The sequence below is a fragment of the Lotus japonicus genome, chromosome 1 (genome assembly GCF_012489685.1).
Source record: "Lotus japonicus ecotype B-129 chromosome 1, LjGifu_v1.2".
NCBI classification, from domain to species: domain Eukaryota; kingdom Viridiplantae; phylum Streptophyta; class Magnoliopsida; order Fabales; family Fabaceae; genus Lotus; species Lotus japonicus.
Genome location: NC_080041.1, coordinates 123,628,192 through 123,771,060, shown reverse-complemented (window position 1 = coordinate 123,771,060; position 142,869 = coordinate 123,628,192). Strand labels below are relative to the sequence as shown.

Here is a 142,869-nt window from a genome sequence, read left to right as displayed (position 1 = left end):
TCATAAGTACGTTTTTCTTTTTTTTGAAACATCAAGGATCTTATTGCTAAGCCTTGGGTAGCATAGGTGAAACACATTTTGCGGGAAGAAAATGCTTGTGCGTATTTCCTAACGATTTGGGAGATCAGCAACACAATGGGTTTGGTATTCTTCAAGATCCTCCTCAAGAGATGCAAGTAAGTTTGATGGCGAATACTTTATGAGACACCTGAGGTCGATTAGGGCGGCAAGTGCTCCCCGGTGCAATGAGGCACAGACAAGGAGCGGCTCCTGACATGCTTCTAGGCAGATGGACACATGAATTAACTGATCTCGCACCTAAACAAGAGATTTTTCGAGATTGTATAGGTATGAGACTATACAGATGAAGAGAGCATAAAAGATTTGATTGATATTACTCATGACAATAGATATATTATTTTTTCAGGAACTCAACTCATAAAAACTCTAAAAGGAAGATTTTCTTGGAGCGTATTGGGATGGATCACATAGCTCTGTTTTTTATTTTCCTTTTTTTTTGGGACGTAGCGGGGCTACTCGCTCTTGCACCAAAATGAGTGTAAAAAAACATTCAATTATATCTTTCCATATTTAGTTACCAATTAATTCATAATTAATAAAATTATACATAGTTGAATGTGATTAACAGCTCAACACTTCGTCCCTTAAACAAGTGGTTGAAGGTTCGATTCTCAATTTTTGTGAATGAAAAAAAAAAATCTTCACCATTTGATTCCAATCTTACGACTATCAATTGTGAGAATATCTGAACAAAAATCGAACCTTTTTACAATAGTGAATTAGTGATTATTAAAACGCATTCAAGACTTTAAAAAAAAAAAGTCATTCAAAATACACTAGACATCAAATAAATAAAAAACACTGTTTCAAAAAAAACACACACACATGAACTGTGTCCGTTATAGCATGCTTGGCACTTGTCAGTTGTCGAAGTCTCTTTCATTTCATGACTACAAATTAAACTCCCTGACTCACTGTCACACAACAATGGATCCCAGTTCAGCAACCAAAACCTAAACCCCCAATTCTTAAACGCTGCGTTTCTACCTTCTTCTTCTTCTCCTTCCCAAACAACAACACTCTCTTCACACCACTGATCACTCTCTGCAAGAATCAGCACACAGCATTCAACCCCCAGCATTTCCAGCTTTTGGGTATGTATCAAATTCTTTATATCGCTTTTCCCATTTATCTTCACTTTCTGAATTTCATTTCAGCTGGTTAGTATTTTATTTCAATTATCAAAATAATTTCTTTTTTTTTCTTAACCTATATGAGCTGATTAGCATACCCTTATTATAGAGCTTGAATTTTTAGTTTTGCTGCTGCAATTTACACTGTCTATTTTTGTTAAAAAAATTCATTTGTGTTTTTAGGACAAATTATGCAATGTTTGTATATTTAAATTTTTAATTAATTTGATAATGTAACTCTTACTAAAAAGTTATCTTGATTCTTGAAGGTGTGGTATTGTTTGAGCAAATCAAAGTTACTGGGTTGAAATTATAGACTTAGGTTGACATGGTTGCTTTTCTTTCAGGAAATGGGTGATGACTGTGATACTGATTCACATGCCCCATTAGATATTGATTCTAGTGGGTGTCACGAAAACTTCATCCCTCATTCACTGGAAGAATGTAAGGCTGAAATCCTTTCTTTTGATGAAAATGATGATGTTGATGTGCCCCAGCCTGGGATGATATTTAGTTCGGTGGATGAAGTCAGATCGTATTACAAAAACTTTGCCGACCGATTAGGCTTCCGCATCAAGATTAGAACCTCGAGAAAGGGGCGTGATGGCAGAGTTAAATACATAAGACTTCAATGCACTGGAGCTGCGGGAGATAGAGGGGGTAATAAAGGAGTAAGAAATACTTGTAGCTACATGAAACCAAATTGTGATGCCAAGATAACCGCGATGTTGTCTAAAGATGGAACCTTCCGAGTAAACACAGTTACACTCAGTCACAATCATGAATTGAGTTCACATGGAATCTTAAAGAGTATTGACATGCGTGGTAAGAAGATACTGGGTCAGATGAAGGTAGACATGTGTGTTAAGATGACATCAAGCCAAAATGACAGCGGAAACTACCCTAAGAAAATAAGGCATTTGATTGGGGAGAATGGAGATAGTGAATCCCTTCAAAAGTATTTGGTAAGGATGCAGAAACAAGATAGCAACTTCTTCTATACAGTTGACGTTGATGATTTCTTCACCGTGAGGAATGTTTTTTGGGCTGATGGGAGAAGTAGGGCTGCATATGAATCATTTGGTGATGTGCTGACAGTTGATACTACATATCTCTTTAATCAATACAAAATGCCACTTGCAACTTTGGTTGGAGTAAACCATCATGGGCAATCTGTACTTTTTGGTTGTGCGCTGTTGTCAAGTGAAGACTCAGAGTCATTCGTTTGGCTGTTTCAATCATTGCTACATTGCATGTCTGGTGTTCCCCCACAAGGAATCATAACAGATCATAGTGAGGCCATGAAGAAGGCGATTGAAACTGTGCTCCCATCCACTCGACATCGTTGGTGTTTATCATATATAATGAAAAAACTTCCCCAAAAACTACTGGGATATGCTCAGTACGAGTCCATAAGACATCATTTGCAGAATGTTGTGTATGATGCAGTCGTAATAGATGAGTTTGAGAGGAACTGGAAGAAAATTGTGGAGGATTTTGGCCTTGAGGACAATGAATGGTTGAATGAATTGTTTCTTGAGCGCCATCACTGGGTTCCTTCCTTTGTAAGAGGTAATTTTTGGGCTGGAATGTCTGTTAATCTACATAATGAAAGCATGCATGCGTTTTTTGATGGATATGTAAACCAGCACACAACTTTGTTGCAATTTATTGATCAATATGATAATGCTTTGCAATACAAGGCAGAGCAGGAGTATGTAGCTGATGTACATTCATCTTGTAGCACTCAGTCTTGTATTACCCATTCTCTCATTGAGCGGCAGTTTCAATCTGCATACACTAATGCAAAATTTCAAGAGGTTCAAGATGAGTTTGGTGGAAAGGGTGATTGTAACGTTTCTGTTGACCGAGTCGATGGTTCTGTTTGTCACTATAAGGTAATTGAAGATCGGATAATAGGTGATATGCCTAGGGAATATGTGGTTGAAGTAACTTATGACAGAGTAAATTGTGATGTAAAGTGTGATTGCCGCCTGTTTGAGTTCAGAGGGATACTTTGTAGGCACTCACTTGCCATACTGTCACAAGAACGAGTGAAGGAGGTACCGGATAGATATGTTTTGGATAGGTGGAGGAAAAACATGCGGAGGAAGTATGTTTATGTCAAAACCAGTTATTGTGTTCAACACCTTAAACCTCAAATGGAAAGGCTTGAATTGTTATGCAATCAATTCAAAAGTATTGCTGTATCCGCGGCTGAATTTGAGGAAACAAGTTCTTTTGTAAATGTTACACTCTGTAACTTGAAGGAGAAACTTGAAGCTTGGGTGCCTCATTTTGGAAACTCATCTCAGGTGGACATGGAGGAAGGTCAGTACATAAGCTCACCCTATGGTGCTGGAGATGTACTAATATGATGTATTGTGATTAGTATGTTTTCTTATTCTCTTCCCCCAAGTTTAATGTACTCCCCTCTTCTTACTTATCTGTGATTAAGAGATGTAATTAATTTCAACTTTTTTTTAATGTTCTGTTGCCATCTTAGCTTTTAGATTTTTTCAATATTGAACTAGTTTATTACTTGAGATATTAGACTAGTGTAAATGTATTTCTAAATTTATGTTATGAACCTATGGGTTCTTTCATGTGAATTCAACTGTAGAAAAAAAATGATCATGTCAAGTTTCATCATCTAGTTATTGATTTTTTTGTGAACAATAATTAAAGTAATAAAAAGATTAAAATCAATGATTGATGGTGAAACTTGACATAAATTGAGAGGATCCATTGCTTTCTTTCGTTGGTTAAGTGTACTAGTAATCAATAATCAATTATATATTACAAAGATATATTATTTGCGTTGATTGTACAAAAATGTCAAAATGATATTCATATATTTAACTCATTTCTTCTCATTTTCGATTATATAGAAAGAAATAGTGCTTTTCTTTCTATCTATTTTCTCCCCTTACTTTTTTCTTCTTTTATTTTTGCCCTTGTTTCTCTCTAATTTCCATTACTTGTGCATTGAAAGAATATCTATGACTATATCATACTACATTACTTTCCATAAAATTCTTTTTTTTAATGGAGTGGATCTTCCTATGTAACCAAAAAATAAAGGAAATGGAGTGGAGTGGAGTGTCATTACTCTCTTTTGTTTAACTTCTTTAAATTTAAATTGAGTGGAATGAAACTCAACACATCTTATGCCCCTCTTATTTTTTTACTAAAATCCTGATTGGTACATGTATAGTTAAAAATCCACTAATAAAAAAAATATAATAAGAAAGTAAATTTAACATATCCATAATATAAAAATTAAAAAGCTATAAGTGCCCAATCAAATGGGAGTTTATTTTGGCACCCCATCCACCCTAATTCTCATCTCACCTTCATTTCCAAAACCCTGAAATACCCTTCCCTTTAAAATCACATTTCCCCTCCCCCTTCTCTTTCCCCACTCACTCTCACTCTGACTCAACCTTTCATGTTCACTATGTTTCTTCTTCTACCCTCATCACACATCTTCTTCTTCAATGTTCACCACCTAATCATTCATAGGGTAAGTTTCTTCAACCTTGCTTTCCCTTGTTCATTTCGTGTAAGCCATCTTTCCTTTCCTTTTCATTTTGTCTTGACGAAAGCTTCCGCCATTAGACCATCTCCAACAAGGAGATCTTAATTCGAAATTTAACTCAATTTTGTGGGCTCGTACTACCACATAGAATTTAAGGCAGCCGCTCATAAAGTCCCAGTGCTCATTTCAATCCGGTGATTGAGATATTTCGCTTTTGGTTGTTGGACTTACAATTCTCAATATATTTATATTATTTATTTCCACATAAGATTAAATTTAACATAATTATTAGTTCAGTCTTTTTTTTTTTTTTGAACCTACAATTTACTAGAGTCTACAACTTCAATTGCCTTGCTATGAAATTGCATGGACCCCGAAGCAGAAGACGACGCCATCAACCACCTCCCAACCGCCACCTCACCGGAGCCTCACCGGCGGTCCATCTGCTCCAACTGCCACCGGCCAAACCCAGTATGTCTCTGTCACGCCCTCCCCGCGCAACCCATCCAAACCACCACCCGAGTCCTCATCCTCCACCACCCCCACGAAGCGCAGCACAAGCTCTCCACCACTCCACTCCTCACCAAATCCCTCCTCCACGCCACCGCCATCACCGGCCGCCGCCTCCGCCGCGGCCTCTCCCCTCTCCTCGACCAATCCCCCCCAGCCATCTTCCTCTTCCCGGGAACCTCATCCTCGCCGGCCGTCAACATCTCCGACCTCCGCGCTTCAGAGCTGCTAACCCGGAGCTGCAACAATGAAGGCCTGGTGTTGATCGCCTTCGACGCGACGTGGAAGCACGCGAGGGAGATGGTGAAGGCCAGCGAGGAATTCTTATCCAAGTTCGCGATTAGGGTTTGTTTGGGGGTGGATGAGAAATCCAGCGGCGGAAGCATTTACGATTCGGAATTGATTTTGAGGAAGGAACCGTTTTCTGGGTGTGTGAGTACCATGGAGGCTGTGGCTAGAGTGTTGCGTGTTCTTGAGCCCAATGGGGTCGAGATTGAAGGTAGATTGATTGGGATTTTGAGGGAAATGGTGAAGTTGCAGGCTGGGTTTTTGAAGCCTGTGAAGACCAGACCCAAGTTGATGAAGAAGAAGCTTATGGAAGAGGAAAAGAGTGAGAGTTCTGATAAAGGTTAATGGTCTCTTTGGTGGAATTTCACTTCACTGAGTGCATTTCGGATACACGGCGCAAAAACCACATTGAAGCCAAAATCACGGTCGACAGCTTCAAAAACTAATGGAGTTTGTTTGTGTCCATTGTGATTTTCGCTTCACCGTAGTTTTCATATGTACTGAGGCTGTGTTTGGTTTTCAATTTGAAAGTCTGTTTGGGTCATTGAAATTCGAGATCACATATTCCAGTGCCCCAAATGTGAAAGAGGTTTTGAACTTCTGTTGGTTGAAAGCGCTTTCAAATTGTAAACCAAACAGGCATTGAATGATCTAGATACGGTTTAATGTGGTGAGCAATTTCTCTCTTTTTATTTTGTATCAGAACTGTTATGGTTTATAAAAGGCAAGGAGATTTGGCTCTATGTGATAAAATTTCCCAGCACTGCATTACAATCTTGTTACTTTCAAAAAAAAAATACAATCACCCTGCAGTATCATTATGAATGTCTAACACTTTTCTGGTTACTTATAAATTGCAATGTATATGACCTTACAGTGGTCAAGTGTCATATCTGGTGTAAACATATTTATGAGTAGGAAGTCAATTTTTGAAGCCATTTATGCTGTTATGTAGTGTTGCTATCGTTCTCCCTTTCTTCCTTTTTCCTTTTCATGTAGTGTTGTGTAATGCATCATCCTGCAGAACCTTGTTCGAGTGATTAAAGCTTTGCTTTATGCTATCTTAAGCAAATAAGCTCCCATAAATTTGTTTAGTAATGTTGTCAACAAAATCAAAATCATTAATTTCTTCTGCATGGTGGTAAGGGGTGTAGTTGCAACTCAGCAACCAATTGGTGGAATAATCTCAACCTTTCCATCAAAGGGTGACAAATATAGGCAACATATTTTTCTTTTTTTTCCTTCACAACTGTCAAACTGTTTGGGATATGATAACGGTCTCTCTTAACAAATGACTTTTTAGAAGTTTGATCTTATAACCTCACCCTTACGGGAATCTAATTTACCTACTATTAGATCAACATCTTATTGGTAAATACCAACATATTGATGAGTAGATTGTTGAAGAAATATACATTGCAGTGCTAAAAAAATATTCTTTATTAATAATGCACTATATCCTATCTGAATAAGCATTATTCTCAACCATAATTTTCAATAACTTTTTAAGAAAATCTACACTTTGGAACAAATCACAAAAAATAACTTTTTTTTTTACACTTTGGAAGTTTGAAGAATGGAAATAGAAAAGAAAAAATTAAACAATGAGATCCTCGTACAAAAAGCAGGATCAAGTTGGAAGGAAGAAACTTCCATATCCTTCAATGAGCTTTATCTCTAGAAGCTTGACAAGATAAAATATCTGCAACGAGATTGAGCTCATGAGAAAGATGAGAGAAGGTGACTATCCAATCTTTGGCCAACATGACGCGAATGCTGATAATCTTTTCCCCCCGCCAATAGCTATGAACGTCTATATTGTTGGTAAGAACGTCCATTGCTTCCCTACAACCAGACACACAAACAACATCATGATACAACAGTTCCTAACCATGCTTAAGACCAAACTCTACAACCCGCAACTTTGCAAGAAACAAATCCCCTCACCAAAGCTGCCTGAAAAACTAGAAATCCATCTTCCATCCGGATCACGAAAGGCTCCTTCTACTTCCATCCTGTTTGCACCTAAAAGCCAACTCTCATCCCCTGTTAGGCACCTAACTGGGTTCGCAACAACAACCATAGCAGAAGGTGGACATTGCAAGCTCTAGTTTTGCTAGTCTCAAAGGGAAAGCACGGACAAATAACAAAATTAATGTTAGTCTCGATCCTAAAAAGTAGAATGGTTTCTCCATGTCCACAACCACCAATGAATTGCTATAACAAGAGTATTATATCTTTGTTGCAGCAACACAAAGAACCAATATAAAAACGCTATACTCCTTAGAATCCCAGGTAACAAAGCTTGAAAAAAAAAGACCAAATGATCCAAATCCTTAGTAACTTCATCACTGAGATGACAATGATGCCTCCTACAATTAGTTGGAAGAGCATTCTTCCCAATCAACCATAAGAAAAAACGAACTTTTAGAGAGAGAGAGAGAGAGAAAGACAATGTCATATTTTATCTCACTTTCGACCTTTTCAATCACTGCTAATTTATTTGTGATCAATTATAAGTATTTATATTTTAGGATAAAAATGTAATTTTATACAAAAGTAATTTTCACATTTTTCATTCCCTATTCAACCACACAAAGAGATAAACCACATTATTCTTTCTCTTATGCTTCTGTCATACTAAATAACTCATGAAACCTATTCTATTTACTCAAGATGGTAGCTCAGTTGGCAACGCAGGCTGAGTGTGTGGGAAGAGCACTCGAGTTCAATCCCCACACAATACACTTTGGAGGAGGGATGAAGAACCTTAACTGTGACCAAATCCTGAATCTAGCGACATCTAAAGAGTGGCCGGGTACTAAATATTTATACCAAACCTTATTTTATTTTTGCATTTTTTTTTCTCTACTCATCTCCTTTCTTCGCTCTTTCTATCCTCAACCAAACAGAGTAGAGATGAGCCGCAACATGGACAGAGGAGAGGAGAAGCAAATGAGGTTTTAGATTGTGTAAGGAAACAAACAGCAAAGTACATTGACCAAACTTACTTGAATGAGTGAGACTGAGCAAGCATCACCAAAGGGAGTTGGGTTTGGGGCCCCCCCTATGGGGCTCCGCGCCCCACTTAAAGTGGGGAAATTACGGAAAAACCCCCCTTTAAAAGAATACGGAATATTAAATTTCGTATTCAATACGGAATATAAAGTTCCGTATTATATTACTATGTAATCGACAGGGGTTTTTTCAAAACCCATTTCAGCGCTCCAAACCCATTTCCCAACCCTTGCTCTGCAATCTTCGAGACCGACGCTCTCCTTGCTTCAATCATCATCTGGACAGGGTACCATCGTCTCCATCATCAACCCCATTCTCCCCATTCATTGCATTGAACCTAGAGGTAAGTAAGTTTGGATTTCAACTTGAATTCACCATTTAACTTGAAATTATGGAATCTTTCAACCCTAGGATAGTCGATTTATGCTTAAGTAGATGTTAGGTTGGCTGAAATTGTATAAATTGGTCTTTGGGGCGAGTTCCAATCATGCAATGTCGTTAATGGAGTTCTGGTTCGATACGGAACATAATATTCCGTATTCAATATGAAACTTAATGTTCCGTATTGGATATGAAACTTAATGTTCCGTATTGGATATGAAACTTAATGTTCCGTATTTGGTGTCTGTTTAGAGTTATAAACTTAATTTATAAAATGTTTTTATAAAACTTAATATAATTAGCTTAGTTTATTTATAAAACCTAATCTAATTAGCTTAGTTAATTTATAAAATGTTTTTAAACTTATAATTAACATCGTGAATTATTTAGTGATTTTATTTAGAGATTTAATTGAGAAATTTAGTAATTGAGCGAGTATAATTTATTCAGTGAATTTATTTAGAAAATGTTTGCTCTGAATATATAGTGAGAATGAAGAACAGAAAGAGGTCTCGAGCTAGTGAGGATGCGGGGCCTACAGAGGATAGACACCGGCGATTACATGCTTCTAGCCGGCGCGGCGATCATGCTGCGACCTCTCAGGCGGTTGAGGCTTCAGCTCCAGCTCCAGTTGATTCTATGCAGTCGCCCATGGTAGAGGCTTCAGCTCCAGCTCCAGTTGAGCCTACTGATCCAGTTCCTACTCCGCCGTCTCCCATGGTTGAGGTACCTCGCCATGAGTCACCAGGCGAGGAGTCATCAGGCGAGTCGTCATCCGGCGATGAGTCATCCGGCGATGAGTCATCCGGCGATGAGTCATCCGACGAGGAGTCATCCGGCGAGGAGGGGTCATATGACGAGGATAGTATTCCTCCTCCTGATGTTGATGCTGATGTCGTGCCAGAGGCACAGGGTGGCGAGGAGGACCTGATCCAGAGGTTGCCGCCGTTTCCGGGGGGGCCTGTTGATCTGTCGCTTCTCACGCATTATGCTGATCACAAGGCTCCCTGGACGTGGCATGCACTCCTACGCACAGACGAGCGGTATGTGGACCGTCGACACTTGAGGGTGGCCACAGCTGGGGGGAAGGTTTGGAACCTTGCTTGTGATGGTGATTCAGACAGTCACAGGAGGGTTCGAGAGTTGATTGAGCAGACGGGTCTTCATCAGCTACCCTGGTGCAGCTACTCGGAGACAGATGCAGGCCTCATTTTGGCCCTTGTGGAGCGATGGCATGAGGAGACTAGTAGCTTCCACATGCCGTTTGGGGAGATGACCATCACCCTGGACGACGTGTCGGCTCTTCTCCATCTCCCCATGGGGTCGAGGTTCTATACGCCTGGGAGGGGGAGAGGGACGAGTGTGCAGCGCTATGTGCTGAGTTGATGGGAGGATCTGTTGCTCGTTATCATGCTGAGTTTGATAAGAACAGGAGCCAGACTATTCGCTTTGGGGTCTTGCAGACCCTGTATGATGCTGCGTTGGAGGGTATGTCTTAATTATTACTTGATTAAATAGTATCTATTATTATTGTATTGTTATAAACTGTTAACTCAATTCATTTCATTGTAGAGCACCGATATGAGGACGCTGCACGGATTTGGCTGGTGAACCAGCTAGGCGCGACGCTCTTTGCTAGCAAGAGCGGTGGATACCACACGACCGTCTACTGGATAGGTATGTTGCAGGATCTCGGTCGAGTGTCCGAGTACGCGTGGGGCGCGATTGCGCTCGCTACGTTGTACGACCAGCTTGATCGAGCGTCCAAGAGGGGGACGGCCCAGATGGGAGGTTTCAGCTCACTCTTGCTAGGATGGGCCTACGAGTACCTTTCTGATCGCGTCATTATCCGGAGGGCGGATCCGGAGTACTCGCAGGCCCAGCCTAGGGCGCGGCGGTGGGTTACATCCCGGGTCGGGCATGCAGGCCTCGATGAGAGGCGAGTCATGCTCGATGAGCTGACGGTGGATGACATTATATGGACCCCATTTGAGGACCATCAGGCTCATCGACCACGGGATCAGAGGGCCATGTATTCTGGCTACATCCGGACGCCATTTGGCCGTGTTGTTCGACGACATCTACCAGAGAGGGTTCTGCGCCAGTTTGGCTACATCCAGGATGTCCCTCGACACCCCTCCGAGATCCAGACGACTGGGTCCCTTGCTGAGACCGCAGATGTTGCCTATGCTGATTTTGTGCCGCACCTGCGCCCTCAGGGGATCCCTGCTACTCATTCGGGAGAGGCTGTGGAGGAGTACATGAGGTGGTATGGCGGTGTAAAATGGGCACATGAAAATGTGATCAATTCTGTGAATACTGCGCTCAAACGATGCTAATATTTCTGTATGTCGATTACATGTCAAACTATGCGACGCATCCCAAGAAGTGGCTAGGTCACCCTTGCAATCCCGCAACATCTTCTTCAAACTGGCATGTGCACCCTCAGCCCTGCAAACAACAAACAGATATCTTATTAACTCTCCAATGTAAACAATCTATCAAATGAAAAACATATAACAAGGCATAAATTAAGCTCATATAATTTTTGTACCTGTTACTTGTTGTTGTTCCAAAGTGCATCACATGATTTGTCCATGCCTTGGCAAATTTTTCCTTGTGGACCAACCATGTAGTAGAACAATAGGAGGTAAAGTTGCTGTATTTGTCCTTGCACATATTAAACAATTGCATCCATTGAACTTCAAATTCTTCAACTGTTGCAGCATCCACCACCTCTCCCCACTTCCCCATAACCAATTCAGCAAAATCATCTGTACCAACATAGAGTTTGCACTTTGTCAAAACACACTTGTTGATGTGCCACAGGCATAATAAATGGCTGGTGTTGGGAAGGCTTTGCTTAGCAGCACTCAATAAGGCAAGATCCCTGTCAGTAACAATCACCTTAGGCAACATGGCTTGATCAGCTAATAGAGACTTCATACACTCCAGTGCCCAAACGTAGTCATCTGTGCCCTCATTAACAATGTAGCAAAAGGCTATGGAGTATGTCTTATCTGTGGAAGTCAGTCCAACAATCTCAAGCAATGGAATTTTATATTTGTTTGTCTTGTATGTGCAATCCATAATCACTACATATGGAAATGTGTTGAACAGTTTGATAGCATTTGGATGAGCCCAAAATACATCCCTAATGACTTCCGATCCAGGCTCATGTCTTTCAAAGTGGACGTACTTGTCACCGTCCAACTTCTTCAACAAGTGTTGCATTTCTGTCAATGACCCGCGGAGGGATTTTCTTAACCTCTTGCAAGCACCATAAATCTGAGATATGGTAGTCAAGTTTAAAGGATTGTTTTCCTTCAAAGTCAACAGCATCTTTCTCGGTGGAACCCAACTCTTTGACATTTTTTCCACTTGCTCCTTCTCTTCGGAATTTAGACGACCAACAAAATTGTGGCCAAGTAGTGACCTAGCTGGTTCATGGTTGTGTGTACCTTCCATCACCTTTAGCCGCCAATCTCTATCTATGCCATTTTTCATAGGTCGTCCTTTTAGTCTAAAAGGACATTCTGTCTTTTGTGTTCTCGTTCCTTCAACAAGGTCAGGGTCTCTGTAGGGAACATACTTACCATGCTTCTCGCACCCCAACATGACATAAGCTTTTCTGCTTCCATTCCCACCACTATCTGACTTTGTGATCAACACAACATATCCATTTTCAATCGCAATTCCATGAACCCAATTGATAAGATCATCACGGGTAGGGAAAATCTGTTCAATGATGCATACCCAACACACAAACAAGGCATAAACAAGGGTGATCAAGACATAATAAGAATTGATATATTACACTTTCAAAACAATGCAAAAATCTGTTCAAAGAATACCTGATCAGTTGTAAATAAATGCGAGACATCTATACTTATACACGGGGGTACAAATGCTGGTGGTGGCACCTCTTCAGGTTGAGCATTGTTCAATCCAACTTCAATCAATTGGGATTCATGAAATAAAAATGATTCTGTCATCCCTGGAAGAGAATACGGAACTTTATTATCCATATTGAATACGGAACTTTATAATTCGTATTGAAAACAGAAATTTATAATTCGTATTGAATACGGTATATTAATTTTCGTATAGACTCCGAAACTTTATATTCCGTATTTTAACACATCTCAGAATTCAGAAAATCATCATTCTAACTACTTAATCTACTTAATCTAACTACTTAATCTAACAACTTCAACTACTTAAACTAACAACATACAACAAACAACTAACAACACTTACCTCAAATGCTATCTTTTTGCATTCAATGGTGGAGAGCTTGCCAATGAAGGAGTTGGTGGTGGTGGTAGGAAGAATGGAAGTGAGGATGAAAGTGAGGTAGGAGAGGGTGAGAGAGAGGGTGGTCTGGAGGCATTGAGGGGGTTAAGGGGGCTGGTAAGGGGTTGGTGACGGAGGAGTAATGGTGGAAAAGGTGATGACTGTCAGAGTTATAATACGGAATTTTAACTTCCGTATTCTATTTTATTGAATACGGAAGTTTAAGTTCCGTAGGGCATTTATGGGTTAAAAAAAAAGAGGTGGGGCGCGGAGCCCCATAGGGGCCCAAACCCAACTCCCATCACCAAACCAGTGTTCCAATCCAACCTCACCGCACGTTGTACTGTGTCTGTGTCACTCTTCCACTGCTCCGAATGTCAGCTAACCTTCCTCTCCTCTTTCTCCTGAGGCAGAGGCACCACCATTCTTTCAATCTCCTCACTCTCTTCTCCTTCTCTCGCTCCCTCCATTCTCCTCCTTCACCCTCCCATTGCTACCATTATTTGACCCAGTTTCTCCCATCTGGGTCACCCAATTTCAACCCCCTCACCGTAATCACCCCCAGGGAACGCCGCCTCGTGGTGGTGGGACTAACCCACATCGTGAAAAGCGATAACGCTTTCATCTTGAAGGCATTCTCCCTCCGTTTCTATCCACTCTTCCTCGCCAAGATCATGGAGCTGTTGCAGACCCGGGAAGCCGCATTTGCATTCTTCAAATTGGCATTCGAGGGTGAGGGTGGTGGTGGTGGTCATGATTCAGAGGAGCTTGTTCGGTCGTGCTGCGAGGCGGCGCATGTTCTGGCAGCTCATGACCTCCAGCTGCAGGCCCAGGATGTGGTTTCGTGGATTTTCGCGAGAATCGGTGCTGGTCGAAGCAAGGAGGTTGTGAAGTTCATGTGGCAGAATCACAATGAGTATGAGTCTGATTTTTCTGTCTTGAATACGTTAATGCGGGGTTTTTTGAATGTGGGCATGATTTTTGAGGCATTGGATGTTTTGCATAGGATGAGGGATGTAGGAGTAAGGCCAAGCTTATCTGCAATTACTATTCTTTTTAGGTTGTTGCTTAGGGTTGGTGATTATGGCAGTGTGTGGAAGTTGTTTAAAGATATGCTCCGTAAAGGGCCTCGACCTTCAAGCGTCACGTTTAATGTGATGATTTGTGGGTTTTGTAGACAGCAGGGGCTTGTTGTAGGGGAGAGTTTGTTGCATTTGATGCCCAAGTTTGGGTGTGATCCGGATGCTTTCACATATAACATTCTTATTAATGCTTACTGCATTAAGGGGAAGACTTCGGTTGCGATGGATTGGCTGAATATGATGATGAAAAACGGTTGTGAGCCGAGCATGGCCACGTTTAGTACCATCACGCATGCTCTTTGCAGGGAAGGAAACGTGATAGAGGCAAGGAAGGTTTTTGATAGAATTCAGGATATGGGTATTGCTCCAAATACTACAATATACAACACGCTGATGGATGGATATGTGAAGGCGAGGGAGATTGGTCAAGCTAACATGCTTTATGAAGAAATGAGGGGGAAAGGTGTTTCTCCTGATTGTGTGACTTTCAACATTCTTGTTGGGGGGCATTATAAGTATGGGAGAAATGGGGAATGGAACAGGTTGTTAAAAGATTTTATAGTAACAGGATTTTTCCCTGATTCTTCACTATATGATGTATCAATATCGTGGCTATGTTGGGCTGGTAGACTAGATGAGGCCATGAAATTATTACAAGATGTACTTGAAAAGGGACTAACTCTTAGTGTGGTTGCCTTTAACTCATTAATAGGAGCCTATAGCAGGGCAGGTTTAGAAGACAAAGCTTTTGAAGCCTATCATATTTTGGTTAAATGTGGTTTTACTCCTTCATCGTCCACGTGCAATTCTTTGCTTATGGGTTTGTGTAGGAAGGGGAGGCTGCAAGAAGCCAGGATACTTTTGTATAGGATGTTAGAGAAAGGGTTTGCCATCAACAAAGTGGCCTACACTCTGCTTTTTGATGGATATTTCAAGATGAACAATCTGGATGGGGCTCTAAATCTCTGGAAGGAAATGGAAGAAAGAGGAATATATCCAGATGTTGTTGCCTTTACAGCCTTCATAGATGGACTTTCAAAAGCAGGTTATGTTGAGGAGGCGTATGAAAAGTTTGTAAAAATGTCAGCTATCGGTTTTGTTCCTAATAATTTTGCATATAATTCTTTGATTGGTGGGTATTGCAACTGTGGGAAGATGCCTGAAGCATTGAAGTTGGAGAAAGAGATGAGGCTAAAAGGCCTTTTTCCCGACACCTTTACCTTCAATATCATCATTGATGGGTTTTGTAGACAAGGAGAAATGAAATCTGCAATTGACGAATTTCATCGCATGCACCAGATTGGTTTGATGCCAGATATATTCACATTTAACATATTAGTTGGTGGATACTGTAAGGCATTTGACATGGTTGGTGCAGTTGAGGTTGTTAATAAAATGTTCACATGTGGGCTTGATCCAGATATCACAACCTATAATACACACTTGCATGGTTACTACCTTGCTCATAAAACGAATCGCGCAGTTATGATTTTGAATGAGCTTGTCTCTGCTGGTTTTGTTCCTAACACAGTGACATACAACATTATGATAAATGGTATTTGTAGTGATATTTTGGATCGTGCTTTGATTCTGACTGCAAAGTTACTTAAGATGGGTTTTATTCCAAATGTGGCTACAACCAATATATTGTTGTCTCACTTTTGCAAGCAAGGGATGCCAGAGAGGGCCTTACAATGGGGTCAAAAGCTTAGGGAGATTTGTTTTGGTTTTGATGAAATCTCCTATAAAATACTGGACAGAGCTGACCATATGGTGCAGGATGATGTTGAACTTGTGAGAGGAACATATGAAAAGGGCCTTTTTTTGGATTTCCTAATGTACATTACATTTGATTATTTTTCAAGAAATAGAATTCATAACATAGAGACTGAGAATAGTCTAAGGTTGATTGAAAGTCAATTTGTTGCTTTATGAACTCGATTGCTACTTGAGCTATTGCACCAAAAAGTGGTTACAAAATGTTACATGGCACAAACTGTAAGAAACCAGGGAAGGATTGGCTACCTTTTTACCAGTCTGGAGTGCTGTTATGTGTATTTCTCAATGAAGGGAAATAACAGCTATCCTTTTAAAGGACTGCAGGGGAAGGATAGTTTTGCTTCTGAGATTTTGAGACCTCAATAACGCAATCAGTCCGAAATGTGGCTGAAGCTGCTGAAGTGCAGGTAATGAAGAATGTTCTGTAAGTAATTAAATCTGTATACTGTTGAAAAGTCTATGATATCAAATCCTGCTCCTTCCACCTGTTTTTAGTATGTGCTTCTTAGGCTTTATGACCCACTGGGAAGACTTAGGATTGATTAAGATAGTTTTTTTAGAAGAGGGAGGTGGGAATTTATTTAGCATGCTTGAAATGAAGTTATTGTGGTTGCATTGATTTGGCATTGAACGATAAGGTACAAATCCCCTAAAAACTTAAGTTATAAGAAGAAAGCCTAACTATATTTCTAACAAATATTATGGGGGATCTCAAGTGTCTGACTGAAAAATTGCAAATACTTACAAAAAAATTGTTGATTTCTCATGTTAATAGTGTTTGGCATGGCAGGAAACTATTGCTATGAAACTTAATGTTCAACAGCTGTAATCTTTCATTGTATGAGAAACTGAGCAAATTTGGTTTGCTTCTTTATGATTTATGATTCTTGGTGAGGAAAAAAATTAGCGGGGAAATTACAGAACAGAATTTGGGAAAACAAACAAATGATTATGAGGTAGTTTTTATGGTGTCCCCCCCCCCCCATGTAATCTGTTAATATACACACACCATTGTTTGGTACATTTATTTTACCAATATATTAAAAAAAGGCAATTGTGAGAGAAAGATTTATTGTTTATAGTGCTTTTACATTTCTGCTATTCTTGCAATACTGGCAATGCTATTCTCAGCCTTCAGTCTTGAAACTACACAAATGTGTGCGGTTTTTAGTACTACCCTATAGGGTCATGAGAAAGAATATGGCCTCACCACTTTCAGTTGCCTTATCCCTTAAATTGGCACTACTACTACTACTACTACTGCTGCTACAGTGCTACTACCCTATACATTAGTATGAGCTTAGGTTAGTTCAATTTCCAAAATATATTGGGATCTATCATTCATGGATCTCAGAATCAGGAATTAGCTGTTGACAAAAGATCTTGTCGTGTTTAATTTGTAGCTTATGTTTCTTGACAAAATTAGGAATATCAAATTGAACATTTCATACGTCGAAGTGAAATTTTCAATCGATTAAAACTATCATAATGATGGCCCAAGATATAAATTAGAACTAAGTTTGGCTCTTGGCTTTCTACATTTCAGATATATGAAGACAAGGTGGCGGAGAAAAATGAGGCGGATGCCAAGGCAATAATTTTGATGCTCATAAGAGGAGAGAACATCAAAAGATTGATTGTTATGAGACAGAAAAGGTAGAAGCAAGAGAAAATGAGCTGGACTCCGAGGAAATGCTGAACGATTGGGACTTGAGCGGATGGCTACAGGCTATCCTAATGTTGTATAATCTTAAATAAGCAGAACAAGATGGAGACTTCAGTTTGAGAATCTTGAATACAAAAGCAAAGATGAAGAAGTGGTTCAGTGTTTATCAGTGAAAAAATGAGCTACCCCTACCATTAGGCGGAAATATGTTTTTGTTAAAGCTTTTGATGTGGTTGAGAAACCTGATAAGGAGATAAATATGTTTCAGCCAGAAATGGAAATTTCACTCAATTATGAAGAAATAGGCTGCATTTCACATTTATAAAGTCATATTATTGGCAGGTAGAGTCATGAAGGAAAATGAAAATAATCTAAAAAATAAATAAATTAAAGATGTCAAAGTTGAAGGAAAAACTAAAACTCTTATTGTGCCTGTCCCTGAGGAGATACTCCAAGTCTATTAGTCAATTGGCTATGACAGTCCATTTGGAGGAGTCAGGGTAGGTGCCTGAAAAAATAAGTCAACGATTTAGAACCTGTTTGGGTACTGGGTTGAAAGATCTTGAGCCCGTTTGGATGCGGATTAAGAGCACTTAGTGGAGCTTATCTAGTGCATTTTTTTAGTAGAGAAGCTCCAATAAGTGCTCTTTGGTCCGTATCCTAAAGGGCTCCTTGTCTACTGGAATAAGCACTTTTGAGAAGATCAGTGATGTTTGGGTAACTCTATTTCATTAGCTTTTGACTTCTGAGAAGCTCTTAAAAAAGCTTATTTTGCAGCTCATTTTAACAGCTTCCCTTCTCAATTTGAGAAGCTGAACATAAAAACTAGTTGGACAAAATAACCTATCAAAGCTGCAAAGTTACAACTCCTGTCCCATTCTTACTCCATGTGTTGTAAGTTGTAACAAAGATGGCTCTCTGTAAACCCTAGCAAAGATCCTTGCGTCGCATTGCCATTCACATAGTTGTTGGCTGCAAGAGGTTGCATTTCATCGCTTAATTACCTGAGATCCTACCAGGTTTGCGAATTCCATCCTTCTTTCTCCATTTTGGCTGTTTCTCCATATCATCCATGGCACGCTGGTGAATTTGTGGTTCATTTTCAGGTCTCTTTACTGCTCTTGTTTTGATCTTTTTTCTCATATTATTGCTTTTCTTTGGAATCTCGATGTTGGAGTAGCTTGAATTGAAGGTAAAGATTTCTTGTAGTATTTAAGGTTTTGGATATTAATTTTTTCTAGTATTTTGTCTTTTTACTCCTATGAAGCAAGACCATGAATTAATTGAGTTTTTTCTTCTCTTTATTTGTCTAATTTTTCTTATTCTTAATTTTGAGATTCTCAATGCTGGGACTATTGATTGGGTAGGTACGTTCATTGTTTTTCTGGCCTCTAATCTCAAGATTTTTAGTTTTGTCCCTTTTAATAGTTCTGTTATGTTTCAAACCCGGTAAGAAAACAAAGCATAAGTTGCCTTTGTTAGGAGTGCAATGCGCCCCATAAATTTCTAAGGGCAAGTGTACCCTATCATAAGTGATACAAGACAAGGAGTCTCACATATAATTCCCTTAGGGATCACTAATGAGTACTCTTTAAGATTCTTATGCTATGCAAATAAACAGAATACTGTTGAGAATAAGATAGAGAATACTAGGGGGCAAGAATTAAGAAAACAATGAGAAAACTAACAATATCCAAGAAGTTACTTACTATTAACTCTGAAGCTCGGGCCTCATTGATGTGGATTCTTTAAGCAACATATATCCTAGAATCAAAGGACAACCACTCCTACTTATGTTTTGTACCCTATGGCCGTGACTCAATTATAGTCTAAAACTCTTCTTTTTCTGCCTATTTGGTCTGTTAGTGTATTATACTGTAAGCTTTGTTAGTTTTGTATTTTCTGTTTATGTTAGTTAGTGTCGGGCTGTATCTAAACTCTAGGGCCTAGGCGGTTGGTTACATTCTGTTTTTTCACAGCTCTCTATAGAAGAGCTGCTCTTTGTATTCTTGAATAATGAATTCAATTCACACATTTTATGTTACTCTAGTTTTCTCTTTCTCTCTCAATACTGTTTTCTAATATGGTCCATAAAACAAAATTAGCAGAAATTTGCATTTAAGCCTTGAGGAGTTCATTAACTAAAGAAAATCCATTGTCAAAGTACAAGATCCACCCTCAGCCTCAGTTGAGCGATTAGTTCATCATGTTTGGTTCAATCAAGACAATAAATTGAAATGCAAGTTCCATAAATATAATGATACAGGCAGAAAATAGAAGAATCTAAGAAATATTCCCTTCACTAAATTTTGGACTCGCTTCTCTTTAGAAGTATATCCTTAGATGTCTTTGTTCTCTCTATAGGGTTCCTTTAACATATGTCTTCGAATTTAGTTTAGACCTCACTCTGCTCCAAAATCTAGCTTGTAAGGTGAGGATTGCCAAAACCTTTATAAGTTCTATGTTGGCCTTATCTCTAGTCGATGTGGGATCTCATCCCTCCCTCGCGCCCAGGAGTAGACATCTGGAGCGTGGAGATTATAGGTCTTTTTTTTATTGCTCTGGAAATCCGTGGGGCCAGGTTGATTGCACTGGAATATCCACGGGGCCAGGTAGATTGCACTGGGAAAGCCATGGGCCCTGGTTTTTTTTTCACAAGGGTGGGTGGCCAAATATCGGATCTAGGATCGACTCTGATACAAAGTTAAATAAGAAAGAGTGTGAGACATTGGACTGAATTCGTGTGTCTCAACTACACATCGAGTGTATTAATAATAGGGTACGATAAATACATTATATCATTGTTTCCCTATTTACAGTGATTGCGCTATCTAATTACAATTATTATAAGATGTCCTACCCATTTAGATAAATATATCCTACCCATTTACATTATGTCTAACAAGTACAAAGCTTTGAGGTTCTTGTCATGAACCAACCAACTATCCCAAAAGCTGAAGCTATTGGGTGAAGGGGAAGGGCAAACCTGGTGCTATAAATCTCCCGCTATGTGCAAGGTCCACGGAGGGGCCGGACCCACTTTGTGGATCTAGTATAGGCAGCTTTTACATGACATTTTTGCAAGAGGCTGATTCCACTGCTCGAACCTATGACCACAAAGTCACATGCCAGCAACCTTACCGTTTTGCTGAGGCTTGCCTTCTAAATAATTAGTTTTTGAAAACACATGAATAATTCTATATTATATTTTTAACACATTATGATATAAGTAGTTTGTGTTGGTAGTCCATATATCATGACAATCGTGTACTTTTTATTCTGTGTTGGTTCAAAAGATTAATAGCAGATAAGATGGAAATTGTGCATTTGCTTATAGTAGCTTTGTCTTGGAAACTCAATTTCCATTTACATATAATTGGGGCATTGCTGTTTGAAGCCATCCAAATTTCATCATGTAACCCAGCTTGAAATTTGCTTCTGGTTTAATGATGGTTACTACCTGTCTGTTGCTGTAATTTCCCTGCCTTTCTTCTTGTTCTTTACTTAAGTTGGAAGATGAGATCATTCTACTCTCCTTTCTTATTTTGGGATTGTTTAACATGTTCTTGACTGGCCTAAACCATCACGAACCTGTTGCAGAACATTATGTTCTACACCAGATGTAAAGATACTCTTCAAACAGATTTTTGTTCAGAGAATTATCTCATTGTATAAATATTTTAAATCTGCTTACATCTATCTACTGGAATCCAGTGGTTAAAGGTCTAGAATCCATCTAGTTTAGCGGGAAGGAGTATCCGGATCAGCCAGTTCTTCATGCTAGTCTTGACTGGGTGATCTTCAATAATGTTCTTACATCAGACAGTTCTATGACAGCATTTTTAACAGAGTGGTATGTGAAATTATCTTAAATATTCCTTTTTTTTGGGGGGGGGGGTGCTTCTATCACTTCTAACAGATCATTTATTGCATACAAAGAGGTTCGCCCTTAAGGGTGTGCTCAAACTCATTGGTGTTTGTTACATTAAGGTGTTGCCATTGCATCCAGTATTTTGCTGTTCTTATTATCTATGACTATAGTATTCTCAATGCCAAAAATACAGAATTAACACATTCCATTGCTTTAGGTAGAATGATTATTGGAAGAGGTTTAGAATTAACACATTCCAATGCTTCCTTGAAATTTAATAGAATGAGAAGGTATTTCTCTTTTAATGTATATCTTGTTTAGTGCAAGGGTTAGGTTATAGCCCATTGCCCTTTAATGTGTTGTGTAAAATACACCTAATAGGTTAATTGGTTAAAGCCAATCCTACTTTTTGATCATAACTGAGCAGGAGCTATATTTATTAGTGAGGAATGTTAGATATTTCCATGATGCCATCGAAGGTGCTCATTTAACGTTGCCTCCATATGTGTTGGCAGTGCAATGTAATTTTTTGTATGGAATACCTGTACACACCATTCATATATTTCAAACAGTATTTTTTATATTTTTATGAATGAAAAATTTGTACTATTAAGCCAAATCAATGACAACTCTTACTTTTCATCTAAAAGCTAACACTGCTAAGTTAACGGTGAAGTTAAGAAAGTCTCTCCTGTAATTTCTTTGTTGTTTTTATGTTCCTTTCCCTTAAAAGAAGGAAAATTCAGTAGAGCACCAAGATGTGAATTCTTCTCTTTAAGCCAAAGTCTCTTGTTCCAGTTAATTTGGTAGTTCAATTTGCAGTAACTCTTTTAAATCTGATTTGATAGGAATATTATGTTTGTTGGAGTTTTAAACTTTCTACTTTTTTTTGGTGAGCTTAAATGGGAATATCAAATGAAAAGTAAAAAGTTTGTAGCCAGCCTATGTTGTTGTTGACAGTGCCAGATTATCCACTTATTCTGTTTTTTTTTTTTTTAAGAAAAAGTTTGGGTGGGTTCAGCTCTGGCCACCACCACAGGTCAGGGCATATCTCCGGGACTATACGTTGCTTACAGAGATACTTACCAATCGCTCACCAACACAACCCTCACATCGGCAGCAAAAATTGAGCACACAACCTCTTGAGGGGGAAGGAGTCCGTCTTTACCATCAGAGCCAGACATGTGTTGGCATTATTCATGTATTCTTTATATTATTTCTCTTTAACCAAATTTGCAGCTGTTTCATCAAAGTGATGACTGGTGAACAATATTGAGATCGATAATGCTTGTTCAGTGTTTGGAAATTTTCAGAATTTAAAATAAATCATTGTATAATCAAGCAGTCTTTAGTCTATAAACTTCTATAACTACTTTATAACTTTATATGATGTTCTCCTTTTATCTTAAAAAAGAGCTACATTCTCTGCATCCCTGACCCCCTTTTGATTCTTGTGATCTAGAGATATCTTTTCCCAACTTCATGGTAGACCCTTCATCTGTTTCTCCTTTTCTAAAATCCCTTTTTTCTTAAACATGCCAATATGCTTAGTTATAAAACTAACTTTTTTGATTAACTTTTAATTTATTTAATAGAGAAACAAATTGTAAATTACATCCTTGTTTTAAATCAAGGAATAGAAATGTTAAACAATTGCTCTTATCTGAGTTTGTTTCTGCGGGGTGAATTCACAAGAGATTGCTTAATTTTTAGTAGCAGTGGTTTTCTATAGCGAATGTTGATATGCAAAGTTCAAACAGTTAATGATGGATGAACCTTTGATTGGTTTAGGTAATACATAGATTCTTCTTAAGTAAAGTCTCGGTTTGAGTCTAGTGTATGGAAAATACTCCGTTGGGTAAACTATCCCCACCAAAATATGATAAGTTGGTATATTATTAACTCTCATTCACAAAAAGCCCTTTGAATTGGTATATTATTAACTCTCATTCACAACAACTCATACAATCACATGCAATGCAGAGAGAATGTGACAAAGTTCAATTTTTGTATTTGACTAATTTTCATACATAAACTAATATCTAACAACACTAGCGTTTTTACCCCGTGCGTTGCACGGCGAATATTGATCTCATTATTTAAGCACGATTAATGAATTAGGCTTAATAGCTCTTTTGGTCCCTCACTTATCACAATTTTTCACTTTTGGTTCCTTTAGGAAAAAATTAGCAAAATTAGTCCCTCATATTTACACACTTTTGCAGTTTTCGTCTAAATAGGGATCATTTTTGCAAACAAATAAGCAATGTGGAGGATCAAAAATGCTAATTTTTTATTGGGGTCCAAAAGTGCAAAACTGTGATAAGTGAGGGACCAAAAAAGCTATTAAGCCTTGAATTAAGATATGAAAAATTGAAAAATGAGCATTCAACCAAACAAAATATCAATGAGTATTACACAACTTGCAAAATTTGACAAAAACTTTATATACATTTAATCCTAAATATTTTTAAAATTATAAAAAATATATTTAAATTAGATTAAAAATTGTTCCCAAGAGTTAACAATAGTGGTAAAAGCTAGGAGCCATAAGGGAAGGATGGGAATGAAGAGTTAGCAAAAATTATTAGTTTTTACATGAACTATTTCTTGTGTAGAATATTTTTCCCCGTCGAACTTTTTTACCATGTAATCTAATCATAAGTATATAGTACTCATTTAAGAAAAATGTTTTAAAATTTGACTGAAAATTTGGCCTCAACTACTATTATTTAGTACTCATTTTAAATTTCAAACTCAAATCTCAATTTTTTTTTACAATTTTTAAAAAAGGAAATCCATTAACTTAAATTGAATATTGACTCATTAATCAATGAGATCATTCTATAAATTATATTTATTTCTTAAAAAATTAAAAGAAACCTAATTAATTATTATGAATGAATTTACAAATGATTTAGGGTGGAAAGAAAAGCGTATTCTGTGTCTGAGCAAAATAATTTAAAATCCGAGTGAAAAATTGGATCAAATTACTTTTATTTAGTACCCATTTTAAATTTCAAACTCAAATCGCAAAATTATTTTTTACAATTTTAAAAATAATAAATTAATTAAATAAAATTAAATATTCGCTCCTTAATCTATGAGATCATTCCATTATTTACCTTTTTTCTAAAAAAGGTAAAAGAAACCCCAATAATTATTATGAAAGGAAAAATCAAAATCTACTCATTAAAACGGAACTGACTCTTTTTTTCATCATTCCACTCCGAAATTTCATGTTGCCCAATTAGAATGTTTTTTTTTTTCTAAATTTATTATTCATTTCCTTTTTACTTAAAAAACGGATTTGCCTTATTTATACTCATAACTAACTAAATCTGATTTTGCTTAAGAAAGTTGATTATGTACTGCACTCATTAAATTCAATATTTATTTTCTTTTTTCATTAAAACTAAAGGATTAAGCGTTTACATTTTTTTAATATCACACCATAAATTTTGTCGCAAGTACTATTATTCACAACCAATTTTCAATTTCAAATTTCAAACTCAAATTTCAATATTAAATTGAATATCCACACCATAATCTATGGAATTATTCTAAATTTTATATTTATTACATAAAAAAGTTAAAGAAACTCCATTAATTATTATTAAAGGAGAAATCAAATTTATTCACTAAAACAGAATTGACATTTTTTAATTTATTTTACCTTGAAATTAAATGTATCCCAATCAAAATGATTTTTTTAAAATTGATTATTCATTTCCTTTTCATTAAATAAACAGATTTCTCTTATTTATATTGATCACAAACTAAATCTGATTTTGCATAAGAAAGTTAATATCTACCCATTATATTTATTATTGATTTGCTTATTTTGTTAAAAAAAATGTATCAAGTGTTTTAAAATCTGACTGAAAATTAGGCTCCAATTACTATTATTTAGTACTCAATTAAAATTTCAAACTCAAATCTCAATTTTTGTTTACATTTTATAAAAAAAGAACTCCATTAACTTAAATATAATATTATGTCCTAAAAAATTCTATATGACCTAAAAAATATAATATTCACACCATAATCTAAACGCAAAACAGTAAATAACTCAAAGTGCACAAATAAATAAATAAATTACAACATAAAACGACAATCTTTGCTAAGTTGGAAGAAGATGCATCAGCTTTTAATCTAGAAGTATTTGTCATGAACGGATCTGAACTATCCTGAAATAAGAGTAAAAATTGAAATTCACAATACATAACTATCTATAGTGATAGCATGTGCATATATAATAGTATTTAATTTTATTTTAACTTACATCACTTAATACTAATTATGTAAGCCGCAACTGTTCAACACTGTCATCATCAACCAAAATCTGTGAACACCAAAAAAAAAGAGTATAACCAAATTGTAACATGCTAAACATTAAATCAAGCAGCAAGGTCAGTAGATGAAGATTCATGCCTAAAATATAAAGATGTATATGTTTCTTGAGTTATATGTTTCAATATGCTTTGCTCAAAATAAATGTGAATCAAAAAATTCATAAGGCTTACCTCTCCTTCCTCGTATCTCTTCTTTGGTTTTTAATTGTAGAACAAAACTCAACCAAGCCACTCTGGAAAAACAAACAAAAAAATTCAGCAAAATCTAACAGAAAGTAGGAAGAGGGCAAAAACATCACTTGTTGTATTCACTCTTGAAGAATCTTTCATATAAGCTCACCATCCCCAATTCCAATTCGCAATAAAAGTCCCATGGTGATGAGGCCTATGAAATTACAGAAGGAAAAGTAAAAAAGCATCACTCTAATCAAAATCATTTCAATAAATCACACACGTTGCAGATCATTTCATAATGTTCATAGAAATGTAACTATACCCTTATGATATGGCAAGAAACTGGTTGAATCAGAAGCAATACCTAAACTTTTTTTGCTTTTTCAACATTTGCTTCTCAATTTCCCAGTCATCACAACAATAGTTATTTCAAAGCTCTTAGATGATGGTTAAATAATGGAATGATAGAGGAGAAGAATTACATAAGAGAGTTTATATAGATGAAAACAATTAGGGTTTATGTTGTTTGCACGTGAAAAAAGGAAGGAGAATATTGTTCCAAAAAGAATATTCAAAATTTGAATTTATAGGTTGTCAAAATTTTAAAATTTGAATCTTGATTTCAAAAACGTACTTTTTGAAAGGTTAGCAAAATCAGTTTTAATCACATAAAAAAAAGCAAAATACGTATAACAAAAGTGAGAAAGTTTTTGTTTTTAAGCCTTATGTATGAATAAGAATATTAAACATCTATTAATGTGATTTTGAATGATTATTCCATAGGTAGTCAATGATGGGTGATGACTTTTGTTACAGCATTAATGGAGAGTTTAAAAAAAATTAAACAACAATTAATAGTATTTTGAATGACTATTCCATAAGTAGTTAATGATGGGTGATGACTTTTGATTCAGCATAAATGGACAGTTAAAAAAAATTAATCAACAATTAATGAGATTTTTTATGATTATTCAATAGATTGTCAATGATGGGCCACAAAACCAAAATTAAGGAGAAATTGTCTCACCATAAATTTGTCAGAATGATTTAGAGCTTGACACTTGTCAGCTAATGAGGGAGGGTGGATAAGAGTGAACCTGGGAGTGCCAACTCATCTAAGTGGGTCTCACAGAGTTCTTCTTTTCTATAGTATATAGATAGATTCTAAAAGTTTATTTAATTGATTTAAATGGTTGTCCTTCCTCATAAAGCAAAATCAGTACATTTCACCGGCTCTCTACAAAACACTCCGCTTACCCAATCTATAAGAAATTAAAGCATGAAAGTTTAACTCAGCAGGTTTACAATAACCTACCACATTTATTTATTGTACTCTGCTTTCCCCCCCTTTTTTTCTCTTCTTTTTTCATAAATGTTTGTTGTCATTGTTGAATGAGAAAATTCATGAAATTTTATTATGACATGTTTTTTAAAGGCTGAGGAGAGACAATGGGAGTTCCATTGGGTGAGTGCTGGACCATCCTGCTACTTTTAGCAGTTCAATGTCTTTTATATGCAAATTAGATAGTCAATTCTGAGTCACAACAAAGTAAACATTCTTTCTTCATCTTCTATACACTTTGATGTAACTTGACAATGCAAAGTAATTTTCAGGCACTTTCCTCCTATAAATTGGCGAATTGCACCCTATTTTGATTTCTCCATATGTTTTCATATTGATTAAAAGTTAAAACTATTGTAATCATAGACATATGCATATTTGATCAATTTAGTCATTTGAAAATAAATTAAATCTTTAAAATAGGCGAAGGGACCCAATAATTGTGTATTTTAAATTTTAAGAGTTTAATTGATAAATGGGGGTTTTAGTCTTTTAATATTTTCTGTCTACTTTCATTTAATCTGTCAAAGGCATTTCTACTCCTTTATTTGGGTAAGGAGACACAACACCAATTTAACATTCAAACCAGCTGAATAGCTGGTCTGAGTTAGTTTTTTTATTTTCTAATTTAATAAAAAATCTTTTTGAGTCAAATGGAGGTTTAGCATCATCTTACAAAAGCTTGCCTACGAAAACGGTTAGGATGACCTTTTTCAAATATGTTATAAACTTATTTTACTCACAATTTCATGGGTAATTTACTTACTATTTGTTATATATTTATATTTAGATATTTCAATCCCATGATTAGATGAGTTTTAAAGAACAACACAACACATATTAGCTTACTTCGTAAGAACATATCACTTCTCCTCTAAAACTTATGTGTTTATTTCTCACGATTGATGTGAAAGTTGTGTTGATGAATAATTTGTTCATACCCCATACAATCATACAGAGGCCTATTGTCTCATAGGCATACCTTGACCGTGATGGTGACTAAACCTACCAAATTTTTATTCAAGATTTTTTTTTAAACAATGAAAAAAAGTTGAGTCTTAAAGATTTGTTATACATTTTTGAAAAATTGATTTGGTTTTTAAGAATAACACGTTATCCTGTAAATTTAATGTACGCAATTTATTGGACCTTAATATGGTGTTTAAAACAGCCATATTGTCTCTTAAGTTATCTATTAATGACTATGGGGAGTCAAATTAAAAATTAAAACATAAAGCAACCATCACATAATCTATATATAACTTCTCTCTTTTTTGTATACCTTAAAAAGATATATAATATTAATTTTAAAACTATAGTGTCATTTGAAATAGCTCCATACATATTTGGTCACCTTTACTATAGACCAATTGAAACAATTTAAATCTTTGATCGTAAAATATCGATTGCTTGTTGAACCATATGAATTGCCTAAAAGCGAGTTTAACTCTTATATCTTCATAGTTAAGGGTTTAAATCCTTCTTTATGTATCTAATAAAATCTCAATTGGTGAACAATTCAAACAACCTTCCTCAAGCTCTTTGAAGCACCTACATAGGACTAAGTCTCTACCGGTCTCTCTAGTATCCTACTGGTGCTCTGCCCAAATAGTATGGATGATTGGATGTGCTTTTTCTATGTTCTACCATCTTCAGTAACAAAAAAAAAAGTTTTCATCATAATAATCAAGGTAGGGATTGATTGCGGAGGGTGAAAAATTACAATAAACCTAAAATTACAATTAGCCTTTATGATTATCCACCATAATTTTTACCGTATATCCACTTAGTTAACATGAGATAAGATATCATTACAATTAGCTAAGTTGGAGAAAACCAGGTATTACATGAGATCCGGTGAGAATGGATAGAGATTAGAGATAGAAAATGGTAAACATATCCAAAAGAGAATCACCAATCCAAGTAAGCAAATTAGAACCCAAAATGGGAGTTTACACCTTGGTGCCCCTTAAAATAACGACTTCTCTCTTGATGTAATAAAATAACAAGTAACCATAAAAAACCACCTTTTCATTACTCTCTAATTCTCTATCCTCTTTCTTTTCAATTAATTTCTTCCATTTTCATTTTCATCTTCCTCACAATCCATTCATTCATATCAACCTTTCTTCCTTGTTTCTCTGCAACAATTCTTCTCTGAAATTCTCAAATCTCAAAAAAGTTAGAGAGAGAACACAACACCAACACCACTCACAGCAATAATTTTCACTTTTTTCTTCTCTCTCTCTTTCTCTCTCTCTATTGCCAGCTCTGCAACCTTGTCCTTCTGCCCCATCCATACCCTGTTGCCATTTCCACCTTTTCTCTGTCAAATACACAAACCATAATCATCATCATCACAAGCTGAGATCTCTCAGGTACGTTCTCCTCCATCTCTCTGATCATCACTACCCCTTTTTCTTCTTTTCATGCTCAATCATACAAAACACCATGCTTTTTCACATACCCTTGATCTCTTGCTCTCATCGCCTTTCCTGATTCAGTTTCGTGATTATTCTTGATCTGGGTTTGCCTCAAATTCTGGTAATTTTAATGGGTTTTTCTTGTTTTTTGCTTTTTTTTTTAATTCTGTGATCATGTGATTTTTTTATAGCCTTGCCCTCTTGTTAATTTTGATGTTGTTTCTCAGTTTTGTGCTCTTTGATTATCTGATTCTTCATTTAGTTAGCTTCTTCCTGTTTCCTTTTTTGTGATCTCACCTTTTTATGTTAACCAAGCTCTGATTATACATTTGTCATGATTTGCATTTTTTTTTATGCCAACCAAGCTTTAATCTGAGAAAGAAATGGCTAGATGATCATTAGAGAAGAGGGGCTGGTAGATCTTAGTTCCCAGCTTTGGTTGATCATTCACCTAAATTATATTTTGAGATTCTTCATGTGTTTCTGCTCACAGCCTGTGCTTACTATTTGATTGTTAGCTCAGATAAACTGTATGGTCTTTGGTATTGGAGAAAGCACTGGATGAGCATTATTTGCTGAACTCAAATAGTTATCTATTACAATCTCGATCATACATTATTATTTTGCTCTTAGATAGCTTCGCAGATTTTGGAATACTGGAAAGAAATTGAAAATTGGGAATGCTGAACCCGTTTTGGCTATTAATGACTTGGATTTGGGACATTTTAAATGGTGGAGAAAGCGTTGGATGAGCAATCATTTGCTGAACTCTTTGCAGCAATTTACATTTAGAGAGCACTTCAACCTGGTAATTCTGCTCATAGTTTGCAGTATCCACCTAATTAGAGAAGTGGGCAATTTAGAATTTGACATGGATGGATTGCTGTGCAAACATGGTAACTTGTTGGCATTTACTTTATTCTTCACAGAACAGAAGTAATCTTCAGTTCGGGCAATTATCTAGATATACAGAAAGACACTAGCCTTGCTCTATTTTTCTGTTCGTTCAAGACTCAAACTCTTGTGCTTCCTACTTTTGTCTAGTCATTTAGTGGTGAAAAAATGTGCACATTGCAGTTCTATACAAGACGACAAGTTGGATTTAATCAGTGAAACTGCTTCTATAGAGGGACATTTGTCACCAAAGTTCAAGAGTCCCTGCTGAAGTGATTTTCGAAAAACCCGGTTTAATAAGTCAGGATCAGCATTGTGTTGATTTCTGAAATGTGTTTTGAGGAACCAGATATTGTGCACAAATGAGGAAAACAAAATAAATATCACCCCTAAGAATAGTAGTGCCAATTTGTAAAGAAGAAAATGATCTGTATGTAGTTACTACTCACTAATGCATGTTTATTGATAAACAATGTAGTAGAGAAAGAAAGAAATTAAAAAAAAAATCCCCTTTGTCTGCTAGTTGAGGACCAGATATTATTAATCATGATATGGTTCGTGGCTGAGGGTTGAAATTGAGAAGGAGACTGAGAAGGGTTGTAGTAAAGAGAAAGGTTTTGGAGAGTGTAAAATATACCAAACCTTTTGAATCTGATGACATATTTTGCTTGTGATCGAATAACCGATAATGAAGATTACTTAAAGGATTTTCTTTGGATATCATCTTGAACATTATTTTAGAAAATTGAAACAAGACATCTTAGGTGTGGAGACTCGTGAGCTTTATTATGTAAATAGTGTCTAGATTCATTACGCTGGGCAGAATCTATTGAGTTAGTAGTCTTGTTTTAGAGGTGATTTTTCCCACATACAGGTAAATGTTCACGCTGTAGAGATTATTTCTCTTCAGAGCTATAATTAAGTTGTTAGTCGTGCTTTCTCGTGGGCATAATGACAATGAAGGAAGAAATCAATGCCTGATAATCTGTCTCTGTATGTCCAATTGCTTGTTTCTTTCTTTCGTTTAAGAACATATTGTATGAATATTATGGTCTTACAACTGTGAAGTTAACTATACTGTGTCATTTTGTTGAGTGAGTTTTCATGTTTGTACATCAGTTGCTTGCTTGCTTTTTGTGCTAATAAAAGATACAGGGAGATATAGAAAATCAATACATACATTTTTTAGAAGTTCTTTTTTTTTTGTGATTGTATTCTCTAAAGTACACAATAAAGTCATTCTGCTTGATTTTTGTGATGATAATGAAAGATGTGGAAAATAATATGTTTTGCAAAATGAAGTCCTGTTGCTGCTGCTGGTCTTCACGCTTGACACATGAATCTTAATCATGACAATAGTGTGCATGATATGGTGGTGGCGAAGGATATGCAATTACTTTATTTACAAAGTGGTACATGCGTTTTTCGCGCGAAAACATTATTAACTCCTTTTCCTCTCATGCAGTGGATTACTTTGGAATTTGTAGAACGTGTTTGCTGAAAAGACAGTATTTTAGACAGAAATTTCAGCTATGTCTAACGCTGCAAAAGTTTTGGATCCAGCATTCCAGGGAGTAGGCCAAAGAGTGTATCCTTAATAAAAAGGGCGACTTTATAAATGAACTTGAATATTATGATTTATTCATTTAGAAATTTCTTTAGGAATTAAGTTAAAAAGGTACAAATAATATGATAATAGAAAAAAGTACTGCCACGAGAATAATCAAACACTGTAAACGATCATCACCTATAAGCATTACTTTTCCTGATAATATATTTGATATATCTCCTTCCACTTGAAGTGTTTTAGACTTAACTTCTTGTAGAGGGACTGAAATATGGAGAATTGAGAATTTTCAGCCAGTTCCATTGCCCAAATCTGAACATGGGAAATTCTACATGGGAGATTCTTACATCATCTTACAGGTGCGAGCTGTATCCATTATTACCTTAGATGTGTTTATAGTTATACATTGCTAAACTGACTGCATGGGTGACCCTAGAGGCTAATCAGTTCGTCTTTTTTCTGTTAGGCTGTGCACTATGCCCTAAATTGCACTTTCTGTTCTTATGAGATTGAAACAGACAATATTATGCCGATTATCATATTTCAGATTTTGCTGAAAGCAAGTAAACAGTATAATATAAAAAGATACTTCAATTCACATTAGTCTAAAAGTGTGACCTATTTCAATATATAATTCAAGGGGGCTGCACAGTTTATATGTTATTCAAGTTATAAACTAAGTAAAGCCTTTTATCAGAATTCTACTCTTAGGACAATACAGAGTCTTTAACAAAATTCCTATATTGAATGAAGAGATAGATGTCAAATTTTGGCATACAATTTGGGAGTTGATTTAACATGTATTTGCAGACAACACAAGGCAAAGGGGGCAGTTATCTTTTTGATATTCACTTCTGGATTGGCAAGGATACAAGTCAGGTTAGTTTGAACTTCACCCTCCCTTATCTCCAACTTGACCTTTGTCTCATTCAGCATTTTTCCCCCTCAAGGTGACTAAAATGTTGAACCTTGTAAGATTATATTTTTTCCAGAAAGTTTATTCTGTAAAGTTTTGTGCTTTCTTTTTTGGCAGTTTCTCATTCCTTTTCCCTTTCCTGGTTTAAAATTTTTTTTTGATATGATGAATCCTACATTTGAAGGGGTTTCGGTTGCATGATTCATAAATGTTTGAAATTCTTAAACCAATACATTTTGATAAAAAGAATAATTTGTATTGACATTGTGACTATCCTTGTAGGATGAAGCTGGCACTGCAGCCATTAAAACTGTTGAACTTGATGCATCTCTTGGAGGACGTGCTGTTCAGCACAGGGAAATCCAAGGGCATGAATCTGACAAGTTTTTGTCATACTTTAAGCCATGTATTATACCATTAGAGGGGGGTGTCGCCTCTGGTTTTAAAACACCTGAAGAAGAGGAGTTTGAAACACGTTTGTATGTATGCAAGGGAAAACGAGTTGTCAGAATAAAACAGGCATAGTATTCTCTATTCATGAACTTCATAAATTCAGTGCACATTCATTGGCCAAAAATCTGATTTAATGTTTTCCTTATGCAGGTCCCTTTCGCACGGTCTTCACTGAATCACGATGATGTATTCATCCTAGATACTCAGGATAAGATTTACCAATTCAATGGTGCAAATTCCAATATTCAGGAAAGAGCCAAGGCCTTGGAAGTTATTCAGTTATTGAAGGAAAAGTATCATGAAGGGAAATGCGACGTTGCAATTGTTGGTAAGGAGACAGACGCATGTTTTCCTCTCGCTTGTTGAAAAGCCTATCATATGATTTTGTATTTCTGTTCTTCAGATTTATATTTTGATTTGTTTATAAATATAAAATGTATCCCAAATTGCAGATGATGGCAAGTTGGATACTGAGTCAGACTCAGGTGAATTTTGGGTCCTCTTTGGTGGTTTTGCTCCCATTGGTAAGAAGGTAATCAGTGAGGATGATATTGTTCCAGAGACCATTCCTGCTCAACTTTATAGGTATATTGATTTATCCTGGTATCCTCTCCTCCCCTACGCTTTTTCCAGAAGCATCTGCTTCAAAATGATCCTCTACCTAGAGATGGATGTGCTACTTGTGACATTTTTTTATGAGACATAATGAGATTCTGATTAAAACAAAGGGTTTTTGAATTCTTCTCATTCTGAAGTTGAAGATGGCTTCTTTTGAAGTTTATTTCTTTATGCTCTATGATGTGTGCACTATGAACTTAAGTTTCTTGATCTAAAGGATATGACCATGTGCTGGCAGTATTGCTGATGGTGATGTCAAGTCTGTGGAAGGTGAACTTTCTAAGTCACTACTGGAGAACAGCAAATGCTATTTACTGGACTGTGGTGCTGAGGTATATGTCTGGGTTGGCCGGGTAACACAAGTTGAAGAACGAAAAGCAGCTTGTCAAGCAGCTGAGGTAATGCAATTGCAGAATCTATTTCTTCGTATGTATAATGGTTAAAAGTGGAGAAATTAATTTTACTAATTGTTCAGGACTATGTTGCAAGTCAAAAAAGGCCAAAGTCTACAAGGATAACCCGGGTTATCCAAGGTTATGAGCCACATTCATTTAAGTCCAACTTTGATTCTTGGCCATCAGGATCTGCTACTACCGGTGCTGAGGAAGGAAGAGGAAAAGTTGCAGGTGGACATTGTTTAACTTCTAATTTTGCTTGCCTTTTGACAATTAGCAATGCTAACTAAGTATGGTCTTTTCTTCACTGCCAGCTATGCTGAAGCAACAAGGTATGGGACTCAAAGGAGTGGCAAAAAGTGCCCCAGTTAATGAGGAAGTTCCACCATTGCTTGAAGGAGGTGGAAAAATGGAGGTGATTTTTTCTTTAATGAGTTTCTTGGCTCAACTAAAATAATACCAATCTGCATGTAACATTAATTAATATTTTCAGGTATGGCTAATCAATGGAAGTGCTAAGACTCCATTACCTAAAGAGGATATTGGTAAATTTTATAGTGGAGATTGTTACATAGTACTGTACACTTATCACTCCGGCGAGAGGAAGGAAGACTACTTCTTGTGCTGTTGGTTTGGCAAAAACAGCATTGAGGTAATTTCAGTCATTCTGACTTAATTTCAGAATACATTGTGAAAATTGCTATAGGTTTTATATTCACTCTACCGTACTTACCCTATTGTTAAGACTGGCCTAGAGTTTCCATGCATGGCTAAATATGTTATTTCTAATTACATATTCGTTGTCTATGAATCTATGGTTGTCAACTTGTCATAACATTCAGTATATATAGTCAACAACTTTACTAGAGAATATACTATGAAGTTTCTTGGCTTTATTTAATGGTGGCTATGCATTGTGGATAGCAATGGGCAAAATATGCTGTATCAATAAACATACACGCTCTAATTAGAGGAATTAATCTTGATTGTAAAATCATAATGTATTATCAGGACTGCATTAATAAAAATATCTTAATCATCTATACATTGCTGTATGATCATTATTTGCTCCCCTTACTAGATAACGCCATACATGCGCGCACACACAACCCAACCGCAATTTTGTTTTTCGGGATGAAAATCCTTCATGATCCACTTGTGGTCCATGACCAGCGTTAGGCTAATTTTGGCCTACTCCTTAGTTATCCTGGAAAGTCTAACCGGAGAACCACACTAGAGATAAACATCTCTATGTGAAAGAGCTACTGAAAATTCAGCACAATCTCCTTTGTACTTTGAGCATCTATAGTAAATGCATGCTAATAGCATATATCCGAAATCCACCCACATTATGTTACATTATCTTAACATAATATTCTTCATAAGAACTCAGAAGAAAACAACTATATAAATGTGACATATCAAGTCTATGAAATCATCTACAATTTTAAAGTAAGAAAATAACTCCCTATCCCACTAGCTAGCCGTTTTGGTTGCTTGGAGTTTTTATGAATTTATGTCTATCTACAAGTTGACTTGGTTATGTTTCCAATTTCAGGAGGACCAAAAAATGGCTACTCGGTTGGCTAATACAATGTTCAACTCATTAAAGGGTAGACCTGTTCAGGTATTGTAATGTGAATATGAAATTGGGTTGTGGTTTCGAAACTGGATGTAATTGTAGTGGCTTCTTGCAGGGTCGCATATTTGAAGGTAAAGAGCCACCTCAGTTTGTTGCTATTTTCCAACCTATGGTGATCCTCAAGGTAACATTTGAAAAATCCAATGCTATTTTGAGTAACATGTATAGATTGTGTGAAGTTAACTAGTTTGATGACTTATGTCTTCTTCAGGGAGGTTTGAGCTCTGGTTACAAAAAATTAATAGCAGATAAAGGTTTGCCAGATGAGACATACACAGCAGAGAGTATTGCACTTATTCGTATTTCCGGAACATCCATTCATAATAATAAAGCAGTGCAAGTTGATGCAGTAAGTACCCATTTAATTATTCATTTTTGTCTATTATGGTTATGTTGTTAGAGCTTCTTTCTCTGCTAAGTTGACCAAAATTATGACATTGTTATTCAGGTGGCGGCATCATTGAATTCTACTGAGTGTTTTCTCTTACAATCTGGCTCAACAGTTTTCACTTGGCATGGCAATCAAAGTTCCTTTGAGCAGCAGCAGCTTGCGGCAAAAGTTGCTGAGTTTTTAAGGGTACATGTTTTTTCCTGCTCTCTTTTGCATTTTGTTCCTTTCTGTTTTAAGGACTTTCTATCCTCTCCCTATTTGTAGCTCACATCTTTTCTACTTAAATAAAAAAACTCACTGAAACTTTAAGGGAACAGCTCAACTTTTTGGGCCTTCCATTAAATTATTCAAGCACTATCATATAAACACAAAAAGTGTTCTCAATCATGTATAATTCAAACACTTCTGAGTTTCTAGTGTCTAGAGACTGGTTTAGATTTATCTTTCAGGGAAGAAGTTCAACTCTTCTATATGTAAAACTTTTAAGCAAACTTGTGGAAATGGCTTTTATATTTCTATAAGCTTGGGATGGCTATATACTTATGGTTTTGCACTAAGTACATCACTTGTAACTACCTAGCGCATCTATGCCCCTGTGTAATTCTTTTTCTCAAGCATTAATGACTGTAGCTTTAACTCGTAATGGTTTTTTGTTCATTCGTAAAGGTTGCTTGCTTTTAAAGTGTGGAGTAAATCATTGTAGTGTTACATTATACATTATTTGTTAACATGTTACAAATCCATGTTCAGCCAGGAATTGCTTTAAAGCATGCAAAAGAAGGGACAGAAACCTCCGCATTCTGGTTTGCTGTTGGAGGAAAACAAAGTCACACCAGCAAAAAAGCCACTAATGACATTGTCAGAGACCCACATTTATTCACTTTCTCATTTAATAGAGGTAGTATTTCTCGTAACAAGACTTCTCTGTATGAAATTGTGTTAGAGATAAGCATATTTATTGATTGATATTTGTTTTTTCTGACCATTATTAATATTTTTTTATATTTCTTTTGCAATATGGATGTACCAGGAAAGTTACAGGTTAGTGTCACTTTGTGAACTTTCACACTATTGCTAGGATACTTGTCAGAAATGAGGCAGTGACTCTGAGGTTCATGTATTCTAAATCCATTTTTATATTTTGCACTTCAGGAAGAGGAGGTTTACAACTTTTCCCAGGATGATTTGTTAACAGAGGACATCCTAATACTTGACACGCATGCTGAAGTGTTTGTTTGGATCGGTCAGTCTGTGGACACTAAAGAAAAGCAAAATGCTTTTGAAATTGCCCAGGTAAACACGCTCAACAGATCAGAGCTTTTGTCTCCTATATTTCCTTTTACTTCATGTACTTAATTATACTCGAAAATTTTCCATCAGAAATACATTGATAAGGCTACATCTCTGGAAGGGCTTTCTCCTCATGTACCTCTGTATAAAGTAACAGAAGGGAATGAACCTTGCTTTTTCACAACATACTTTTCTTGGGATCATGCAAAAGCTACGGTATGTGCTCAAACATTAAGGGAACCCCCTTTTTGTTTGTCCGTATTCTTATAGGATCTTCATTTTCACACTTCTAATCATCATCACCCATGAAGTTAATAGTTTTCTGGGTCTGTCTGTGTTGGTTGACCATGACAACAGTATAATTCAAAGGTTTAAAGAAAACATATTGTTCTCATCAAATATAGGGATGACAACAGCTTTGAAGTTTTATACCACAGGTTCCATCTTTAAAAATAACCGTGGAAGCTCATATTATGGGTATAAAACAACTGCTCTCATGTATGAACCGTTGGCACTTGGTTCAATTATAATATTTACTTACACAAAGTGTGTCAGTGGGAGTGTGATTTGTGAAGTTGATATCAGGTGATCATGAGGTGGTTGAAGAAATTCAACAGTGAGGCTAAAAGCTAAATTGATTCTACCATTTCCTGTGCAATCTTTGATAGTAGAAAACTAAATGAAACTAAATGGCATTTTTGTAATTAAAATTGGCATAAAAAATGAAAACAGAAATGTTTCCTTAAACCAAACAAGCCCTTAATTTGTTGAAATACTCATTCATTATCTTCCTGATGAATTGCAGGTTCAGGGGAACTCATTCCAGAAAAAGGTGGCATTATTCTTTGGGTTTGGCCATTCTGTTGAGGTATAAACCTGATTTCTAACTTTCATGAGAAATTTCTTGTTGTTGAATGAACCATGTGTCATGAACCAACTATCTCAAAAGCTCAGGTTGTTTGGTGAAGACGCGTAATGATTTTATATTATTCTAACACCATGCTTTAAGAGTCACTTTTTACCTTTGTATCCTTCTATCTAAGTCTCTTATTTCTTAGTTATATAGTTCCCTTGTTCGTGCTTCCATATGCTTAGCTAGGATTTCCTGAATCTGTTGACAGGAAAAGACTAAAGGACCAAGTCAAGGGGGACCAAGACAAAGAGCAGAAGCTTTGGCTGCCTTAACTAATGCGTTCAATTCATCTCCTGAGTCACCATCCAGTGCGGTATGGCAACTTGCTTGCTATCTTTTTTATTTACAGCCATTGAACTTCAAACCAACACTAGATTCTCTTGATAATATAAAAGGGCGTGGGGTAATGAGACGGCATTAAACTCATAGCATTTCACATTCCTGTATTTTATTTCTTAGTTGTAAATAATTGAGTTTGGGTGAGTATAGGTTCAGTTATTTACCCCAAAAATAATGAAGGGAAAAGTACTCACAAATATTAAATTGAATTTAATATCTCCTGAATCGATAAGTGAGCATCAAAATTCTCACCTTCTTGGTTTTTATTTTGGAAAGTTAAGTCATGCCATGGGGCACCAGGAGCTATAGAGTCAAATTAAGTATTCTAATTATTCCTCTATGACTGATTATGGGGTTTTTTATTTAGGGTCGTTGGAGCAGCCTCTGACAGCATGACTAATTTTTTATCTTAAAAATTATATTTTGATAATCATTCGACTTTCTGCAGAGTGGATGCCTCTTCAAAGAAATTAGAAGTTCTTAGAAGTTTATTTCTCTCTCATTTACATGTAGAAATGCACTCATTTTTACTATATCACATCATCCCAGTTAACAACACCTAAGCTATAGAAATAAGCTATATCACATCATCCCACTATATCACTCATTATTACTAAGTTTCTACAGAGTTTTCAGCGCTATTATTAAAAACACTAACTTGGTAAAATTAAAGTGGGCGAGATAGGTAAAACCACAAATTCTTAATCACAGAGGCATATAACAAGTTGCACTGATACAACAATCAGCTATTGAAGGCTTAGCATTTCTCTTTCTGTATATCGAAGTTATAATACAAGCATTTCTTTTTCTTGTTCTATCCTTATTTCATGAATGATTGAAGATAATAGATTCATTCCTAAGCAGCCTCTATTGCATTGAAGAAAGTTAGCATTAGCTGTGTTCATCTTCATCTTATTCTAATCATTGCTAATTATTTGGCGTTTTTAATACCATTATTGTTACATTCTTCTTGTCATGTGCCACTTTGGTTTTCCTTCCTTCAGTTATCATCCATAAACAAAATTAATTTTGGCATGTTATTGAAAAACTTAGTTGGTATAGTCATCTAGATTTAGTATAGATAGTTGGATCGTGGAAATTTGTGTAAAAATCATAGATTGAAACCTGAGCTTAAAGCCTAGAACGCTACAGAAGCACTTATTTCTTAAAAAACACTATATTTAATAGTGTCATAGGTGAGTATTGAATAAATTAAAGAAAGAAATGGGCGCTTCCTTCTTATCTTTTCTACTCTTGATGACACAGGATAAATTGAATGGCTTTAATCAAGGAGGACCTAGACAAAGGGCAGAAGCTTTAGCCGCCTTAAACTCCGCATTTAATTCAACATCCGGAACTAAACCTATTACTCCTAGGTCATCAGCAAGAGGTCAAGGATCACAACGAGCAGCAGCTGTAGCTGCTCTATCTCAAGTTCTCACTGCTGAAAAAAAGAAACATTCACCTGACACGTCTCCGATGGCAAGCAGTAGTCCTGTTGTGGGAAGTAGCACTCCTGGTGAGAAATAGAATTCATATTGTCTATTAGTCAAATGTGTTTCTTATGATCATATTATGACAAGTTTGAGTTGTTACAGCTGATGCTAAAAGTGAAAGTGCCCATTCTGAAGAAGCTCTTGAAGAAGAAGCCAAGGAGAGAGAGGAACTTGCCCCTGAAACAGGTAGCAATGGGGATTCAGAACCGAAACAGGAAAATGTGGAGGATGAAAATGATAGTCAAAATAGTCAGAGATTCTTCAGTTATGAGAAATTAAAGGCTAAATCTGAGTTGTCTGGAGTTGATCTTAAACGGAGAGAGGTTAGTCTTACTTTGCACGTAATTGATTTAGGGTGTGTTTGAGTAAATAACTTAATTAAGTGCGTATCACATAAGCACTTATTTATAAGCTTATTGGAATATGTTCAAAATAATTTGTAGGTAGGTACAAATATTTAGTTAGAAGCTTAACTGCTTGTGAAAATAAGCTCAAAACAGCTTATAAAATACTTGCATAAATGCTTATGCTATAAGATAAACTCATCCTAAAGTGGAGCCTTAATATGTTATTGTAAGTGTGAAATTTATTTACCTCCACTGAAGTTTTGAAATAAAAAGATTACTTGAGCCTCCCATGATTATACTTTTTAATTCTATGCTTCGGGATGATATTGACTTTTTTTCCTTTCCACTTGATATTTCTTAGGCCTATCTGTCAGAAAAAGAATTCGAAACTGTATTTGGAATGACAAAAGAAGCATTCTCGAAGTTACCAAGATGGAAGCAAGACATGCTGAAAAGGAAAGTTGATTTGTTCTAGAGACTCAAAACCAATGAGTGGCATGCATGCTATGTTGCATCCTAATATATCTTTCGTCAGTTATCTTGAAATGCACTTATCTATTGGATAGTGTGGTTTTATTGGTATATAGTACCATCTTTGGATTCATATGCATAGCACTTTGCTTTTGGCCTATGATGAAAGTAGCTGTGGTTAGTGTTTGAAGTTTGAATTTGACCCTGGAGAGTGTTTTTTAGTTTCTCCTTTTTAAATTGATGCGGTCTCTTCCTCTTGTAATGTTCACATATAGTGTAGCAATGAAGACAGTTGAGTGCTGGTTCAATTCTTTCATTGTGTCAAGTTTGTATTTTAAAGTTGTTTCCTTTTGTTGCTATTGGTTAAGGAGGTGGGGTGTATATGTATTGCATGTGATACTGAATCTCAATATGAAAAGAATGAAAATTTGTTTGTTTGTTATTTGTGGCTGCGAATTATGTAAATTTAGCTTTTTGCTTCTCATTTTTCTCAATTGGATTAACAACCTGTTTGGATACAAACCAAAGAGTATCTTTTTGAGCTTCTTCAGTGTTTTTTCTAGTAGATAAGCTTCAAATATGTAACCAAACCTGTTCTAAGTCTTTAGCCAAAAGCTAAGAATCATTTCATGAGATTAGATGAGTTTCTTTAGTCAGTCAAAATTCAAGAGCTCAAGTTAAATGAGGAATATTATTCTAACTTGCTTTCTGAAACTTAATTAGCCTAAGCAATTATTGCATTATTATATCAAATGCTGGATTGTAATTGGAATGCATTATGCTACTTTTTAACTGGAATACCAAAGCTTTTGCTTTTTTATCATGATATAAGAATAATGTTAATCCAACTCTAAGAATGATTTAAAGAAAATATGTGTCAAATCATGGCCAATTTAATTTCAATATTGCTATTGTCACCCTTAACCATAGTTTGTTTTTGGTTTGAGCGTATGTATCCTTCACGGAATGTAATCATATTCCAATCGGGTACCTCCACATCTTGGTAGGGTTAGGTTTTCCCGCATACACTATACTTGAATATAAAATCTTAGAGGAATTCAAACATACTTGAACCAACCACTAATCGGTTTAATTATAATTTGCTGTCATCCTTATCATTATTTTACAAAGATATTTTTTTGTCTGTTGTACATTAGCTGAATATACAAGAATCTTGAAATTAAACTAATTGCCTACCTTTTTTAATGAAAATAATTGTTCTAGTCATCAGCTAATTGATCACTGGCTGGCTTACCATATGAATAATGTTACTCACACACCTCTCTTTTGAGGTGTGTGAGGTGGAATGATGAGAGAGATAGGAAGAAAAGAAAAAGTAAGGGAGAGAAAGTATGAGATGTGATAGATGGTAAGAGGAGAGAGATAGAAACAAAAAGAGGTGGAAATGAAGTGTTTTAAAAATGAGGTGTGTATATATCATTACTCCTTACCATATTAGTAGCCTTCTCCTGTGTCACAAGTTTGAATAATATATAAGATAATAATATAATATTGAGTAATATATTAGATAATAGGACACACACGTAGCCATAGTGACGATGAAAAAACTAAAAGAGAGCCTTAGGCCTTAGTCAAAGCTTGATGATTTGGTTCTAAGATCATTGCCACCAATAGCTTTTGTTTGCATGCTTATTTTGGCCGTAGGAATGGTAGTTTTTTAGTGGCTGAGTGATCACCCAAACTATATGATATAGTTTGATTAAGTGCACTCACCTAACAATGAAAATGAAGGATTTTATTTTTTGGTGTTGAATTGAAGGACAAAGCATCATTTCATATGAAGTATTATTTAATGAGAGATTTTTATGGAATAATAATTGGTTCCAGAACTTTCCCAAATTGAGGAGCCCTATTCAGTTCAGTCAGTGGCATAAAAAAGCTTATTGAGATAACCGACCATTTCATATAAGGTAGGCTTAATCACACTTTTGGTCCCCCACGAATGCTATATGTGCCATCGGGGTCCCTAAACTTCAAAAATCACATTACGCATCCCCAATATTAACCTCCGTTAACACTTTTGGTCCCTCTTCACTATTCCGTCAAAAAACTAACGTTTGTAAGGACAAATATGTAATTACGCCAAAAAAATTATTAAAAAATAAAAAGATTCTTTTTTCTTCATCTTCATCAACCAAAACTCATGCCCTGAGGTGAAAACAGAGAAACTATGGTTGAATCTCCAACCTTCTCTGCCATGGGTGCCTGAACCTTTATCTCCCTCTCTGGATCTTCACTGATTATTGATTGAGACTGAATCAAATAACCCACTTCATGCCTCTGGTGGAAGAAAAAATGAAAAATTTCAATCAATACCCATTTGTGTTTCCTCACCCAGATCTGCGGTGGTGGCGACGTTGGTTCTGGTTGAGGGAAGGAGATGGTGGTGCTATGGAAACGAGTTGGCAGCGGCGTGGCCCTGGAATGGAGAGGAGAGGTGGTGATCAATTTCTAGCCTAAGCAGTTGATGTGTGTTGATGAAAATTGGGGGAAAAAATTTATGGGTTTGTTCTTCAGAATGCAAAGAGAATGAATCGCAAGATGGCACTGGTGGTGATTTTTAAATTGAAACGGTTTTGGACTTTTGGTGGTTTCTTGAAATCACTCTCTCACTCTCTAATTCGTTTGATTAACAATGGGCTGCAACACCTCATGAAGATGAAGATTGGTGAAAAGTTATTTTTCTGGGTTTGAAGATGATGAAGATGATAAAGGAAAAAGATGAAGATCAAATGTTTTCTCTAATTGTTTTAGATTTTTAATTATTATCTTTTTTGTTCAATTGCATTTTTTGTCCCAAAACCGTTAGTTTTTTAACGGAATAGTGAGGAGGGACCAAAAGTGTTAACGGAGGTTAACGTTGGGGATGCATAATGGAATTTTTGAAGTTTAGGGACCCCGATGGCACATATAGCATTCGTGGGAACCAAAAGTGCGATTAAGCCTTATAGGTAACTGCTACCAACTTGCTTTTTCTAAGTCCCTAACTCCTATCAACAAAGATGAAGCATATAATTATAATATACATAGGACCCATCGTAAATACATCACAATGTAGATGTTTTAAGTTTCTTATTTGTTGACCAGTCGAGGAGAACTTTTATGCCTTAAGTCCTAAGACTTCTAATTTTGCTCAGAAAAAAAATGTTCATTTATATATGAACACTATAACACAGATATCACTTAAAGTATTTGGGTTTTTTTGTTTTTATTTTTTACTTATGGGTAGAAAATTAATATTTTGGTTAGTTATTTTGAACGTCACCCAAGATTTACTTTGGGTAAAATTACACAGTCTTCGATGGTCCAATAATATTTTGACATGTGTTATGAGCTAGAACTTTCTAAGAAATATGTCAAAATATTATTTAGCCACTTAAATCAAGGTTGGTAGCTCAGTTAGCAACGCAGGCTAAGTGTGTGGTAAGAGTTCTCAGGTTCGATCCCCACACAATACACTCTAGAGAAGGGATGAAGAGCCTTAATTATGACTAAATCCCGAATCTGACGGCATCTACAGGGTGACCGGGTACCAGATGTTTATAAAAGAAAACCAATGTGATTTTACTCAAAATAAATTTTGAGTGATTTAGACAACCTCAATTAATATAAATAAAGAATAAAATCAATCCTAATCCTAGTTAATATCCGTTTTTATAGTAATGCAAAATGATTATGGCTTGGAAGCTCCGATTGGGTCGTTTTGGTCTACTCCACCCTCGGAGTTTGTTACCCTCAATGTTGATGACACTTTCAACTGTGATCTTCAAGGTATGGGTATGGGAGGTTTGATCAAGGATAACTCTCGTTCTTGGCTTCATGGCTTCTATGTTGGATCGCTGGGTGGCAACATTTTGTTTGTCAAACTCTCCTCTATGATGTTCAATTATTGTGGAGCATGAGAATCAAGAAAGCACTATGTGATACATATTGTTCGGGGATTGTTTTCTCTCTTAGAGATGACATGATCATGTACCACGAGTTCGTGAACGAGCTACGAGACTTACATAAGCTTCTGGCAAGAGATTGAGATGTTCTTCATCACATCTCGAGGAGGTTAATGTGCCTACGAATGGTCTTGCTACTATTGGCCTTCGTCTATAGTGTCATTTTACAGTTTTAGATTCTCCACCTGTGAGGATTGCTCCTTCACTCATCAAGTTTTAGCTCTGGAATTGTTTTGTTTAGTTTTTTCATTCACCCAAAAATAAAATCTCTATGGACCTGAATTAGTTTTTTTTTTTTTTCAAACCACTAATTTCACGTGTACCAAAGTCTTCACCTTACTTTAATGCACATCAAAGCAATTTGAATTATGATAATTGTATGACCAGCATTAGCTACTAATTTAAGTAACGAACTGTATTCAAAGGAAAAATTCAATGACGCTCAATCTTTTTTTTAAGCATACTAACTAATTAGAAATAAGTGAATTCATATAATATGTCATCTACCAACGGGTGGTTGGTTCAAGTGGAACATGCTTGATTCCCCTTAAGCAAGCTAGGTATCGGGTTCGAGTCATGTTGAAAGAATTAGCCCCACCATAATTCCTGACTCGAACAAGATTGTCTCCGAATGAGAACATCTGTCTCAAACCAAAATATAATATTTCATCTATTTTCATGATAATTCCCTCTTCATATTGTCAAAAGCATGCCTTTATAGCCTACGCTTGTGATGGTATCCTCAGTCTTTATCAACATTCTAATAATCCAAATCTGTCTTTAACCACGAGAAACCCATTTGGACCCAACCCTGTGAATATTAATATATCGGACTGGTCCCAGAGACCTAATTAATTAACCCTTAAAAATTGTGATCAATTAGTGCTTTTAACATACCTAAAAAATATTGCAAAGGAAAATGTACTACGCAACATCTTGTTAAACACTACTGATCAGGGCCGTGTATAGGGTCTTAAGCGAAAATGTTAAATGGGGCCTTTTTTTTAGAATTTTTTTAAAAAACTTAACTAATTAGAAATAAGTGAATTCATATAATATGTCATCTATTTTCATTATAATTCCCTCTTCATATTGTCAAAGCATGCCTTTAGCCAACGCTTGTGATGGTATCCTCAGTCTTTATCAACATTCTAATAATCCAAATCTGTCTTTAGCCACGAGAAACCCATTTGGACCCAACCGTGTGAATATAAATATTATCAATCTGGTCCCAGAGACCCAATTAACCCTTCAAAGTTGTGATCAATTAGTGCTTTTAACATACCTCAAAAATAATGCACAGAAAAATGTATCACACTTTGTTAAACACTACTGATACATATATAAACACAGCAAGTTTGTGAAAAACTATCGCTAAATGCAAAGAGTTTAATTAAATGTTTAATGAAGGTTTCGAAACCCCTATAAAATCAACACGCAATTTTGTGTTAGTATTTACATTGTTCTTAAACCGCTAGCAAAATGTTAAAAAAAATATTAGATGGGGTTTTTGTGGTTTGTGTAGCGTTTTCAATCTGTCAGAAAAATATTTTCCGATGTACAACAAAAAAAGACTTAATACATCAGAAGGCCCCTGAAATTGTAAAGGGAATCAGTTTGGCCTGAAAATTTTTCGCATCAAATTGGGTCCCTAAGAATTTTTTTTTAATTCAATTAAGGTCAAATGCTGTCAGACTTCAATTTTGTCCTAATCATCAATTACACGTGGCTTTTATAAAAAATTATTTAATTAAAAAATTAAAAAACTTTATTTTTTAATTCCAACTCATATTAAAGCATAAATAAAAAAAATAAAAAACCTAATCTAAATAAAACCTAATCTAATAAGGCTGAACCATAAAATCTCTAATCCCTTTCTAAACCACCAAAGCCAGCATTCCAGCTGCCACCCCTTTCTTCCCTTCCTCTTTCCCCAGCCACAAAACCTTACCCACACCAGCGCCACCACCTCTTCCTTTCATTCCCTGCATCCGTTCTGCATCTCTTCATCATCTCTTCATCCGTTCTGCATCCGTTCTGGAGGTTTGGGGGGTGAGAGATTTGTTGAGATTTATGGGTTGGATGATGGAGGTTGCGGCAGTGGAGGTGGGTGTGGTGTTTTGGGTGGGTCTGCAATGGGTGAGGGTTCTTGGTTCTGGGTTTCAGTAGGTGAGGATTTCTGGGTTTCAGATGTGTTGCGATGGGTGGGGTTGGATGAGGTTGCGGCGGTGGGGCTGGGGTTTTGAGCGGTGGCGGTTCTAGATTGCGACGGAAGCTTCTTCTTTATGCTTCGATCCACACAACCATCACATGTTTTGAGACCCTGATTCCCTGGTCCTCTATTTTGTGCGTGGATTCAGCAGCAGAGGAAGTGAGTTTGGTGTGAAGCAGTTGTAACACCCCGGTTTCTCAACTAAGGAGTCACATTAGTAACCTAACAAGTCTAAGGACTATTTCGTAAACCTAAGAAAACACGATAATTTTTTTCTTTTCAAAACAACTAAACACAGTTTAATACATAACATAGTCTTAACTAAACAACCTGTTCCCGACATATAATAATAGTGTCTTACAATAGCATAAGCAAGTTTCCAAAATAAGTGCGCACACTTAAACAGTGGCGAAAACAGGGTTTTAGTAACAGAGTTTTCAGATAGCGAAGAAGACTCAAAGCATAAACTACTAAGAGGAAACTATACACTTCTTCCATCCTTGCTCCGCCGGTTACTATCCCTCCTCCATCTCAGCATGGCTAAGCATCGCCAGAAGGCTCTTCATCGCCTAATAGCGTTAAGCGCCCAAATAACAAGTAGCAAATAGAAAGGGTTAACTCCATGCAACTACCACGTATAAAAGAGAAAAGCATGCTAATCAAATTTAAGTGCATATCATGACATGTAAGCTAGCAACTTAATTCAAAATAGATAACGACATATATCCAACAACATAAATTTAATTCAGATATCAACAACATAGACTTAATCAGATATCAGCAACATAATAACAGATTTAAGTCGGATAACAATAACCTCAACAATATAACATCAAATCAGATATCAACAATCATCAACAATCCTCAACAACATAGGGAAAGGTGTTAGTTCCCTATATAATGCAACTATATGCTACTACCAAAATAGATCGATCAATAACGTCTCGCAAGACGGGACAGACGTGGAACAACAACCACTGAATGTCACTTAATAGCGCCTCAAAAGACAGGACAACCATGTGGAACGAAAACCACTGGATGCCACTTAATAGCACCTCAAAAGACGGGACAACCATGTGGAACGAAAACCACTTAATGGCACTTAATAACGCCTCGAAAGACGGGACAACCATGTGGAACGACAACCACTGAAGGCCACTTAATAACGCCTCGAAAGACGGGACAGGCATGTGGAACGACAACCACTGCACTGCCACTGAGTTTCAGCCCTATATGCCAAAATCAATCAACAATAACCATGTCATATCCACTAGAAAGCAGTAATGACGGAAACCAGTAAACGGCTGAAGCCTCTCAGAAAACGGAGACACGCGTCTCAATAAGTTCACTCGACCGAAGCCTTCAGAAAACATTTGGCACAAGCCTCAGAAACAGTCAACATAAGCAAGCATACAACATTGAAAGCATACCAACATTTCAATCAATTGCCAATCAAGTTTAAACAACTTCATCTCAAACGCATGCAGTGCGATAAAAGCATGCAAGACTCAAAGACGCTCTAAAACTGAGTTACCCTTACCTTCGTGAGTAAAAGTTGTGCATGGAAGTTACGAACCTAGAACAAGGAAACACAATCATCAACACAAGCCCTACTAGAAGTAATCAATCTAATAACACTAATCGAAACCGGAAAGAAAGCTTTAAAGCTTCGGAGTTCCTATTTAGGCACGAATTGACAACAGAACTTCGTTCGCTAAAACGCGCATAACTCGAGCTACAGAACTCAGAATGACACGAAACCAATGCCAAAATTTTGACAACGGAGAGGGATACGCTATGGCTCAGGCCATACTGACCCAAAAATTATTTTTGGACACGGTACAGCTCCAAAAAGTTTCGGCCACTTTAGAAAATAGGGTTTCCGAACTTTTTCTTTGATCTAATTTAATTCCTAGGTATTCGTAGGTAATATCTAGGCCAGGAAAACTCTCAGAAATATTTATCGACTGAAAATACGACTTAGGGGTATTTTGGTCCAGAATTAATGACCAAAAACTCAAAGTTGAAATTCTGAAAAACAAAATTGATGGGGTTGTTCACAACGACGTTTATAGCACTTAATCTCAAGGGTACTAAGCTTGGTTGCGAATTTTTGATAATAAAGTAAGCACATGTGAAGAAAATGGGTTTTTAGTCAATTTTTCAGATCTACGGCGACTGGGTGAAAATCCGAACGATCTGACAGTGTTTATAGCATGTTGGGTTGCAGTACAAGATAGTTGGAAAGAAAAATCGAGGTAATCGAACATTTTTACAAAAAACTCAAAACTTTGAGCACAAAAATAGATAAAATGAGCCGACAGAAAGCAGAAATAGAAGTAAGATTAAGCATCCTTACCTCTGCACCTACGCGTAGCTTCTGAAATCAGGACGATCGGGCAAGAATTGAAAAAAAATCTCACTCTCTCTTTCTCTCTTGAAGCTCTCGGCCACTTTTGGGAAGAAATGAGATATTTTCTCATTTTTTCCCTTTTTATAGGAAAGGGGAAAATCCGGAAAATCGATATTTCGCGGTTCCGATCGTTTTGGTACTTTCGTCTGCTGATAAAAATTGAGTTTTCGGCGACAGAATGTTGAAACTCAAATCAAGGTTCATTTAATTGAGGAAAACGTCTCAAAGACGGTGTGAGTCGATTTATGCCGAAAAACTACTTTTTGCAGTCAACGTCGGATGAAGAAACTTCCTTCAGGAAAAAGATCACAAACGTCGAAAGAAATGAGGTAACGCGGATGGAAACTAGAAGCTCTGAATAGAAAAACTCTTCATTCAAGGTCTTAGTTAAAGTTCCCGAGAAGTTAAAGTCTAGCTTCGGCGGACTTCCGGGAAGCGAAACCTAACAAGCGTACAGTCCAGGGTTTCGTATCGGAAAGATGGTCATGGGAAAAATACTCAGAGGTTCTTATTCTCTCTTTAATTCTAAAATTCTCTTTAACATTGCTCTAGGAGCGGATATAGCCTTTTTCGGACACTCTCGACCTTAGTCGGGTGCGAATATGACTCATGCTATCAATCAAAATGACTATAGTGTCATCCTTAAACATACTGCGAACTTTCGTCTTCATAACATTAGTGAATACCTCAAACACAAGTCAAGTTCCACTCACGCTTACATAGAGTCTTATGCGTGAGCTGGAAATTAATTATTTAATTATAAAATCCTAGGTCTTACAACAGTGGTGGTGAAGAGGTCAGCCCAATCCCAATGCGTTGGAAGAGCAATTAGAGGAAGATGTCTTCTGGGATGAGGAGCAATTTCGTGGTTTAGCACAGCTCTGGTTATGGGGTACACACTATCTGACCTTGGTGTGGGTTCTCTTTGGAGGTGCTGTCAAGCTTCAACACTGTCTGGGTCAATTTGATACATTATGGATTTAGGGAGACTTGGGCGGTGATGCTATTATTCCCGCTGCTGTTGCTCTGGTTTAATCTGTTTTGTTTTTCCTTTCCCTCTTGGCCCCGTGCCTGCTGTTTTCTTTTCTTTCTGTTTGTATCTGCATCTCTTTGGCACTTCTTGTGCTGGTTTTTTAACACCAGAGTCTGGAATAATCTGTTTGGGATTGATGTGTTGGATTTTTTTATTTTTCAATTAGGGAGTATTAGTGATTAGTTTTGATTAATTTATGTTTTTATTTAGATTAGGTTTTTATTTAGGTTAGGGGTTTTATTAAGTTTTTTTATTTATGCTTTAATATATGCGTTGGAATTAAAAAATAATGGGATCACTAATTAAAATCTGAACCCTGAGTTTCTCAATATTCAGTTGTTTTGACTTACCTCTTTTTTAGGAGAGTTAAATCTTTTAAATAGAGAATGCTTCCACAGAATTTAATGAAGTTAGGTACAGCTAGCGCCTAAAGGCCTACAGCAACAGGTTCACAAGAGATATGGTGCTGAAGCTGAAATTTTTATCTCATGTCGCTATGTTAGGAAAGAAATTAAATAAAGAGTTCATGAGCAACCCGTGGGATATGCTGAGAATATGTGCATTTGAATCTTCTTTTGAGATAAGACTTAATATATTAATATAATAAGATTCATGCATTTAACAATATCATTCATTATATAGGGACCCAAATAAACCAAGTGAGTTGATGTAGTGGTTTAGCACTTGATCTTTAAGCAAGTGGTTGGGGGTTCGAATCCCAACTCTTGCGAATAGAAAAAACTCATTGGTCAGCCCCCTACCGCTTAGTGCGCTAATCGTGGGGTAAAGAAATAGTCTCATGGCTGTCGGTTGTGGGAATACCTTGGTCAAGACAAAAAAAAATATAGGGACCCCAAATCCCCAATTCATAGACTCGTGACAATCATTTGAAACTTGAAATGTATATATTCATGGCAAGTAATATTCATTAGAGGTAATATTCATTAGAGTAGTACCATTAACAGTTATTGGAAAATTATTCTTGCACCACCAGCACGTACTAATTCAACATTGGAAATTGCAGCAATGCGATTAAAATCACCACAATTTGTAAAAGAAACCAGGGGTCTGCTGTGGTGCCTCCTTCCAATTGTAGGTATGGTGCCTCCGTCTAGTTGGACCAGTAGAATAGAATCACATATTAATGAGGTGGTTTTTCTATTTTCGTAATAATGCTTTTCTAAATATTTTTATTTTTAAAAATAGAAGTTTTATTATTTGTTAAGTGATCTTACTTTATTAGTTACTTTAGTAAAAATGAGTTTTTATCCTATAGTTCCTAATACATTAATAACTGTTCAAGTGTTGTTCTTCTTTGCCTGGGTTCTTTTTCATCTTCTTGAGAGAGACCCATGGAGAGGTCCGTCGCCGCCGCCGACCTCTGTGAATCGACAAGGGTGAATCAATTATCTCCTAAAAAATTTCAGAATCTGATAATATTAGATAGTCTACAAGAATTTAATGTTGATTGATATCGAGCGTATGAAAAAACTAGAAATACAACACACAGAAAGGCAAGGAATGGAAAAACTGGAGAAAACGAATCGCCATCATCGCAGGGTTAGTTTCAGCATTGAAGAAAAAACATTACCTTCTTCAACGAAACCCACCCACGCAAAACAAACACAACAACAACATCAGATCTCAAGTCCGAGAACCCTAACTTTCCATTTTTCCCTCTTTTCAATTTCTCTGTTCCAATCTGTGAACCCTATCTGTTGCATGCGTCAAGAATTCGAACAATTAGGTTGAATCTTTCGTGATTTTTGTGTTCTGGGGTTTCGATTTGCAGGTGAGGAGAATTTTTGTGGTGATTTGATGGCGAAAGGGAAGGATTATGAGGAGTTTGTGTTGCTTTCGAAGATCTGTACGGGCTGAAGAGAGAGTTTTCATTCGCCATGGTGGCTCAATCGGAGTTTTCGATGACGACAGAGATGTTACAACCTCCTGCAAGTCCGGTGAAGAACCATCTCACAGAGGATCTTACGGTGGTGGTGGAGTAGGCAAAATAGATCTCCTCGATGAGGAAAGAAGAGAGAGACTAGCGAGGCTTGTCGAAGGCGACGGTAACGAGATCGAGATCGAGCTCGCAGAGGTGGCCATGGTCATCGGTTGTTCGCTGGGTTGGGATTTGGGTCGAGGAAGACCTCGTTTTGGACGGAGATGATCTGATTTCAGTGAACCCATGGGGTTACATGGAAATTGATTCCTGTAGGTGCAATTGGATTCCTGAAGGTTTCTCTTTCTGAAAGATGAAGAAGTGTGAAGTTAGGGTTCTTGGGGGTGTTGAAGATGAACACAAAGAATATGAACCAGCAATGTCTGTTTCAATGTTCAAAGTTAAAATTAAATCTCACTCATGGTAAAAACCAAACTAATCAGATATAACTTTCAATTATTTGCTAAAAAACCCTTCCTGAAATTAAAAACACAATTTATTTTTTATTTATAAGAAAAAATGAAAAAGAAAAAATTGAAAAAAATAATACACATGTCGCTTTTCTATTTGAAAGATGGCATGAAGGCACCACACCCACAAAAAATGAGAGGCACCACAGAATTCACCAAGAAACAATTTATGTGAGTTCTCTATTGCAGCGGTTAAACCGTCACAATTTGTAAGAAAAAATTCCAACAAATGTCCATAATTTTCCTTAGAAAAATATATAATATCTAAAATTTTATTGAAAATTCACAAGAAACATAGATAAAGTTTGAAGCTAATTTCGCAATAAAATTTTAAAGAAAATATGCAAGAAAGCGGATGTCCCTCGGAGCCTATATCTCACGGCAACAGTTATTAATGCGACATATACATATCTTTCCCAAGTGTACAAAAATTTGGCAGAAAATTTCATAAAATAGCTCTCTTTTGTTGAAAAATAATGTCTGATTTTATTAATTAAGGTTTCAAATTTGAGTGTTTTGAGAGGAAAAAATTCATACGAAAAAAACTAGACCCATATCATGATATGGTGTAAAAATTCATGTGATGCACGTTTTATTTTCTAAAAAATTGCCTCCTATAAGTATTTTTACTGAATAACAAATATCATGCATTAATGTGGATGCTCCCAAACAGAACTATGACACACCAAGAATAATAGTAAAAAAAGATTAAGTCATGTGAAATAACGTGGCAAAAGGTCATAAGAAAATCAACAATAAAAGGAAATATTCGAGGATAGTACATTGATATCAAGAGACAAGCAAGTTAGCAAATTAAAGAGCCTATCAAGTCACCTATATTTTGAAAGCATTCATTCAAGTACTATAAGCATAGGAGTAGTTAAAATTTACCTTTCAATATAGTCATAAGAAAAGTTTGAGATTATGTACAAATTTATAACGAAATCCTTTGAAATTCAACTTAATTATAACTTTAGGAAATTAAGCGCTTGATGCACGTCATGTTGCCTTTTATTGCTTGAACTTATTCAACTGCAGGTACCACAAAGGACACCAAAACTTTTATAGCCACTCTTGCATATGTTCTGTTTTTTTCTTTAAAATGCTATAAAAGTTTACGTGTACACGACGAATTAAATATAGTATCTTAACTTTTTTTTTTTTGAAAGTGAATATAGTATCTTAACTTAATCAAACAAGTTTACTTATTCTAGTAGCCCACTCTAATGTAAGTCTTTTTTTTTTATGCTTACTCTAATGTAAGTTGAATATTTTGGTTATATTAAAAAGTAGTTTTTCTTTTAAATTTGATAAATTTTTGTGTGAATTCTATCAAATTTTCTGACTATGAGCATATTGCTCCTGAAAAGTGAGTGATTTGGAATTTTGAAACCCCGGAGCAGGATTCCTTTTGAAATAACTAACTACATATTTAGTCTATCTACTCGTTGACACTCAAAAATTGGTCATTCATAATGGCTAGAAACACATAAGTTTAAAGATGTGTTAGCCATTATATGAGTGATTAGGCATTTTCCAAAATCAGGATAAATAGCTGAATGAGGGAAAAGCTTTTGCAATTGGACGAGATAACCTTCAATTCGAGTGTCTAAGTTATAAATATTCACCTAAATATAGTTAGGTCACACCTAGTCCATTGTGTTCGATAACTGAACACACAATCCTATATTTCATATATGATAGGGTGCCCTTACTCTTAAAAAGCATATCTTATTTTAACGCGACAATAATCAAAATTAAAATAATATTAATCTTAACTTTAATATATGAGAAACTGAAAAAATGTATGATTAGTCATAAAAATAAAATATTATTAATAGCCAATAAATATTGTTATTAATGTGAAGGTTAAGTCAATTTTATCTTTACTAATTATTATCATTAGTATTTTTAAATTTTTCTCAAGTTGTGATTAATAAAAGAAAATTAATAATGATAATACTAATAGTTTTTATATATGAAAATATGAAAAAAAATTCAATGATGAATTAATATAATGAATCATATAAAATTATATGAGTAACTAATTAATATTAATATATAAGTCAAGTCAATTTTCTTGTCTACAAAACTCGAGTCGATCATACTTATATATACATATGCATATACTTAGATTTAATACTTAATATATTATATATATATAAAGTAATAATTTTTAATTTAATATTTAAAACATTCTCAGTGATAATAATCAAAATCAAAATAAATTAGTTTTAATTTTAACATATGAGAAATTGAAACATTTTACGATTAGCTATATAAATAAATTTTGTTAATAACTAATCAATATTGTTATTAATGTAAAGATTAAGACAATTTTAATTTTACTTATTATAATAATTATTATTTTTAAATATTTTCTCAAGTTATGAATGATATGAAAAAATAAAGAAATGTGCTATTAGAAATTAATAATGAATAATATTAAATAATATTAATATCTAATTAATTTAGAGGTCATATATTATGTTATTATTATTAATGTGAAGGTCAAGTCACTTTAACTTTTACTGATTATTATTATTATTATTTAATATTTCCTCAAGTTGTGAATATTTATTAAAATTAAATTAGTATTTAATTAATACATTGACTTATATTTGAAAATGAAGATTAAAAGATTTCTTATTTGTATATATGAGTTGATAAATGGACAATTTGCTTAGTTTTGAAAGTATGGGACTTGTAACTAAAACAAACTGAAAGGACTAATTAAAATCACATAAAATCTAAAATAGAGCAACAAAAATACAAGTAAGCCTTAATTTTTTAAATTCCTTAAGATTTTGTAAGGTAAATTTATAAGTATGTCTTTGTCGGTGCTGTGAATGTGGTTCACAAATTTATCACACCTTGTGATTAGATTGAGACCTTTTTGAACACGCATGCATTTTCCTTAGACCACACAAGTTTGCTAGTGTGGGAAATATGGAAATCAAATTTGCTATATTTAACCCTCATGGGAAGCTGGAAATTAGAGGAAAACATATAAGAATAATTCCATTGTGAGGTTAGACACAAAACACTTCCATGGCTGCATTTGAAAGAAGCAACGTGATCATATCGAACAAGTCAATATCAAAAATGAAATGTGGTCCAATTGCTAATGTAGCCACCAACACTTACAAGTTACAAGAGTATATACATATATGGAAGTTTCTTCAGAATCAGCTTCGGTATAAGTTATCAAACGCTCTCCACAATAGTAATAATTGTAACAACATTCTGATTCTGGCTTTGAAAAAGATAGGTGAACAAACTAAGTATGTGTTGTATAACGTAAACCATTGAAAAAAAGTTGTGGCGGGACCATATATTGTTCATTGATATTTTGGGCAGATTCCAAATTTTGTGAACTCCTTGATAATTGGATGGTTAAATGAACTAGGATTGAAATTAATCTACCTTAAACAATATTTCAAAAACAACAAGAAGAAGAATTCATGTTTGTTTAGTCAAACTCGATCATATCTCGCTCTACGCATTTTAAAATTGAGTGATTTTAAAATGAGGTGAAAGAATGTTTTATGAATGAGTCAAGAATTACTAAAAAGTACCATATATAACACAAGATATGACTAAGACCGGAAAATTGGTGATTTATTACGCGAATTAATATGAGAATGGTTAGGAAGATCATGGAAAACGCCATGACTGAATATCAATAAGATAGATAATATTACAAGGATGAACACTTTTAATAAGTTCTGATATTCTATAAAGAACTTGTAGAGAACAAGTTCTGCTCTAACATTTTAAGGAATAATGTTAGAGTGAGACTTACTTCTCTGGTTTATCATTCTCTCGTTGTCACATTTTTCCCTTTTCCTAACCATTCTCAAATTTATTTTATGAATAAACCAATTTTCATATATCATACTATATATTATATTTTTCACATTATTGGGTAAGCATGGATCCTTAATTTACAGCTCAAGGTTTAAAAGTCTTCCAGCTATCTCTACTCTATCTTTCTATCTTTGATCTATATTGTGTATACGAAACCACTTAATCCTCTCATTAAAAAGGACTAATCATTTTAAAAGAAGAGAATTGAAACAACCATAGAAGATGAAAGAGGAAGAAAAAACAAGCTAAGAAACTCCAATAAGTGGATAGGGTATCATAAACACTTAAATCCATTGAGATTTGCTCTAATCAATTGTGCTGAAACAAGTGGCCAATTATTGGTGTCGGTGACTTATATTGCCTTTCATAGTGAAAAGGAAAAGATATATGATTGAGTATTAATTTAATTTTCATCTAAAGTAATAAAAATTCAACGATTATTTCCTCTGGCCTTCTCTGATCTCTCTCACCATGGGTCTCCTTCTCTTCACATATAAGCCACGGGCAATAAGCATTGAATATATATATGAAAAAGATTTTTGTGGATTGTGGTCCAATATTATTATACATTTTTCTCTTGCATAGTTGCATGATTCAACATTCTCACATTTACAAATTGAATCTTTATGCACATAGTATAGTTTGATAAATCTGTTACAACTAGTTTATAGGTAATTTTACTAAATTATCCATATTTAAAAAAAAAGGCTATGTTGGAGAGAATGATAGTAATAAATGTTAGAATTCATTGGAGATCATGTTGAATAACAAAATCATTTTTAATTAAAGTGTTTTTATCTCAAATCTTCAAGAGTTTATAGTAGAGATTAATAACATAGGGAAAGCGTACCTAAATTCATGATGAAGTTGATGTGGAATTGTATCCACGACCATCGGCGACTTGACTCGGAACTATGAAAATTTGATTTTCCAAATCAATATGCACAATTCCTCTTAATCGAATGTGTGTTTCTCTTCCAATGATGAGATGTAAAAGAAAATTATGCATGTGTGTTGGGGGCTACAACCCTTTACCTAAAAGATATGACTCTTGGAGAAGGTTGCCCCAAGATCGCATTGTATAACTAATTGTCTTGGAGTTGTTTCAAACCTCCAAAGTGAGTCGAGTCTCATAGTAGCCGAGAGGACTGATACAGATGCCTCCGAACCCTATAATGTCATGATTAAACGAGAATAATTCCTTAATTACAAGCGAGTCTCATCTTTTAAAAATAGGGGCGAAACTGATATCATAATTTCCTTAATCTACAAGCATTACGCACATCATTGCATTGACTATTTGCGCCTCGATCACAATGGGATTGTCGTGATCGCAACCAATACAACTAAAATCTTTATTTTAAAAGCCGACCATCAGGTTCACGGAGTCCCCACTCTTAGGTGGAGATGATATATTTGGGTAGATATGCATTACTTCTTAAAGAGATTTTTTTCAAGCCTTAGCGGAGGCTTCTCCTCCTACAATCACCAAAGTCTTCATTCTCAAAGAGTTCGGGTATTCTTTGCTACTCGAATTCAGTGATCCGTAACTTCAAAGACTATAACTTCTTCTTCTTCCTGTGTGGTGTGGTCACCTTCCTTAGTTGGTCCAATGAGTATTTCAAGTAAAGTCTTAAATTAGAGCATTAGCTGAAAAAATGGATATTAACAAAATCGTACTCCCTTAAATAAATCATGTTAGTCGGGTCTAATTTAGCTTTTAAACACTAATTGTCCTCACTAAACATGCCCCATAGCCTCATCTAGAACATATTCCCTAACAGGACCACACATCACGTTCATCATAGCACACTTTACTATAAAAATAAAAATGCCACTAGACCTACCAATTTTTTATTCATCAAACTAGACAGTAACTTCACTATCAAGTTACCCATAAACATTAGATACCCAATTGACTATGGTCCCTTCAATTTTGGCAGCCTTAAAAACGAAAGGTGAAAAAGGGAACCATTTTGGGAGTAACGAGAGCACCTCCACATTAAAATGCACACTTGTAACCTTTTTTCAATTCATGATTTCAACCCCATAATTAACTGCTTTAACGCCGCACGAAGTAAAAATTGGCCTCGTTTGGCTATAAAAACAGGGGCGCGTAATAAGCACGTTTTCTGCACTTTCTGTCGTATTAAAGTCGCGGGAATTTCAAACAATATTGCTTCGTATATTAATTGCTAACGCGTTTGCTGCTGGAGCCAAAAAGATCTCAAGCACATGTACTCATCAATGCCTTTTGCAATTTGCACCTTCTTCTTACAGTTCATCCATCCTTACAGCTCATTTACTTCCCAATTTTCTTACACTTTGTTTTTTAACTACGGTATCGTAAATAGCATTGATTAGTTATCTCGTGTTACAAGGGTTTACTGTTTAACACTAAAGGGTAAACGACTTCATTTCCATAGGTGAGAATCAAACACCCACCCTGACCTCTTGATTAAAGGATAATGTGAGTTAATCATTACGCTAAGCTGATTTTCTTACACTTCTATTTTGATGAATCAAACACCAAACCAATAATTCCAAAAGACTGAATGATCAAAATAGGCCTTAAAATTGTTAGATGCTAACAAGTTTGTCCCTAGACTTAAGCAATACTCATCATGATTCTTAATTGTATAAAATGTTAGTAAAGACTAACTTAACTGACATTTTATCTGATTATAATGACTAACGTAAGGGACATTGTACACAATTAAAGGCCACTGAGAGTCATAGCATTCAACATTTTCAGGACCAACCTCCCCCTCCCCTCAATTGCAAAATCCAAAGATAAATAAATAGAAAGAAGGACCACAATCACAAACCAGAGTCCAAATTAAGATTGTTTAAGATATAATTCTATTTCTTCCTAGCATGCTCTGATTCTAATAATAAAATACAATAAATACTATAGAATATTGTGATTCACTACAATGGGCATGGTAATCTTCTGTCAGCTCCATTTATTTACTCACACCATTGAACACAATGGTCCATAACTTTTCCATGAAAGAATACAAAACTGTAATTCCAAGATGGACAATAATATATACAAATAAATAGGGAAAAGAACTAGCTAATGGAGCAGAGTGAAAGTGAAAGTGAAAGTGAAAACTCTTATAATAAAAAATAACAATAATGAATTTTCTTTTCTTATTTTCCTTTTCCTTCTAAGTAATTATTATTTTTCTGCTTTTGCTAATTGCTACCAATTTTTAACAATCCCTATAGACAGAAGAATCAACCACCGACGAACACATTTGCTTCTTAATAACAGAATTAACGTCGTGATTACCCGAACCCCGTTGAATTATTGCATAATCAGAAAATGATGACGTGGCACCTGAGTTATGCGAAGAACCAAACTCGGGGATCGACTCGGCCGAGTCCATCAACCGCACGCTCTTATTCCTCAAAGTGAACTCGTTGCTCGCGAGTTGACTCAGAACCGACGAGTCCGTCACCGGGTTTTTCCTCTTCCTGTGCTGCTGCGTCGCGGCCCGGACAATCTCCACCACCACGGCACCAGCCAGCCGCCGAACACCGCGCGCGCCGCCCATGACGACGGCGGGAGAAACCCCTGACTGTCTCATCCTCCCGTGCTTAGTGAACAGTAAAACCGACTCGGGGCTCCGGGTTCTGACCCGACCCAACGGGTCGGACTGAACCAGCACATTCTTTGCATCCACGAGCATCACGTGCTTGAAGTTGCGCCTCACGCGGCCTAACAGCATTGGGTAGCAAGCCCAGCGGCGGAGGCTGAGCGGGACGCGATCGAGGAACCCGGAGAGAGAATTCTCTGGGTCCAGCTCGGTCGCGTCGAAGCTCAGCACCGACCCATAACTGATTTTGGTGAAGCTGTTGCTGCTGCTGTTGCTGCGGGTTTTTGGGCCCCACAATGGCTCTCCACTTCCCACTTGCTTTCCCTTGTGTAAGAAGCGCGTGGGGCGGAACGTGGAGTTGAGCGCGTGGGTGCGGTTGAGGTGAGAGTAACTGTGGAGGAGAGAGAGAAAGGCTTGATTCTCTTGGAGGACAATGGGGGAGAAGGTGGAGGTTGAGGAAGGTGAGGAGAAGATGAAAATGACGTCGGTGGAGGCGGTGAGGGAGGAGCGGTGGAGGAGGCGGAGGAAGAGGCGGAAGTCGTCGGTTGGGGTTTCGTCGGCGACGTGGCAGATGAGGAGATCAGGCATGGCTCTGGTGCCTCTTCTGTACAGAGTGCCCATTTTTTGAAGGGCGAAGGTGGGTTTCTGGAGAAGGGAAGTGCGCCGTCGTGGAGTGGAGGAGGAAGAAGGTGGGGTGATGGTGGTGGTGGGGATGGTGGAGATGGTAAAGAGGAGGAGGGTGGTGAAGAGGAGAAGGGCACAAATGGAAATGGTGGATTGTGTTTTGGAGAGAAGGGATTTTGAAGGTGAAAGAGAGGTTAATTTGTTGGTGGTTGATTTGTCTTGTGGGAACAAGACTAGTAGCATACCCATTCCAGTACTGGAATCAGTGGTGGTTGTGGTGGTGGAGGAGGATTTTGGTTTGAGATTGAGACCAAACATTATCTGATGATGATGTTGTTGTTGTTGTGAAATTGGTTTGGTGAATGGTGTGTGAGATTCACACCAGTGATGGAAGTTACGTGTGGTGGTGGTAGTGGGAGTGAGGGGGGTTGAGAGAATCTATAGCTATCTCCACTCCACGATTCTGCTAGCTTCTGGTGATTGCTGTGCTCAGTGCTCTCTCTGTCGTGCTCTGCTTGGGGGATAGAGGAGTGGGGTTTGTGTTTGTGTTTGTGTTTGTGAGATGAGAGACTGTTGGGTCATTTGCTTCACACAGATTTTTGGTCACATTATGTCACACACAGACAATCTGCACTCATTGTAAAATCACCTTCAACTATTTAATGTGTTTTTTTTTTCTTTCAATTCTTTTAATTATTAAAAATTAATACTGTAATAAGTATTGAATTTTATATTTTAAGATGATAAATGTTCTTACTTTACTTTACTAAAGTGGGGTTTTGACCTTTGAAGCTATGGATTTTTTTAAATGTTACTCTAAATTTACACTATATGAAATAGACATTTATACATTTGTTTTTAGTATAGACTCTGGGAACTAGATTGACCAAGAACATAAAAGGTTTAACATTGTATTGAGCGTATTGATCAGAGTGTGTTGTACAAAGAGGTTCCCTCTTTTGTAAGGGTGAGGACCGTTCTCAACCTTGGCTCTCTAATCTCCGTACCGGATGGCTAATCTAGTTGACTAAGTTATAAGAATTATGAAGAGAATCAAGAGATTCAACTAACTATTATGGTACACGGGAGGATGCATCTAGACGATCCGTCTTCATTATGGGCAAAGCGTGGAGATTGGGTCACAAGACGAATTGAGGCATAAATGTCCATTTAATTGTAATTATAATAGCACTTTTAATCAACAAAATTTAAAAATACAATATCATTGATGCAAATTAATCATTAATAAAAGTGTAATAATTGTTGTTTATAATCAAAATACGCAGTAACCGAATTTTAGGAAATTAGAGCATTTGTAATCAATAATAAAAGTCAATAATGATAATTGAAAACAAATTATTTAAAAATAATTTATAAGTTACTTTTTTTAAACAAATTTATAAGTTACTTGAAGAAAGAAATAATAAGTTTTAAAAAATAAGAAAGAAATACTTCGTTCCTTATTAACGATGAACTTTGAAGGAAAAAAAAATTTCTTATATATTTATCTACTTAGCATTTTAAGAGAGCATTAAATGATGTTTTTCCAAATAATACTCTTGTGGAGTAATAAATGAGAAAAGATAAAATACATTTAGAAATGTAAAATAGTAAAACAAATAATATTTTTATGAAAATTAACAACAATAATTGAGTTCCTTAATATGTGTGTTTCTTTTCTTTCTATACAGTTAAATAAGAATGAAAGTAGTAATAAGGAAGAAGGAATAATCACCCTTCACCTTCATCTCACTCAATCTTTATGTTCCATAACTCTTACCACTTGGGCTAATCTTCGGGGACGTCAAATAACTCTTGATGATCAATATGCAGTTACTTTTTCATTTATACATCACTTTTATCTTATTCTTTAGGATTAAGAAAATTAGTTACAAGCATTAAATTTATAAAAAGTTACTCCCTCCGTTCCTTAAATAATTAAGCAACTACTTCACACCCTTTAAGAAATTTAGGTAATTGTATTAATTTTTTTCTCAATTTATATCAAGTTTCTAAAGTTTCTCTCCACTCATTATTCTTAATTTTTATGCATCATTAATGCTATTGAAGTGGAAAGAGAGAGAAAATTCAATTAAATAAGTGCATTCTTGTCTAAAAATAAGTAATGCACCACAAATTTCAAGTTGGTTCTTATAAATATGACCAAAGTGCACTTCCCATTTGGTTCTTATAAAGAGGAACAGATGGAGTATATAAACTTTCCTAAATTATCCATAGATTTCTCTTTCCAAGTTAATTTTTTTTTCAAAATTATTATATTTTTCATATTAATTATGAGGATAAGTATTAACTGTTTCATGGGTATTATAAAGTGACATATATTTTGGGACAAAAAATTCTCAAAAGCAATTTATGAATGAGGACATAAGTAGTATCATTGTCGGAGATCAGCTACTTCTTGTCTATTCTATGTCTTATCTTTTTAACATGACAACTAATTATTCCAATCCAAGCTTCCGCAAGAAACTAAGCATTCCAAGGGTTCCTCCACCAGTGGTGGCTTGTTAAAAATTAGACGAGGTCATCGAGCACCTCATTTAGTGTGAGTGGTGGATTGTGAGAAGATTCACAGAAAGGCCGCCCCATATAAGCTTATGGACATATGGCAACTGTGTGCTCCAAAGGCGCTACCATATGAGACGCACTTCTGAAGCTTACCATCTTTTTTTATAAGAAAGAGACGTAGGTCAAAGCTTGGGGCATGAGAAAGTGTCATAATCCCCATGTCGGGTGGCTAACCAGTTGACTAAGTTACATGAATTATGGATAGAGTCAAGAGATTCTCCTAACTGTCAAGGTGCACAGGAGGATGCATCCTGACGACCGGTTCCTTTATTGGTCAAATGTCTTCGCATTGGGCCTAGCGTGGAGTATAGGTCGCAATACAAACTGGCCCCTCTCTGGATGTGGCTTCATTGGAATGTGTCGTGCTCATCTTTAGAAGTTATCCAGTCTACACCGATACACAACCCCCAAGGCTTGTGGCTAGGAGCTAGGCACAATAGCCTTTAGAACTAGGTGCATGATGTTCTAATTAAGTCGTTCGTTTGCTTTGGGGCTTTAACTTATTTAGTTTATTGGACCAGTGCTCTCAAGAGTTTAGAGAATCATTGGAAATGCTCTTTCTATACTAAAACCTAAACCCTCCACCACCATCGTCGTTATCTCCACCACCACCACCGCCATTGCCTCCACATCCACTAGTGTTACTACCACTACTACAATCATCTCCGTATTTGACTTTTACACTGTTTATCATTATTTAACATTTCACTAAACATAAGATTGCACTAATTTAAATAATACATGATAATTTATACGGTGTATGACCAAACTTTGGATAATATAAAGTTTTGATCGAACTTTGTCTAATACTATCAAACTTTATACTATCAAAACTTATACTATATGTAAGATATACACCATACTAAATTAGACCACTTTACATTAGGGGTCACCATGTAAGATACTAAATGGGTCATGACTCGTGATGCTCCACTTTTGATTCCAATAGGATTGTCTCATTACTTGTAATATAAAGAAGGAAAATAAAAGAAACATAAAACCAGCCCTGTTATGACATGGGGATTGTTGGGAAGGAGAAAATCTAATGGGATGAGACAGTACTCAGCAGGAAAGATCACGGTATTGAATTAGATTGAAGGTAAAGGGTCCCAAATCTGTGCGCATCATGGAATTGTGTTCCACGATTAAAATTAGATAAATAGTTATGCAGTCGAAGGTTCCAGGAAACAAATCACACGTGGTGATAGGGACGACCAAGTCCTCAACATCACAACACTTTCTTAATTTCCACAGAAGCAGAAGCAGCACTGTTCTCATAAATTATTCACTCCAGTTTCTCACAGTTGTTGGTTACTTTGGAAAGTGGAACTTGTTCTCTAGTTGTATTGTATTAGTATCCCTCTTTGTGCTGGCTCTGCCATTATTCAAAATTAGGACTGTTTTCAATAGTTAAAATTTATTATATTTATAAAAGTTTAGGTAGGTTTAACTCGAGTCACCATCATGAGCCAACACATGCTTTTGAGATCATAAATCGCAGAAGTACATACATATTGCTCTCCAATAAAGTTGTTATATTAGAAATATGAATTAATCACACAATTTTTTAAGAGGAAGTGACGTGTCACTACTAATATCTCTTGGCAAGGGCCGTGTAGGCCATTAGATAAAAAAAAGCAATAGCCTAAGGCATCAAAAAAAAAAATTAATTACTATGGTTTTGGTACAAAGTGAGCGGTGAATGGAGTTGAGTAATGAGCAAATTGGAATACACCTATCAAAAATAAGGAATCATAATGGATGCATTTTTTGGGTTACTAACTATTAAAATTGATACCATAATTATATATTACCAATAGAATTCTATTAATAATTCTTGTAATAGTTACCGTTGAAAAAGTTTCTCAAAATTAAAATTGAATTGGTTAGTTATTTTATATATTGAAAGCGAAATGTTAGAATTGCTTAATCATAAGACTTATAGATAAATGATTTTGCAGCTCACAAAGCTAGAAGATTAATATAATAATTTATATTTTATATAATATTCTAAATTTCTTTAAGATTTTGTAAAAAAAAACTCTTGAACATTTTTCATTTTAGGCCCTAAGATGTCTGTACACGGCCTGCTCTTGGCCATTAAAATATTATATTGTTGATGGAAAGTATTGAAGTGAATAAACAAATAGAAAATATGATTTATTGTTTCTAATGTTTATAACCAGTTGATTAAGTTTAGCTCGCGTGTAAAAGTTGTCATGCCAAATTTCAAAGGAATGATGTCCTCGAAATAAAGTGATATAGCTAATTTAGACAAAAATAATGGCCACGTTAACCAGCTGGGAAGATATAAAATGCAAATGGATCCAAGATATAAGAGTTATATGTATGGAGCTCAACCTCAAAACTTGTCTTAAGGTGAGAATTACTAATCAATGCAAGACTTTAACATCTTCAAAATTTATACTCCTTTTTTAATTGATCTCATAAACTTTACTAGTATATACAACTAGAATATGGGGCCAGTGTCAATCATTTCCAAAAAAATTTAGGTATCTTAATTTTACTGATGATCAGTACTTTAATTTTTTTTTCCAGTCTAAAGTAAGATATTCCAGACATAAGTTGGTTTCTTCTAGTTAAAAACATTCACGTTTTAGTGGGACCAGCTCTTACAACTTTTTTTTTATATAGAAAAATAAAACATGTACCGTTCCGACCAAACTGCTTTGACATTTAACTTCTTTACTCCATCATGAATAATAACATTGATTTTTGGTTTGTTATCTTTAGTACTGAAATTCTGTAAGCCTATTTTGTTTTTTGTAAATCAAAATTGAAAATGATGGAAATTATATGGAAGGAATTTTAACCAATTTGTGGTCCTATATATTATTGTGATAAGTGAAGCTAAGGTTGTCATATGACATTCACAATTCATTTTTGGCAAAGTCCATAATAGAAAGAATTCTGAATTAAAATAATTTTTTTTATAAGCCTCTGAATTAAAATAAAGTAAAACAGAATGTGAAAACCAGGAATCTCCAGGGGAGGTGTAATGAACTTGCACCCATGTGAACCCAAAATGGCAGCTTCCTTCACAACCTTCAACAACAAGTCATTTTCAACTTGTGGGGGTTATTTTAACTGGCTTTGACAGCTAACAAACACCCTTCACACTCTGTTCCTTCAACCCTCTAGCCAGTGTTATCAGACTCGGACCGGTAATCGACTCGGTCGAGGCACTGGGTCAATGAGTCAATGGTTCAACCATTGGGTCACTGGTTGAACCGTTTGACTCGGTTGACAATAAAAAAAAATTAAATACCATAACAGTAACAGAATACCATAACAAAATATCACAAAGGCCCTATAATTAATTACTGATGTCGGCACTCCTCTCTCCAATTCTGATGAATCCATACCCTGCATTACTCCAAAGAGAATTACTAGGCCGTGTTGGCATTCCTCAGAGACAATAAAGAATAGATAAATAGCATTCTATTATCTTGCTGTACTTTCATCTGGACTTAGTTTTAGTAATGTGCAAAGTGCTTCCACATTTTCATGTTCTGTTTGTGCTGTTTATGTTGTGTTGCGCCCCAAGTCAAATAAGATTAGATCATGTGAAAAGAGAGCCAACCAAATAAGCACTTGTTAAAGAAAAATGATAAACCATTACTTGACAAAGTGGAAAGTGTATATATTATATTTGAGCATGTTTTGAGGGCTAAAAGGTTTCGGCGATTTCTCTGTTTTCAATTTTTTTTCTCTAAGTGGAACTTTGCATTAGACAATTATATTGTTTGGTCAGTGGTACCACCTGGCCAATGAAAATGTTTTCATGCATCACCTTTATTCCATTTTATCATTATAGCCTTTATTCTAATGCAATGCTATCCATTCTCTCAACTTTGCTAGCAAGAATCTGTGGCATTGCCATGTGAGTGTATAATCAAAATGTAAAGGAAAATTTTGGATAGGCTAAGGTGGGGTGGGGAGTGGAATTCACAATTAATCATTCATGATGATGATCATATTCATAAGGATGATTTAGCACGAGGAAAAATTTCCCAATCAGACACGTGTTGCTGCTACTTTACTATCTTTAATTATGATACTGCTTTTCAATGTTTGATGAGTAGGAATTAGAATCAGACTATGGTTGAGGGATTATTATATGTTCACACTGTACTATCAACTGGTGCAAGCAACTAGTTAGGGAGATTTAAGGCTCAAATTACACATTTGAACAGTACTAATTGAACACTTTTTCAAAATGTCAATAAGAACACCACAGAAAGGATAGCTGCAGAAGTAAATATACCATTGAAGTTAGATTGCTTTCTTACTTGTTAAGAGTCAGAGCCGCAATTTCAGCTAAGCCAATATTTTTCGGTTCAAGTGCTCAACTTGGGTTTTGCCTAGCGTGGGTCGGTTCGAAACTGACCCACCGTGGATCAGTTTAATCTAAACCGTTAGATATAATATTAAAATATTTAATGATTCAAATTCAAAACATGAAAATGATGTAATGACGAAAACACCCTTATTTATCATCCTCTCCATCCCTCTACTCTCCTAACTACTCTGTTGAAAAAACGATTGCCACCGCCGGCGAACGAGTCTCCGTCTACTGCTCCTCCACCACCACCACCTCCTCCCACCTTACACCGCTCGCCTGACCCAACACTGTGCTCCTTCTCTCCTCAGCCTCCTTCAACCTCTGATTAAAGCCCCAACCAAACTACAACAACAGATTTTGCCACAAAAACTTGCAGATCCACCCCAAAACTTGCAGATCCTCCAATAAACTTCCAGATCTTCCACCAAATCTCTCCAACCATCAAGACCCACTGGCCATCACCGTCGTCTGAGGCACAGCCATGACCATCGACCCTCGCCGCCGCGAGTACCAGGTCCAGACACTCTGTTTCGCCGCACCGGAGTCGCACATGCTCCAGCCTTAAATCGCATCACCATGAACGCAAACCCCACCGTGTTCCAGTCCCTAAGGGCCCCTGCTTAAAGCCTCACGCCACCGGGCCAGAGTCTCACCGTCGTCGCCTTGGTCATGGTCCCCCGCCCTCGATCTGCCGTCCTCCACAAAAGTACAGTTTACTCTTTTCCTCTTTGGTAACCGTTCGTTTTAGCCACACACCTTGTCTCTTCCCTGTGTGTTTCAGAATGGATTAACAAATCCCCCTTAACAGGTCCAAAACCACCATTTCATCTTTTGTTCTTCTCCACTAAATCATCAGATCTGGTTACAAAAATGATGGTGGCGCAAGGAGCTCGCAATGACAAATGGTGTGCAACGGAGGTGATGAAGCGGTGGCTCACTGTTGGAGGCGGTGGCTCGCCGGAGGGACTGTGAGACAAAAGAGGAAGAAAGAAATTTCATATTTAAATGGGCATTTTTGTAATTTAGGTGGGGAATAGTAACTGAACCACCATGGGTCAGTTTCAAACTGACTCACGCTAGGCGCAGCCCTCAACTTGTCGACTACTATTATTACATTTCTGTTTAAAAATTTCTTTTACACACTTTTACTCTTTTTATTATTTTATTCCTAAATTTTTGTATGATGAAATTCAAGACATAGAACTTCTAGAACTTCACATGAAACTCCAACTCAAAGAACTTCCAAAAGTAAAATTATACTTTCAGAAATTTAAGATTAGAAAAGATAAACTTACACCGGCAATATTTCATCTTTCAAATTTTTTTTTACAAAGATAAAAAAAACATATTAACATAATAAAGAGGAAGAGAGAAGCACTCTCAAATCGTTATAAGCTAAAAAGTGACAGCATTTAAAAAAAAAGAAGCTAAAAAAAATGAAAGAAAAATCCTTTAGTTTGTATTATGATACATCAAGAAAAACTAAAAGAAAAACTAAAAGACACCCCGAAAAGTCACTATCACAAGAATACAACTATAATATTTTACATCAATTCAAAATCTTTTAGTTTGTATTATGATACATCAAGATTAAAGGAATATATACATTTTAATATACATAAAAATATAAATTATTTGATTACTAGACCAGAATGAGCGACTTATGTATAGAGTGCACAGTTTGGGACGGAAGGATTTGGATAAATTAGAAGATGTTTGACTTATTCTCCAAGAGCAATAGACGTACTTCATCACAAGCGATCCATTTCAACACCGACAATCTATTTTATCGTGGTTAGCCGAAGACCATTGTAGCTTAGTTATGTTGTATCTTTGAATAGGTCAAGACATGCTCCCCCTATCAAACTCTCATAGCCACCTGGTAGGAGACAGTTACGCAATAGGATAGAGTTACCAAAGTATACATTAAGTGAATTGCATTCTACTCATGTTTTGTTCCCTCGAATATCAGAAAATACTATGTTTTGAATTACTCTGGTTCTTATCTTGGTCTCCTAGGGTTCACTTCATGAACGAATATAAACTTATAGCTTTTAAAATTTTACAAGATTCGTCACAAATAATTAAGCCCAATGAAGCCCAACTATATAAAAAACCCAAGTTTTCATGCCAACAACAAAAAATATCGGGTAATGATATATACACACCTCTTTTTTAAAACACCTCATTTTCACCAATTTTTATTTCTATCTCTCTCCTCTTATCATCCATCACATCTTAGAGCATCTCCAATGGAGTCCTTATTTTGGGATCTTAAAATAAGATCTGGATCTTATTAGATCTCACTATTGGAGCTATCCTACGTGGCATGAGATCTTAGTTTTTGCTAAGATCCGTGTCTTAGCTCAGGTACTCTCAAATGTGAGATCTTAAATAAAATAATATTTTTTTTTCTCTCTCTCCTTCAATACAATAACCAAAGTGAAAAATAGGGAGAGAAATAAATAATATAAATATATTGAGTACTGTGGGTCCAGTCAAAAGTAAAATAAGATCTTAACCACTAGAGTGAAATGTGCATAGGGACCTTATGAGTGTCTTAAATCCTATGTGGCAATCTGGGCCCACAAAAAGTGAGTTAAGTCCCAAAATAAGATCTCACCATTGGAGATGCTCTTATATTTTCTCACTCTTATTTTTTCTTTTCTTTCTATCTCTCTCTTCCTCCACCTCATTCCACCTCATTTTGAGGTGTGAATAAATAATTATTGAAAAATATCTGTTATCAAAAGGCGCGATTATCCACAACCACTTTCCACACTCCATTTCCCTCTCCATGGCCACCACCGCGCCTCACTGTGTCCAACTCGCCGGCGCCACCGTGTCAACTCGTCCGCGAAGCGCCACCGCCATCTCCTGCAAGAAGAAGGCGAACGAGTTGGCATTCAAGGAGACCAAAGATGGCTTCGTGGACTACGACAGAGGCCAGCACGAGGTCTCTGCCAGAGTCACCGGCCTCCGCAAGGACGACATCCCCGCCCACTACCGCCTCCGTGTCGCCGGAAACCGCTTCCAGATGGACTGGACTGTGTCTGAGGTCGCCGAACAAGTCCTCTCCCTCACCCTCTATGATGACATCGACGGCCTTCTCAACCGCTGGGTTGGACGCTTCGCTCGCAAGAATTTCCCGTTCCTCATCAAGGTATCATCAAATTCTTAGGGTTTAACACTTCAAAATCAAATGTGAATATCAAATGTAGGGTTATGCATTGAACTGAATTGCATTTTTGGAACTTCCATAGGAATTGACACAGAGAGGGTCAATTGAACACTGTAACCTAGTGTTCCAGTGGATGAAGAACCAGAGGAATTACTGTGCCAGGAATGATATATACAACATGATGATTAGGTTGCATGCTAGGCACAATCGAATCGACCAGGCACGAGGGTTGTTTTTCGAGATGCAGGAATGGAGGTAGGTGTGTAGTTGTTGGCTTTAATCTTGTTTGAAATAGCATGTGGGTGTGTGTATGTTATTGTGTGGTATATTGTGGTTTGTAGGTGCAAACCTGATGTGGAGACTTACAATGCACTTATCAATGCGCATGGTAGAGCTGGACAATGGCGTTGGGCCATGAATATCATGGACGACATGCTGCGTGCCGCTGTGTGTACTTAGTATTTTTCTTCCCCTATAAATCTTTAGTGAGTCAAAGTTGTTGTGATACACCAATCTTTCTTTTTTTCCTTTTACATTTCCTTCCTCTAACATAATATGAGGTTGTGGTTGAGCAAGAATTTAAAATATCATGCTTGTGTTACCAACTTGATATATATTTTTTTTTCTTCTTTGCTTTGGCCTGATATACTTTTCCATAACATTGATACTTGAATTCTTTAGGCAGTTTACTAAGTGTAAAAAAGCATGTCTGGTGAAGGGAGAGAGAGCATGTGTAAGTGCTTTACTACTTCGCCATATTGTTTCACACTCACTTATAAGGCACGAACAGGTCCTGTTTTTGCAGGATCCAGTTTATGATGATGCAGGCCTCTTGCAATCCGTATTCTTGATAATTTAATTAAGACTCATTTAGATTCTCCATTACATTGTGTACTTCAGGTTCCATCACTTAATACATACACATTACATTTGTTTACTTTGATGGTAGAAAACTTCTCTGACCCCCAATGCCGGCAAGTGTGAACCATATGGGTTTCGCTCTGGTCAGCATTGATTTGTTACATGCATAATATACTTATCTGCGCGCTGTACTAGTTGATTGTGAAGTTACTGTGCACATTAGAAATAAGTAGTTAGTCCTAGTGATGAGACATTTGTGTTCAGTGTGATCTTGCTAGCATTTTATTCAATTTTCTTCAGATACAATGCTGGAAATGTAAAAATTAAATACTTCGATTGTTGCTATCTTGTCTATTAGTGCTGTTTGTGACACTACTAACATATCGTTGCAGATTCCACCAAGTCGGTCAACTTATAACAACTTGATAAATGCCTGTGGATCTAGTGGAAATTGGAAAGAAGCACTTAATGTTTGCAAGAAAATGACTGACAATGGAGTCGGGCCCGATCTCGTCACTCACAATATTCTGTTATCTGCATTTAAAAGTGGTTCTCAGTATTCAAAAGCTTTGTCATATTTTGAACTAATGAAGGGAACTCACATTCGTCCTGACACAACAACACTTAATATTGTAATCCACTGTCTAGTGAAGCTTCGACAATATGACAAAGCCATAGACATTTTTAATTCTATGAGGGAAAAGAAGTCAGAATGCCACCCTGATGTTGTATCATACACTAGTATCATTCACTTATATTCTGTGAGCGGTCAGATTGAAAATTGTGAGGCTGCATTCAATATGATGCTTGCCGAAGGGATCAAACCAAGTATAGTTTCATATAATGCACTAGTGGGTGCATATGCTGCACATGGGATGGGAAAGGAAGCACTTCTAGTTTTTAATGAGATAAAACAAAATGGTTTCCGCCCTGATATTGTATCTTATACATCTCTGCTGAATGCTTATGGAAGATCACAAAAGCCACAAAAAGCAAGGGGAGTATTTGAAATGATAAAGAGAAACAAGTTGAAGCCCAACCTTGTCAGTTACAATGCACTGATTGATGCCTATGGATCTAATGGTTTGCTGGATGATGCAATTAAAATCTTGCGAGAAATGGAACAAGATGGTATTCAGCCAAATGTTGTCTCAATATGCACACTCTTGGCTGCCTGTGGACGATGCAGTCAGAAGGTGAAGATTGAAACTGTGCTATCAGCAGCTCAGATGCGAGGCATTAAACTTAACACAGTTGCATATAATTCAGCTATAGGAAGCTATCTTAATGTGGGGGAGTATGACAAAGCTTTAGGCTTGTATAAATCAATGAGAAAGAAAAAAATTAAAGCTGATTCTGTTACATACACTATCTTGATAAGTGGTTCCTGTAAGATGTCAAAATATGGTGAAGCTCTGTCTTTTATGGAAGAAATGATGCATCTAAAACTTCCTGTGTCCAAAGAGGTCTACTCATCTATCTTATGTGCCTATAGCAAACAGGTATGTGCTTTGGTTAGAATGTGTCTAATTGATATTGTTAGAAATTTTATTTAAAACCATTCATGTGTTTTCACCGTATAGCGTAATCTTTTGGGTTAGGTAATTCTTAATATGGTACCAGAGCCTCTATGACCAAGTGTCTAGGGTTTGATCCTTGCTTTGCCCCATCCTTTGAATAAAAAAAATGTATTTCAGCACAAGATTATTGGACTTGTGCAGTGTCCACACTAGTCTAAAGGGCTCTCGAGAGATGGGTGTGTTAGACATAAAATCTAAATCATTCATGTGCTTTCATGCAATAGTTTAAACTTTTGGGGTAGTTGATTTACGATAGATGCATTCATAAAATTTGAGGCTTCTGTTTGTTTTCTTCATTTCTTTTTTCTGTGATAATGTTTTAGGGCCAAATTGTAGAAGCAGAATCTACATTCAACTTGATGAAATCATCTGGTTGTAGTCCAGATGTGGTTACATATACTTCCATGCTTGACGCCTACACTGCAGCTGGTAAAATGAATTTTGAACCTCTAAAATATGAAGATGGATTTTGGAAATGTATGCTTGAATAACAATATTTTATGATCAGAGAATTGGGAGAAAGCGTATGCACTCTTTAATGAAATGGAGGCAAATGACATCAAGCTAGATACTGTTGCATGTGCAGCTCTAATGAGAGCTTTCAATAGAGGAGGCCAGCCAGGGAGGGTCCTTAATCTGGCAGAAAGTATGAGAGAAAAAGATATTCCTTTAAGTGATACTATATTTTTTGAAATGGTATCTGCCTGTAGCTTGTAAGTTCTGATTTGTTCTCATGTCTCCAGATAAAGCAGTTTATCTACGTGTTAAACTTGTCTTTCCATGTTTTTTTTTTTCTTGATAAGCTTTACTGAAACTTCACAAAATGCACCTTTACTGTAGTGCCTCTTCTGTTAGTCTAAGTTAAGCTAATTGATGCTGATATTTGCTTAGTATATTCCTGATGAAGAAATACTGGCACATTTTCCACCTGATCCAAAATTCTTGTGGCTATTAGTCTAATACTTATTATCATAATTTGAAGTTTATTACTTCCCGCTTTGATTAGTATTTTTGCTACTTTCGTCTTTATTCTTCAAACCAAGTTTAATAGAATTTCATATTATGCATATTTGAATATGTTGTTATCATTATTTAGAAGAAAAAGTTTTTTTTTTTCACAAATCACAAAAATATTAGGATTTTGTTAATTAAATCATTGGTGGAACTTGAAGTAGAATAGCAGGGTCTTATAATGAAACCCTAAGTTTCTAGACTATGCTATGACCTGTGGTGCTTTTGATATATTGTTCCTCACCAAAGCTCAGAAGATCTAATGAGAACAGTGGGAAAGAAACTATAGGATAGATGCCTATTACTCAAACTTTGGTTTGATATCCATAATTTACAGCATGATATTTTTTCTACAGTTACTGTATTTTGTTGTTATATTCCTGTCTATTGAATTTGTCTTTTGCTGCAAGATTACAAGATTGGAAGACAGCTTTTGATATGATCAAGTACATAGAGCCCTCGCTTCCGGTAATTTCATCTGGATGTTTGAATCTGCTCCTGCATTCTTTAGGAAAGAGCGGAAGGATTGAAACTATGTTGAAGGTACCCTAATTATTGTCTCTGATATTTATGAAAAGTTAATGTTACCTAACTCATTAAACATGATTCTCCACTATCATGATATCTCTCTTGCATTACCCTGCTTTCTTATTATCTTAATTTTTATGTGTGCACTGTGCAGTTATTCTTGAAAATGTTGGCATCGGGGGCTGATGTTAACTTCAATACTTATTCTATTTTACTGAAGAATGTTTTGTCCTCTGGAAATTGGAGGAAATATTTAGAGGTAAGATTCAGAAATATAACATAAACGCATCTAAGTATTGATTTAACAGCTTAAACTTTTGGAAGAGTTGATTCTTGACACGTTATCAAACCTCTTTGGCCAAGGGGTACCAAGTTCAAGCCTTTCTAGACCCCATTCTTCTAATACAAAAGTTGAATTTTAGCGCTAGATTGTTCTGTACGTTGTTCTGCTTAAATCCCAAAAGGCTCTTGTGAGGGTATGTGCTAGAAAGAGAAAAACAGTTTGTGTTTTTACTTAACAATTTAAGCATTTGGAAGAATTGGTTCTGAAGAGTATCGGGTCGTTCTCTCTCACTCTCACTCACCGGCTTAAAGATTAATGCTTACAGATTCTATGCTCAGGACTTTGGTGAGGTGCATTTTATGTATGATGCCAACTCGGTAACAATAGATTTTTAGGTTTATAAAGAGAGGTTCATAACTAAGTAACTGGAACAAATATTAGAGTTTTAACTCATCAAGTATTTGTTGAAATTATAAGGAATTTATGGGAAAGTCGGAACAGAGAAAGAAGTGTATGTTTCATTGATAATGAGATGTTTATATAATAGGGCTAAGATTCCTAGTTATTGTCATTATCTAGGTGAAAAAACTATTGTAGGACAACTAGTATAAGCCCAGCCAATTAACACTAATAACATAATAAGGCTCCTAAATATGTAAGAATTCTTCTATTAGAGGGTTTAGGGTTTAGGGTTTAGGGTTTATCTCTTGAGCTGATGTGTCACCATTGCCACTTTTACTAGTCCTATGGAAATTTGTGTTTTTCATGATCATATTAGATGAGTTTATTTTTCAAGTATTTCATATTGTAACAAACCATATCTGAAAAATCAAGAAAATTGAGGCAGGTACTGCAGTGGATGGAAGATGCAGGAATTCATCCATCAAATGAAATGTACCATGATATATCCTCCTTTTCGCAAAAATGCTGTGGGGCTGAAAATGCTGCCGTCATAAAAGAAAGACTTGGTATGGATATTCATGTTGTATTGAGAATTGTCTTCTCTCTTGTTCAATTGCATGTGCTTTCATTCTTTTAATGCACTTTGCTCGTTTAAATTGGTCAATATTATTCAACCAACCTCTGATGGCACATACCTGGATTTTATTTTTGGGGGGTGGGGATGCGAGCTTGTGTGCAGCCGCCTACTTGTTAGAGACTCTGCAGAAATATGGAAATAATAAGTATGTTATTCAATGCACACAGTCCTTGCAGCATGCTGGCCTAGAGCCTTAGCTCTTCTGGAATACCATCTCAGAATCATAGGCCCATGAGCAACTATTCAACTTTTTTCCCTTCCCTCCACAGATTCAGGTCTACAACTAACATTAGCCAAGATTTCTAGTTCAGATATACCAATGCCACTAGAATGCTAATAAGTTCTCTAAAATCTTCAATTGCAACAGAGATTGGAAACTCTACACATTTTAGTTATTGTAGAACCAATCCTTTGGGAGCCAAATGAATATTTTTGGGTTGATCATTGATATTGGCTAGATTTTAAGATCACATCAAAACCAGACCTTAATTTCTCCCTTATCGTTTTTTATGAAAGCCCTGTTGTTTTTAAGATCACATCAAAACCAGACCTTAATTTCTCCCTTATCGTTTTTTATGAAAGCCCTGTTGTTATCTGTCGTATTGGCAACTAATAGCATACTTTGTGGACATTGTCGTGGTATTTAGAATTAGACATTTATCCTGGTCATGAACTTGTGCAGAATCCTTGAAAAGAAAATCCAAGGATCAAGTTTCTGCTAGCCAACCATGTGAATCTCCTGTTCTTAGCTGACCATCGTCATGGAATAGCATTTCTGCTTAGTTTGAACATGGTGTTCCAAGCTGCTGTGGGAGTTATGCGTCTGAGATTTCGTGCCTGTATAAGATTATTTTTCATGTTAGACCTGCAATTATGTAAGTAATCTTCCTTCATGTGTAGATATTAGCTCAATAAAGATTCGTGTACCACTTTTTTTGTTGCTGTAGAAACTTAAAGATAGAAAGAAAAAAATGAAAAATAATAAATGTGATATATCATGTAACGAGAAAAAAGACAAAAAAATGGTGTATAGGGTTGTTGTTAGTTGTTACTGTTATACTATACACGAATAGAGAGGCTGATATTAGTTTGTATTGTAAAATGTGACCCGGATTGTGGATTGTGGTGTGCAGTAAAGAATGTGATAAAACTAACCAGGTCATGCCATCATTGTTGTTACTGTTGTGTTGATATGATGTGGATGAGGAATAACGACACTTTTAGGCACTCTTTTTAATATTTTTTTATCATTGGATGAAATTGATTTCACGTATATATCTCAAGATATTAATAGAGAAATTAAAATTTACCCCATTGAATTTAACATGAATCGAATAAGCTTTACTTTGTCACATTAGTTTCAACGTAAATTCACCTTGGGTTTAATTGAAATCATTGAAGACTTTTACTCCTTTTAGCCAAAAGGTCTATAAAACACTTGCTCATAAGTTGGAACATAGCACATGCAAAAAATAAAGTTACCTCGACAGTTCTGGAATTTTTTAACAAATGACCGTTACCATCAAACCTTTAACCAAAGCTTCGCATGCAATAATCATATGGCATCTTCAAGATTTAGGATTCCTCAACTGGTTCCCCTAAAGTGATCAAAATTATTCCCCAACACAATAATAATAAAACTGAATCAATCCCTGAAATTTCTGATCAACCAGTTCTTGGTGTCACGCAAGTTTGGTTTTTTCAATAACTCCAAAAGTTTACAAATACAACAATTTGGCATGGTTTACAATCTGAAACTTCAAGTATTGCAACCTGCCAAAACAAGGGCTAGGCATTTTGTAAGGTATTTTCATAAATAATTTTCTCAATAATGTAATCCAAACTTAAATAAAAAATTATTCAATACACCCCCCGGTCACATATATAAGCAAAAAAAGGCATTTTTGGTTCATTCATTTAATGAATGTATCTAGATATTATTAATGATTAGATACATTCATTAAATGAATGAACATAAAATGTTTTTTTGCTTATATATGTGATCGGAGGGTGTACATTGAGAACATAAAAAGTATTGCAAATTTTCTTCATTTAATAGTTAAGATAAATTACAGCTATCATATTACTCCCTCCGTCTCCTATTATAAGTCACTCTTTGTGAATTTTTTTTTGTCCCGAAATATAAGTCACTTTACAATATCTATGCAACATTAATATTTTTTCTCCATGTTTACCCTTATAGCATTTAAAGAACTTTCATACTTTCCAATATTTTTCTTTAGTTTCAAGACCACTTTCATTTATATCTACTCCAAAAAACTTTCAAACTATATTTTTTATTGGTAGAAGGAGGTTTTTAAGATAGTGGAACATTAATATGGAGAGAGAAGTATATGAAATTAATTGAATTAATATACTTTTAAATGAGGGTAATTTAGGAAAAAGATATAAATTTATTGTTACTAACTAATTCTAACCACTTTTCTTAATCCTAGAGAATTAGGTAAAAGTGACTTATAATAGGGGACAGAGGGAGTAGTGTTTAGGTCTTAAAGAATAATATTTTTTTCTCTACATGTTTTATGATCATTAAATTTTTTTTGTTAAGTTTGCATGTTATTTTTTAATTACTTTGGGGGAAGGTCTTGAAAGGGGGAGAGGGAGAAAATCTTCTTCATGGAATTGTGCTTGAGATTACCACTGTCCAAAAAGAACAGAAAGCTTGTTAAGCCTTTGCTCTCCAAGTTTTATATGATCCACTTTACTTTTCTTAATTTCAATTGGTTGATACCAGACTTATTTTAGGAAACAACTCACTTTTAGTCCCCGTCGGAGCTTGAGCTCCAGCCACATTGTCATGTGTGATCGCATATCCTAGGTGGTAATTATAATTTTTTATTAATATTTAAGGATACTTCTTTGGTACCATCTCTAAGACACTAAGAGACAAAAATTTATGACCGGCGACTTAAAGTATATGTAGAGTAAAAGAAACAATAAATAAGTAACATTTGAATAACAAAACTTAAATTGACTAACAATTTGCAAACCAGATAACGATAACACCAATGTCATCGAGTTAATCATAAATCAATTTTTTCTCTTCTTCATTTTCTTCATCTTTACGTCATCTTCTTCATCCCAATCATAAACAACATTAAAATCCATAATTGTATCAATTCTTACTTTTTCACTAAACAAAATGAAAAATCAATGTAGACTTCAAAGAAAACCCATCAAATAACATATTTACTTAAACGACAAGTCAATGTACAACTTAACAAAACCAACTCTTTCTTTTTTCAAAATTTGAAAAAACCCCATTATGACATTCATGTAAACTCAAAAGAACAAAACTTGTCATCAATCTCAAATATTTACTCCAATTCAATATACTCTAAGCTTTTTTTTTAACCAGCCGAAGCTTAAACCTAGAAGCTTAGATTTCAACCCAGATCACCCATAAACTTAGATTTCAAGGAAGAGACTTCCCCAAGGATCGTTCTTTTCTTACAACTTCTAATGTCACGACTTCCATACCAGTTTTTTCTTTCTTAATGAATTGATCAACTTTCAAAATAAAAAAAATTAATATACATAATTCGAATTCTCTCATAAACATTAAATAAGTTCTTTTTTCATTTATTAGTTAGGCTTTCGACATGTTATTCATAAGAGTGACTCGTTTGATGTAATCTGAATGTTGAATTCTACCATTTTGATGTTGCATTTAAGAGTTTTGCTGATGGTGATTGTTGGCTTTTTACCCGTATGTGACGTGTTAGCTTCCGTCATGTCCTGCGTGAAACTAATATGTATGCTAATAGACTTGCTTCCTTGGGTTTATGCTCTCAAACTGGTCTCCAAAATTGGTTATTGTCCTAGCTCAGTTGAATCCGTTTTTTGCATCGGACCGACATTATTGTGTTGTTCGTGTTTAATTTGTTAATTTCTTGTTTTTAGTTTCATTTACTAAAAAAAAATTCATTTTCATTTATGTTAGCAAAATTTTGTAATTTTTTGCCCAAATTTAAAATAATTCTCAGAGGTGGTGGGCAGGTTTTAGCCGGTTGTGTTGTGTAGCACCGTGGAAACAACAATAGACAACAAGTGGCACCGAACATGCACGATTGTATTCCTACTAATAAAAATGACACTGTTACCCCTCACATGGTCCTAGCCGTTGAGGACCCCATAAGACCAATTCACCCACCCGTCATTTCAAACCAATCCAAGGACATTTCCGTAACTCCACCTCACAACCTCTCCTTCATCCTCTTCACTCTCCCACTCCACTGTGATCAAAACACACACACACACACACACACACACACACTGTGAGTGAAATCAATCACGAAACTCATCACTCTCTCTCTCTCTCTCTCCTAGGGTTTAGGGTTTCATTCCACCATGGCTTCATCTTCTTCCGATCCAGGCAAGTCGGCGGAGACTTCAGAAGCCGTCGCGGCGGCGAACGACCAGTTATTACTCTACAGAGGATTGAAGAAAGCGAAGAAGGAAAGAGGTTGCACCGCCAAAGAGAGAATCAGTAAAATGCCTCCTTGTGCCGCCGGTAAACGCAGCTCCATCTACCGCGGTGTCACCAGGTAGCTACAAAACTCAATTCAGCTTTGATTTTTATTTTTATTTTTGGCAATTGCAGCTGAATTTCGTGAATTGTGTATTAGGCATAGATGGACTGGTCGCTATGAAGCGCATCTTTGGGATAAAAGTACATGGAACCAGAATCAGAATAAGAAAGGAAAGCAAGGTTCGGTTTCTCAAGTTGTACTATTGAAAATGAACACTTCAATATTTTTTGGGTTAATGATCAAATTAGTCCTGATTTTGTTAGCGAGTTTAATTTTAGTTGCTCGGCGGAAAAATGACGTTTAGTCATTTTTATAAGTACCGGCTGTTTTTGACCGTTGCTAAACATTGTTTTTTCGTCGAAGGACTAAAGTCAAAATTGCTTACAATGACTAATTTGACTATTCACGTTTTTTTGTGTGATCCTGAAATTACTTACATGTTTCGTTTTTGTGCTGTGCTGTGCATGAATTGGTTGGGCGAAAATCCGTTTGTGGTGGTGGCAGTTTACTTGGGTGAGTTAGCAATATGTTTTGGTTGTTTTTTTTTTGGCCTTTTGCTTTTTGTTATTGATGTGATGATTCTTGATGCTGATGGATTTTTGGATAGGGGCGTATGATGATGAGGAAGCGGCGGCTAGAGCGTATGATCTTGCTGCTCTGAAATATTGGGGTCCTGGGACTCTCATTAACTTCCCAGTAAGATAGATTGTTTGCTTGGTCGCATTGATTTTTGAAGGTTGCGTTAGTTGAGAAAGGCTGTTTAGTTTTCTGTTTTCTATTGGTAGATGAAAATGGTGTCTACTCTTTTCCTGCTTTACAGTTTTCATCTAAGATGGTGTGGAAATGGATCGAATTTGACGATTACCCAGCTACTTATTAGTATCTATGATATGTTTGCCTAAGATATCAGTTGCTTAAGGTTGAATTGTTTTGTTTGTAACTAGTTTTGACACTTGACGTTATAAATCCAGTGCCACCTTTGATAGAAAAAAGGTGTTAGCTATTTTCTTCTGGTAAACATAGTAATTGTTGTAGTAAGTTTGGTCTATGATCTATGTCTGGCAGGTGACTGATTATACAAGAGATCTTGAAGAAATGCAGAATGTTTCCAGAGAAGAATACCTTGCGTCTTTACGGCGGTATGTAAGACTAAAAAATAATTTTTTAACTGGGAACCATACTGCTGCTTACAAGTGATGCATTCTGCAGGAAGAGCAGTGGTTTTTCGAGAGGGCTATCAAAATATCGAGGACTCTCCAGGTGTGAATCTAGGAAATTGTTGTCTGCTGAATAACTTTTCCTTTAATCTATATTCACAGCTCTGAGCCTGTGTGTGTGTGTGTGTGAGGAGCTAGTTCCTAATTGACCGGCTGACTTTGTCTTTCTCTGCTTTGCTACCGTTCTTTATGATCTGCTGTATAGCTGTCATCCTATATGTAGATTTTGACATGGATTTGATTGCTAACTTAAACTATGCATTTCATTTTGCATGTCATGGTACCAAATATTAGTCGATGGGAGACATCATATGGCCGTCTGGCGGGGTCAGATTACTTCAGTAGTATACATTATGGTACGTTCTAATCAAATTTTCAGTTCAAGAGCAGAGTAGTGCAATTCACATTCACTTGTATGTATACCTTTGGCTATTGAAACAATAAAAAAAGTAATATTATTCAATTAGTTCCATCTGTTTTATTTGAAAGTCACCACCTTCTCACTGTTATACAATATCAAAGGTCCAGGGGATGATTCAGCAGCAGAAAGTAAATATGTAAGTGGTTTCTGCCTAGAAAGAAAGATTGATTTAACCAGTTACCTCAAATGGTGGGGATCTAACAAGAGTCGACAAGCTGACGCTGGGTCAAGACTATCAGAAGACAAGAAACATGGTTTTGCTGGAGATGTTTGCAGCGAACTTAAAACACTGGAACAGAAAGTCCAACCCACAGAACCATACCAGATGCCAGAGCTAGGAATGTCCCACAATGACAAAAAGCATAAAAGTTCTTCAGTCTCGGCCTTAAGTATATTGTCCCGATCTGCTGCTTACAAGAGCTTGCAAGAGAAAGCGTCAAAGAGACAGGAAAATAGTGCTGATAATGATGAGAACGAAAACAAAAATATAGTCAATGAGTTGGATCATGGAAAGGCAATTGTGAAACCATCAAATCATGATGGCGGCAATGATCAACTTGACATTGCAATGGGAATAAGTGGGGCATTGTCTCTTCAAAGAACTGTTTATCCATTGGGACCATTCTTGTCTGCGCCGCTTTTGACAGCATACAATATTGTTGATCCATTGGTAGATCCTGTTCTCTGGACATCTCTTGTTCCTGTACTTCCTGCTGGACTTTCTCGCACAGCTGAGGTTGGTATATTTTGACTAAACTATTTTACTTTCTTTAAGAGGATTGAGATTACATGAAAATTTTAATTAACAGTAATGATATATTCAGTGATTATAGCAGATTAGCAGTAATGATCCATATTATCAATTATTCTTACTAATATTCGTTTGAAAATTTCCTTCAATTAGAATGGAAGCTTGGTATAAATAAAGTAAGGTGAAACTTGTCAAGATTAAAGAATGGGAAGTTTTAATGATAAGTAAAGCTTCTGAGTTTTCAATGAAAATAAAGTACTTTTCATTGAATACTTTATTTCATTGAATACTTTATATTTCTGAATTCCTGAACACTTTTCAGCTAGGCTATCGATGTAAAATAATCATTTATGGTGAATGCAATTTCGAGAGAAACATTGCTTGCTTATGAACTTATATCACATTTTTCTGAACTTCAATCACAGATTAAAGTTATCACATGGTTTCTGAAAGTATGGATGAAGTTTAGAAGCACAGCCCGATAGTTGCTATCTTAGATACATCACAACTATTTTAAGATTTTTATAACTTGTTGGAGATTAGTTCTCAATATTTTTCTAATTATCATAAGGATTTATGGAGGAAAGACTGCCCTCTGGCAGTGTAATACTGGCAGGGACAAGACAATAATTTATAATTGTTCAATTCAAAATCCTTAGTTACACATAACAATTGATATAAGAATTGCTTATCACACAGTTGTAAATCCTTAGTTACACTTGGATTGTTCAATTCAAAATCCTTAGTTACACTTGGATTGATGTGCAGGTTACCAAGACAGAGTCCAGTTCAGGTTATACTATGTTTCAACCAGAGGAGTGATTGGACATTTGGATTTCTAATTGAACAAAGGCAAGCACCTGAAAGCTGAGCTTGTATCAAACAAACAACAGTATAAATGTTTGAAGAGCTCAAGCAGGTTGAGAGAATGCCCATGGTTTTTTTTTTGGCAAAAAATTACAAGGGTTTCAGATGTTAGAGAGAAGAAAGTATCACTGGTTTTACATTGATGAGGGAGGTAGATCTAGGTATAGAACAAATTTCGAGTCCCAGATGTGTAGCTGTGGACGTCTCTATCATGTATATGCAGTCAGAGTTATAGACAAATTTTGAGTTTTATGCGGAATGTTCTGTACAGAATAAGAGGTGGACTTGTGCAAACATACATGGATGAGAAAAGAAATCACTTCTCCTCTAACATTGAAAAACTATCTGATTTCCAAATTCACAAACAAAGTGAGTGATTGAATTGCAGAATTTAATTCACATTTTTCTTTCTTTCTTTTAAACAACTGACACCGTATTTATTTATATGATTAAAACGTAAAGTTGTTCTCATTTACTTCTCATTTTATGTTTTTATGACCAAAATGCTTTTCTTGCAATGTGCCGTGTCTTGACAAACGCAACTCCCAAAATGAAAAGTACTCTAAATGCTTTTCATCTACTTCTCATGTTAGTATGATTTTAAGGCTAAAATGCTTTTCTTGCAATGTGCCGTGACAAATGTAACTCCCAGTTGCCAATTTTCTATTAAGAGAGAGAGCCAAATTTGACACGCCTCAAATTTTAGATGGTGGATGGCACGCCACAACCCTCCACTTGGACCTTGGAGAGTCACACCAAACTTCCTTCAAAATGGTATTTTTTTTAAGCAAAGAATTGTATTGAATAGGAAGTACAAGAGGTATACTTCAACCCAATACAAGAGGCAATGAACATAAAAATAGAAAATGAGGGTGATGAGAGTAACTGTGAAATGTTTTTTTTTTGAAACTGTGAAATGGTTTCTATAGGAGAAATTGTTTGAAGGTATGAAATCACATTTTTAGAAATGCTACATAGTATAATTTATTTGTTGAGTAAATTGTATAAATGTGTTTGGTAGGTTGTTTTTATTATCAAGTATTTCAAATTTTATTTAATTAAAAAATAGAAAAATCTGTAAAATTTAGGAAGTGGGTAGTATTTTCAAATCTAATGTAAGATTCCTATCTTTACATTGGAAACATGACAAAATAATGAAAATATGCATAACTCAATCTTCCAACATTTTTAAGATATATAAGTATCTAAACATATTAAAACCACCGAAACATCGGCGCGCCAAGTCCCAACTGAAACCTCAATGACGACAAACCCGACCCCACCCAACATATTAAACGTCGCATTTATTATTTTCCTCAGATGTTCCGAATGAAAGAAAATAGAACTAAAATATTTCTCAGACTTATCCATTCGTTTGTCCTCTCTCTTGCAAGTATTAACACTGACAAGTAGTAACAACCTCTCACTCCCAAAAAAAAAACCACTCACACCATCTCATTTTGTCGCTAAGGATGTGTCATGAGATGCTCATTTTTAACTTTTTATTAAAGTTATTGCTTAATTTCCTATAATATCTAATCTTTTAAAATACTTCAAATGATTTTCTCTCATTTATACTTCTTTCTCCATAATAAAAATTCATTTGTTCTCTCCTAGCAAGAAAGAAAAATGCAATATTATAAAATGACGCACTAAAAAGTTGATTTTTTTAATTAAAAAAATAAATTTCATCATTTTCATTTAAGAAAATGAAGATTACAACACTTATTTTTTATGGAAAAAATGAGAGATTAAGTTCGAAAATAAAAGCTTTTAATACCATTTTTCTAACTCTCTAGTTAAAATTCATGTAGTATTCACTAAGTTATATAGCGCTCTCTCAACTTAGTAAGAATTACTCGGTCATCGAGCAGTCAAATGACTCTGCAATAAGCCAGATGAATGTTAACTAATTAATGAAAAAATGCTAGAAAAAAAGTGTTAGTACACTTGTTAATGAGATGTAAATACACCACATTATTCTTGTTCTTTCTTAAATTAAGAAACACTTAAACTACTCCTAATAAATAAGTTAAAGCAAGATAAGATTCTTACAATAAAATAAAGGAATCAAAGAATCGTCCATAGGAAGGTGCGTTTGGCTTTTGAGACTTTGGCTTTTTTCAGTTAGTTTTACACCGCCACCATCTTCCACCCACTCACACCAAGACAAATCGTGAGTTGAACTTGCAGAAGACTACAATTTCCTCCTCCTCTGTTCCCCTTCTTCGCATTCTCCCTAAGAACCCTATCCTCCACAGGTTAGGGTTTCGCAGCCATGGGAGAAGGAACTGCGTGGAGGCAGTTGAAGATCATGCTCAGGAAGAACTGGCTCCTCAAGATTCGTCACCCTTTCGCCACTGCAGCTGAGGTAATTACTCTCATCTCTTCACTTCATTCATTTCGGTTTTCTGAGGAGTTTCCATTTTAACTGTTGCCTTTTTTAGCTTTGATTTCGTTATTTTTTGCTTTTTATGACGGTTTTAACTGTTATAAAATGCTTCATTAATGTAATTTGTAGATTCTTAGGGTTTTGGTTGTTTCCTTCCAATTGCATTTCAACTTGGTCAATAAGGATTGGAATTCTGATGTATATCACTCAATTTTCTATGGCAGATTTTGCTTCCTACGGTTGTGTTGTTGCTATTAGTAGCTGTCAGGACACGAGTCGACACCCAAATTCATCCAGTTCAATCGTAAGTCTTTCTATCCATAGCTTGCTATCAGGTGACCCTTACCCAAACAAACAACTTAAGCTTTTGGGCTAGTTGGTTGTTTGATATGATATCAGAGCCTCTATGATCGAGCGGTCTAGTGTTCGATCCTTGACGACTCTAGTTTTTCTAATAAAAAGTTGAATTTCAGCACATGGTAGGTGAGTTTGTGCATGAATAATTATATCTTCACACCTCATTTTTGACGTGTGGAGAGGTGGAAGAAGAGAGAGATAGGAAGGAAGGAGAGAGAAAATAAAGATGTGATAGGTGATTTGATTGATAAAGAAGGTGGAAAATAGGTGGAGGTGTGTATGAATCATAACTCGTCTGTGCATTGTCCACGCTTCAAGCCGAAACGAGCTTTTAAGGGACGGGCGTGTTAGAAATAGTAATATAAAACCATTCATGTTGCCCTTATCCAATTGCTTAAGCTTTTGGGATAATTGGTTCCTATAAGAGAATATACTATGAAAATAGTTAATTGTAATTAGTCAGTAGTTAGTTAAGATTTACAGATAGCTTCTCCTAGAAGCTACTGAATCTGAGCCTATATAAAGTCATGATGTACACAGAGTTAGTTGGGTTGAATAATAACAATCTCATTTTCAGTTACATTTTCTGTTAGGATTCAGTTTCTCTATTAGTTCCTGACAATCAGTTTGATGTGTGCGCGTGCATATTTTTTTTCTTTAGTTTTTGTTTTCTCGTGTTTTATGCAGTGTGAAATGCAGTGTTTTATTTTATTCTTAGTTCAAAATTTGAATTTCCTTTTTGAATACTCTTGTATTGAGAAAGTGAAAGTAAATTGAATTGGATTTTGATAACTAATCTACATGGAGGGAAATGGAAGTGAATGCTGTTTCTTTCTGAACTTCTTTTACGTTTGATATTCTATGAGGAGTTACTTGCATTTTGAAATGGAGCAGGCACATTCAAAAAGACATGTTTGTTGAAGTGGGAAAAGGTATATCCCCTAACTTCCAACAAGTTTTGGAATCCTTGCTCGATAAGGGAGAGTATTTAGCTTTTGCACCGGATACCGATGAGACAAAGCTGATGATAGATGTAGTGTCGATAAAATTTCCTCTCTTGAAGGTACTGATTCATTGTCATTTAGTATGTGGTTTCTGGACTTATTTTATTCCGGATATGTTGGTGTAATACTAGTTTTCTTTGCTTGCTTCAAATTTCTGAACTGAATCCCCTCCGAAGTGTGAAACTTACTGTTGTTTAGTGCTTCAATTCAATTTTTGTGTGTGTGTTATGCATACTTAAAACCCTTCTTTCACAGCTTTTGTGGTTCTTCTTCGTCTTGTCTATCTGTGTCTGTTGTTCTGATTTTCCCTTTATTTTTTTCATTTGCAAGAGCGTTAGACTTCTTAGTTGCCATTCACTGTTTATTCTGGAATACAAATTTCAATTCCAAGGTATTTTTCTACATGGATATTCAAGTGCATTTTGATCCAAGCTAATCATTGCTATGAAAAATCATTGAAGATTTTTAGATTGTGACTATTTGGAAAGTCTATCACAAAGCTCACTTTACTTTTTGTTAAAGCAAAATCTTGGTATTGAAACAAGTTAACTAATAATTATTATTTTCTTTGAACAGCTAGGTTCCTCAAAAACGTCAACTTGATTGTTAATTTCTTCTGAAAAAGTTGTTGTGACTCAGCTGTCAAACTAACTATAATTTGCTTCTTATATGCAGCTTGTTAGTAGAGTATACCAAGATGAGGTAGATTTGGAGACCTACATCCGTTCAGATGCTTATGGCACCTGCAATCAAGTAAGGTAAAATTCTTTTTTGATATTTAAAGCTTTATACTGCATTTGAAGGTCTATCAGCTATTGGAATATGTCAAGCAACCACTTAACCCAAAAGCTTAAGCTGTTGGGTAAGGGCCATATGAATGGTTTTATATTATATTCTAACACGCCCCCTCACGCAAGAGCCCTTTGGGCTTGAAGCGTGGATAAATGCACAGTTTGCCTGGATCGGAACCAGGCTCTGATACCATGTCAAGCAACCACTTAACCCAAAAGCTTAAGCTGTTGGGTAAGGGCCATATGAATGGTTTTATATTATATTCTAACAGAATAGTATGTTAGTGGCATGGTCCACTGGCATTAATAAAAAAAATTAATTGTGTAGTTTAAAATACTGCGTTAGTCCAACAGTTTTCAGGATTTCTCCAAAATTCACGTGTTCAGGTTTAAGTTGCTTTGCAGGTTATTTATTTCTTTATTATTATCATGGGTTACCTTCAATATAGATTCATGTGTTTTATTCTTGTGAACAACCCCTCTTCTATCAAATAAAGCTTCTGCTGTTACTTGGCATTTGGATATTTAGTTCTTGTAATGTACTAATTTGTCCATGCTTCATTTATTTTGTGTTTCTAATGAATAAATGGACATTTAAGTTGAGTGACCATTTTAGTCACTTTTTTCTCTTCTCCCCCCGTTGTAATTAATTACTTTCTTTTTCTGTAATAAAATTTTCTTTTCCATAAGAATGAGTCTATAATAGGGCATCATGATGCTGATCAAATAGCTGACTCCAGTTTGTAGGAGAAGACTTTGGTTGTTGTTGTAGAAAAATGGAATTGTTCATAAGACTAGCTCTATTAGTTGATGGCTTTAGCAACATTTTTACAGCAACTTTCGTTATCTAGTGTCTGCTTAAGATGAAAAATGAAAATGATGCTTTTTTTTGTCATTTGGAATTTTTGAGATGCTGAAATATGGACTGTTTTTCTGATTATTATTATATATTTTCTTATAACTTATGTAGGAATTGTTCAAATCCCAAAATTAAAGGAGCAGTTGTATTTTACGAACAAGGTCCTCAGTCCTTTGATTATAGTATACGCCTCAATCATACATGGGCTTTCTCTGGTTTTCCAGATGTTACAACAATAATGGACACAAATGGACCTTTTCTTAATGACTTGGAACTTGGTGTCAGTGCTGTACCAACGATGCAATACAGCTTCAGTGGATTTTTCACTGTATGATTGCTTTCTTCTCATGCTGATAATTTCTCATTTCACTCTTCTCTTCTTCTCCCTATTATATTACCTCTAGTGCGTCTATATTGAAAATATCTATTGCATGACTAGTATATTGCAGTGGTGGCTTGTGGCTGTGTATTTTACTGTCGAAACTCGAAATGTATGTCAAATTTTACTTTAGTAGACTTGAATTCATCAAGGGATTGGTATCTTGTGATGTTTCTCACTTTAACAAAATAGATAGAGCTATCAACTGCTTCATGCCTGCTTAATAAGAACCTACTGAGAAGATAGAGAGGATTTGATTTTGAACTGTGAAGTCTTATTCTGATTGTTAAAAAGAATTACAACTTCAGCTATTCTATTTGTTAAAGTATTAACGCATTGACATTTTCTGGTTCTGTAGCTCCAGCAGATGGTCGATTCATTCATAATATTAATGGCTCAGCAGTCTGACATAAATTCCAGTGCTAAAGATGTAAAGCTCCCTCTACCAGGCTTCTATAATGCTGATTTCTCTTCAAAAATTCCATGGACTCAATATAACCCTGCTCACATACGAATAGCTCCATTTCCCACTCGGGAATACACTGATGACCAGTTCCAGTCAATCATAAAGGAAGTCATGGGAATATTGTAAGCTTGTCTTGGAAACCTTATACTGGATTTAGGCATTTAGCTATTTACAGAGTATTATTAGGTTATTATATCTCCAATAAGCTTTGTTCTTTAACGAGGACTTATATGTGTAGGTACTTATTAGGGTTTCTCTATCCGATTTCCCGTCTGATAAGTTATTCTGTGTTTGAGAAGGTTTGGTTAACTTACATTTAGTATTAACTGCTTATTTACCTATGCCCTTCATTATTTCCCCCCTTTTAATTTGTTTAACCTTATTTATAAATATTTATGGGATGGAAAACCCATCTCTATTGTTAAGCTCATATCTCCTGATTTGTTGTGTAATATATCAGGAACAGAAAATTAAAGAAGGACTCTATATGATGGGCCTGAAAGATAGTGTATTTCATCTGTCTTGGTTTATTACATATGCTTTGCAGGTAAGTCTTTTGCTATTCGATCTGCTATAGTCTTTTTGTCTGTGTGGGTGTTTGTGTTTGCTTTTACTCTCTCTCTCTCTCTCTTTCATATATATATATCAGGATTAATAGGTAGGCAGCCCAACAGGCTATCCGAGAATTGAACTTGAGACCTCTACTACCCCGAATGAGAATATTTACCTGGACAGAGTTCAATATATCTTTTCTATATCTGTTGTTCTGTGACTTGGCAATTCATTCGAAATGCTTAGCATATTCTTTTAGCTTCTACGTTTTGGATGATATTATAATTTATATCCTGTTGTTTTAGTTCTCTTCTTTTCTTTTTGTGAGTAACTGACCCATGGTTTTCTATAAGGTAGTTTTTTGCAAAAGTATTGGGATTGTTCCATTTAAGTATCACAGTTCCTTATTCTATTGTGCTTTAGTCTCTCTATTTGTCCTCCCTCTGTTTGTACATTTGTCTAATGAAAATATGAGTACTTGAGGTTGTTGGCATGTTGCCATCATTGCTTGTGTGGTATAAAGTATTGGAAATTGCTTTGGTGCTTCATGAAATTGTGTTGGAATGAAATTATCTATGCCAAGTTGTTTTGCAAATTGAACATTATTATTATATAACATGCTATGGTATGTTAATAATTTCCTTTTTTAGATTAAGAAATTATTGTTCTAATTTTTCTGTAATTTGATCTTTACAGTTTGCTATTTCTTCTGGGGTCCTTACAGCTTGCACCATGGATAATTTATTCAAGTATAGTGATACGACACTGGTGTTTGTGTACTTTTTTGTTTTTGGGCTTAGTGCGATCATGCTGTCATTTTTTATATCAACATTTTTCAAACGGGCCAAAACAGCAGTAGCTGTTGGAACTCTGTCTTTTCTCGGTGCCTTTTTACCTTATTACAGTGTCAATGATGAGGGAGTTTCTATGTGAGTGTTTGTCCTTCCAATAACTAATATTTCTATCGTCCAATTTTTCATATATTTAAGAGTATGCTTTATTCATTTGAGGTTGCCTCAGGATCTTGAAGGTTGTTGCTTCTTTGCTTTCACCTACGGCCTTTGCTCTGGGTTCGGTCAACTTTGCTGATTATGAGCGTGCTCATGTTGGACTTCGTTGGAGCAACATATGGCGGGTGACTTTCTGCGATACAGCCCTTGCCTTTATTATTTTGACCTATTTTTCTTTCCCAATTATCTTAGACAATTATATTGCAGGAATCATCTGGAGTAAACTTCTCCGCATGTCTTCTGATGATGATACTTGATACGCTGCTATATTGTGTTATTGGACTGTATTTTGATAAGGTATGTCTTTTGTTATGTTAAAGTATTAATGTATTATACCATTATTTATATTAGACTATTAGTAATTCGGCTAGAATTGAAATTGTTGCTGTTAGGAGGTTAAGTGCTTAGCAGTTTGTTACTGAGCTGTAACTAAGTCAACTGAGTTAGTAACAGCAGCTTGGTATAAACATCAAATGTGAATGTCACAGCCAGTCAATGAATCCATCACAGAAATTATTGGAGTTCTCTCTAGCAGTCTCGGTTCTAAAACTCAATACACACGACATTTTGTATTTTTAGAGCAAGTTACAGATTAGTTAGATCTGTAACGGCAAGGTGGTTATAGGCTATAGCTATCAGAATCAAATGCTTAGTTGTTGCTATTTGCTAGTTTATCTATTTTTTCTTTTACTTTAAAGCATACTCGTTCTGTTTTGCCACTTGAATAATAATACCATTATTACTCTGCTTATGTTGAAGGTTCTTCCCAGGGAGTATGGACGGCGATATCCATGGAGTTTTATTTTCAAAAAGAACTTCTGGAGGAAGAAAGAAATTGTAAACCATTGTTCCTCCAGTTCCAAAGATAAAAATGTTGGTAACGATTCTGAGTCAGAAAGAGACCTTTTAGGGGATGATGCTTACAAACCTGCTATAGAAGCAATAAGCTTAGACATGAAACAACAGGAGCTTGATGGCAGGTATATGATATAATTTTTTTTTATTAATATATATTATAACGATACATTGTCTCTTTCTCATTTTTTGTTTTCTTTTAGGTGCATTCAAATCAGGAATTTGCATAAAATGTATGATACTAGAAAAGGAGATTGCTGTGCTGTTAACTCATTGCAGTTAACGTTGTATGAAAATCAGATTCTTGCTCTTTTAGGTTAGTACAGTTATTCTTCTTTCTAGTTTTTAGCATTATATATAATGTTGTTAGAATATGAAAAAGATTATAATATGTTCATCATAACTAAATTATATCTTTAGAGTAACTAAGGTAATTTAGACTATTGTTTCCAATTGGTTTCTTTACTTTCATATTCATATTGATTTGTTTTCTTATCTACAACCATACATGTATAGTTAATATTTAATTAAATCTATTCTTTACCATGCGTTCCAATTTTATGTCAAGATTAACTCCTCTCACGTGAGCAAGCTCTAATGCTGTACATATGTAGGTATGTATATACAAGATCACTTGCCCGCATATAAGGCTTGAGTTGTAAATTTACCTTTGTATCATTCTGGGAACTCAAAGGACAGTCATAAGTTTATTTTATAACCAATGAAGTGTACATCAAATTGAGATTCGAATTGGGAACTACTAGTTGAAGTAGTTCTTATAATTCGGTTAGACCTAACTCTACCTCGAAAACCAACTATCTCAAAAGCTCTGAAATTCAACTTTTTTATTAGAATAATGCGGGCAACAAGGATTGAACTCTAGACCACTTAGTCATAGAGACCCCACCATGTCATGAACCAACTATCCCAAAAGCTTAAGTTGTTGGGTGAAGACACAAATGGTTTTCTATTATATTTCTAACAGTAGCAAACAAACCTTGGTTATTGCTCATGAGAATCTAGTGAGAGCTAGATTGGGCAGAACTATGAAGCAAATTTTTAGGATCAGCTTGTTAATTTGAGAGATAATAAAAATGCTAATTCTCATTGATTGATCTGTAGAGTATGATACAAGGTAAAGGTACATATATTTAATTTGAGACCAACTCTAACTTCCTCTAACAGCTTGGATAACTAACTGTAACTTGACTAAAAACAGTCTTACAAGCTGCAATCTAGTGTGGCCAACTAGATTCTGAAATAATACGTTCTAAAATATTTGATTCTGCTATCTTTTAATTTGCACTAATCAGCTTTATCTATAGACTTTATCTATTTGGGAGAAAATGTTGTTGCTCAATTATTTTGTTTTCGTTGTGAAGGTCATAATGGAGCTGGGAAAAGCACAACAATCTCAATGCTTGTTGGTCTTGTTCCTCCTACTTCAGGGGATGCTTTGGTTTTTGGGAAGAACATCATATCAGATATAGTAAGTTTAAGTTTTCAACCGACGCTTATGTGCTCATAGGCCCAAATAGTTTTTGCTTAGGAATGTAGGAGAATGTTAAGTCTTGTGTGATTAAGACATTAGTATTTGAATTAATTAAGTATATACACACACACACACACACACACACACACACACACACATATATATGTGGTTATGCAGTAATAAGCTTTAGTACAATGGAAGTTCAGGGATGAGAAAAGTTTACATAATGTCATTATCAGAACTTGAGGAGTGATGGTACATGCGGGAATGACAAGGATTTCTAGTAACCATAAAAAAAGAGTAGACAATAGTGAGAAAAAGTTTACAATAGTGAACCAAAGTTAAGAAATCATTGTTGCATGACTTACATCTACAAAGGGGTTAGGAAGTTTTACTTCACTGATGTTTACTTGAAATAGACAATTTAATTGAGTAATAGTTCTGTTTTGGACAGAGGTATTTAAATAAAATATGTAGACTAATCCTTATCGCTAACCTTTCCTATAATAGTTATATTATTGGCAAGTAACCTGTCCTGGTAAAGGAAATCTAAAATAACTGTACAAATAATAATACAAAACAATAATAATAGAAACTCTCAACACTCCTTTTCAATTTTGTTAGAGGTCCTACATTGACTAGAGATATGACCAAAGTTGTCCTTAGAAAGGGTGGAACAACCCTTACTCTTGAGCTAGCTTTTGGAGTAGAGTTAGCACTAAACCAAATTTAAGAGGGGTGTGTTAAGATTCCACATTGACTAGAGATATGGCCAAACTAGTCCTTTTAATGGGTAGAGCAACCCTCACCCTGAGCTAGCTTTTCAAGTAGAGCTAGGCCTAACCAAATTTTAAGATGGTCTTAGAGCATATCCTAAATCCTTTTATTGGGCCACAAATATCCAATCCTACAAACTCCGCGCTCTAGAATCCAGATGTATCCCTGGGCGTAAGCAGGTGTGTTAGAGGTCTCATATTGACTAGAGAAACTCTCACCACTGAGCTAGTTTTTGCGATAGAGTTAGGTCTAACCCAAATTTTAAAAAGTTGGTTAATCGATGGGTGCCTTTCATTCCTAACCCTTGTGCAGTTTGAATCATTTGGAATAATAATATTCAGTCTCTTCTCCTTTCAAATCAATCTGTGCAGAAAGTTGGGAAAATAAACACTAGTAAATAGTTCTTATTGCAAGGTGAAGGTTTTAATCTGTCTTTACTACTAAGTTTTTTATGTTGCTACAAACTGGTAGACTAGCAAACAGTTTCCAGGGGGTTAAAGTCTGAATATAATGTGTATGTTGGTAAAGGTGAAATATATCTCATTTTGGATTTGGTAACTTATTTTTGTCCGACGAATATATCCTCCATAGTTTGCTGTTTCTTTCCCCTTTGTTGTTGAATATTTGCTTGCTCTTGTGTTCATTCAGAATGCTGTTGTCTTGTTTTGCAGGATGAGATACGGAAGGTTTTGGGTGTCTGCCCACAACATGATATACTCTTTCCTGAATTGACTGTAAGTAGCAGCATGCTTTTAGTACATTTTTTTTTGTGAATTAATGGTACCTGATCATAGAGGCGCTGATACCATATCTTGAACCAAATATTTAAAAAGCTTAAACTATAGGGTGAAGACATATGAGTGGTTTTTATATCACATTTCTGACAACTACATATGTTTCCCTTGTTCTTGCCTCTACCACCCAAAATCTCTTTGTCCAACAATGTTTGCGTTACAGGTTGTTGAAAAGATTGTCATTACTGATGTTAAGAAGTTCCACATTGCTAGCTTATATAGGGTAGAACAACCCCCACGCCTTGCTAGCTTTTGGGTAAAGTTAGGCCTAACCTGAATTTTGATATGGTATCAGAGCCTATCCTAGATTTGTCTATTGGAGACCACCCACATATGGCCCCCCACAGATGTTCGTTCATGCAAATTCTATGTTTCATATGTCCAGACCTGAATGTGATGGGTGTGTTGAGAAGTCCCATATTGACTAGAGATATGGCTAATTAAGTCCTTAAATAGCAAGGTTATTAAAACCGGACCAGTGATCAAACCGGTAAAGGTACTGGTTCAAGGTTCACTGGTTTAACCGTAGTTGAACCGTGGTCCAACCGGTTTTACCGCTATAATTTAAATATGATTATTTTAAAATATATATATGATATAGAAGGTAAATGTATAAAAAAAAAATCAAATCCATCACTATTTTAGCCTAATACGTAAGTGATATTTAAATGTTCTAATATAATTTGAGAAATTCCTTTCAAAAAAGTATATATATATAATTTGAGAAATTTTCTTTAGTAAGTTTGTTCCAAAAATAAAACTGACGTAAGTTTCAAAAAAAAAAAACTTACGTAAGTGACAATTTGTGAATTTAAAAAAAAAAAGACAATTTGTCTTTTGGGCAATTTTTTTTCTCATCGGAAGACTAGGGGCATTGTTTTTAGCATGAATAAAGTAAAATGAAAAAGGGCCATGACTATGTAAAGCTTGGGCTTGAAGGCCCAAATCTGATTTTAGGGTTCCACCTCACCATATATCAAAATATTTTGGCTAAACTTTTTCTTCTACCAGTAGCCGCACAACTGTTTTCAGATGGAGAGAAGCACACCCCAACAATTCAATGACGTGATGAAGTGATGAACTGACCCAATCACAGTTCTTCCAACAACTGCAGCTCATCTCTGATCTCCTCTAACCTTCACTGAAGGATGCCTCTGTCTTCTCTCACTCTATTTCTGAATTTTTCACTTCATCTCTTCGGGTTTCCATTGGCTCCATATTCACGTTTTTGTTCAACCGGCTTTAACCGGAGAACCGCCGGTTTTCCCGGTTTTTCCGGGTTTTGACCGGTTTTTGCGGTCTTTGACCGGTTCTTTTTCCATCCGGTTTTATGAGCATATTGGACCGGCCACTAGTACGGTTCCCGGTTCAATCGGTTGAACCGACCGGTCCGGTCCGGTTTTCATAACCATGTTAAATAGAGTAGAGCAATCCTCACCCTTAAACTAGGTTTTGGGGGGACTTAAGCTTAACCCAAATTCTAAGAACTGATGCCAACTTGAAAGACGAAAATGAATGTTCTTTCTGATGATTCAAATGTTAGGTGGTTTACATGATATATAGAGGATAGAGCAATCCTTATTGCTACTATCCTAAATCTCTATCACGATGAAGGAAAGTTAAATTTCTCCTAAAAAGTTAGCTATACAAATAATAGCTCTCTACACTTTTTTTTTTATAAACACCTTTCTATTTTATAATGTACAATGTGCGGAGCTCTTCCATTGAATTTATGCAGGTGAGAGAGCATTTAGAACTGTTTGCAGCATTAAAGGGTGTGGAGGTAGACTCATTGGAGGGTGTTGTTGCTAACATGGTTGATGAGGTGAGTTCGGTATTCTAAGTCTAAACTCCTACTTTTATCGCCAAAATCTTTAACTTTGATGGAAAAAGCTTTGTTGATCATTTCAATGGAATTGAATTGGTAAAGTGTAAGCTTATCTAATCAACAGTTATATTTTTCTGTCTTTTAAACTTACTTTTTACAGTTTTAACTCTCTATAAAACTTCTTCCCCTCCATAAATATATTGTAAGCTATCCAGTTAGAAAAGTTATTTTCAATTTATGCTGAACTCTAATTATTTAAGCTTGCTTGCACTTGTAAAGCATATTTTAAGTGTAACTTGTGCTTAGGTTTCAACTAGTTTCTTAATCAAGGAAAACTTAGGTCATGCCTACATCATATGGCTTTTTGTCATGACCTAGATCATGACTGCCGCATAACCAGGGTAACCATAGTCTTGTTCAAGTCTTGCAAACCTCAAAACGTATTAATAATTAGCCACTAACAACCAATTAGCATATTAGAGTATACCGTGTATAGGATACTATTCTATTGTGTTGCATAAGTCAATCTCTTTTCTGTTTGGGTTTTAGTTTGATAGTTGCAAGCTATGACGGCTATTAGTGTTAGAATCAGTTTTGTTGGTTAGGTGCCAGCTGTCAAAGCTGTTAGAGTTTGTTAGTTTGATAAATTCTTGTATCATGAAACTTCCTATATAAAATATAGTTCAGAATTCTTTTTCCTCCTCATACTTTTTCTACATGGTATCAAGAGTTGAGAGATCCTAGTGGTTATGGCTGATGCTGAACCTCCTTCGCCGCCACTCAAAGAACCGGTGTGCATGACTCCAATAAACCGGCACCCTCCTCCGCCACCAGGCTTTTTCACATCCATGAACATAAATACTCTTTACTAGCTTCTTTTATTGTTACTAGCTTCTGCTCCTGTTACTATCTCACATCCATGAACATAAATACTCTTTTTGTTCAATGAATTTTAAACTGTTTGAGTGTTTGTGGTGATGCTTCATTTTTACCTTTTCAATGTAAATATTGTCTTGCCCCCCCCCCCCCCTTTTACCGTTAATCATTTACTTTATTGATTTAAGAATCATTAAAGGATGCTAGATAATGTCTGTTGGATGAACAGGTGGGCTTGGCTGATAAAGTTAACAGTGTTGTGAGTTCTCTTTCTGGTGGCATGAAGAGGAAGTTATCTCTTGGGATTGCATTGATTGGAAACAGTAAGGTAGGAAAACATATTGACAGCACATGTTTTTGTATTATGCTGAACAAAAGTACGATCTTTTAGATTTACATGGCAGGTTATAGTTCTTGATGAACCTACAAGTGGAATGGATCCCTACTCAATGCGCTTGACTTGGCAGTTGATAAAAAAATTTAAGAAGGGTAGGATAATTTTGCTAACAACACATTCTATGGATGAAGCGGATGAACTAGGGGATCGGATAGCTATCATGGCCAATGGTTCTCTGAAATGCTGTGGAAGGTCAATTTTTTTTTTAATATTTTTTCTCAAATATCATTATGGCCTTAGAGTAATTGTGAAGAATACCTCAATATGTTCGCTAGAGAGAGTTTAACTCATGACACACCCAGATGCCGCTGTTCAGGCTGTTCCAGTCATGCTCAGGCTTGACATTGTCCTTGTTAATGTTCATTGCAGACCATGTTCTTGTTTTTGTTCATTGCATGCTCTGTTCAATCTATCTGTTAGGAGAGCTCCAAAATTTTCTGTGGAAAGTAGTAACACAATCCTTTATGGGAGTTCATGATATTGGTAGAGAAAATTTTGCATTGATTTTTTGTTTGGTTGTTTTCTAATGCCGTGGAAGTGCATCTTTTAATCTGTTTGGTGTAAGCACTCTTTATCTTTTTTGATAGAAACCATTGAATTTTGAAGATCCTCTTTATATATGTTGATCTGAAATAATTTTGACGGTTCAGATTTGTGAGTTTCATGTAGTTTTATGGTTCCATTAAACTTATAACTTCAGGGGAATTCATAAAACCTTGAAAGAAGTTTTGGCTTTTTGTCATTGAACCATCTGATAACTTGATTTCTAGAAGCTGTGTGGAATGCTCATTAATCTTTTTCCTTATAATCTTAACATGGCTGTACTTGAAGTACTTATAAATTGGAGGACAATCCTCATCTATGAGCTAGCTTTTGAAGTAGAGTTATGCCTATCCCAAATTCTAAGAGTAATGTACATTTTTCTTCTCTCCCCTTATTGGTTATGATATTTTTTGACAGCTCCCTTTTCTTGAAGCATCACTATGGAGTTGGTTATACTCTTACTCTTGTGAAGGTTTGTTCTTTCCCTTGACATTTTGTCTATAATTTCCATCGCCGCAGAGGTTGCATAATTAAAAGGCTATATTTGTTTTAATTTGGATTTCATTTTATCCTTGTCCTTTCAGTCAGCTCCTACTGCTTCTATAGCTGGTGATATAGTGTACCGTCATGTTCCTTCAGCAACCTGTATAAGCGAGGTATTTTTCTTATAATATATTTCATTGAGATACATGTTAATATCAAAGCTCATAGAATGTGTATTTGTCGATGTTAATGTACAGATGAGTAGGTTAAAATTCAAATCAATCTGATGGTGTTCCTCTATCATATCCCTTTCCCTGCTCCCTTCTGTGTGTGTGTCTGTGACTGTTCACGCATTTATGAAGGATGGTTGGTTATCCTCCTTTAAAATAAGAAAACTAATTAAATAGAATATCTACAAAATACAAATCTTCAAGTCTTGTTGCTTGTCTACCACAGAGATTCATTAAAAGACAAATGTGCTAAACAACACCGAGGCCACAAAATTTATTTTGTATTATAGCAGGTCGAGGTTCCAACCAGGCACTAATGAGTTATCACATAGCTCACTTTCTTAATAAAGAATCAACACTCACCATTCAAAAATAGGATTTATGGGACAAAGATATGAAAGAAAAATGGGATTTATGTCATTTATTGAGTTGTGTTAGTCTGTTAGAGCAAGGGGTAGGATAGCATTAGTGTGATATAATATGGATGAGTAACAGGAAAAAATGCAAAGAAACATAGTTATTATTAATAGGGGTAAAGTTCAATAAGCTAATTTTGTTGAGTTCATAATAGAAATACATTCAACCCTAGCTTTCAATTCTCGCCTTTAACTTTTGTTGAAAATCTTCAACTGAATTTCATTGATTGAAAAGGTAAAGATTACAATGAGTGATCTCAGTATTTATAGAGAATACAAGGCTTGCTAAGCAAGCTACCAACTCTAACAGAATCAGTTATGTGACAGCTGTAATGACAGCTCACATGACAGCTGTATTGACAGCTCATTCTAACAGAATGTAACTAACTCAAATATTAACTATACTACTAACAGTAACTAACTTCTTAATCAGAGTAATGTGTACTCTACTCTAATAGGCCCCCTCAAACTCAAGGTGGGGGAGAAAGTGATTTCTCAATCACATTGAGTTTGCCACGAAGAGTTTCAAAACGAAGTGGTGATAGAGCCTTGGTAAACAAATCTGCCAGCTGATCAACAGAAGGAATGTGATGCACAAAAAGAGACTTGTTGAGAACTTTTTCCCTCACAAAGAAGATGTCAAGCTCCATATGTTTAGTGCGAGTGTGAAGAACTGGGTTATGAGTCAAAGCCACTGCACCCATGTTATCACAAAACACCCTAGGAGGAGAAAAAGGAATCTGCAACTCCTGCAAAAGAGACTGAACCCACAACAGTTCAGCAGAGGTATTAGCTAGGCTCCTGTATTCGGCTTCAGTACTCGATCTAGCCACCAGGGTTTGCTTCTTTGAGCTCCAAGAGACAAGGTTGGGACCAAAAAAGACACAAGAGCCTGAGGTGGATCTCCTGTCATCAGGATCTGATCCCCAATCTGCATCACAAAAGGCCACAAGAGGGACTGGAGTGTGCAAACTACAAGGCTTGAGGTGCAGGCCATGAAAGAGAGTACCCTTAAGGTATCTTAGGATCCTTTTAACAGCCTTCCAATGCTCTTCTAGAGGCTGACTTAGAAACTGACAGACTTTGTTAACTGCAAAGCTAATCTCAGGTCTTGTTAAAGTTGCATATTGGAGAGCACCAACTATTGATCTATAGAGAGTTGGGTCAGCAAAGTAATCTGCTCCATATTTGCTGAGTTTTGCTCCACTAACCATGGGAGTAGAGATCCCCTTGGCCTCTCCCATTTCTGCCCTTTCAAGAAGGTCAGTTATATATTTAGTTTGTGTCAAAAGCAAGGACCTGTCCTGAAGATGATGCACTTGAACACCAAGAAAGTAGTCAAGTTGGCCTAATTGCTTCAAGGAAAATTCAGAGTTGAGGTTCTGCACTACTTTCTGAACCAGAGGCAAGGAATTGCCTGTAATGATAATATCATCTACATAGACTAGTATGTAGATGCAGCAAGTTGGAGTGTAGAAAGTGAAGAGAGATGGATCACATCTACTTGGTTTAAAACCATACTTCACAAGGGCTGACTTCAATCTGTCAAACCAAGCTCTTGGGGCCTGTTTAAGGCCATAAAGAGCTTTGTTAAGTCTGCAAACAAGAGATTTGTCTTCATGCTGAAATCCACTTGGTTGCTGCATGTATACCTCCTCTTGAAGAGCTCCATTTAAAAAGGCATTATTCACATCAAGTTGATGAATATGCCACCTCTTAGTAATGGCAAGGGAAAGAATGAGCCTAATAGTTATAGGCTTCACCACAGGGGAAAAGGTTTCTAAATAATCAAACCCCTTGACTTGATGGTAACCTTTGGCCACAAGTCTGGCCTTATACCTATTGATGGTGCCATCTGCATTTTCCTTCACCCTAAAAACCCATTTACAACCAATTGGCTTCCTATCCTTGGGAAGTGGAACCAATGTCCATGTATTGTTAGCAAGCAATGCATCATATTCAGCCTTCATTGCAGCTAACCACTTAGGATCTTTGAGAGCTTGCTTGGTGGTAGCTGGCTCAGCTTGAGTGAGCAGTAAAGTTGGAAATAATCTGGGCATGACTATGCCAGATTTTGCTCTTGTCTGCATAGGGTGAGTATTTCCCACTGGCTGAGGAATAGGAGCAGAAGAGGAAGAACCAGTCGAAGCTACTTCAGCTACTTCAGTGGCAGTAGCTGCTGGTGTAGGTGGAGATTGTTGCTGAACAGAAGCTTCACCCTGAGAAAAATTCCCAGAAGAAGAGGCTGCAACTGAGTCTTGACCTTGAAAAGGCTGCTGTTGCTGAACAGGAACTTGAGGAGCTAAAGCAGGAATTTCTGAAGGGATTCCTTGTGCAGATGAATCAGACCCAGCAGAGAAAAACAGGGTAGGATAGGGAAATTTAACTTCATCAAAAATAACATCCCTTGACACAAAAATCCTACCATCACCATCCATGCATTTGTACCCTTGATGAGATGATGAGTAACCAACAAACACACACTCCTTGGACCTGAGTGACAGCTTAGAGTGTGTATAAGGCCTCAAGTGAGGATAACAAGCACAACCAAACACCCTAAGTATCTTGTAATCAGGAAGAGTCTTGAACAACTTGAAATAAGGAGTCTCATTGGCCAAAACAGCAGTAGGAAGACGATTAATAAGAAAAACTGCAGCCAGGAATGCATGATCCCAGTATTGAGAAGGCATTTTAGCAAATGCAAGTAATGAAAGGCCAGTTTCTATGATATGGCGATGCTTCCTTTCAACACTACCATTTTGATGGTGTGTGTAGGGGCATGTCAATCGATGCACTATGCCAAGCTTAGCAAAATGAGATTGTAAAGGTTTAAATTCAGTGTCATTATCTGTTTGGACAGCCTTTATTTTCAGATTAAACCTTAACTCTACCATAGCTTGGAACTTAAGAAAAACAGAGGAAGTTTCAGATTTGTGCCTAAGTGGATAAATCCATGTGAAACGAGAGTAAGCATCAACACAAGTCAAAAAATAAGAGTAACCACAAGAAGACTCAATGGAGGAAGGACCCCATAAGTCAGCAAAAACAAGCTCTAAAGGTGTAGCATAAACAGTAGTAGAAGAGGAAGAGGGTAACTTGTGAGACTTTGCTACACAACAAGCTGAACATTTAGAAAATTTTGCTTTATTAGACAATGATATATTACATTTGGACAAAGCAGAATGTAAAGCCTCATGATGAGGATGACCTAGCCTACAATGCCACAAGTCATAGGCAGTAGGATCTACATTATTAACAGAAGACACAAGAGAAAATGAACTAGCACTAGGTACACTTGAAGATGAGCTAGCACTAGGTACATTGGACAAAGGAACTGAAGCAGAAAAGACAGATGGAGCAGCTACTGGTGAAACAGATGTAGATGAAACAGATGAAGCTGGAGGAAGGGTTGGAACATGCATCCCTTCAAAATTGTATAAACCATCAGGACCAACAGTTCCTTTGAGCAAAACCCTAGAAGTTTCCTGACATTTGACAACACAATAGGATGAGTGAAACTCAAAAAAGACATGATTATCACGAGCAAACTTGCTTACACTAACTAAGTTCTTGGTGATGTTAGGAACTAGAAGCAGATTATTCATAGTGAGTGTAGTGTGTTTATGATAAGGAGATGGAAAAGAGGCATGTCCAACAGAAATAATAGGCAAACCTTGGCCATTTCCCATGTAGATATGATCATTACCATTTAGGGAAACACTGTCAGAAACAACTGAGGCATCATTGGTAACATGATGTGTAGCTCCAGAATCTGGAAACCATGAGCTAAGATTTGCTGCAGCAGGAGTGTTAGTACCAGTAGTAGATGAAGTAGGTCCAGTAAGCATAGCCTGTGGAGCTCTAACTGGAGGATTTCCAGGTCTTGATCCACCAGAAAACTGAGAAGAGTTCCACTGTGATCCTCCAGATGGTTGGAAACCAAACTGCTGAGCAAAATTTCCCATGCCTAAACCTTGAGGAAATTGACCAAACATGTTTGGAAAGCCTCCATACTGTGATGTACCAAACTGAGAAGGTACACCAAATTGTGGAACACCACAAAATGGAGAGAAGCCAAACTGAGGCAACATCTGAGAATGCATAGGCAGTGGCATACCAAAACCAGTTGGCTGCAAGCCAAACATGCCAGTAGAACCAGTAGAACCAGATGATGAACCACGATGGTAGCAAATACTAGCATCATGCCCATACTTCTTGCAAATCTGGCATTGAACACTTCGATTTCCTCCTCGTCCACCGCGAGAGTTGTTACTGCCGTTGCGACCACCGTAACCGCCACGAGAACCGCCATAACTGCCGCGATTATCGTAGGAACGATCATCGTAGGAGTTTTCAGAGGAACCTGAAGCATAGTTAGCCTCAGAGGTCGCCGGCGACGATGTTGATGAAGAAGACGACGACACCGGTGCAGGTTGCGTCGCCGGTGACGCAGCTTGAGAAAGGAGCGCTGACGGAGGATTCGCACTCAACTGACGCGTGCGAGAACGCTCAAGACGCGCTTCATGCGCGATAACCATAGCTTCAGCTTGCGAGATCGTGCAAGGGAACTCGCGACTGTAGATGATAGTCATGAGATGACTATACTCGTCGGGAAGACCATCAAAAATCGCTTCAAGGTGCTCGCGAAACGATACAGGATCTCCGATCGAGAGCAGAGCATTGACGATGGCCTTGATTCGCTTGAGGAATTCAGAAGCAGTCTTCGATCCCTTGGTTATGGATCTCAATTCCGATCGCAGCTGCGTCGATTGTGCAAGCGATTGTGCTTGAAAGAAATCAAGCACAGCTTCCCAGATCTGCCAGGACTGAGTGCAGTTGACAACGGTTGGAAGCACTGATGAAGACAGAGACGAGAGAAGCCAGGTGAACAAAGCAGAATCCTGTTGATCCCATACCTGATATGCAGGATTCTCTACTGCATTCACGCGATCCTCCTCACTGAGAAATCGAGGAGGAATATCAGGATGAACAAGAAAATTCTGCAATCGATGAGTTCTAACGATGCCTTCAACGTGCTGCTTCCATGAGAGAAAATTGGAATCATCAAGCTTCAGAACGAGCTTGTGAACCAGAGAAGAAGAAGCCAATTGTGGTTGAAGAACTGCAACTGGAACAGGAACTGCAGTTTCTGGTGCATGACCTTCATCAGCCATGGTGATGAAGAAGAAAGAGGAAAAAAAAACGAAAATCTAGAGAGAGAGATCTTCAAGGATCGTACTCAGCTCTTGATACCATGTTGAAAATCTTCAACTGAATTTCATTGATTGAAAAGGTAAAGATTACAATGAGTGATCTCAGTATTTATAGAGAATACAAGGCTTGCTAAGCAAGCTACCAACTCTAACAGAATCAGTTATGTGACAGCTGTAATGACAGCTCACATGACAGCTGTATTGACAGCTCATTCTAACAGAATGTAACTAACTCAAATATTAACTATACTACTAACAGTAACTAACTTCTTAATCAGAGTAATGTGTACTCTACTCTAATAACTTTGTGAAGGATTTAATTGTCCATCTCATTTCATATGATGCCCATAGTAAGATTACACAGTGCTGTGGATTTGAACATTAGCTTGAATGATTAAAGGTTCTGTGGTCATGTATAATCAATTTTGAACTCTCAATTTTAAATTAAATTCCAATAAGATTTTTTCCTTGTTATACATCACATTATGATTCTTGATCTCATTGTATCTTGTCATTTTCAGGTCGGAACTGAGATTTCCTTCAGGCTTCCTTTGGCATCCTCATCAGCCTTTGAAAGGATGTTTAGGGAAATCGAAAGTTGCATGAAAATCCCAGTTTTAGACTTGGAAGTAAGTGGCAGTGGTGACAAAGACAGTCATGGTATTGAAAGCTATGGTATATCTGTTACAACTCTGGAGGAGGTATTCTTGAGAGTTGCAGGATCTGACTATGATGAAGTTGAATCCTTTAAAGAAAATATCCGATCCCATATATCAGATTCTGTGCCTTCTCTTCCTTTTAGTGATCGTCCATCCACAAAAATATGTGACCTTAAAGTTGTTGGAAATTATAAGAAGATTCTTGGTTTCGTGTCTACAATGGTTGGAAGAGCTTTTAATTTAATTTTTGCTACGGTTATTAGTTTCATCAACTTTGTGAGTATGCAGTGTTGTGGCTGTTGTCTCATTACTAGGTCTACATTCTGGAAACATTCTAAAGCTTTATTCATTAAAAGGGCAATATCTGCTCGGAGAGATCACAAAACGCTTGTTTTCCAGTTACTGATTCCTGCTGTCTTCTTGTTTATTGGTCTTCTATTTCTTGAGCTCAAGCCACATCCTGATCAACAGTCACTGATCCTTTCAACTTCTTATTTTAATCCTCTACTGAGCGGTGGGGGTGGGGGAGGTCCAATTCCATTTAATCTATCTTTGCCAATTGCTGAAAAGGTCTGTCACTAATTGTTAAGTACTATTTATTTGTTTTTATCAATTCTCTGTTGTCGTAGACCAATTGCTGCTAAAAATGCACTCTGGTACATCTTGATGGAGTTTTACATGACTCTATATTATGTTGAAGGTTGCAAAAAGTGTCGAAGGAGGGTGGATTCAAATGTGCAAGCCAAGCTCTTATAAATTCCCAAATTCAGAGAAGGCATTATCTGATGCAGTGGAAGCAGCTGGGCCAACACTGGGACCTGCTCTACTTTCAATGAGTGAATATTTGATGTCTAGCTTTAATGAATCCTACCAATCTAGGTGTGATAACCTGAATCTCTACTTCATTCTTAGCTTTATCTCTTTTCAGAACTATTGAGCCATTAAGAAATTATTACAAATGTGGAAAGCTTTTACTTGAGGTGCAACCCATGAAAACCCATGAATATAGGTATTGTTCTTATAGGATCCATATTAGTTTTGGGGCACCCATGGTAGTGAAAATATAGTCTTTGTTGTTCATCAATTTCTCTATCTCTCTGATTTCATTATACAAGAAGATCCAGTTCTATTTGAAAATAAGAATGGGTTCTATGAAATAAGGACAAGAAAAACAAACCAGTGCCTCAAAATAAGAAAGCTCCCTGATAATTCCATTGTTTTATTAGTGTAAGTGTTTTCTTTGTTTTAGAAAGATTTCTAGTTCTACTTCCTTTATTATTTTTGTTTCCCTATACTAGAAGTCTAATAGTGTGTTATCACGCAGCTGTAATCATGCTAGTAAAGCTGTTATAACTTCAAAGTTCCAACATTAATCTGTTTTTTTTGTATTAATTTCTTATTCAAGTTATATTATTTCCTTTTCTAAGTAGGTCAGATTTGTAATAAAGGTGCGAGGAAGTCTGTTTCCTAATATCTCTTCATTTTTGGATTGTTTCCTTAATCCCTGTTACTGAAATTTAGGGATTGAATGCTGACTTGTTGCCATGCTTTCCCCTTTATATTCTTGGCCTTTCTGCTTAAATAAGATATTAGAAAAATTCAGGGTTTCCTCTTGAAAATCAATATTGACCATTTTCATATGCAGGTATGGAGCAATTGTAATGGATGATCAGAATAATGATGGAAGCTTAGGCTACACTGTATTGCACAACTTTTCTTGTCAACATGCGGCTCCCACCTTTATCAATTTGATGAATTCTGCAATTCTGAGGCTTGCTACTCATAATACGAATATGACAATTCAGACACGCAACCACCCTCTTCCAATGACCAAAAGCCAGCACTTACAACGTCATGTATGCTACACTATTTGTTTTATATCTAGAAAGCATATAATGCATGATCGTATCAAAAGTGGCAATAGGTATACTCTACGAGAGAAATGCTTGCAACACACTCACAAGTACACTCTTTTCAACACGCTCTCTATTGTTGGGTGAAATTCATGTGCATCCCATCATTTTGGTTGTGTCTTACCAAATATAGAGTGGGACGCATACGATTTAGTTGGATCCCCATTGATTTCACCCATTAATACATAGTGTGTTGGAAAGAGTTTGCGTTGTTGCTATTCTTGAAACTAGAAATATTTTGAAAAATGATTGATTGATTGATATCAACTTGATTCATACATCCTAGTCCTCGTCAAATTAAAACCAACAAACTACAATAATAAGATAACAAAGGATAATAGTCCTAACATAACTATAACAATATTATATCAAGATATAACATAAGTTGATAACATATATATATATATATATATCCTTGAAGCAAACGTAAGAAGTTTTTATTCTGTCAGAAACAATTTCTCTCTGTTAAGATGACAATCAACTTCTATATGTTTGGTTCTCTCACGAAAGACTTGGTTAAGTAGAGATGCAAAGCAGATTAGTTATCAGTTAGTCGCTGAACGGAAAACTAGGGTTTGAACTAGAAAGCTCTAGTACCTCATATAAACTAGACATATTCTGAACAATTGATTAATTAAAATTAACTTAATTGATAGATAAGGTTTCATAGTCCTAGTGAAACTAAAACCGTCAAATTTAACATTAACAACAAAGGATAATAATCCCAAGTCCCAACAGAACTACAAGTCTATAACAGAACTATCTCAAGATATAACTATTAGAATTTGGAAGGCCTAGCTCTACCCAAAAGCTAGCTCAAGAGGGGAGCATATCCTAGATCCGTTAAGTGGAGACCACCCGTATGTTGAGAAGTCCCATATTAACTAGAGAAGGGCAAGATAGCCCTTATATATGGGAAGGAAATCCTCGCCTCTCAAGCTAGCTTTTGAGGTAGAGTTAGGCTTCCCAAATTCTAATATGGTATCAAAGCATATCCTATATCCGTTAAATGGAGACCACTCGTATATGGGTCACCCACAGATGTTCATTCATAATATTTCAGCTGAAGATGTCCAGCCATGGGCGTGAGAGGGTCTGTTTAGAAGTCCCACATTGATTAGAGATATGACCAAGATAATCCTTATATATGAGAAAGCAATCCTCATCTCTAAGCTAGCTTTTAGGTTCGAGTTTGACCTCCCAAATTCTAATAACGACATATAACAAGCATATATATATCAACAGCTGGCATTACTTTGCTTTGAGATTCATGATGCATGACCTTATTATGTTGCAATTAATTCATATTTTCACATATAGAGCACCTAATGAGCTTGTTTCCTCAAATTGCTGACTATGTTTATCAGCAAGCTTAAAATAATGCTGGGTTAATATAGCAATGATCTCTGCATTCATATAAATACTTTGTCTGTTTGTCCGATAATCCCCTTCGTACTCTTCAGAAAATTATAGAATTGATGAGCCTTTGATGAAACTCTGTAGGATCTGGATGCCTTCTCTGCTGCTGTCATTGTCAATATTGCCTTCTCTTTTATACCTGCCTCCTTTGCTGTTTCAATTGTTAAGGTAATTAGAGTTACACTGCTTCCAGCTTTTCATTTTTTAATAAAGTTATTTTCTTCCTCGTAAACAAATTTACAATTAACATTTTGCTTCCGGCATTTAGCATAAGAATATTGTTTAAATAGAAGTTTCAAGTTTGAATATGTAAAAGATGTCAATGTATTGTATCATCCATTTGTCTAAAAGATGTGTTTTTCTATTCCCTTGCATATTTTCTCTTTAAGGATAAAAACCGAATTGAAAAGACTTAAATGATCAGAGACTGTACAGTGACATAATAAATGATTGACAAAGAAGCTCCTAAGCACAAGCACTGACGTAAAAAACCTTACCTTTTCACAATTCGAATTTTTTGGCTGCTATGATTAGCCATGCAATGCTTGAGCAGTGTCATTGAGCAGCTGACTCAACATACTCTCTCAGATGTCTATTGTCTCCGTCATTGTTATTATTTTTTGCCATATTTGTCTATGCTCTTCGTTGCTTTTTCATTTTTTATCCCCATATAAAGAGTTCTTTCGATCATGGTGTCTACTTCTACTCTGCTTAATAACTTTCTATATGATATGAATTTAACAAATCTAACCATTGAATTAAATAATATAATCATGCTGATTATATTTTCGGGGGGTTTACCAAATTTCAGTTAAATCAGAATTCAAAGCTATGTTATCCTATACTCAATATTTGCTAATATTTCACTGGGCTACCCATAACTCATACAACAACAAAACTACTCAGTCTTGTTTAAGTTACACCCATAATCATAAGTTTAAACATGTACATCACTAAGAAATAAAGAAAGGAAGGATAGAAAATAAAGGATCAAGCTATGATCCTATGTTGTTCCAATCCCTTTTAATTGGTGATTGCAGAACTCTCAGGAAGAATTAAGATTCATGCTCGTAGGGAGAAAGAACCCTTTTCTCTGGCCTCCGCGTTCTCCTTCATGAGTGCCATCTTTTTTGTTTTTAGACTCAAGTATTTAATACAGGTCTAAGCCCATGAAAATCCTCAAGGTTTCAATGTTCAGAACCACCACCTACACTATGAAAAAAGAAAAAGCAATATCCAACTCTAATCCTTTCAACTATTTCTTTCCTATGGAGTTCTTTTTGCAAAATGTTTGGAAACAATCCCTTTTGTTTTTAACGGTATCTTAATCTTATATGGATGCTTCCCCTTAAAGGTTATAACTCCTTCCATTATATATCTTACACCTGCCTGCCCCTGTCCATATTGAGGATTCTATGAATTGTCTATTGTAGCCTACATAGTTTGAGGAATTTCATTTTCTAATTTTCCTTTTCCAAATGAAGTTTATATTTTCATTTATATGTCTTGATTTTCTAGAGAAAACTTCTTGCTACAAGATTGTATGAGACAATGATATTTTCATATAGCTTGTTTCTTATGATATAAATTTATCAACTTTTGATTGGTGCAGGAACGTGAAGTGAAAGCTAAGCACCAACAACTAATCAGTGGGGTATCTTGTTTTTTTCAAAATAAACATCACTCGCTAAATGCTCTTTTTTTGAATATCTTCTGATGTTGGTCTTGCTAATCAGGTTTCAGTCTTTTCATATTGGGCTTCTACATTTATGTGGGACTTCGTGAGCTTCTTGTTTCCAGCCTCGTTTGCCATAATTCTCTTTTACATCTTTGGTATGTTTCTCTTTCATGATTATTGATGATTAGTTTTTGTGCCTTATTATATTTAATTTACTAGGGAAGTTAACATTGATCATGAATTCTGGTCTTATTAGCTTATCTTTGGTGCTCTGGTAATGGTTTATTTACTAGGATTTCCTTGTCATATAGAGAGATTGGCAAGATTTTCTTATTTGATCTGAGTCTTTGTTGTTATGTCTCCCGGTTAGAAGGAAATCTTACCATCTTTCCTTGTACTTATCTCTTTCTCTTCAGTAAATTTCCTCTTTTATCATAGAGAAAAAAAATCTTAGGTATTAATTTCATTTTTAAGGTGTTGTTAGTTACTAATTGTTAGATAATGGAATACGGAACTGTAGTAAATGTCCTGAATTATCTTACTTACATCAGAGCTTCCGTTGGTCCTTATGTTGGGCCAAGGTAGTTAGTTGATTATAAGTTCGGATTTTTTTTTTGTATTTTTGTGTTGTACGTCCCCTCTTTCCTCTCCATTTAAACTTCTTTTCTATAAAAAAAACTCCAGCAAATTTGTTCTTATTATTTTTATTTTCTTTTATATGTGTGCCATTTTATATTAGTTACGACATATGTTATTGGGCTTGTGATGGGAATGGATCCTCTTATTAGGATCACGCATTCATCTTATGTCGTTGGGTATAATTGACTGATCTAAATATTGTTCCTTATCTCCTTCATCAGTGTATTAAATATTAATTAAATATCAGGAGTATGGTAGTGAAGCTTTTTTCCTCACATGATATCTTTTGCATGACACATGATTGATTTAACAGCTTGCCTTCAATAGGTTTAAGATTTTGACATTCTTGGTCACTTAAATATTCGAACCTATCTTCCTGCTCTTCCCTAACCCAAAAAAGGAATATTAGAACCTTCCAACGACAGTTTTTCTCAGGTGGTTGAGTGGATGTGACTGTATATCAATCATAAATTATGTTTCCTGATACACCACAATAAGTAAGTCTTAAGCTCTAGTTGGGGTTTGTTTTTCAGTGCTAATTCTTGCCTTGTAAATGCTGTTATAGGTCTGGATCAGTTTGTTGGAGGGGTTTCTTTGTTACCGACGATCCTCATGCTTTTGGAATATGGACTTGCAATTGCGTCGTCAACTTATTGCCTTACATTTTTCTTTTTTGACCATATGGTGGCTCAGGTATGTGGAGACTTTGATTTCTCATTTGTCAGTAATCACTTATATAAATGCTAAGATATTCACTTGTCTTACAGAACGTGGTTCTCCTGGTCCACTTCTTTACTGGATTGATACTAATGGTTATCTCATTCGTTATGGGACTCATCCCATCCACAATAAGTTTCAATTCTTTTCTTAAGGTATTCCCCTTTATTTTTCTTCAGTTGCTAGCAGCATGAATTTCACGCTCTTACCCTGGCTGTTAAAAAGAAAGGAAACACCGAGAAGTGAGAAAGCTTGTGATAGAAACTGAAAATGAATTCTGTATATTAAAAATAATATGGGATTATATGAAATAGCTCTTAGATAGTTGAGCTATATGAACTGGCTTACTTGAAACTTATAACAGAAGCTACTAACAGTATTTCTGTTAGAAACTAGCCATAACTACTTCTGATAGCTTACAAACAACTTTCAGAACAGAATGAATTTTGGTTAATACTACATATAGTAACATTCCCCCTCAAACTCAAGGTGGGATGGCGAGTGAATACTGGTTAATCACATTGACTTTGTCCCTTGATGTAGCAAATTGAAGTGGACAAAGGGCTTTGGTGAAGATATCTGCTCTTTGATTCAACGAGGGATTGTGTGTTAAAATTACTTGAATGAAATATTCTGATTGATTATTCCATGAAGCTGAGTACATATATATATACAAGAGTTTAGGGATAGCTAAATAAGGAAAAGATCTATCCTAATAAAAGATAAAATATACTAAATATATTTATTCCCTATTTATTTTATCTACATATCTCAACACTCCCCCTCAAGTTGGAGCATATAAATCGTATGCATCCAGTTTGTCACATATATTTTATCCGGGGACCTCGTAAAGACTTGGTAAAAATATCAGCCAGCTGATCTTGAGAGCAAACAGAAGAAGTCTTGATAGTACCACAAAGAATCTTCTCCCTAATAAAATGACAATCAACTTCTATATGTTTTGTTCGTTCATGAAAAACCGGATTAGAAGAAAGATGTAAAGCTGACTGATTGTCACATACTAAGTTCATAGGAGTAATCGCACAAAACTTCAACTCCTGAAGTAAGTGCTTCAACCACAAGAGCTCACACGTAGTATGAGCCATAGCACGATACTCAGCTTCGGTGCTTGATCTAGCAACAACACTTTGTTTCTTACTCTTCCAAGAGATGAGATTTCCACCAATAAAAACACAATAACCAGAGGTGGATCTCCTATCACCTGCATCACCTGCCCAATCCGCATCTGAATATCCAGTAATACTAGTATGACCTCTATCAGTATAAACAAGACCTTTTCCAGGCGACCCTTTTATGTATTGAAGTATCCGAATAACAGCCTGCCAATGACTCTTACAAGGAGAGTTTAAAAACTGACTGACAACACTAACAGAGAATGATATATCAGGCCTGGTCATTGTGAGATAATTCAACTTTCCTACTAACCTCCTATATCTTCCTGGATCAGAATAAGGCTCCCCCTGGTTAGGCAGAAGCTTCACATTAGGGTCCATAGGAGTATCCGCAGGCTTGCAGTTAAGAAGGCCTGTTTCTTCCAAAATATCAAGCGCATACTTTCTTTGACAAATAGCAATGCCAGACTTTGACTGAGCTACCTCAATCCCAAGAAAGTAATGCAAAGATCCAAGATCCTTAGTCTGAAAATGCTGAAACAGGTGCTGCTTAAGAGCTTGTATGCCCTCTTGGTCATCACCGGTGATTACAATATCATCCACATAGACAACAAGATAAATGAACGTCTTTGAGGATGAACACCTAAAGAAGACTGAGTGATCCGCTTCACAACGAACTAACCCAAACTGCTGAATAACATTGCTGAAACGGCCAAACCAAGCTCGGGGTGATTGTTTCAAACCATACAGAGACTTTTGCAATTTACAAACTAGTCCTGACTCCCCCTGAGCAATAAACCCCGGTGGTTGCTCCATATAGATCTCTTCTTCCAAATCACCATGTAAGAAAGCATTTTTAATATCCAGCTGAAACAAGGGCCAATGTCGCATAGCAGCCATGGCCAAAAATAAACGGACAGATGCCATCTTTGCAACTGGTGAAAAAGTATCACTATAATCCAAGCCATAAACCTGAGTGTACCCTTTGGCAACAAGACGAGCCTTCAATCGATCAATATGTCCATCAGGGCCTACTTTAACATTAAAGACCCAACGACACCCAACAATAGATTTCCCTGCAGGAAGAGGAACAAGCTCCCATGTATTATTAGACTCTAAAGCTGTCATCTCGTCAATCATCGCTTGACGCCAACCTTTGTGAGATAGGGCCTCCTGTATAGTCTTAGGTACAATAATGGAAGATATGGTAGAAACAAAAGCGTAGTATGCAGGGGACAAGCGATGATATGAGAGAAAATTATAAATAGGATGGGGATTACGAGTAGAACGACTACCTTTCCGAAGGGCAATGGGCAAGTCAACAGGATCCGAAGCAGGAGAGGAGGCTGGATGAGGAACCAAATCACATGTCTCATTTCCTGCAGAAACTGAGTCGTGGGGCTCATCCGTTACAGTACGTCGTGGGCGACGCTCATAAGTAATGCGATAACGAGACATATCAGGAGCTGGCGCTGATGGAGTGGAAGTGTCTGCTTGAGGAGTAACGACCGAAGATGGTGACATAGACACTTGAGGAACAGGTAAAACCACAGGAAAGATATCTAGATCAGATTGTTGACCAGTTGTAACAAAGTAAGGTGTATCTTCAAAGAACGTGACATCTGCAGAAGTGTAGAACTTATGTGTGGATGGAGAGTAACACTTATACCCTTTTTGAACACGAGAGTAACCTAAAAAGACACATTTGACAGCCCGAGCAGACATCTTATCACGACCTGGTGAAAGATCATGAACAAAGCAAGTACAACCAAAGACACGAGGCAGAACACAAAATGAAGATTCCCTAGGATACAACATGGAATGAGGAATCTGATTACCCAAAACAGATGATGGCATCCGATTTATCAAATATCCTGCAGTCAAAACAGCTTCACCCCAAAACTTTAAAGGTGCATTAGCATTGATCAATAAAGTACGAGCCGTATCCACAATATGTCTATGTTTTCTCTCAGCTACCCCATTTTGTTGGGGTGTATGTGGACAACTAGACTGATGTATAATGCCATGAGACTTCATAAAAGAGTTAAAGGAATCAGAAAAATACTCTTTAGCATTATCACTTCGCAGAACACGAATTTTCTTATCAAATTGAGTTTCAATTTCATGACAAAAATTTTGAAAGATACTAAACAACTCAGATCTATCTTTCATTAAAAATATCCAAGTACACCTGGAGAAATCATCAATAAAACTGACATAATACCTATATCCTAAGATAGAAGAAACACGACTTGGACCCCAAACATCAGAATGAATGACATCAAATGGATGTAGGGCCCTTTTATTGACACTACTAGGAAAAGACGACCTAACATGCTTCCCAAGCTGACATGACTCGCATTCCAAAGACTCTAACTGCGACAAGTAAGGCACCATCTTCTTTAATTTGTCCAAACTCGGATGTCCCAGACGATGATGAAGTAAACTCGGAGACTCAGCAGCAGCCGCACAAATTGCAGAAGATGGTTGTTGTAGATAATAGAGACCATGTGATTCAGATCCTGCTCCAATCATCCGTCCCGTACTCCGGTCCTGTATAAAGAAGGAATCAGAGGTAAAAGTTATGGCACAACCTAATGATTTGGTTAATTTACTGATAGAAATAAGATTAAAAGCACATCCCGGAACTAATAGAACAGAACTCAAAGGTAGTGTAGGAAGAGGAGATGTCTGCCCAACACCGGTGGCTTGTACTTTCGAGCCATTTGCAAGGGTAACATGGTGTGTAGTTTTGGGTGAAGATAAGTTAGAGAAAAAGGAAGGATTACCAGTGAGATGATCTGAGGCACCGGAATCCAAAACCCAGGATCCAACAGGTGTAGAATGAGAGTAACAAACTGTAGAATTACCGGTTTGAGCAACAGTTGCTGACGAAGATGATCGTTGAGCGCCCTTCAGCTGGAGATATTCCTTGTACTCATCAGCTGAGAATGAGTGGTTCTTTGCACCATCAGATTCAACCTTGGACTCCATAGACTGTGCGACATTAGCAGTTTTGTCTGGAAACCCAACTAGAGAGTAACAACGATCCTGTGTGTGTCCATCCCTCTTACAGTAAGAACAATGGAGATTTCCTCTACCTCCTCTTCCACGTCCACCACCTTTACGACCACGACCTCGACCCCCTGACTCAAAAGAATTTGATATGAGAGCAGAGGAATCAGAGGCTGTATGAGATTCAAGTCTAGCTGAAGTGGCAGATGAAGGAACACGAAGTAAACGATTAATAAGCTCCTCCGCTGTAGGAATATTGGGATTAGTAAGGGTCTGGTTTCGAACAGATTCCAGATCCTTATGGAGACCATGCAAAACAAACACCATGAACATATTGTCAAGTTTCTCCAGCACCTTCTTCAAATCGTCATTAACCAGCATTGACTTCAGCTCCACAATGGTAGATTGTGCCTTATTCAGGTAAGACGGCAAATTAAGATCAGTCATCTGGAGATTTGCCAAATTACGTACTGAATCATACAACCGCTGAATATCATTAGCATAGATGTCCTGTGCCTTTTTCCACACATCATAACATGTTTTGTAGGGACGAAAGTGAACAATCAGTCTAGGTTCAATTGCCTGGTATAATAAAGAAACAAGTTGATAATCAGCCTTCTCCCATTCCTTCTTCTCAGAAGCATCAATATCAGCACACTTTTTAGTAAGGTGCTCGGACAAACCTTGACCCAAAAACCAGATCTCAACAGCATTGGACCAATCTAGATAATTTGCCTCATTCAACTTCTCAGAAGTGATAACAGGAGTCCCAGAAAAAGCAAATGAGATGAGACTCTTCTTCTCACCCTTGGGAGACTTATCCTTCAGCAAATCCTCCATGAAGAAAAAGAACAAACAGAGACAGGGAAAACAACCGCAACCAAACAAATCCAAACACACTTCAAACGAAAGGCTCACTGACTGGAACAGGCCAAAAAACAGAAACAAGAGACCTCAAACACAGAAACGAACCACAGAAGAGGAATCCTGGAATAAAAACAAGCAAACCCAGAAAAATTGTCAGCGGCGACCGGCGGCGACGGCAGCGGCTGGCGGTGGCGGCTGATCACGACACAGTGGTGGCAGCAGCGGACTATGGTAGCAGCAGCCAACAGCAGTGGTGGCGGCCGGTGGTTGCTTCCGGAATTCTAACTGGTAAAAATAAGGGTTAGCCTACGATGGCTGAAACCCTAAACTAAACTAGTAAACCAGAGGGAGACTTGAATCAGAAAGCTCTGGTACCAACTTGAATGAAATATTCTGATTGATTATTCCATGAAGCTGAGTACATATATATATACAAGAGTTTAGGGATAGCTAAATAAGGAAAAGATCTATCCTAATAAAAGATAAAATATACTAAATATATTTATTCCCTATTTATTTTATCTACATATCTCAACAAAATTAAACTCTTGTTAATGACTTTTTCTCTATCAAAGACATTTAATGTGTTTAGTCCTAGTATGTAAAATTGGATTATAAGTGAGAGACATTGTGCTCATGTTATCACAATAAAGAATCTGAAATGGATGTGGAGGTAATAGAAAACCAAGACAGAGAAGAGAGAGAGAGTAACTAACTGTAACGCTCTGGATACCATAATAGAAAACCAAGACAGAGAGAAGAGAGAGAGAGAGAGTAACTAACTGTAACTGAATTTGTTATTCTGTTTTCCCAAAAGTACATAGAGTTGTAATACAAGTATTTATACTTATATTTGAAGCTTACACCAGAAGCTACTAAATACAGTACTCTATTAGGAGGAGGGGTGAATCCGAAATGGACATTGTGCTCATGTTATAACATGTGTGTGCTGCCTCTGAGCTAAGTATTAGTCATTTAGATTGTTTATCTGTACAAAGACGTAAAGGAATAGTATTGGTGGTGATATGCAACTTGTGTTTTAGCTGCTTGAAATTTTATTTTTATTTTGTTCATTCACATTTGTATGTGGTTTGCACTGCATTGTGATTATCACAAATTTCACCTAAGTTTTTAATATCTGATGTTTCCTTTCAGAATTTTTTCAGAATATCACCTGGGTTTTGTTTTGCTGATGGTCTTGCTTCATTAGCTCTTCTGCGGCAAGGAATGAAAGATAAAACAAGTGATGGAGTGTTTGATTGGAATGTAACTGGTGCCTCCATTTGTTATCTTGCTGTTGAGGTCCAAGTCTTTTCATCTAATTTTGCTTCTATTTTGTTTCTAGTTATTGATATTCTTTGTTTTTAAGTTTAAAACTGAAATACATGAAGATACTATTATAAGTTGTTATATATTAGTGATAGTATATAGCAAAGCATATTTATACACACAAATTCTGAGAAAAAAATATTCTCTATCTAATCAAATTTCCCTTGTGTGACAGAGCTTTGGTTACTTTTTGTTGACACTCGCACTTGAAATTTTTCCTTCTCCCAAATTGACTTCATTCATGATCAAGAATTGGTGGGGGAAGATTAATATATTTCAGCAAAATGCTACTTATCTGGAACCCCTTTTAGAACCTTCCTCAGAAACTGTTGTGATGGACTTCGAGGAAGATGTAGATGTGAAAACAGAAAGAAATAGGGTACTTTCAGGTTCCCTTGACAATTCCATTATCTACTTGCGCAATCTTCGGAAGGTATATGCTGGGATTATTTATTTCAATTTTTTTTTCATTTAAGAAGAAAATTGTTTGTATTTGAAACCAATGGAACTTCATGCTCAATTATATTGATGTTTCTGACTTTAAGGTATACTCCGAAGAGAAGTATCATGGGAAAAAGGTTGCAGTAGATTCATTAACCTTCTCAGTTCAGGAAGGAGAATGTTTTGGCTTTTTAGGGACAAATGGAGCTGGAAAGACTACAACTCTTTCTATGCTATGTGGTATATCAGATTTCTGAACATGATTTAATACTTCCTTTCATACTCATTTGATACCTATCTTTTGGTTTCAAACTTCAATTTTTATGAACCATCTGAATTCTGAAAAGCTGAATTTTTAAAGAATAACCTTACTAATTTGACTACTGAAAATGTTACTTTTCCTTCCCTTCTTTTCTTTTTATGAATATACTTTTTTTTACCATTATTTGCTTCATAAGCACAATCTTCTAATTTAGACAAACCTGAGGTGATGAATTAGGACGTTAGGCAAAACTTTGATAGATCTCAGACAATCATACCTGTTGAAACGTTTTTGTTACTAAGATTGGATAGCTGTAAACTTGGCTATTCTCACTGCTTCTTATAGGTTTATTACTAAAAGTTGTGTTTTCCTTTTCCACACAGGGGAGGAAACTCCTTCTGATGGGACTGCTTTTATTTTTGGCAAAGATATATGCTCCCATCCCAAGGCTGCTCGTCAATATGTATGCATTTTTTCTTCTTACAGATAAACAAAAACATGCAACCTCATGAAAAAAGATTTAACTAAATCCATCTTACACTTTATTGTTTATTTTAACTTTTTTCCAGATTGGATATTGTCCACAATTCGATGCCCTATTGGAGTTCTTAACTGTCCAAGAGCATCTTGAGCTTTATGCTAGAATAAAAGGTGTTCCAGACTACACATTAGAAAATGTATGTCTAAGGAGCTTCTAACTACTTTAGTGCTTGTGGTTAGGATAGTTTTATGGCAATAATGTTCATTTGTGCATTGATTTGAATTAATTTTCCTCTTATAAAAACACGTATTCTTTCATCCTACTTACCCTTGCTCAGCTCTCCAAATAGTGGTGTATTTTTCTCTCTGATATAAAAGCATTCAATCGTTGCCCAATTATGGTCTAAAGAAAGATAGCTATCAGTGAATTCCTATTCTATACTATTTGCTCTGAAGTCTACACACTTCCGTTCAAATTGATCATAGACCTGAAACAGATTCAAACAAAGAGATTGATGCTTTAACTGTGTCATTTGTTTGATTCCCATCAATAATTTAAAGATTGAATTTTATAGCTTAGTAAAGATGGGCTATCTGTTTCCTGATGCAAGGGAAAATCCACATATGGGATGCTGCCATTTTGACCATTAAAAAAAATAAGATTTTCCGTCTGAATTTAATGATATTATTAGTTTTATTTGTTAGATATAATAAATTGTCCTTTATCGCCTGGGACAGGTTGTTAATGAAAAGATGGTGCAGTTTGACTTATTGAAGCATGCTAATAAACCATCATTTTCACTTAGTGGAGGGAATAAAAGGAAACTGTCGGTTGCTATTGCAATGATTGGAGATCCTCCTATTGTCATTCTTGATGAGCCATCCACAGGTAGTTATTCTCAATTATCATATTTCTTTAAAAATCATGAAAATTCCTTTATCCATTTTGAATTTTAGAGTTGCAAAAAAAAAAACTATTTGGCCCTTTTGTTTAAAAGCCTAAACTTCTAAGTACTTGTTATTTTTTATAATATGATCAAAATTCCGTGAGCATTGAATTGATGGGGCATGTACCCAATCATGGGCCTTGCTTTTGAAGCCAAAGGGTTTCTGGAACCACCCAAGGATTAGCTATGTAAAAGAGATTGCTTGCTTATCCTTGATGAATTGCAAAAGTATTTGCTGTCGGGACTAATTTCTTTTACTTCTAGGTATGGATCCCATTGCCAAAAGGTTCATGTGGGATGTAATATCTACGATCTCAACGAGAAGAGGAAAGACTGCAGTGATTCTTACTACCCACAGCATGAATGAAGCCCAAGCCTTATGTACCAGAATTGGGATTATGGTACAAGCTTCTTTTCTTTTCTCTTCACATTCTTGAAGCCATTGTAAGCACCCACAATCATATACCACTCATTTTCTTATTAAATCTGTTTTTATGAAGGTCGGTGGACGACTGAGATGCATTGGAAGTCCACAACATCTAAAATCAAGATTTGGAAATTATCTAGAACTAGAGGTATTTATGGTTATAACAAGAGAAGCAGGTTTTCTTTGTGCTTGCTTAAAATCGAACACAAGGTTTATGGTTATAAAAACGAACATTCTCTGTTTCCAGGTAAAACCTACTGAAGTGAGCTCTGCTGACTTACAATCACTCTGCCAAGCCATTCAGGAAATGCTTTTGGATATCCCTTCTCAACCTAGAAGCTTACTTAATGACCTTGAAATATGCATTGGGGGAACTGACTCCACCACAGGAAATACCTCTGTTGCGGAGATTAGCTTGACAAGAGAAATGATAGGTTTAATTGGACGCTGGCTTGGCAATGAAGAGAGAGTGAAGACTCTAATTACTTGTGCACCAGTCTATGATGGAGCTTCTCAGGAACAGTTATCAGAACAATTATTTCGAGATGGTACGCGAGAACCTTACTTTTAAGGCTTTGATTCTTCTTCTTCTTTTTTAATAAAAGAACAGTTAATAACCTGACCCTCTTAGTTACTTGTGCACCTGTAAATTTTATTTTTCTGTGTCAGCTTCTTGTTGATAAATAACTGACTTTTGTAATTTTTTCTTTGTGGTGGCACCCCTTCTTTACATGTTTGTCTATCAGTTTCAACCAATTCTTTTATGATCACTCAATTTTTAAATTACTCAGGATGAACTTTTCTTTATATTGTAAGGAAAACTTTTCCCTAATTATTAAAATATTATCTGGTATACATTCATTTTTCTGTTTTAATGTGTCAGTAAACTATGCTGTATACAATTTAGATATAGCTCAAGAAATATTTATAATCCAGCTTTCATGGATACAAGTCTTGGGTTTTTTTCTGTTATAATGTGTCAGCAAACTATCCATTCTTTATATTATTTAGATATAGCTGAAGAAATATTTATAATCCAGCTTTCCAAAATCCAAATACAAACCTATTTTGAGGCGTAAAAAGCCCACTGTTTCCTTGGATATTAGGTTGACAAATTAATGTAATTACATGATTCTTTTCAAACTTCCATCAGCTTTTGGGACTGCTTGTAAACATCTTGTTTATTGTTCATACTGTATGAGGTTCTTTCTAAAGTGTTCCAGCTTAAATCATTTCTGAACTCAGTATTCAACCACCTCTCCCCCCAAAAACAGGGAGAAAGATGTACTAGCTACATTTTTCATAAACGGTAGATATAAAACCAATCATTAAGGCTTCACCTGATGGGTTAAGGTTTTTGGAGAGTTGGTGCATGACTATAACATAATGCTCTCTTATATTTTTATTTTAGAAAAAGCATAAATTTCCATTTAGTACTGATGCCCCCTTTTTTTTTTGTGTTGGTAATCTAGGTGGTATTCCATTGCCAGTATTTTCTGAGTGGTGGTTATCCAAACAAAAATTCTCAGAAATTGATTCATTTATTCTGGCTTCATTTCGTGGAGCTAGATGCCAAGGGTGCAATGGTTTGAGTATTAGATACCAGGTATTTTTGAGTTACCACATTACGTTTTTTATGGGAAAATTCTACATTATGATTGAGAAATCCTCGTGTCTGAGTCTACATGTGTGTAATTTAACCATTGAATTTGAAGTTATAGCTGATTTGTTAGGTTTCTTAGGAAACATACAAATATAGAATTGTAGATTTGAAAATTCCGCTTTATTTTATTTTCTTCCCATTTCTTTGGCAATCAACATCTTAATAATCTTTGGCATAACTAATATTATTAGTTCATAATCCTCACAATAGGAACTTGGGCTCCCTGACTGGCATGTAACAAGGGTAAACCACTGATTAGCTTAAGCTATGCAAGGCTTCAAACTTGTTAACTGTATAATGTATCATGTCCTAGAAACTTCAGCTAGGTGAATACACATGATCAGTTTTACATTGCATATTTCTAGCACGCCCCTCACGAGCAGGCAGCCATGGTGCAAGCTTAGTCACCAACTCAATTTGTTTTTGTATAGAGATCATACAAGCCCACCTAATTTATATTTTAATTCAAGTTTGCTATTAGAATAATGGAGGTAACTAGGATCGAACTCTCGACCACTTGATCATAGAGGCTCTGATTCATCACCTGATGCCTTAATCTTATGGGATTATTGACCTATATCTTGAGTGATATCAAGCATATCTTCAGTTGGTTTACATTCCTCCGTGGACAGAACTTGCATATTTTTGTGCATGCAGTGAGTGGTGTATCCGGATTTATTTTACAGGTCTGATAGTAATTCATGTTTGTTTACTGCAGTTACCATATGATGAAGATTTTTCCCTGGCAGATGTTTTTGGACTTCTTGAAGGAAACAGGTAAACTCGAAGTACCTTTCGTTTATTTTTCACGGTCTTGTTGAACGAAGTGACTAAATTCTTCCAAAATCATTTGCAGAAATAGATTAGAGATTGCAGAGTACAGCATCAGCCAATCAACTCTTGAGACGATATTTAATCATTTTGCAGCTAATTCATGAGGTGTCCTCATTTCATCATTTTTCTTTCATAAAATGATGCATGGAGGAGCGCTACTAGTAGAATTCAACGAAAGGTCTTGGGTGAGATTCTAAGGCCATGTATTTTGTATAGTCAATGATTATAATGCCATTGAATTGTAAATAGATTCCCAGTCAGGATTGTGACACTGAGGCACTTATTTATCCAATCATACAGCTTTAGCAACTATGCCATTGCTAGACTCGCACCTAATAGCCTGAATACATATACACGTCTTGAAAATGATAGTTGGATGGGATGGACTAAATTTATACAATTTAAGACGTTAGGATATAAATTGTGAGTTAATGGCTGGACTACATTTATACTACAATTTAAGACACAGGACTAAGATTGCCAAAAAAGAAATTACAAAGGACCAAATTACTTGAATCATGAAAATTAGGGGAAATGCAATTAAACCATTTTGAAAAAAGTATTCCATGAATAAAAACAGGGGCACCTTAGTTATAATTATATCAAATTATTGATGTTTATTCCTCGTATTTTGTTGTTTCCTCATTTTATTTTACTCATTTTGCAATTTTAATTTTTAAAATCACACTGCAAAGTAGTCATTAGCGCTGACTGCACTAATAAAGAAAACTCGATGCAAGTTAAGAATTAGAGTTGGATTGTCTGTTTCTTATGCTAATGAGCTAATCCTAACCCATTCAAGTTTAAAAAAAAATAGCTTCAAACAACAACAAAAATACTAATTAGCGTCAGCTAATGCATCCCTAGGTTAGAATCGTAACCTTCCAAAATTAGCGTTAGAATTGTAGCCTTCCAAAATTAGCATCGATTTTATCCAACGCTAGTTTAAATAATTTTCTTTGTAGCCATTTGAACAAAAATTTAGATATACATTTTTATTTTTATTTATTTTTTGTAACCATTCAAAATTTACTATTTCTATTTTCCCACGTACCAATTTTTTTTTTACTATTTCGCTGATGGTAGATGAGGCGTTTAACCGTGCGTAGAGCTATATGGGGATTGGAGGGGTGTTCTGTGACTCCTCCGGTTCGTGGTTAGGTGGGTTCTTTGCTGGTGCTAGTGGTGGGATCCCTTTTCTATGGAGCTACAAGCTCTAAGGCAGGACCGTGTATAGATAATTTGGGGCCTAAGGCGGAAATATTAAAGTTATTTTATTTTAGCAAGAATTTTAAAGAGGTTTAATGTATCATATAAATTATTAATTTTTATATTAATCTTCTAGGTTTTCAAAGCTATGAAATCATTTATTAGAGTTTTATAATAAAATATTTCTAACATTTTGCTTCAACAAATCATTTATTAGAGCTGCGTAAGGATGAAACACTGGGATATTTTATAACACTTTAATATCAAGTATCTTATTTGATATTTCACGTCAAGGTAGAAACAATGGAATTTTTGTTAGAGAAAAAACAATGAGTGAAACTACAAATATATAAGTAGAAAAAAACTAACGATTACGAGTAAACACAAATAATTTTTTAATTTTTAAAATGTAAAAATAACGGGTATTTTATTTAGTAGTTTTTTAAAAAATGTAAATTTGATAATTTAAAACAATACTACAAATAACGGTTAAAGTTGCACTTCCTACAATTTCACTTTTGAGTTCCCACATTTCATTGCCCATGTTGCAGTTAAGATACATGAGTTTTCACTGTTCAATTATTTTTTAAAAGTCTCAATAAAATATACTATATAGGTAAAAAAAAATTGGGGCCTTAAATAATTTTAGGGCCTTAGGCAATTGCCTAATTATTTTAAAGCTTTACACGACCCTACTCTAAGGATGGGGCTTTCGCTGCTCTAGGGATAAGAGGTAGAGGAGGGGCAATGTGGTTATGACTGTTTGGAGTTAGTTAAAGCCCTTTAGAAGGATGCGTTCATATTTCAAATGTATGCTCTTGTTTTTATGGATTTGCATCTTCTTCTCTTGTGAAATTGAGATGTGCGTATTCACCATATGGGTCGGGAGGCTAATGGTCCTATGGATTACCTTGCAGGCATGAGTGTCAGTTTGCAGTGTGGTGTTACCTTTCTTGACTCCCCTCCGGATCGTGTGCTGCCTTTATTGGCTCGAGATGTCTCAGCGTTGTAGTTTCGTTGTTTTCTTTTCGATGAAAAAAAAGTATATTAAATTGAAAATCAATATAATCCAATCATCAAGACTAGTAAAATGAGTTATGATTTATACACACCTCATAACTTCTTTTCCACCTTCATTTCTATCTATTTCTCTTTTCTCTATCAATTAAATCATCTATTACATCTTTATTTTATCTCTCATTTCTTCATATCTCTCTCTTCCTCCCCTTCTCCACACCTCATTTTCGAGGTGTGAATGTATAATTATTCCTAGTAAAACCGAAGGACGTTTGAACTGCTATATACTCCCAGATCACTTTTGTCAAATTACAAAACAAAGAAATCATTAAAATGGCCACTTTTAGGCTATTTTAATTATGTATAACCATTCTAAATCACAACACATAATTACACTTCTATGCTTGAGGAGTCATCACACAGTAACTTAACATCTTGACATCCCACCAACAAATATATATTCTCCAATGTACGTAACTCAGTCATTAACACACGCTGGTCTATCTAATATTAATCAAGTACATATGATTAATTTTCAAATATTTGATTATTCCTTTTTCCTAGCTATGCATGCTTGTATTTTCAAGCTTCTATGTAGCATATCTATTTGCATGACTGAGACAGCAAGATGCTAGCAGTTTCACTTATCTCAGCTCTATTCCTTTTCATCTCCCTCTCTCCATGAACATCTAGTCTCACTCCAAACAGCATTGGCCTTTCATCTTCTTCCTCCTTTGCATGTGAAGAATATTTAGCAACCAAATCAAGCAGATCCCTACACTTCCTTTTCATATTTGTTAGCTCACAATTCAACACACCGTTCTCCTTCTTGAGCCGGTTGTTTTCATTCACAAGACTCGTTAAACCCGAAGATGATGAGGTTGATGACGACCTTTGGTCTTCATCAGAATCTTGGAGTGTGCCTTGGTTTGGTGTGGTATTGGGTTGTTGTTGTTGCTGCTGCTTGGTACTGTTCCATGCTTTTCTTCTCTGAATCTCAGTTAGGAGTTCTCTTTCACCTTTTCGGAACTTGTCGTTGCAGAACTCCCATCGGCTTGTTGCAACTTTACGAAAGCCCTATATATACATCATACATGCATGCAAAATAATACATCCAATGCTTGGTTAGTTTTAGGGGCCAAACATATATAAAGCAAAAGAATGTGGCGGACCAAAAATTCAAATAAAGCAATATAATTCCAATGGTTGGGAGAGTGGAGCATGAAAAATGATAATATTTGAAAAGTTGTAGGTTTAAGCTCTTAATTACTCGTCCCCTTAGAATTTAAATTTATATGCAATTTTCCTTATTCTGGACTAGGACACCGTCTCTTTCACCTTAAAATTTCAAGGATTAAAAAAAGTCATGTGAAGAAATTCCAACCAATGGATAATTAGAACTAGGCCTAATTAAGAAGTTGGACTTATTTGTCGGCAAACCTTACATTTGCAAGCTGACTGATTTAGTTAAAGGTATGGTGTAAGAATGAACTAGATTCATGAATCATGAAAATTCTTAGTTAAGCAATGACTTTCGTCATCATCACTTTAAATTAATGAAGTTAATTAATGTGCAAAAATATTTACACAATCATCTTAATTATACGTGTCAATCACTAATTAGAGAGCAAAACTAGAGTCCGCAGTTTGAACCACAAGTAATGGGCCAAGTAAAGAAAATGTGGGTTATTTATCTAAATTTAATTAGAACATGAAGAATTGGTATTTAAATAATATACTATAAAATAAAATATTAAAATTTCACATAAAAACATCTCATGAAAGCGCAAAAACCAGAAATCGAAAAATATATTTTATGATTTGGCGGAATTTAATTGAATGACTGTGTAAAATCTGTTTACATTAACGATGCACGTCCCTTTAATTCTTTATATTTTCCATTTATAAAGAAAAAATTTGATATGATTATTTCCTTGTTATATATTAAATGAGAAAAATAATGATGCACCGACGACGTAAAGTTTTTTACACCGTCAACCAATCTAATTTCAAAGATGTGCGACGTCAATTAATGAAATTAAATAAAAAAAGAGATTTTCTCACATCTTTGAAATCTGATTGGTTGACGGTGTAAATTATTTTTTACACAATCAGTGCATAGAAATTAAATCATATTAAATTTGATTTTAGGAAAATATGAAGTGATGCTCGCCCCCTAACATTGACCAGATAGTTTGATTATTAGATATGAATTTCATTAGCTGGTCCAGCTCTGACTTCTGACCAGACCCTCAATATGCATACCATCAACAGAAGGAAAAATTAAACATGTATAGCAGTATTATTAATTCTATAATGTTTTATTTTATTTATAATCTTGATTTGGCATTTTCTCTGAAATTTCGCTCAGTAACAGGTCAGGTATTATCAAACTACAAATATTCTCTAGAAATTTTTTCTCACACCCACCTGTGTGAGGTGAAGAGAGATAAATAAAATAAAAAACTAAATAATTATGTCTGATTTTTAAACACCTTATTGTAATTTTCTCCCTTACACTACTTTTTTTCTCTATATATCTAGCATATAAAATATTTATATTTATTATTTATCTTTTTTCACTCAATTTTTTTTATTTGAGTGTCTATAAAAAATGATATATAGAGTATGAGAGATGGAGTAGGAAAATAATAAATAAATTGAAAATGAGAGGATGTGTGAGAGAAAAGAGGTGTAAAAAACTAGATTCTGTCCCTTAATTGAAAACTTCAAGTCAACTTCATTCATTTCGTAAGAAGAATACTAAACTAATAAGGTCAAACAAATGTAGTTGACTTGTTCCATCAACCTAGTCAAGAAAACGAAAGATTTCTTTATCTCTTTCCTTTTTCTTAACAAACTTAAATACTGGCCAAATTAAGTTGTCCCTTCAATTTTGTTCACACTACACCATTTTTTTACTTCTAGCAACAAGGGTATATATAATAAGCATAAAATGTTTTTAAAAAGTGTCTCAAGAATTAGTTTATGCATATTGCCATAAATTGTTCATTTTAGGCCAAACATTTGATAACAACATTAAATAAGTGTTCTCTACATAATAATAGAGAATAATTAAGTGATAACTGTTGCATTTTCTCCATAATAAATTACATTTTCTCACTGTGTAACCAAAGAGCACAAAAAATTGTCTCCAAAAGAAATATGTAACGCCAGAACATATGACAGTCACAAAATGCTATGTGAAGTTTTGAAAATTAAAACACAAAAACTCTTGCATTTTATGTCTATGATTACACTTTTCAACTGTTGCAGAAAATAAAAAAATACTGTAGCGCCAATTTCACTTTTTAGATTTTTGGAAGTTTTGAGAATTAACACCGTCATCACACTCATTCCAACATATAGGCAATTCATGTCAAATTTTGATCTAAAATATAGAGAACTTCAATTGTGTGTAAACATTGATGTTCATATGCACAATCAATAAAAAAACTAAAAAATATATAGTAAAGCAATATTAAAATTAAAAACCTTATGCAATATATGATTATAAGCTTTTTAATATGACTGGTTATAGATACTATCTCTAATAAGTGTGAAACTAAATAATGGTAATAACAAAATCAACTCTAGCACGCAGAAACTTCACTCAAATCATTTGATTATAAAATTAATCCTAGAAGAATTTCTAAAAGATGGACTAAATCATATCTAAATATATATACTGTATATATAAAGTGTATTAATTTGGACATGTACGTACATAGGTATTGAGTTGCCGGACAAAGCTAGAGAAGTTGCTGTGCTTGAAGAGAGTTGGGAGGAGATCACGAGCAAACTCCGCCGGCTGCCACACGACGAACGCCGACCCTTCATCGTTCCATGATATCACTTCATCGGTGGTTGGATCCTCTACCAGCATGTATGTCTTCAATAAGAACGGTGGTGGATTGCACTTTCTAATTCCACATTCCAACAACAACCCCTTATTATCACTTACCACTCCCTGATCCATGTTAATTTGTTTGTGAAAGAAATTTGAAGAAGGAGAAGAAGATCGATGAAGAGTAGATCGAAGAAGAAAATGATGAAGGTAATTAAGATTGATGAGAAGAGGAGAAGAGAAGAAGGGCAGTTAAGAACTCCCAACCCCAACAATAGAAACCCAACACGACTCCACAGTTCATGAGAAATGCAAGAGCTTCAAGGAGAAGATGTTTCCTTCTTTCTCTTTCTTTCTCTCAATGAATAAATAGCTGAAACGTATGCACTTAGCATGCCCCTCTTTTTATAGACTCAGACCCATGCAATATTCTTTTACTTTCTATTATTATTTACATTAATTACCTTATAGTTAAATTAATATTCCACAATCAAACAACACGTAGTGATATCCAATTACATCATTTTTGAAATGCATGAATGTGTCATAAAGCAACTTGACCAACTTGATTAACATATGTATATAAATAAAAGAATGAAAGGGTTAGAGGATTTGATGAGAGATATTTATCCATTTAATGTGATTTTGGAATCTCAATGAGATTAATCACAGGTTACCGCTACTGATATACTTTAGTGCACACCAAATAGATATCGTGCACGAATAGATTTTGTCCATGAAGATTAGCTTAAGTGGTAAGACCTATGAAACATAGAGGTTGGGAGAGATGAAAGGTGAAATGTCTATAGTTCGAACCCTGAGAGGAGACTAATTTACTTACATTACTAACAACTAATATTTGTCTATAAAAAAAAACCTAACTAGTTCACATGTTAAAAAATTTCTCAGCAAATAAGTTTTCGCTATAAATAATATAAATTTATTGATAATTGTTAAAATGACACTTCTGCCCCTTATTTAGATTTTGAACGTGAATTGGAAAGGTTGAACAATGCACGTGGGAGTGTTTGGGGGGGTTGTCTCAAAGGCAACAATTTTTCTACGAAAATAATGTTAGTTTAAGCCCTTTAGGTGTGCTGAAAACTTTCAACATTTGTGTGTAACTTTTGTTTCCATATCTTTCGTACAACTACCTCCATCAAAGGCTTTTGATCTAAGTGTGCTGAGTTTGATTTCTTTCTCTTGTGTGATCTAATAGTTGGGTGTTTTCTATGAAAGGAAGCGACTTTAGTTGACTTTTGTGTGCTATTTCTTGAATAATTATATCTTCACACCTCAAAAATGAGGTGTGGAGAGGTAGAGGAAGAGAGAGATAGGAAGAAAGGAGAGAGAAAGTAAAGATGTGATAGATGATTTGATTGATAAAAAAAAAGAAATAGATAGAAATGAAGGTGGAAAAAAAGTGAAGAGGTGTGTATATATCATAACTCCTATTTCTTGGTACAAATTTTCTTCCATTCAAACATGACTGTTCACTCTTGGATAAAGCTAACCGCGTGCAGAAACAAATTAATATTATTGATAATGAATGATGACAAAAATGTACGTGTGATTGATTGCAATCATGTAGCTCCATGCCCCCATGCATGCCATGTGTATTAGAATTAGATGACTTTTTTTTTTTTGATATAGAAAAACATCAAGGATCAAGATTTGGAAGAAAGGATTTCCTCTAGCTAGGTGGATCAAGTTATAGTTGTTTACCCTAAAATCATCATATATAAAACAATGTCTTCCGTCTCTCTCCTTTAATTTAATCGGTCTCCACTTGATGTTATAATTTATCACTTTGAAAAAATAATCGACATGTGTGTAAACTTATGTAAATAACTAGTAGTATTATATATGAGGGTAGTAATATGTGTATAGAAACAAGGGACTAAACCAATAAAATCCAGCACAAGTATTGGGTCAACCTTTAAGCATGTTGATAAGGGTTTCGAATATTGTTCACGAAATATTATTTGTTTTGCAGGAGTTGTCTAAATGACTCATGTGAAAGTTTTGGTTAAATAACTCATCATCCAATTATATTAAAGATAGGTGAGTTGAAATTTTTATATTTTATTTATTAATTTATTTCCAACTCACTTATCTCCAATGTGATTGGATAATGAGTTATTTAACCCAAACTTTCACATGAGTCATTTAGACAACCCATTTTTATAAAATTCAATTAAGTGATTTCTTCGCATCGAAGGATAGATACCCTTAATTAATTCACTCCTAAATGAAATAAGCTACTAAGATTTTTGTTAGTGTGATAATAAAGGATTATTAAAGACGCGCGACAGATACTAAATATAATAGTGTTTTTTTCTTCTTTTTTACAAACTAATATAATTTCCTTTATAAATAAGGATTATAATTTATAATCGATTTTGATCTAAATGATATTAAAAAATAATTTGTTTGGGAATTGGGGGATGACATTTGGAAATCTTATTCAAAAGAATTAATTTTAATTAATTTTTAATATACAATAATAGGTATTTATAGAAGCCCTAAACAATTTGGATGAGTGGGAAATGGAGGAACTAGTCACAAGTATTGGAGGAATGAGAGCCTAAATGGGTCGCAGACGATCGTGGTGGCAGCAAGTAATAGAGGAGGAGAAGAAAGAGAAGAGTGAGTCATATTAGTTGAACGGAGTAAAACATTTAATGTTAGTGTCGGAAAAAGCCACTCTAACCTTTATTTTTTTAATTTTGATGTGGGCTAAACTGACGCTAGTTTACACTTAGAGCATCTCCAATTAGGGGTGGGAATACGCTGAGCCTAGGTAGGTTTTGCTTTAATAGGCCTACCCTGTTTAAAAATCTTAAGGCCTGAGCCTGGCTTATGGCCTATCAAAGGCTTTTTTTCGAGCCTGGCCTGGGCCTTCCGAAAGTCTAACTTGGCCTGATAGCCTGTTTAAAGACCCGTTTCACAACAAGAGTTTTACGTTTGTTAACAAATTTATCTGTAAAGAAGCTATCAAACTTATAAGCTAACAGGTTAAATTATACTAAAATAATCTTTTCAACAATCAGACTTATAATATTATTAGCTAATAGATAGTGATGAAACTAAACGAGATTATGTTGGTTTCTTAGAGTTTGAGAAACAATTTAAAATCACACGTCATAGTAAAATATTTAAATACGTCATATATTTATTTTTAAAAAGACTTATAACTTTGAATCATTATATAAGTCAATTTGCTTAAATATATAAAAATCTCAATAAGTATATAATATCAAGATATTATTATAAATTTCTAATATATAGACATCATCAAGGGTAAAATATATTTATACTTATCATATTTATAATTTACCAAAAAAATACTAATCATATTTACTTAAATAGGCTAGCCTGTAAGGTTTACAAGGCTTGTTGAATGGTCTGAGTCTGACCTTTTTAACTAAATAGACTTTTCAAAAAGCCAAAGTCTTGCCTATTTACCAATTTGGCCTGGCCTGGCCTGGGCCTGTGGTAGGCTAGGCCATAGGCCCCTACGAACGGTCTGGCCTATTTTCACCTCTATCTCCCATGCTAGTTCTTAGCACTATTCATGTGGGCCCGTACTGCCACATGTGTTTAAGCAACTCTATGCACATTTTGCTCCAACCATGAGTTCTTAGTTCTTAGTTCTTAGTTCTTAGCACTATTCATTTGGTCTCACAATATCATTATAGTAGTAATATTTTTTACTTTCATATAATTTTGATTTAAATTGAAATGCTAATTCAATATCTAAATTAAATGAATTGATGAATGAGAGAGAAAAAATTAACTTTTCATGCTAAGAACTCAAAAAGTAAAACATCTTATATAAGAACCTAGTTCTTATTCTTAAGAACTAAGAACTCCACGTCATCTCCTCCAATGGTTAAGAACTCAGTTCTTAGTTCTTAACTCAAAAATAAGAACTAAAAACCTTACATTGGAGATGCTCTTACAGTTCGTGTCGGTCTGGCTATACCGCTTAGCTCACTCAATATACCGACAATAAGTAAAATTCACAGGAGAATAATACCAATAATTCATAGCCAATGTGAACTAATTAAAGTCGTTTTTTAGTGTGTCAACCCTGAAAATTGGTTCAAATGCATGCGTTGTGGGAATAAGATTTTTTTTTTCTTTAAGTCATTTGGACTAATGTAAGTGATTAAGATAGGTGTTAGAGTTTGAATATAAGTTGTAATTATATTATAGTTCTAGAATAATGAACACAAATTGGGGGCGTTTAACGTACACCACCAACTTAGGTGGTGTACGCGTGGTCCATGAAAATGACCCGTTGGAGTGGGTTTTTCCGGTTTTTTTAGTGTTTTTCATATTTGCAATTGTAGGTGTCTGAAGTATTACAATTGGGGCCTGGAACATATTAGTATTTGTCAATTGGTACCTGAAGTTGTTTTAGGTTTTAAAAGGGGATTTTCAATTGATGGGTCATGTGCTGATACAAATTAGATTGAAAATTGAGAAAGAGTGGTGTTGGAGGAGCGAAAATCGTTGGTCATGTTCGTGTTCTGTCATTTTGGGGTGGTTCTAGCTTAGAAGTTGTGCGCGGGTTTGTCTCTGTGTGCAGTTGATAAACTCCATTGTCTGATATATGATTTTCGTGAAGCATATGAGGTAACGCACGCACTTGGCCTTACATTATATCTTCGTAGGTTGGTTAATCTTGGTGATTAACTATGATTCCGAGCGCATTAATTTGAAAATCCAGATGATAGATAGGTTGTATTCGATTTGGAACAATATTGTGCGTTTCTGGGTAATTCCATGATTTGGGGTTTGTGCTTACTGTTGTGGTTGTTTTGTTCGATTGAAGTAATGATTTAGAATTTGAGGTTGAAATTTGTTTGCCAGGATATATGACTGAGGTGATGTTATCCAGATTGTAGTTATGGATAGTTGCGCTGAAGATCATGAAGTCCCAAATCGAGCTGAAGGTCATATGACAGATCAGGTATGTTCAAGTTGGTTCCATATAAGATAATTGAAAAAAAGTTGTGTAGGACATATATTCAGTGTTTGTGTAGTTTTGAAGGACACAAATATAGTCAATGTGGAAAACTTTATTTTACTAGTATTGTGATGTTTTTTATGATGCACCTTAAATTATTTTTGACAATAGGGTTTGGATGATATGTCTGAAAACGGCGGTGATGAGGCAATCCATGATGAAGTAGTTGTTATTAATGGAATGGATGATTTGTTGAATTATGATATGAAGAGCTTAAGTTGTGAAGTAGCTGCAAAGTTTCAATTCTGTACCCGTGATGTTGCGTTTGAATTTTATAACCTATATGCCTTGGTGAAAGGTTTTGCAGCGAGGAAAAATAAAATCTTAAGGAACAAAAAAGGGGAGGTTGTGCAACAATCGTTTGTTTGTTTTAGGCAAGGATTCCGTAAAGTTGTAGCACAAGACAGCCGAAAGAGAAAGAAGCAGGCTGAGCGAAGATGTGGTTGTCATGCAAACTTCCGTGTGCACATTGACATTGCAACTAGTCGTTGGTATGTTACAAAATTTGAGGATGAACACAATCACGATTTGTTAAATGAAAGACATGTTGGAAGGTTGGCACTACATAGAAGGTTAAGTGAGGGTGATGTTATGCAGCTTAATGGCATGCGGAATGCAGGCATAGGGGTAACTGGAGTTTACAACCTCATTGCTAGTCAATCTGGGGGCTTTGATAGGGTGCCCTTTACGAAAATGAACTTACACAATCAGATAGGGAAACAGAGGAGGAAGTTGAAGTGTGATGTCCAAACTGCTATTGAGTACCTTAAGGAGAAGCGCAAATTAGATCCTCAAATGTTTTGGAGACATCATGCTAACGAGGATGGGAAATTGCAACTTTTGTTTTGGTCAGATGGCATAAGCCAAAAGAACTACGAAGTCTTTGGTGATGTTGTAGCGTTTGATGCCACCTACCGTAAGAACAAATATCAGTACCCATTTGTGATGTTTTCTGGTGTGAACAACCACAACCAAACAACGGTGTTTGCAAGCGCAATAATTGCAAACGAGACTGAAGAGACATATATATGGCTGCTTGAGAGATTGGTTGAGGCTATGAAAGGAAAATGTCCTACATCAGTTATTACTGATGGTCACTTGTCCATGAAAAATGCTATAACCACTGTATTTCCTAGTGCTCATCATAGATTATGTGCTTGGCACCTACTGCAGAATGCTACCAGAAACATTAAAGTTCCAGGGTTCACTGCTGAGTTCCAAAAATGCATGTTGGTTGAGTATGAAGTCGGTGAATTCAAACAGAAGTGGGATGGTTTGGTAACTAAATTTGGTGTGGAAGACAAAGAATGGGTGACACATATGTATGAAAATAGAAAGATGTGGGCAGTAGCTCATATTCGGGGTTGTTTTTTTGCTGGGTTCCGAACCACTTCACGATGTGAGAGTTTGCATTCAGAAATCAAGAAGTTTATACATTCAAGATATAACCTGACAGAGTTCTTAAAACACTTTGAAAGATGTTTGAATTTTATGCGTTTTAGGGAGGTGGAAGCAGACTTGGCATCGGTGGTCGGGAAGCCACCCCTTGAGACACCCTTCAAGCAACTTGAGAAGTCAGCTGCTTCTTTGTACACACCTGCGATTTTTGAAAAATTTCGTGGTGTAATTCTTAAAGCATTCCTTGTTTACGTTAGTGGGCGTAAAATGACAGCTTGTTTCCAGATATTCACAGTTTCAAAGTTCCGCACACCGAGTAAGGAGTGGCATGTATCCTTTTATCCACCAACACCTGTGCTCAAATGTTCTTGCCAACGAATGGAGTCAATTGGCCTTCCATGTGAGCATATTGTTGCTGTAATGGTTATTTTGGGTATGCGTGAAATTCCAACAAGCCTTGTGCTTCACAGGTGGACAAAACGTGCTAGAGACTCTATTGAATGCTATGCTGCTGATGTTAGTGCTAACTGGGGTCCGGTCAACATGGCTCGCCATGCAGTTTTATTAAATGGTTGCAGAGAGATGTGCAAATTAGCCGGTGATTCACTAGAGGATTTTACTACCACAAGAGAGCTAGTCACAAGCCACACTGCAAGACTGAAAAGTAAGCAAAATGGGAACCAGGTTGATGAGAATATTCATGAAAACAATGAAACTGAAAACAATGATACTGTCTTGTTGAGGAACCCTGATCGTGCGCAACGCCCAGGTGGTGGGGCAAGTACTTCAGGCACCAAAGGTAATCGCCGCAGAAAGACTATGTGTAGTGTTTGCAAGACACCGGGTCACAATAAAGCTTCATGTCGTCTAAAAGGGCAGATCCATGAAATGGCGCAACATGTATACGGTGGGGAAACACAACGTGAAACTGAACAAGACCCACCCTATTACAGCCAAGAATTTTTGAATAATGAGGTATGGATTATTAGTTTCTGTCAATTCTTTTACCACCATTTCCCTTATATTCCCCGTAAAAATGAATTAACGGAATCAGCAATGTTTGGACATTCATGCAGGGTTCGTGGCTGTAAATTTTGTTTTATACCACCATGATCTTTAGTTGGAAAGTATATTTGCACCATTTCATTATGTGAACCCTGTAGTTGTATTATTTCCTGGGTTATCAGGATCTATTGTATCTCCATAGAAGGGAGAGTAAATGTGAACCATGTAGTTGTATTATTTCCTGGGTTATCAGGATATATTGTATCTCCATAGAAGGGAGAGTAAATGTGAACCATGTAGTTGTATTATCTTGGGTTATCATGATCTATTGTATCTCCATAGAAGGGAGAGTAAATGTGAACTCTGTATCTGTATTATTTTGTGGGTTATCATGATCTATTGTATTTACACAGCAGGGAGACTAAATGTGAACCATGTATTTGTATTATTTTATGGGTTTTGATGATCTATTGTCCTGTATCTCAATATAAGGTTGATTGTATGCGAAAATTACGAATGATATTGTGTTCTTAGCTTCTGTTTCCTACCTGCCTGCGATACAATAATGCAACATGGAGAAAATGTTTGTGGGGTTATTAACGGGACTCTTGTCCACGTACACAAAGTAAATTAGGGAGTGCAAGAGAAGAGACAACCTTGATATTGTGTTCTTAGCTTTTGTTTCCTACCTGCCTGCGATACAATAATGCAACATGGAGAAAATGTTTGTGGGGTTATTAACGGGACTCTTGTCCACGTACACAAAGTAAATTTTTTTACTGGATAATTCAGCTTTAATGGTCGATCGAGAGATTAGTTGCAGGGAATAATTGATTTTAGTAAGTGTGCACGTGGGATGCATTTTTTTTGATTTTGTCGTCATTTTGGAGTTCAAGATTGATAAACCTGCTCTTACATGATCCATACATTTTGGGCTTGGGCCGGAACTGAGGTTTGGTAATTTTGTGTTCAATTAATAAAACTTAAAAGGGAAAAACCCACCAAAAAAGTGTAGGCCCATATACTGGCAATGCCAAGTTTGTAATAACGAAATTTATAAAGTTGTAAACACATTTTTCAGCCCAACAATAACCATACAAGTTTCAAATACCCCTAAAACAATAACCATACAAAGGCCCAATAGACATTAGTTGATAAATGTACATATGATGGTGGGGTGAAGTAATTATACATAACATAGCACTAGAATTACAATCCTAAAACCACCTCATAGATGTACATATGATGGTGGGGTGAAGTAATTATACATAACATAGCACTAGAATTACAATCCTAAAACCACCTCATAGATGTACATATGATGGTGGGGTGAAGTAATTATACATAACATAGCACTAGAATTACAATCCTAAAACCACCTCATAGATGTACATATGATGGTGGGGTGAAGTAATTATACATAACATAGCACTAGAACTACAATCCTAAAACCACCTCATAGATGTACATATGATGGTGGGGTGAAGTAATTATACATAACATAGCACTAGAACTGAAATGTAAATAAGCTTAAGACACGACCACCATCCATAATACAACAAAAGGGGTGGCCGCAGACATAACTTTTCCATAACTGCTTTGCTGGTGTTTTACCTTTCAAGCTACCCTTCAGATTTTCTTCTCCCCGTCCCCTTCGACGATGGACTTCCAGTACACCAGTGCCTTTTTAAGTACAGATTCATAGAACTCATTGTGCCCACCACTTACAAGACTCAAAGCTGCCCTCATCCTCACTACCTTTTCCTTCAACTGAAAACATGTTAAACAAATGTAAGGTTGGTATGTCTGTGCTACTCAAGTAAATCAATGGGGATGTCATAATTAAATTTAATGTACGCAATACATAGGCCCCAATACACACCACTCCAATCAGGTTCTGTTGAAATGCATGTTCCATGTCAATCCAATCTATAACCCAAATGGATGAGTCGTCGCTGTACCCATTAGAACCACAATAGAATGTTAGTATTGAAAGGGGATTTGGTTTCATATTAGGAATGGTCTTCAACTTAAGTATACAGCATAGTGTTGACGAACCTTCTTCCACAGTTAGGTATACCCTTTGCATCACTTATGTCCCATGTTGGCATAGCATATGCTTTCTGCATGTAACCGGTGGGATAACAGTCACATTGTAGCATTTTTGCCAGAACTTGCGCCTGCACATGTATAATTGGTAAACTTAGTTAATAACTAGACTTTAAATTCAGTAAATCCAAAAAATAGGTTCACATTTAGTTGTCATTTATACCATATCGCGGATGTGAGTCTTCCTAGAGTTAATTTTGTCCACAGGCAGGTAGGAGTCTAGATGACACACGGTTTCCTCTTTGATGCACACCACCATAAGATACCAATGAGTTTCTTCTCGGACAGGAGCATATATCTGAGCAGAAGATGATGAGCATGTCATGGTTACAATTACACATATATGATTTAAGGAACAACGCATGACCTGATATCATCAATAGATACACATACATATTTCAAGAGTGGATAAGCAGGCATCCACTTATCCCTGGTGACAAATCACGAGATCATATCCTCTAGGGGGACCCCGTCCCTAACAGCTTCCTGAAATCAAGTTGCAATGAAGTTAATAAATCAAGTGTTTTTGAACGTGTATGGTTGCAATAGTTCAATGATGGATATATAGCACAATTTAAGCACATACTGAGAATGATGGTGGGAGACACCATACTGTTGGAGTAGTGGACCTGTACTGACCCCAAGTCACTTTCATAGTCAACACTTTCATTAACTATTTAAGCACAAAAGAACAAAGTCAAAAGAATCAGTTTAAAGCGTATACAATTTAAATGGTAATTTCAACGGGTTAGTAAATACCTCGTCGGACACGCGTTTTCCAGGGCAGAGACACTCTAAATCCATTCGAAGGAGCAAGGTCTGGCCGCACCTTAATACAACTTCTGTTGCGTCATGATCGGTACTGAATAGATACCCACATATTTGGACTTCTTTCTGGGTTAGCTCCATTTCTGGAATTGGTCTGAACTTGCACTTAAACATCTGCACCAATGTAATAACGTGTACATATTTTTCATTAAACTGAATAACATACGCAGAACCAAGGAATGAAATTGATTCTTCGTTACTTCCTCATACCCTTGGAAGCGTGTAGCCGTAGGGTTTCCCAGATTTCACAAACGGAGCAGCAGTTATGGTAGTCTTTCGTTTTTGGGTGGGGGCCTTTGGTGTGGGCACCAACTTGCTTCCACTCCCGCTAGGTGGGGTAAAGTGAGTGTCTTGTATTGTAGCTGACATGCTGACAAGAGTTGGATTTGGAGTTGAAGGGAACAAATTTTTCCCAGTCAGTGGAGACTTCGGGATAAAAACTTCCTCACCTAGTTTGAGTACCTTTTTACCAAACAAAAAGATATATAGGTTAAATGCATGGCGTCTTCCAGAGTCAGAGGGGTATGTCAAAACTATATAATAAACCTGTATAAGATTGCGTACCTTCACAGGTGGCACCCCAGAACAGGAACTTTCTACAACCTTCTTCCCTTTGGCCTTTTGCCCAACCTGGACTTGTGGTTTTTCAACCATCTCCAAGTCGAAAGTGTCATTTACGTCCATGTCATCACCACCACATTGACTTATTAAATACTCCTCGTCGTCGTTGTCAGACTCAGTTAGTGTGAAGACAATGTCGGAGTAGGCAGACAGTGGCAATTTGGTTTTTAATTTCTTATTTGACCCAGTTATTGTGGATGGGGTAGTCTTTTCAAACTTTCCTGGATCATTTGTAAGGTTGTCCGCGAACTGGCCTTCTGCAAATTTTACAGAGGAGTGTATCTCACTTATCTCTAGCTTGCGTTGCAACTCGTGTGTCAGCCACTTCAATGTTGTTACTTGTGTGAAGGTAGAGTTTGAAACTTTATCAACGTCATTCACTCGCATTGTCAATGTCTGTACAAATGAATATAAAAGTCAAACCACGTGCATTATGATACTGTACCTTTACGCAGCTTAGGACTTGCCATCAAAGGAAACTCAATTAATGCCTTTTCGAGGTACTGGATTCGTTTAGCCGTAAAATTTGGGCCGGATCTACAGATCTATACTAATTATGGCTAAAACATTTGAAGAAAGGCCCATAAACCCCAAGGCTTTGCATCATTTT

At 36.0% G+C, this 142,869-nt stretch overlaps 12 protein-coding genes across 20 annotated transcripts; 9 read left to right on the top strand and 3 right to left on the bottom strand.

The window, feature by feature from the left end:
* The first annotated feature begins 928 nt into the window (after positions 1–928).
* Positions 929–3,690, top strand: LOC130730168 (protein FAR1-RELATED SEQUENCE 6-like). The gene is made up of 2 exons (XM_057582103.1): positions 929–1,175; positions 1,562–3,690. Exon 2 carries the CDS (start codon positions 1,565–1,567, stop codon positions 3,590–3,592), a length of 2,028 nt encoding a protein of 675 aa, XP_057438086.1. The 5' UTR covers positions 929–1,175; positions 1,562–1,564; the 3' UTR covers positions 3,593–3,690.
* A 1,376-nt stretch (positions 3,691–5,066) lies between these two features.
* Positions 5,067–6,385, top strand: LOC130730167 (tRNA-uridine aminocarboxypropyltransferase A). The gene has a single exon (XM_057582102.1). The coding sequence runs from the start codon at positions 5,122–5,124 to the stop codon at positions 5,896–5,898; it is 777 nt and encodes a 258-aa protein (XP_057438085.1). The 5' UTR covers positions 5,067–5,121; the 3' UTR covers positions 5,899–6,385.
* Positions 6,386–8,747: 2,362 nt separating this feature from the next.
* Positions 8,748–10,699, top strand: LOC130732587 (uncharacterized). Its single transcript, XM_057584602.1, has 3 exons — positions 8,748–8,914; positions 9,440–10,440; positions 10,525–10,699. The coding sequence occupies exon 2, from the start codon at positions 9,445–9,447 to the stop codon at positions 10,336–10,338; it is 894 nt and encodes a 297-aa protein (XP_057440585.1). The 5' UTR covers positions 8,748–8,914; positions 9,440–9,444; the 3' UTR covers positions 10,339–10,440; positions 10,525–10,699.
* LOC130723738 (uncharacterized) lies at positions 10,393–11,747 on the bottom strand. The gene is made up of 3 exons (XM_057574865.1): positions 11,507–11,747; positions 11,160–11,403; positions 10,393–10,428 (listed from the first exon to the last, which is right to left on the bottom strand). Exons 1-3 carry the CDS (start codon positions 11,704–11,706, stop codon positions 10,393–10,395), a joined length of 480 nt encoding a protein of 159 aa, XP_057430848.1. The 5' UTR covers positions 11,707–11,747.
* Positions 11,748–13,519: 1,772 nt separating this feature from the next.
* Positions 13,520–23,016, top strand: LOC130730165 (pentatricopeptide repeat-containing protein At1g09900-like). Of its 3 annotated transcripts, none has more exons than XM_057582100.1 (5): positions 13,520–16,516; positions 17,656–18,794; positions 18,882–18,967; positions 21,490–21,628; positions 22,653–23,016. In XM_057582100.1, the coding sequence occupies exon 1, from the start codon at positions 13,623–13,625 to the stop codon at positions 16,263–16,265; it is 2,643 nt and encodes an 880-aa protein (XP_057438083.1). In that variant the 5' UTR covers positions 13,520–13,622; the 3' UTR covers positions 16,266–16,516; positions 17,656–18,794; positions 18,882–18,967; positions 21,490–21,628; positions 22,653–23,016. The 3 variants fall into 3 exon arrangements, with proteins under 3 accessions (XP_057438083.1, XP_057438082.1, XP_057438084.1); XM_057582099.1 differs by having other exon boundaries at positions 22,647–23,016; XM_057582101.1 differs by having other exon boundaries at positions 13,520–16,533; positions 22,647–23,016.
* Positions 23,017–29,557: 6,541 nt separating this feature from the next.
* On the top strand, positions 29,558–42,114 carry LOC130730164 (villin-3). Of its 3 annotated transcripts, none has more exons than XM_057582097.1 (25): positions 29,558–29,895; positions 30,574–30,748; positions 32,300–32,422; positions 32,661–32,760; positions 33,212–33,280; positions 33,600–33,836; positions 33,921–34,098; positions 34,223–34,355; positions 34,627–34,786; positions 34,864–35,014; positions 35,098–35,198; positions 35,277–35,435; positions 36,342–36,410; positions 36,481–36,549; positions 36,637–36,774; positions 36,874–37,002; positions 37,567–37,714; positions 37,847–37,857; positions 37,969–38,109; positions 38,197–38,322; positions 38,912–38,974; positions 39,228–39,332; positions 40,625–40,877; positions 40,957–41,177; positions 41,563–42,114. In XM_057582097.1, exons 3-25 carry the CDS (start codon positions 32,367–32,369, stop codon positions 41,674–41,676), a joined length of 2,931 nt encoding a protein of 976 aa, XP_057438080.1. In that variant the 5' UTR covers positions 29,558–29,895; positions 30,574–30,748; positions 32,300–32,366; the 3' UTR covers positions 41,677–42,114. The 3 variants fall into 3 exon arrangements, with proteins under 3 accessions (XP_057438080.1, XP_057438081.1, XP_057438079.1); XM_057582098.1 differs by lacking the exon at positions 30,574–30,748 and adding an exon at positions 30,022–30,061; XM_057582096.1 differs by lacking the exon at positions 30,574–30,748.
* An 18,402-nt stretch (positions 42,115–60,516) lies between these two features.
* On the bottom strand, positions 60,517–62,448 carry LOC130730163 (uncharacterized). Its single transcript, XM_057582095.1, has one exon. It carries the CDS (start codon positions 62,122–62,124, stop codon positions 60,796–60,798), a length of 1,329 nt encoding a protein of 442 aa, XP_057438078.1. The 5' UTR covers positions 62,125–62,448; the 3' UTR covers positions 60,517–60,795.
* Positions 62,449–71,516: 9,068 nt separating this feature from the next.
* Positions 71,517–78,409, top strand: LOC130730162 (pentatricopeptide repeat-containing protein At2g41720). Its single transcript, XM_057582094.1, has 10 exons — positions 71,517–71,921; positions 72,022–72,194; positions 72,281–72,386; positions 73,193–74,302; positions 74,704–74,809; positions 74,889–75,093; positions 75,802–75,934; positions 76,074–76,178; positions 77,050–77,170; positions 77,924–78,409. Exons 1-10 carry the CDS (start codon positions 71,556–71,558, stop codon positions 77,992–77,994), a joined length of 2,496 nt encoding a protein of 831 aa, XP_057438077.1. The 5' UTR covers positions 71,517–71,555; the 3' UTR covers positions 77,995–78,409.
* Positions 78,410–81,450: 3,041 nt separating this feature from the next.
* LOC130730161 (AP2-like ethylene-responsive transcription factor At2g41710) lies at positions 81,451–85,445 on the top strand. Of its 2 annotated transcripts, none has more exons than XM_057582093.1 (9): positions 81,451–81,809; positions 81,891–81,973; positions 82,299–82,307; positions 82,402–82,490; positions 82,860–82,933; positions 83,004–83,054; positions 83,306–83,367; positions 83,540–84,168; positions 84,952–85,445. In XM_057582093.1, the coding sequence occupies exons 1-9, from the start codon at positions 81,613–81,615 to the stop codon at positions 85,003–85,005; spliced, it is 1,248 nt and encodes a 415-aa protein (XP_057438076.1). In that variant the 5' UTR covers positions 81,451–81,612; the 3' UTR covers positions 85,006–85,445. The 2 variants fall into 2 exon arrangements, with proteins under 2 accessions (XP_057438076.1, XP_057438075.1); XM_057582092.1 differs by having other exon boundaries at positions 81,454–81,809; positions 83,534–84,168.
* A 1,728-nt stretch (positions 85,446–87,173) lies between these two features.
* LOC130730160 (ABC transporter A family member 1) lies at positions 87,174–125,496 on the top strand. 4 transcript variants are annotated; one of them, XM_057582088.1, is made up of 40 exons: positions 87,174–87,421; positions 87,667–87,746; positions 88,694–88,862; positions 89,479–89,561; positions 90,565–90,781; positions 91,191–91,420; positions 91,537–91,597; positions 91,759–91,845; positions 92,547–92,779; positions 92,871–92,985; positions 93,068–93,157; positions 93,620–93,840; positions 93,919–94,031; positions 95,098–95,204; positions 96,656–96,718; positions 98,517–98,603; positions 99,712–99,810; positions 99,887–100,071; positions 100,840–100,894; positions 101,007–101,078; positions 107,286–107,993; positions 108,124–108,302; positions 109,069–109,279; positions 110,840–110,923; positions 112,368–112,409; positions 112,492–112,588; positions 113,638–113,765; positions 113,840–113,944; positions 119,960–120,106; positions 120,309–120,566; positions 120,679–120,814; positions 121,220–121,299; positions 121,406–121,513; positions 122,055–122,205; positions 122,528–122,664; positions 122,764–122,838; positions 122,938–123,238; positions 124,163–124,296; positions 125,072–125,130; positions 125,210–125,496. In XM_057582088.1, exons 1-40 carry the CDS (start codon positions 87,329–87,331, stop codon positions 125,289–125,291), a joined length of 5,682 nt encoding a protein of 1,893 aa, XP_057438071.1. In that variant the 5' UTR covers positions 87,174–87,328; the 3' UTR covers positions 125,292–125,496. The 4 variants fall into 4 exon arrangements, with proteins under 4 accessions (XP_057438071.1, XP_057438073.1, XP_057438072.1 ...); XM_057582090.1 differs by lacking the exons at positions 87,174–87,421; positions 87,667–87,746 and adding an exon at positions 89,134–89,194 and having other exon boundaries at positions 88,724–88,862; positions 89,479–89,556; positions 90,678–90,781; XM_057582089.1 differs by lacking the exons at positions 87,174–87,421; positions 87,667–87,746 and adding an exon at positions 89,134–89,194 and having other exon boundaries at positions 88,724–88,862; positions 89,479–89,556.
* Positions 125,497–127,738: 2,242 nt separating this feature from the next.
* Positions 127,739–131,637, bottom strand: LOC130730159 (heat stress transcription factor B-3). The gene is made up of 2 exons (XM_057582087.1): positions 131,141–131,637; positions 127,739–128,490 (listed from the first exon to the last, which is right to left on the bottom strand). The coding sequence occupies exons 1-2, from the start codon at positions 131,390–131,392 to the stop codon at positions 128,017–128,019; spliced, it is 726 nt and encodes a 241-aa protein (XP_057438070.1). The 5' UTR covers positions 131,393–131,637; the 3' UTR covers positions 127,739–128,016.
* Positions 131,638–136,178: 4,541 nt separating this feature from the next.
* On the top strand, positions 136,179–139,096 carry LOC130723727 (protein FAR1-RELATED SEQUENCE 5-like). The gene is made up of 3 exons (XM_057574854.1): positions 136,179–136,241; positions 136,410–138,671; positions 138,884–139,096. The coding sequence occupies exons 1-3, from the start codon at positions 136,179–136,181 to the stop codon at positions 139,094–139,096; spliced, it is 2,538 nt and encodes an 845-aa protein (XP_057430837.1).
* The last annotated feature ends 3,773 nt before the right edge of the window (positions 139,097–142,869 follow it).

Coding starts and splice junctions, on each gene's coding strand:
- LOC130730168 (XM_057582103.1), top strand. CDS start 1,565: ATGGGTGATGACTGTGATACTGATTCACATGCCCCATTAGATATTGAT.
- LOC130730167 (XM_057582102.1), top strand. CDS start 5,122: ATGGACCCCGAAGCAGAAGACGACGCCATCAACCACCTCCCAACCGCC.
- LOC130732587 (XM_057584602.1), top strand. CDS start 9,445: ATGAAGAACAGAAAGAGGTCTCGAGCTAGTGAGGATGCGGGGCCTACA.
- LOC130723738 (XM_057574865.1), bottom strand. CDS start 11,706: ATGGGGAAGTGGGGAGAGGTGGTGGATGCTGCAACAGTTGAAGAATTT. Junction 11,404..11,506: donor GGAACAACAACAAGTAACAG/GTACAAAAATTA, acceptor TGTTGTTTGCAG/GGCTGAGGGTGCACATGCCA. Junction 10,429..11,159: donor GGGATCCCCTGAGGGCGCAG/GTGCGGCACAAA, acceptor CCTCCAACGCAG/CATCATACAGGGTCTGCAAG.
- LOC130730165 (XM_057582100.1), top strand. CDS start 13,623: ATGTCAGCTAACCTTCCTCTCCTCTTTCTCCTGAGGCAGAGGCACCAC.
- LOC130730164 (XM_057582096.1), top strand. CDS start 32,367: ATGTCTAACGCTGCAAAAGTTTTGGATCCAGCATTCCAGGGAGTAGGC. Junction 35,015..35,097: donor AGGAAGAGGAAAAGTTGCAG/GTGGACATTGTT, acceptor CTTCACTGCCAG/CTATGCTGAAGCAACAAGGT. Junction 38,975..39,227: donor GGTTTGGCCATTCTGTTGAG/GTATAAACCTGA, acceptor ATCTGTTGACAG/GAAAAGACTAAAGGACCAAG.
- LOC130730163 (XM_057582095.1), bottom strand. CDS start 62,124: ATGTTTGGTCTCAATCTCAAACCAAAATCCTCCTCCACCACCACAACC.
- LOC130730162 (XM_057582094.1), top strand. CDS start 71,556: ATGGCCACCACCGCGCCTCACTGTGTCCAACTCGCCGGCGCCACCGTG. Junction 72,387..73,192: donor ACGACATGCTGCGTGCCGCT/GTGTGTACTTAG, acceptor ATATCGTTGCAG/ATTCCACCAAGTCGGTCAAC. Junction 74,303..74,703: donor TATGTGCCTATAGCAAACAG/GTATGTGCTTTG, acceptor ATAATGTTTTAG/GGCCAAATTGTAGAAGCAGA.
- LOC130730161 (XM_057582092.1), top strand. CDS start 81,613: ATGGCTTCATCTTCTTCCGATCCAGGCAAGTCGGCGGAGACTTCAGAA. Junction 81,810..81,890: donor ATCTACCGCGGTGTCACCAG/GTAGCTACAAAA, acceptor ATTGTGTATTAG/GCATAGATGGACTGGTCGCT. Junction 82,934..83,003: donor TACCTTGCGTCTTTACGGCG/GTATGTAAGACT, acceptor TGCATTCTGCAG/GAAGAGCAGTGGTTTTTCGA.
- LOC130730160 (XM_057582088.1), top strand. CDS start 87,329: ATGGGAGAAGGAACTGCGTGGAGGCAGTTGAAGATCATGCTCAGGAAG. Junction 92,780..92,870: donor AATGATGAGGGAGTTTCTAT/GTGAGTGTTTGT, acceptor AGGTTGCCTCAG/GATCTTGAAGGTTGTTGCTT. Junction 94,032..95,097: donor TCAGATTCTTGCTCTTTTAG/GTTAGTACAGTT, acceptor TTCGTTGTGAAG/GTCATAATGGAGCTGGGAAA.
- LOC130730159 (XM_057582087.1), bottom strand. CDS start 131,392: ATGGATCAGGGAGTGGTAAGTGATAATAAGGGGTTGTTGTTGGAATGT. Junction 128,491..131,140: donor TCCGGCAACTCAATACCTAT/GTACGTACATGT, acceptor ATGTATATATAG/GGCTTTCGTAAAGTTGCAAC.
- LOC130723727 (XM_057574854.1), top strand. CDS start 136,179: ATGGATAGTTGCGCTGAAGATCATGAAGTCCCAAATCGAGCTGAAGGT. Junction 136,242..136,409: donor AAGGTCATATGACAGATCAG/GTATGTTCAAGT, acceptor TTTTGACAATAG/GGTTTGGATGATATGTCTGA. Junction 138,672..138,883: donor AAGAATTTTTGAATAATGAG/GTATGGATTATT, acceptor CTGGGTTATCAG/GATCTATTGTATCTCCATAG.